Genomic DNA, 110,457 nt, shown 5'->3' with positions numbered 1-110,457 from the left:
TTAAGATAACACATTGCACATGTGTAATACACATAAAAGAAGGGTGGGGCTTTGATTACAGTCATGGCCACCATTTTTCCTTTTTTTTGACCCCCATCTCTCCCTCCAGAAAACCCCTGCTCAGAGTTATGTGCCTTTGACCTTGATTGGTAGTGGGTGACCTTTATGTTGGTTACGGTATTGGTTTACAGTACATGCAATTTTTCATTTTGTCTCATCTCACTTTGTTGATCTAGGATTCCCTACTTGCATTCTTTATTCCTTTCATAGCTTGCAGTTTTCCCTGGACCTAAGCCTTACTAAACTGAATGGGCTTTGCTTTGGAGTAGGAATGCATAGAATTTCATTCTTAACATCCACACAGTGGAGATATTATGCAAAGCTTTTTGATGAACAATGGAAGATTTGCGCCACTTCCTGGCAGATGTTCAAAACTGCAACAATAAAGAAAGGGTTTTTTTTCACAGTGCACAGTAAATGCATTACATGTATTTCTGTTAGAGAAGAGGTTAAAAAAATCTAGACCCCTTTCATTACAATATAAATCTCTATTTCCCTTCCCTGTGCAACAGCCGCTCCTGTCTTTTGCAGTTTGCAAAAGTTTTATAATTCTGACATTCAAGGATAAAGAGCTTAAGGGGTTTAATGCAATGCTATATCATTTTTAAAAATAGCGGATCCCGTTTCTATCAAAATCCTACTTTTGGGAAAGTTTGCAACCTTATGTCTGCAATGATTTTTGCATCTATATGGGGCAGTTGAGACATTTCCTGCAAAATATGGTTTACGGACTAGGGGTAACAATAATCCTGAGAAATAAAAATAGATCCTTTTGACTCTCATCAGACAGGCAAAAGGGAAAGCAAAACAGTGGCTTTGTCTGAACTCCCATCTCTTTTTCCCCAAATCTCCTGTGAAATTATGCCAATAAATCCACCTTGGTCCAGAAAATCCTTATGATTCTGGCTGGTGGGAAAGGAAGGCCCCGCTAGCCTTAAGATCCTATACCTCTCTGAAACTTCTTTCCTTTCTCTTCAATGTAATGGCTTGGGCCAATAAATGAAGATAAAAAATGGGAAAACCGTAAATACAATCCAGAGTAAAAATGCAGCAAGCTGTAAAACCATAGGATAATGCTCCCCTCCCATGTCAGCTGAAAATTCAAAAGTACCTATAAGGATTTTAAAACAGAGGTTTAAGAAAGAAAATGCCTGGGAAAATATGGATTTTCACTGGTTCTAAAACTTTTGTGGCTTGAGTGCCAGTGGAGTCTTTCTGAAAAGTGAGCTCCCCAGCATGGATGCTTCCACTAAAGTTTTTTTTTCTGATGCAGCAATATAGGGGGAGATCCTGCAAAACAACTCAGAAAGGAATTCGAGTTGCAGATGTGTACAGGTGAGAGGGTGCGCTCTAAGGTGCCTTTAGTTGGCTCTGTCTTCACGTCACTTGCAAAGAAACATAGAGGTCTGGCACAGAAGCAGCAGCAAATTCTCATGCTCTGTGAAAACCAAGCTTATAAATGACATAGGTAGAGATCTGGTCCTTTGTTTCCCTTGCCCCAAATTCCTTGGATGCACTTCATTTACCATATTCTTGAAGCACTTTGCATATTGAGGATGCTAAAACAAAACCATGACATCTACCAAACACAGCTACACAAAGCTTGTGGTTTGTTCTCTGCAACTGAAGTTCAGTTGTATTTCCACTGACCTGAACATTCAGACAAGCTTCGGTCTTCTTGGTAAAACTGATCAGATCTGGCAGATGGACATTTATTTTTTATTAGTTGCTAGTCTCTAGAACCGACCCATGAAATGAACAGTTAGCTTATCAAGCATTTTCCACATTTCACCATGTTAGACTACACCACTTCCAATGTGTGCTCTTGAGATGTGTTGTCTATTGGCAGTGTTGACGCAGGAATTATGGGGACAAAAATCCAATGTATCTGGAAGTGTGATGAAATGAAATTATGAAGGCCAAGCTCAGGGAGATAAACATTTTCTTAGCTCGCCAGAACCGCATGGGAGGAACAAGAGGATGAGACTGGCACCTCCCTGAGGAATTCACACTCTTGTGGCTGGAGGACTTTGGGAACTGGGGTTTGAGTCTGGGAAGATTCTTGCTAGAGGTTGTAGCTAATAAACATAGCTGAACTGATTTTGCATTGTTTCTTGGAGTTCCTTGGGCTAGGCCTGACAGGAAGGCATGTATTGCACTCCCAAAGTATTATTTAATATTAATATTCATTTTAATTTGAATCAATGTATTAATATTAAATATTGATGCTATTCAGATGGTATATTAATATTACATGATAGCATCATCCCTTAATCTATTACATTCTACAAAGCTTAATTTCAATTAAGTCAATTTAAAAGAAGAAACAGCTAGAAAAACATAGACTAAGGTGCACAGGTGGGCTTTCCTCTTATTTAGGAGGAAAAACTGTAATCCAACTTTTGGGGATTTAATGTTTCCAAGTTCCCAGAAAGGTGGCCAAGCTACTCTGTTGCAGCAAAAACAACCAAGACTCTTTTGGCATCTTAAAGACTAATGCATTTATTATGGCACGAAGTTTTGTGGACTATAGTCCATTTCATCAGATGCATAAAGTATTATCCCAAGAAAAGTCTTTTTAGATACCCACAGTTTGTAAGGCTGGGTTGTAGGGGAGAGAGGAATAGTAAACAGGTCAGAGAGCATGAAAGGTAAATAGCGTGCTTAAAAATAATGACCAGCAGAGGGTGGCCATTCATGGAAGAGTTTCCTGGTGGGACAAAGTCATGAGTGCAATGATGAGCAGATTTATCACAGTCAATGCATTAAAAAACCAGCCTGCTGAAAGGCTACCTTTAGCTTTGAATTAAAAATGGAAACCATCCTGCAAAGGGATATTCTGATTTAAATTGCAAGTGTAAAGTTAGAATCCTGTAAAGAGGAGGGCATCCAGTCTCTGTTTTCCTCTCCAACTTCCTCAGTCTCTCGTATAAGCCTCATCATCCCTTCACTTACTTACCAAAGCAAATGTCCACCAGTTGTCAGGAGCTCTGACAGATGAATGGCTTGTTCTCTCAGTTCCCGAGGGCTAGACATGGAATCATGGAAGGCCGATTCTGACTGAATTTCAGAAAAAGCTTCATAATAGTAAAGAGCAGTAGAAACCATTACCCAGAGATTTCCTCATCATTGGAAACGTCCAAGGTGAGGCTGGACGGCCATCTATCAGGGATGTTTTCATCTTGTTTCCTGCAACAAGCAAAGTTTGGCCTACGAGGTCTTCAAGGACTCATTAAAGTCTATGGTTCTATCCCTGCTCTTGAGCATCACCTAGACTTGGTCTCCTCCTTTGGCTCGGAATAAAGTCATTTATCACCAACAGCTTCTTCCCAGTAGAGTTTTTAAAATGTGCACGGCGAGTTTGTTGGTGGGGGCTTCTGCTAGCCACAGTTCTAGTTCAGCTTCCCATGCACAGGAAAGCAAAATGTTGCATTAGTAATTGAACTCCCCCACCCCATATCTCCACCTCTTCAGTCCTGCCTTGTAGCTCTAAGTCAAAGAACATCAGTACCCCAGAGAGGTGGAGTAGCTCTCCCATGCCTTGTGAGTTAAAGCAAGGTGTGACGCTAGACCGTTCCTCTGCAAATCTTCCTTTGGATCAGTGTCATCCTTAATTTTTGGCTCCCTTGAAGTAGCTTCTGCATTTTTATGCAGAGGGATTCAGTACCTGACAGCAAACCAAAGTTGGCTTCTGTGCTTTCTGCCACGTAGCTGAACGCCAGACGTGTCACTTCAGCTTGCTTCTCCCAGCCAAGGAGCGCAAGGGGATCGAGCCTTCGATCCATTCATTGGGCATTGACATCATTTCCTGCCAGAAGGCTACTTCCTCTTGTGTGGAATCCATCCAGTCGACAGCAATTCCATAACTGAAGCCTGGCCCAAACCAAGAAGCGATAAAACACTATAGAAATGAGGCTGTTGAACGTGTGTCCAACTCTCAAGTTGGGACCAAACTGGGCGAGACCCCATTTGTGTTCTTAGACATGGGTGGATTTTGTGAAAAAAGCAAACTGCCACGTAGCTGGCCTATTGCCCAAATATTTCCACATGCAAAAGGGGCAAATGATGGCTGCTTTGAACCTTTTACTTGTTCTATTTAACTACTCCAAATTAGGCTGCCTCAGTTTCCTATTTGCATTGGAAAAGCCTCCAGCATTCTAGGTATGTCAAGTCACTGCTCAACTAACGTACCAAATGAGTGGTGCATAACCTGTTCATCTTCCCCCACCCCCAAAAGAGACTTGCCTCTCCAATCTCCAGCCCTGCCTTAATTGCAAACCTGAGTGATTTCAAAATTTGCCACCAAACTGTAATTTTTAATTTGACAGAAGGGGAAAACTCAACTATTATTGAACTCATAGGAACAAATTGAGTTGAGTTGAGTTGAGTTGTTGAGTTTTCCATTAATGCTGCCTCCAGCTTTTATCTCAGCTGAGTGTTGGGAACTGCATCCTCCAGCATGACACTGAGTGTAAGTTTAGTGTAATGGTTAATGGTTCTGGAGAAAAAATGGACTATAAATCCAACAAATCAATAATAAGATAGAACTAACACTTAAAGCTTCAGCCCTCCATCTGAAAGGAATTCTGTGCTCTTCTGATAAGTGTTTGTGCTTATTAGTACCTTCTGCCACAACTGCCTGTGTATCCCCACATCCCTATATAACTTCTCACTGCAGTAACTTTAGCCTGCTGCAGTTGCAAAATTATGTATTTAGATTTCTGGACAGATGATCTACCATGGGAGAATTAAAATGAAGCAAAAAGACACAGACGCCATTGACTTACCGGTCCCAAGTCCTAGTCGGATCCCACCGAGAAAATGATTGGTTAGTTTTTCATGATCCCAGACAGTCAGTTCCACACAAGCGTCTTTCAGATCTTCTGTGTGAAAGCCATCGTATACAATGGTGTGGTTGAAGATAGGGTTGGAGTCTCTCTTGACAATTCGGGTTTTTTGATAACTTTTCTTGCTGGTGTCTGGAAGAACATAGCTTAAAAAGAAGAGATCAGCATTTTATCTTAGGTGGAACATCAATAGATTTCTCTTCAGGTACTTCCTAATACTTAACATTTGCTTTGTGGTTTTCAAAGTGTTATAGGTGTCTGTTGCCATAACAACACATCAAAATAAATCAATATTATTAATCCCCTATGTGGCAGATAGGATGACCACTCTAATGGAGAGTCACTTGACTAAGGCCTCCTGTTAGGTTCATAGCAACAGCAAAAATCAATATGGAGATTTCCTGGTTTGGTAGGTATGGCAGTTCTTCAACCAAACCCTTAGATTATTTTTGCAGTATTTCTTATGTCAAAATTGGGCATATTTCTCTACCCTGATGCCCTCTTGGCCTACAACCTCTATGATCTCTGACCACCTTGCATTAAGGATTTGCATTGTCTCATCCAGCAAACCTTGGGATTTTCAAATAAGGTTGCTCAAAACATGAATTTAAATCAGGAATCAATCAATCAAAGGAAAGATCAGAACCCCACAAATGGCACGCCTACCATTTCACAAAGGAATCCACTCCAGAAGGGCGTAACTGTGGGAGATCTTTGGTATCCTTCACCCAGATATGAACCTCTCCAGATGGAGGAATTTTTCGGCCTGCCATGATGTATCATGGATATGGTAAGTGAATAAGTCATGCAACGGCATTCAATGTTAAGAACATTACTGTAGAGATAATGGAATCTAGCTCATTGTTTCTCAGTCTAGTTCCCTCCAGATACATTGAGGGATTTCAACCCCCCGAATTTCCAATCCACATGGCCTCCGTATGATTCTCTATAAGTTTTGACACTGAACCTATCTGGAAGTATCTATTCCAGCTACTTGCACTGAGACAGAATCCAACCTATTTGAACCTTCTTGTGTTGGGTTCATATAGTAGAATTATAAGTGCTTGTTGTAGACTCTCTCCCAACGTCACTACAACAGGATGAGGGGCTCAACTCTTCACCAAAAGTCTATAGAGCACCCATTTACTAGAAGACAAAGTGGTAAAGATACTTTCCTGCTACCTCCTGTCCATCACAAGATGCTTTCTAGCACCCCAGATAACCTTCACCTTTCCCCCTGAGCAGTTGAGGACACTTCCAAATGGAACATACCCTTTTAATTTTTAAAGAATGTCTATAGGGTGCAGAAGCATTTTTGGAGATAAAAATGGGGTTTCCTACGCAGCATACCAGCTCTCCATTTATTCATTTGCTTCTTTGAATAAAATAGTAGCAGGATGTCAGTGAGTTCAAGCACCATGGGCTTTACATTGTCTACTTCTGCTTTGCTAATATCAATGCATTTTCTGAAAACAGCTGAGTTGTTTTTTTACCTAGACTTCCTGGTGGCACATATTTGATGGAAAGGTTCATCGCCCCTCGATGGTCAGCGCTATTGATGGCTGAGAGGCTCTGAAAAAGAAAAGGTATTGATAGGCATAACCCCAGGATGACTGCCGATCGCTCAGTCATGAGAGCTGACAACTGAGAAGCTAACGTCTGAATGGCATCAAACATCTGTTGGGGCCAAAACCTGGCCCACCTAAAGCAACCAGATCCCTTTGAAGATACAACACAATTTTATGGCATGCATACAATAAAATTTCCCAGCAGAAAGCAGAACCAGAACTTATATACCCTTGGCCTACCACATTGCAAAGATAAGACAAAGACACAGGCAGACGCCGTGGAAATCACAGGATGACGTTGGAATGATAAATCCATCTGGGTGACCTTCTCATTACTTCTCCCTTCCTTCTAGGTCAGCATGGCAGCTATGCTATCTCTGAGATACGGCCGGTGAATATAAAGAATTTGATTTACTGGGCCCGGGTCCTTGTCGGATTCCTCCCCCTGTCGTCCCTCAGGGTCAATTCAGCTTGCTGGGCATGTTTTCTGACAAGGACACTTTAAGCGGTTCATGCGCATGGGGGAAGGGGGGCATCTCATAGGCTTGGTAGTGAATGCAGCTTGCATGTGTGGGGGGGACCATTGACCACTACAATCCCACAAAGTTCCATTTTAAAGAGAAAAGAAAAGTAGTTAAAAGAGAGAGAAAAAAAGAAAAGCAGTTAAGGATTTTTTAATTATTCCAATTGTGTGCGTGTGCAATGGCACGCTGCTCAAAGCAATTTTTTTTCTTGCAACTGCCCCCCTCCCTGCAGGGTCCCTGTTTGGCACACCATTTGCATGGCTGGTTACAGGGCCCTGCCTGAACCCCTCCATCAATTGGCTCTCTGTATATCAATATGCTTATGACGATGACGATGAGAACCACACATCTGTTAAAAACAGCTGCCCCCAGCTTCCAGGGGTCCCCCTATTAGAGTGATTTCTTTTGCCCTCTTAAAGACTCAGCACAGCTTTTTGCTGGAACAATAGCTCTCCTCCTGTGGAATAATTCAGTCTGGAAATGCTCTCCCCAAAACAGGTATGGTTTGAAATAAGAACATCATTCTAGGTAATACCTTCATTTCCACCACCGAAATTCTTCCAAACAATGATAATGGAAACTTTTACCATCTGATTAAGTCCTTTTTAGTTTCATTCCATACTTTGACATAATTGTTTTGAAATAACAAACAATTCATATGAGTCATAACCCCATCCAAGTATTTTACTTTTTTCTCAGTCTGAAAACCAGTTTCTTCCATCAATTCTTTCTGATCTTCCAAAAAGTGTACTGCTTTTACAATTGTGGCTTTTTGCTGGGTTTAGGTTTCGCTCAGACAAGTTCTGTTGTTGGAAACTGTCAAGCTGGAACGGTGACTAAATGAAACGATTGAAAGCTGGGATAAAAATAAATGAATAAATACAAGCCAAGTCTCCTTATCTCAAAATCAGAAACCCTGAAACGTGGAGGAAAGTTTTCTAGCACTAGAAAAAAAGAGGATAAACATTTGACGATTAAACAGGGAAAAAACCAAACAAAATAATTAAGCATTTTTCTCCTGGGGGGGAAAAATAACTTTTTAGCAGGGTATCAGCTGAGCTGTGCTTACCCGTGGTTTGAGCATGTACCAATTTAATTTGTTGTTCCTCCAGTCCCAGCTGGCCAAGTCAATTTCCATCTCGCCTAAGAAACTGTTCCGCCCCAAAGGATCGTTGTGCCACACGGAGAGGTTCAACTTTTGAATCAGCAAAACCATTTTCTGTATTTTATACTGGGGAGAAGGCCAAAGGAAAATGGATACTGTTAGGCACCCGTTTAAAGTCATGAGTAGCTTCATTCTGGGAAAGACTTTAGGATTAATTAAACCACCTAACACTCATGTATGGTTTGCCAAGAGTTCTAATCTCCTGAAGGCAACCCTGCTCTTCCTTACCCGCAACACCTCGTTGTAAACGGGGCTGACGGTTCTCTTCTTCACTGATGTCTTCCTCTTGCCCATCCGTGCCTTATCTGGAAGCAGGTAGGTTTTCACGTATCTGAAAAGAGATTGCCACTAAGTTGAGAATTTAGCTGAACGGTCTCTTGCATATCAGCTGGACCTGATCTGGCTTCTGCATTCTGATGACTTGATGGAATTGGAAGCAGCCTTGGATGAAAGCTACGCGTGCCCATTTTTCTAACCTGAACATTTCTGCTAGGGCATTAGAAGAGGTGCTTCGTAGGGTATGTTGGTGAAAACCAAGTGCCCGTCCTTGAGTTGTTGAGGCTACTGTGTCCTCTGGAAGATGTTTCATTGCCAGACCGTCTTAGCATGATTTTGCTCACCAAACCCATTCACTTCACCAGCAGTCCCAGCAGAACTGTGGCCCAGATGAAGAAATCGACGAGATTTCCAGATGAAAAGGCTTGCATAAATTAAAAAAAAAAACACCTCTCTCCAGTGATAACCTAGCAGATCTAAAAGGGGCAATGTTTTTAAATGCAAGAACTCTATTAAAAAAAGATTATAAAAAGAGATGGAGTGCCCCTTTTAAAATAAAGTTGGCATGTTTAAACTGAACAGAGAAAGCAGAAAATGCAAGCAGATGCTGATTTAAGGAATGAATCAGCTAGGTCGACCAACCAACCAAGAGCTGGACTGGGCGATCACATTTCTGCACTCTAGGAAACAAGCACAGATAGGATCCAGTGCATGCTTGCTTCTCCATGCTCTGCTGGTAGGGTTGCTTGCCCCAATATCTCCTGATGTCCATGTTGGGCCCTAACTTTCAAGTGACACATATGTGTGTGAAATACAAAATAGAATGGGTAATTGTGCATGCAGTCTATCCAAGTAACATAGAGTCTTCCTTGTGCAAGTCCAATGTGAACTTTGGGCTGGTGCATGGATCTCCGGGATGCTAGAGGAAGACAGGTACAGAAAGTGGAGAAGACACACCCGTGTCCTTTCCTTTTCATGCATGCGTGATTGGGAATAGGACGGCCATGATTAGCAGAGTCGTGATTTCTCAGCTGGGGTAGAAGTAATAGCCTTAGTGGATTCTCCAGTATCAGGATTTTTCAGATTGAATTCTAGACAGCCCAGCAATGCTTAACAAAAAAAATCAGGACAGTAGATATTACTAATACTTTAAAAAAAAATCTTCACTCACGGGTCTGTCCTCCCTTTCTTTTCATCCACAATGGCCAAGTCTTTGCACTGGGACACGAAAATTTGGAACTCTTGGTTCTTCTCATCATAATCCAAGGCAAATTGGACTAGCCCCTGAGCATCGACGCTCCCAAAATCACCACTGTACACACTGAGGACACTGCCACTCACCTAGACAGGGGAGAACAGGGAGACCACGATAAGGAGGTCTGTGAGTACAAGGCAGAAGGTTCACCAGGCGTTTAGCAAGCCTCCATCTTCTACTCATACCGCCTTGCTTCAGGCAGAAGAGAAATGCTCTTTCAAAGACTTAAATCTTGAATACATCTTGGACAGAATCAGATAAAATCTCCTGGGCATTCTCAAAGTCAGATTGTCAACTTTACCAGGTAGACCAGACAGGAAACATGACCAGATGAGCTAATTCTACTTTATGGTAAAGCTACATTAACAGAATCTTGCAAGTCTGAAAGGACGATTCTCCCGCTGTCTCCTTTACAGCCTGAGGAACTAGGGAGGGTCCCTTCTGAGCCTCTTGCCCCGCCCACTATCCAGCTGCGGGCACTGCTGTCCCTTATGTGACCATTCCCTAGGCAGCATCTCTTCGCCCCATCTGTCTCCCAAGGTCTTTCCCACCTACCATTTCAGAAATGCAACCTCTAAAAACGTTGAGTCACTGCCATTTTTCAAGAGAAGAGGGAAATAATTATGTACACAGAAAGCAATCGGATTCTTTGGATTGAATTAGCATCAATTACATTCGCAATAATTTGCCAGAGCAGGGCACACATGGGTCACACATCTGAATGAACTTCCTTCATCTTACTTAGCCAGAATTTAAGGTGTACTGCACTTGGATTGGATCTGCCCCGTGATGCTGATCAATTGGACTGAGAGCTCATGCACTATTGCAGAGATTCTGTTCCAGAGATCTACAAGTAGAACCATGGAATGTAAGGGTTAAAAGGGATCTTGCAGATCATTGGGGCCAGCGCATTACCAATCAGAAGATGTTGCACCTCTTGTAGCTAAGACTTTAGGCACGACAGAGGAATGTTACATACAATTCTAATTTGGAAATCGGTCACCAGAAGAACAAGTGCCAAAGCATTTTTAATTCCTAATGCAACCGTCTGTCCGTGAATTCTGAACATCTGCTACTGTCCTCTTCCGAGCCTCTTGTGCAGATTGATGATTGTAACAAATAAATTGCTTACTAAATCACTGTGATGGTTTGCCTTGGCACTGTCCGTTTCATGGTCCCTGATGCAGCCCTCGATGTCCTTGACTCCCCCAAAATGCTTATACCCAGGAATACACCTGAATATGCTTTTTGGGTGAGCACTGTAACAGCGCAGGATCTGAGAACGTGATTGGCAAGCGGGGATGGTGCTCTATTTTCATCCTATCTTTCCTCATGGTGGAGATGTCCTTAGACAGGTTCTTGGCCCAGCTCTTTGGAAGTGGCTAAATCAAGGGGCTGCCCATAATTTTTTTATTTCCCCTTAATGTCTCCCATGTGGTACTGCCGCAGACCATTGTGGGAAATGGAAACGATAACTTTAAGCCACTGGTGTGCATTGCAGGGCTGGCTGCTGTTGAAAACCCCTGTGGTGGCCACAGGAAGATGTTTCCAAGGGTCTCCCCACATGTGGAGCCACCTGTGCTCAGTTCTTTCCCATCTTTTATTTGACACTATATCTATCCCCGCCATAAACTTTCCCTCCGGGATTATCCTATTCAGCTAGGGTCAGATCTCCCTTAGATTGGACTAGATTCTTGGTGATCTCATGGGCAAGCCCATGTATTTTTCTTGGCAACAGGACAGAAACAGTTTGTCATCGTCTTCTTCTGTTGTTGTTTTTTCACTTCCCAGTCTAGCCTACTGCCCTGAGATTCTCTGTGGCTTTCTTTCCAAGGAGGTCAGCTCAGGTCCAATCCTACTTAGTTTTTTTTGAGGTCATCTGAGGACAGCTAAGGGCTGCCCCTGTTACAAGCAATAATTGGGGCAATAAGAATATGGTATTTAACCAATATCTCAGTGAGGGTCTGAGGAAGCTTTCAAATAATTAGGGTGGTGAGAAGGGGGCGGGGTGGGTGGGCAAAAGATAATTAGGATAGCTTTGGAGGAGCTAAGAGGGGTTTTCCAAGAGTGTCTTGCTGAAGCAATATCTCAAGAACCTACCGAAGAAACAGAAGCCATGTCAGAAGAATGGCTGCCCACACTTGATGTCTTCTTGTGCCTATTGAACTGGAAGCTGATTTCTGAAGCTGTGTCTGATTCTGTCTGCAAAGCACACCAAAAGAAATTTTTAATCTGGCACCAGTTATAAAACATTCTGATGACTGGATCTCAACAAAGCCGCAAAGTGACATTGCTCTTGCTCAGCGCTTCAAAAATTGGAGTGTCCCATTAGCAGACCCTTCTAGTGAATGAATCAACCACTGTTTCCCCTCACAAGGATTGCATTATCACATCACCCCATGTTCTGGATCATGCCCTTGCTTCTGATGGGTGGACTACATAGCCTACTTTTAAGAACCACCCAAAGGTCTCAACCCAATCCAGAAAATCAACATGGAGCACTGTTTGGAAATCTGACTGGGAAAAGGAAGACTGAGGTTTAAATCCACCTTCAGCCTTAAAAGATCACTGTGTGACTTTGGTCTAATTCCTCAATTCAGCCTACCTCACAGAGTTGTCACTGTGGGGATTAAATTAGAGATCCAGGAGGAAAGGTAAGATGGTGGTGGTGGTGATGAGGATGATAATGGTGGTGATGATAACTACCACTAGAGCAACAATAAGAGTAATAAAGAATAAAAACAATAAATGATCAGCCTACCTCAGAGAGGAGGAAAGAAGATCTGCTGAGATCTTTGGCTCTTTCAGGCTCAAGATACTGATGACTTAACACCTGAGGCTTCGTATAGGCTAGGGACAAAAATAGAGATGCTTTTATGCTCTGTCTTACCAAGCTGCAAGGTTCCTGGACATTGCTTTCCTTAAGCAGCCTTCCAGAAATGGTGGAAAATATAATAATTCCCAAAATGCCAAACTTGCTGGGGGGAGGGAGGGGGAGGAAAGCATCTTGGCTGGGAATTCTGGGAGTTGTAGTTCCCCCTCCCTCTGGAGGGCACTTCTCAGTTTGTGAAGGTTCTATTCAGGCCCAACACAAAGGAACTGCAAAAACGGTGCAGCCTTTTGAACAGACAGCTGATTTTCAACTCTGTGCATTATCTTTTTCCTCAAAATGCAGGAGACTTGAGGGCAGCGTTATAAGAGTACAAGGGGAAAAAAAGGAAGGAAGGAAGGAATGGCTATTTTTTGCATGTTTCTCTTTAGATTTGTCTCCCTCCAGTGGTCAAGAACCAACTTTTTTTTTAAAGCTAGACCAAGAGGTTGAGGCACCGCTACTTACTTTCAGTGGTTGTGTAAAGGTTCACCATGCTTTTTGCAAGGCTGCAGCCATTGGCGCGTCTTATCTTCTTGAAAACAGGAACGTGCGGGACCTCTCCTTCTGGAACACATGGAAATCCATTGGTTCACGTTCAACAATGGGAGACGTTGGGCTCTGCGGCTTCCAAAGCTTGACCAGTGGGCTTTAAGGGCATCCTCAGAGGGGTCAAAGAATCAAGGGGGCAGCCGTGTCCATGCAATCAAAACTTCACCCCTTTTTACATGCATCACAGACATGAAAAAAGGGGGGGGGCTTTGACTGCATGGACATGACTGTCATCTTGATGTTTCTGACCCCCTCTGCAGAAGTCCCTTCCAGTGGAATTTTCTATCCTCCCTTTCTTCTCATTGTTCATTTAATGCAAAGATTTTGGTTGATGGACCCAGAATCCACCCAGCTGGATGTACTAGTTTGGATATTTTTTTCATGTCAGCCATTCACCCTCCTTCCCACTACATTTTGGAAGTGGGGAGGGGCTTCTGAGGCTCGGCGTTCTGCTTGGTGGCGGTGGAGGCCTGTTCCGATGAAGAGGAACTAGACCCACCAAAGCAAGCAACAGCCGCCTTGTACTGAACTCGCAAAACATCATGCCTCTACTTCTGAAGTTTGGGCTTGGAGTGCTGTTGCAAACAGCATCAGGGCAACACCATTCGCACACACATGGGCGTGAATTGTAAAATATAGAGAGTGAGAAGGAGTAAGTTTCTTGGTCATCTCAGTCCAGATCAGTCTACCATGTCCTTACTCTCATGTTAAAAAAAAAAAAAAAGCAATCCCCTAAAGTTTTCTTTAACAGAAGGAGGAGAAGGAGAAGGATAATGAGAATAAGGGAGGAGAAGGAGGAGAGGAGGAAGAGAAAGGAGAAGGAGGAGGAGGAGGAAGGGGAAGGGGAAGAAGAGGAGGAGGAGGAAGAAGAAGGGGAAGAGGAAGCAGCAGCAGAAGAAAGGAACACTTTATTTTTATTTGTAATAGTTTGTTTTCATTTGTGTGTTTTATAAACCATCCTGAACTCTTACGAGTTTGCAGTTTTTTTCCAGGGAAAAGATTATGCTTGAATTTTGATCAGTGTGCCAGGCTGACATTCCCAAAAGGAACTGGGGTGGGGTGGGGGAGAGAAACCAGAATGAAAAATAAATTTGATTTGATTTATATTTCACTGATATTCAATATAGCTGGCATGGTCCCTTTCCAGTCATTTAGTTAACCATTTTTTCCCCCTGCCAGGTTAGAAACTCTGCAACTTGGTAACAATTTTTGGAAATTTTAGGGGGCCAGCCCCAAATTGTGAGGGGGTGTATGAAGTTCTGTATATCCAACTGTTTAAAGAAGTGAAAAACATGTTATTGATTAGGTGCATAATTGCATAATATAACTGTATGTATGTATGTGTGTGTGTGTGTGTGTGTGTATATGTGTATATATATATATGTATGTTTTGTGTACTTTTATGTGTTTGTGGGTATGCATAAATCTACTAGCCTATGCAATTATTTTATTTAACCAGGAGGCATCAGTACCTGAAGGCACTTGTTTTTCCAGCTCTTGAGTACCTTGATTTTCATCATCAGCTTCATCTTCTGGAAGGTCCTCCATAAAACTACAGAGTTCAGTTTCATCCAGGATCTCACTGGTTTCCAGATCATCCAAGTCAGAGCATCTTTCTACATCAGCATCTGGATCCATCTCCTCTGAAGGTACGGACTCGATCAGGATCTGAACCCTCCCTGCCAAGGAATCGGTCTTATGTTTGTTTTCTTCGGTCATGACAAACTCATCAGTGGGAGTTTCGGGCTCAAAAAGGATCCCTGTCGGTTCTTTGATTGGGATCTCTATTTTGACCGAAGGTACCCGAACAGGTAATTTAGACCTCTTGCTGGAACGCTGCACTTTCCTTTCTTCTTCCATGGAAGACTGTTTCCCATTCCCATCACTTAGATTATTTCGACTTCCCATTGATCCTTTGCTTCTACCATACGTGGATCTGGGGATATATGAGCCCGACCCTTTCCTTGGTGGGGTGGCATAAACAGGCTCATCTTCACTGGAAGACAAGGTCACTGATTTGTTGTAGAGGATTCTGGTTTTAGGGTGCACGTTGGAACTAAGCTTGTCATCACTCGTCTGGCCTTGATGGGACTGGACTGAGAGGGGCTGGTTCAATCTGGATGGCCTCCCATTGACCTCTGTGGGGTTGGCCTTCTCCACTAATTTTTCTACTGTATCGGTAGCCAAGAGAGACTCGCCTCCTTTCTCCCAAAAGTTTTTCAAGTTCTTGAAGTGTGCACGGTCTACACCAATTTCCTCCTCTTTGTTATTCATTGATGAGATGATAATGTAATTGGCATCTGGTTTCCGTGGAGGACCGTTTTCCTCTCCTAGAGGTGGGAATTTGAAAATCTTCAAGGGTTCTGTCTTTTCTAAACCAGACCCAGATGTCTTAGCTCCATCCTTGATGCTGATATTGGGAGAGAATAATGGTTTGCTCAATCTTCTGTTAACTGGTATTCTGCTAGGTGTGTTGAATTCTTTCTGCAGGGCTGGCTGAAATCCTCTGCTTTCTGTAACAGTATCAGGCACATCCTCTGCAACTTTAGAAACAGAATCCCCCACTGAGTAAGAGAACTCATCAAAAAGCTTGGTGGAGCTCACTGGTGACATTTCATAGCCTATCGGGAAAAGACAGAGAGAGAAAATGAACCAGAGCCTTACTGAAGGACCTGAGTTTACACACCAGTTATCTCCAGTCTGGGTCCTCCACATGCATTGGATTTTCCACCACTTCCCAGAATCACTGGGAATTCTAGAAGCTGAAGGCCAACATATCTGGACAACATCATTTTGGAGAAAGCTACTATATGTTTTGCGGTGGTAAGTGTTCAGCAAACATGGTACCCAACCATCTAAAACAGACCGCCACTTATATCATCAAATGATGGATAGTATCAAGGCTGGACCACCATTTGGTACCCTCAGGGGGTTATCAGGATACTGGTTCTGGCAAGAATAACCCACATTGGGTTATTCTTAAATTTCCAACAGTGCCTCCACATAACAATGGTTCAGGCTATTAATGTAAAGGACAGAACTAGCTGCCCAGTCTTGCTCTTATCCGCCACCACATCCAGGTAAGTCCACAAGGTTGTAACAACAGAGGAGACATCTCAGATTTAATATCTGACTGTAAACCACAGCACTCAGGTTGGATTCCTATTGTAGTTTGCAGTCAGATAGCAAATCACAGTTTCCCAGTTCAAGTGGGACAGGAAATCATGGTTTAACAAAGCCAAGGAGAGTGTTCTATTAAAACAGAGAGAAGAGGAACCATGCAAGTACAAGATTTATTAGTGAGCTAATCTCTGAACTAGGTGTTGGTTTCTCTTATCGGCTAAATACTTGTTCAGTTTGAAATGTGCTGAAAATGTGCAGATCCAATAAATCTGAAATAGAATAGAAATAAGACAGAAGGAAACAATATATGGTAGGTCTCAATTTCAAATCACCATCATTGTTCTTAAAATATTTAGCTGATCGGAAACACAAAGTTTATCTTGTTCATTCTGCAGGAGCAACAGTGGGCAACAAATCCATGGACCACATATTGTCCCTTAGACCCAATTTTTGGTGTCAGCCCCCCCCCCCACTCCCATCTCCAGCTAAGATCAATGCTGCTGAAATTTGGGGGCAAATTGCTAAAAATTGGCAGTGCAATTTCATTTTCAGTTGAAAAACAGAAGAAATAAGGGGATGTAGCGTTTTAGGACATGCCTAAAGTAACAAGAAAACCCTGAACACAGACTTGCAAGAAACAAAAACATTGTCCTTGTTTACTTGGGCAATAATACTTGTACCCTGTTCTTCTGAGGTCTCCAACCATTGAAAAGAATACTTTAAAAAAGGGGGCTTGCCCTGAAAAAAAGTTACCCACAACTTCTCTCCCTGTGGGAACATGCTACGAAGTACTCTGTGAAAGACCCTGTTCCTTGAGATGAAGCTTTCAGAACATGACTGTGTAAGCAATGTTTATTTTCCTTACCAACTTCTGAGTTTTCTCTTGTAGCCAAGAATGGACTGACCACAACACCACTGTCTGCTGGAGATACATCTTCTACACTGGATTTCTGAAGGAAACAAAAAAAGATTGGAATCCTGTGACCAAAACAAAAGGACTACTGGTTTGTTAAGGTTCTATGGGGTCACCAAGGACTACACTATTAAACTTCTGTGGGTACGGATGGCAAAATGGAGAGCTTTCTTTAGATGTTCCCTCTACATGGGAATTGAATGCGTGAAGGGAATACGTGCCCACCATCTCATCCCAGCCTCCATATAGCAGATTTAGCAGAAGGATGCAACCTTCCCCCGAAACATAGGTAGGCCCAAACTGCCAAAAATCCCAGTCATTGCAGGTTTCTTGATTGCAAAAAAAAAATCTGCATGTATCAAGTTGGTTATGTCTGTACCTTTGTCTCAGGCTTCCACTGAGTGAGGTGGGGTTCCCCCTTACCCAGTTCCCCCTCTATGAGATTCAGGTGGAGGAAATGTCTGAAAAGGCCTCAGTCTGTTGAGATCAAGTTCCATGCTCTCAGTTCTTTGGCTCTACTACCTTTTCTAAAGAGGAGGGCAGGGCAGACAATTTCACTCTTGGCTTTGACCTGAAGACGTGCCCTTCTGCTGAATCCGAACCAGGTTCATACAACCTGCAGAGACAGAACAATGTTTGATCAGAAGACCCAGAACCTGAGAGGTGAGAGAAAGGACGCTGCTTCAGGGCACAGGCTGGCTCATGCGGCTACTTCTTCTGGTTTGCTCTCACTTCCTTGCAGAGAAGAAATCTCCTAAAGTTCTGTGGAAGCTCCAGAGTCATATGGAACGTGGTAAGATTTAAATTGTTATAAATAAGCTGCCAAGAAATATAGATAGTTCTATCTCTGTCTCTCTTTCTCTTTAAATGTACTGTATGTATTTGTCGGATTAAACCAGGGTTTCTCAACCTTGGCAGCTTGAAGATGTGTGGGCTTCAACGTCCAGAATATGAATGTATTTGTCGGATTAAACCAGGGTTTCTCAACCTTGGCAGCTTGAAGACGTGTGGGCTTCAACGTCCAGAATATGAATGTATTTGTCGGATTAAACCAGGGTTTCTCAACCTTGGCAGCTTGAAGACGTGTGGCAAATGAACTGCTTTGAAACAGAAAGTTGTTCCGCTCCTAAATAAATAATCTAGCAAGCTCAATCATCAAAGTGTTCCAGCATTTCAGCTGGAAAGGTTCATGATTAACCTTTGTCCTGGCTTCTGGCTTTGCAAGCTTTCCTTTGCAGTCAACAAAACCACCACCAGCATTGACAGCTGTGGTTTTTTCCATCAGTTTAAAGAACAAATGGTGGCTATTTTTTGCAATGAGACTTTAATTGGATAGGTTTTGTTTCCTGCCCAATCTCTAGAGTTCAAACTTTGTTGACCAACAGACTCCAACAATCTCACTGGGAAAAGTCCGGAAGAGTGGCAAGATTAAAAATAAAATACAAAAGCAGCCCATTTGCACTGGTGCTCAAATGCAAAATGCATTCTTTCTTTGATATCCCAATGCCAGAACAGACTCTTTTTTCCCCTTGGAAAGCAGCAAATAAAACAAAAGCCTTTTGCTGAATCACATTTGGAAAAAAAAAAAATAGCTTGATATGTTGCCAAACTCTTAACAGGATAAAGGTATCTTGGCAATTCCTGCAAAAGGTTTTAAAATAACTCTCCTTTCATATAAATAGACAAATGCCTGCATTCCTGTAACACACTGAGCTGGGATGATGAAAGACTAGATTTTCTGGATTTGCACAATACAGGGAGCCCTAAGTGAACCAAACCAAGGTTAAAATTAATCACCGTGCAATGCAGCCTCCACGTTGGCAACTGAAACGGTTAAAGCCACTGAATCACATAAGAACATCGCTCCTTCCACCTTAACTCCTTAGGTTGAGTCTCCATTCATCATTACAAAAGCTTTGTCCGCACTACTGAAAGCTCTCCGTGACCTTGCCTTCATTTCCTATTCTTCCCTTGCACTCAAACTACCTTCCCAGCTTGGTCCAAGGGTCTCCTGCTGTCTAACAGTTCCTCCCAGGCTGCCCCATGTTCTCAGAATCCTCCCAAGATTCAAGGATGGATGGTTTGATTGACAAAGGACATCGGTATAGCCACCCATCTTAACCAGGTAACTCTGGGTGGCCAACAGAAAAAAATAAAGACACAGTAAAAGCCACAACAGATTAAAAACCCAGTCAAGGCAACATTAAACATTTCCCAACAGCTTGAACCCAAGAAGTCTTCCACAGCATAAACCAGTGTTTCTCAACCTTGGCAACTAGAAGATGTGTGGGCTTCAACTCCCAGAATTCCCCAGCCAGCCATGCTTGAAGTCCACACATCTTCAAGTTGCCAAGGTTGAGAAACACTGCCATAAACCAAGCACACACACGTGCCAGTCTCCCTTAACATCTCAGACCCAATGTCTGGGAGAAGAGCAAGGCCTTCCAGAACACCAGCAGAGTTGGGGCTGTCCAAGTCTCAGGGGGGAGCTTGCTCCATAAGCCGTCTGTCCATAAGTCGAATTTGTATGTAAGCCAGAACAGTATGATTGTATAATACTGTATAAGTAGTATTGTGTAATGAACTTGAACCATTGTGTATTTAACTTGAATCACTATGTATTTAACTCGAATTTTGCTACAATAGGATCCATTCTTAACTACAGATCGTTGTTAAACCAGGCGTTTTTAACCTGGGGACTCCCTGTACTAATAATAAGAGGAAGTACACAGACAAGTAATAAACATACTGTTGGATTGCTGCTTTCTACTTGCATTTAAGAATTACCTTCCTTCTTCTGATGGAGGGGAAGACGAAACAGCTGCATCTGTTGCGAATGCTGCCTGTCCACCTTCCACAATTCTTGGCATGGGTTCATTCTCTGCATCTGTCAAGAAAAACCAATCGTGTTTCATCCATTTTCTAAAAATGCCACTTTTGGAGGTCCCCCTCCCCCGCCATAAGAAAAACGTGCAATTAAGAATGAGGATTGATCCGTCATACCAAAGTAAATTCAGCAATGTTTAAAGTTCCTGGAATTGACGGTGGTTTGAATACTCCTTTTCCCTCCCAATGAGTCTGGTCATGTCAGGGAGCAGCATGGAGCTGAACTCGTGGGTGAGAGATGGGTGTGCAAATGACAACACGCGCGTGTCATCAGGATGCAGGTACATCATGCTGGCATCCCATTTGCACGGTTTATTTTTGTTTTTTATTCTGCCTTTTCGTTCAAAAGCTCCAGATGATGTACACTGCACTCCCTTTTTGCTCTACAAGGTCAGTCCTGTGAGATGGGCTGGTGGCAACGGGGAGGGAAGGACTAGCTTCAAGTCACCCAGTGAGTTTTCCTGGCCAAGGAGGGACTAGAACCTGGGTCTCCCCACTGCTAATCCAGCAGCTTCCCCACTACACCATCCTGACTCTGGGACTGAGAGAGAGAGACTGACCCAAAGTCGCCCAAGGAATTCCCGTGGTTGGAGGTTGGAGACCCTGAGTCTCCCCACTCCCAGTCCGGCCCCTTCTCCATACACCACGCTGGCTCTTGAGCTGAGAGGGAGGGAATGGCCCAAAGCTCCCCAGGGAGCTTCTGTGGCTGAGGAGGGACTGGGTCTCTCCAGTGCTAGTTCAGCAGCTTCCCCACTGGCCATCCTGGCTCTGGGACTGACAGAGATGGACTGACCCAAAGCCACCCAAGAAACTTCCATGGCTGGAGGTAGACTAGACCCTGGGTCTTCCCACTGCTAGTCCGGCCCCCTCCCCACCACACCATGCTGGCTCTTGAGCTGAGAGGGAGGGACTGGCCCACGTCATCTTGGGAGTCTCTATGGCTGAGGAGGGCCTAGACCCCGGGTCTCCCATCATCATACTTGTATCGCTCTTTTGGCTTCGACATCATTTGCTGCTGCTGCTGCTGCTGCTGCTGACAGATTTCCCTTTAAAGTTATTTCAGCAAGCCATCAGGCCTCGACCCAAGGGCCCTATTACACTCCAGTGAAATTGCATCAAAATTAATTGTAATCTTCCAAAACTGAACTGACAGTGTTGCAGGTCATTTGGTACATATCAACAATTTGGGAGACAATGCCCCACTGAAAGCGTTCAAAGAATTGAGAAAAGGACTCTTTCAAAATGAATCCTGCTGTTGGTTTATTGTCCATATTGCCTAATGACAAATGCAAATTATATTGGCATCCATCCATCTATCTGTGCATAAGTGATGCAAGAAAGAATTTGGAGCCGTGCTAGTTGTTAGTAGCGAAGTCTGGTAATGCAAAACACTGCAAAAGTAAAACACTCTTACTATGGCAAAACTGTTCTGGCTGAAAAGCTGACCTGACAAAAGAAAAGCATGGAAAACTTCAACAAGGAAAGCTAAATTTTCTCAAATCATCACTTATCACCATCATACTAGCTATAGTTTGAATGCTTTTCCTAAAGGGTAACAATTCTACAAAAGCAAGCCTTGACAAAAAGATGGAATGAACATGGATGCTTAAAATACTTATTTTTGTAAGATTACCTGTGCTTATAACATATATGTATGTACAATCCCCAATTTTCTCTTCCTTCACATTTTTGCAAATGGATTGTTTTTCTGTCCAATTCTGGTGTTTTTTTTTTAATTAAAAAAAACCAAAATTCATGTTGCAGAAACTTAACACATAGAGGAAACGTGGGGGTTAAAATCTATAACTCTGTGCTTGGTTGCCTTGCAGTGAGAGAGTGAAACTGTAAATATGAGTCTCTTCCTGCACTTGGAAGTTCTCCCAGGCCTCTACAAATGCTGGGTATGTTTTGATCTCTCAAGCTAGCCAGAGTGAAGACTCGACAGGGCTAGCAACATGTGAGAACTTTAGCACATGTGGTGCAAGAGAGAATGGACATTGGATAAGATGCCCACTGCAGACGAACTCTATCAAAACACACCTCCCATATTTAAGCCCTACCTGGAGATCCTGTTTGGGCTTTTTTTTCAGAGGGTCAACTAACAAAGCCAGGTCAAAGCTAAACAAGGCAGAACCGAGTCTGTCAACAGGGTTAATCCACTGCAGGATCTGAAGCCAGCAACTTCCTGTTTGGAATCCTAGTCATTTGATCTCGGCAAACAGAGGAGGCAACTGAGTAAGGGCTCGTAAAAGGAGGTGGCCTGTGATTGTTTGCCCTGGCACGGAAGAACACAATCATTGCTTCTGCTCTGCCAGTCGAAAGAAAAATAATGCAGCCCAGGTGAATTGTGCAGAGAGCGTGCAAGGAGTGAAACTGCCTGGTTAGGGATAAACGAAACCTTACAGTCTCAGACTCATCCGTTAGGCTTGAACGGCCATCGGAGGGGGCATTTCAATCATCCATGGACAGGTGAGGGGGTAGGTGCAATACCTTTCCTCCAATACATTTCCCCTCTCTCCTGCAAATATGTGTTCCTGGTCCCCCGCCCCCAAAAAACCTGAATAGTGAGATAATAATAATAATAATAATAATAATAATAATAATAATAATAATAATAATAATATAATAATATAATAATACCACCACCACCACCACCACCACCTGACACCTACTGACAGAAAGGACCCACCCCTGTAGTTTTCTTGGCAACAATAATGGATGTGTTCAGCTACTGTGTTTTTCCAAGAGACTTTGGGGAATTCTCAGTCTAACCCACTGCCCTACCATTTCTTGATGGATCCCACCTAAATAACAGGGAGGTGCAAAATGTTCCACTCCAATCCTGCTTATCTTTCAAGATTGGCCAAGGGTCACTGAAGGTTGCTATCAGAATCAAAATCACTGTTCCTGAACCTTCACAACTTGAAGATGTGTGGACTTCAACTCCCAGAATTCCCCAGCCAGCCATGCTGGCTGGGGAATTCTGGGAGTTGAAGTCCACACATCTTCAAGCTGCCAAGGTTGAGAAACCCTGATCTAAATCATCACCAACCAAAACACAAACACAGGTTTTGAGAAGGAATCCATATCAGTGGAACTAACATTTAAAATTACACTTAGATTCCCTTTTTTTGTCTAAAGTTGCATAAATACATGAAAGCATGTGTAATAAATACATTCATTTACATACATACATACATACATACATACATACATTTAAAGCCCCATCAATAAAATGATTAAACCTAAGACCTTAGGGAGAATAATCCGTGTTTTTTAGACCTTATGGTGAAAACTCACTGGTCTGATAGGCAGGACACAGATTTTCTTTTTAGCTTTTGCATCCCGTAAGAGGGTAATTGTAATGGCAGTGCAGGTTTTGCTCTTCTGACTTCTAAAATCAGAGCTCAATTGTTATGCTTTCAACAGATTAACCAGCAAGCCAAACACCATTTTCTCTCTTATAATCACAACATCTGGAGAAATTTTTTCTTCCTCTTTCTGGTGTAACCCAGAGTCAGTAAAGTTGTACCTGTGAATACGTTTTTGAATGGAGCTGATCCCATTGCTTTAAAAGACAGAGAGACGTTTATCAGAACGGGGGCTATATTTTTGAAATACAGTCTACTTCAGCCTGAATATTGCCTTGGCCTCCAACAGAGCTATTCAGAGAAATCTATTAAAAGCAAATGCTTGTTGGCTGTCCAGGCTAAAATGGGGTTGGATTCCCAAGGTGGAGCTGGTTACGTGAAAATTGCTCTAGAATCCAGTTGTCCAAAGAGTTGGATAGATATGCAATGCACGTGTGCATCTGTATCAACAAATGCATAAATCAAGTAAGCTGGTTAACTGCAATTGGTTGGTGTTAGATTGGGTTAAAATGGGGTTGAATACTTTGTGACCCAGCTATATTTTAGTATTTTGGACGAACCAAATAATAATTTTAAATATATTAGAGTGTAATTGTTAGGGCACCCCATGTTCTGTGAACAGAGCTTTGGTGCCCAGGCTTAATGTTTTAACCTGCTGTGTGGACTTGGCCATTTAGAAAAAAGTTGAACTTCTGTTTTAAGTGGGTGGTGATTGGGCCTCTACAGAAAAAGCCTCCTCTCATCTTGAGCAACCTAGTTACTCTCAAAGGAGAATAAAGGAGAAAAGCATTCATTTCTCTCATTTCAACAGAGAGAAAGAAATGTGATCATAGCAAGAAGAATATATGAGGTCTAGCTTGGGTTGAAAGAAGGTCTGTACAGTAGACCACTAGCTACTTTTGATGGAGCACCAAATCAGGCGTTGGCAATCTTGGGCTGGCCAAAGGTCACAGTTAATCAATAGTGGTGGAAAATGAGTTTGAGAGTCAAAGTAAAGGGAGTGACATCACATGTGGATAGGTCTGGATTGTGGGAACCAAGTTTACAGAACTTTTTCTTTTGAAACTATTTTCGGGTGTACATCACAATGTTTCCCAAGCTGGGCTAGTTCCTGATGTGTGGACTTCAACTGATTGCTTTATTACTTTACCTGTGGTTTAATTATGATTTACTGTTATATAAAATTACTTATATTGTGGATGTTTTATTCTTGAGATTGTAACCCACCGACAGCCTCTCAATTGTGGCGGGCAACAAAATGGATAAGTAAAATAAGCTTGATTTCTCACCAATGGCTATGTTGGCTGGGGAGTTCTGGGAATAGACAACCTGGAACTAGCCCAGCTTGGGAAACGCCGTATTACAGTATTCATAGCTTTATTTGCTCAAATTGGCAGAAAACAGCCTTCGGTCTTCAATAAACAAAGTCAATATGTAACGAGAAGGAAAGAAACTTGAGGGTTGCGTGAGAGGAATTGTCTATCCCTGATCAAGAGCCTCCCAATTCTTGCCCGATATGGCAGCTTGGGAAGCAACACTCAAGATCACCTGAGATCTTAACTAGAAAAGGAACCATGAAGGCATTCTTCCTTGGTAAATTTAAGACAAAGGGACAAGAATAAGAGGAACTTGTCTAGACTTGTTCATGCTGTTCAATTATACATTTCATAATATTCAGCCTTTACTGTAACTTTTCTCCTAAGGAATATTTCAAAACAAAAATTCCTCCATCTCATCTGACCGTCTTCATATTCAAGCGGTTCAGCCTGGGTTTTGTAGGGTTTCTCTTTATTGAAAGTTATCTATCTGAATTGTATGAAAAGCTCTTCTTGAGCCTGAACAAAATTGAAAAGGTGGTTTTCAATAAAAGCCTAAGAAAACAATGGCTTGGAAGGAGAATGTTTGGGGTTGAAAAGGAAATAACATTCTAAACTCACAGTTGTCCAACCTGTTTGACTCGCTGGGTTCTTTGTTTGGTTAAAGGTCCACCTTTTTAAATTTTATAATCTCTTCACCAATTTGCCGTCTGGTTGAAAACAGAGGCCGGATGAACACAAGAACTTCAGAGTTATACAAACTCAGACAAATTCAGGTTGAGGTGGCTTTTCTTCTCTCCTTTTCTTTCTCCTTTTCTTTTTGAATGTCATACTAAAGGGTGCCAGTGTGAGATCTAGGGCATCGATCTCAAATAGATCAACAAAGAGTCTGACTTGATGGAAAGCTGTTTCCTATATTCCTAAATATTTATCTGTCTTTGGGAAGACAATGTACCAAGAATGTAAGAAGACTCCTGCCAATGACCCACCTAGTTCACTGATCTGCATCATGAGGGGGCCAACTGGATGCATTTGGGAAGCTCACAACCCTGACCTGGTGGGTGGTGACCTGCTTCCCTTGTCTCTTTCCACCAACCAGTATTCAAGGCAGTTGCTGATGATTCAGGAGGCAGAAAACAGCCATCAGGATTAGGAACCAATGAAACCCTGATCCTTCATGACGTTTCCAAACCATCACAACTACTGGCAGCTAATTCCACATTCTGATCCTCCATGCATTTAGTTTCAACAGAGGACAACAGCAGGAAAACAAACCTAAACAGGGAGATAGTTTGAAGCTGTCAATGGATAGCAAAATGATGAGAGTGTCAGGTTCTCCTTGGGAACCTGAAGAAGGCTTATCAGATTTATTTCTGGCTGGAGGAGAATCTGTTTCCTGCCTTTGTGATCTGTTGTATCTTAAGATCAATATTTGAAAGGCTCCACAAACTACGCTCCAATTTCTATAGGAAACAAATTCTCTTAAGTGCTGCTCTGATTCTTCTGATCTCTGGGGAAAAATAGAAAGCATGGTACAATATGTACTTACTAAGGAGTGTAATAATCTGTCTACTTTCTCCCCCTCCAGCTCACCTTATATATCTTTGTCACATTTTCCCTTCTTTTCTGTTTTTCCCAGTTAAGAGCCCTCCAAATATTGCTCTCATTCTCTTGTTCATTTTGGCTAGCCTTTTCTGCATCTTCTTCAATTCTGCAGGGTGCTGTTGTGGAAGTCCCATGAAAACCTATGCGTAACAATTCAGCGGTGCTCCCATCACGGACTTGGATACTGGCAATTGAGTATCTACATCTTGGGTAGATTTGGTGGTATAGAAATAGAAAGGCCGAATTCTTTGTTCACTCTTTTCCTAATGATCTGCCATTTGGAGTTTGCAGTATGGAAGTAAAAGGCAAAAGATTTATACGATCTGAAGAGAAACCAGAGTATGGAAGTTGCCTTTTTCCCAACAGCCTCGGACTGGCTTAGTATTTTCACTGAGCTATGTGTCACTATCCCAAGATCTTGTCACAGTTAGGGGTCAAGAAAATGAAATAACTAAGGGGTACTTCTAACTAAGGGTTCTTCTGTTGTACATTTACCCCCACATTTTCAACAATCCTGTTGGGGATTTATTTCTTTAGAACATTTATATGACCACCCACCTTAAACAGATAACTCTGGGCAGCTAACACATCACTCCCCAGGGGAAAAAATAATAATAAAACCTATGTCAACAAAAGAAAAATAGAGTTGAAAAATTAAATACAAAAAGCAAGGCACTGCATAACAAACTCATAATGCAAACACATATCTGTAGAGGGCGGAGGGAAGAGCCTTGAGGGACAGGAGGAAGAGCCGCAACCAAGAAATGGTCAGATAAAAGAAACCCGAGTCTGGGTCAGAACTGTAACCTAAGAAAACATTTCAGACAAGACCCTCCCTAGTTCTCCTGGACATAAAGGCAGGGGGGGGACATATTCAGACTTGCAAGATCCTGTTACTACAGCTTTACGAAAAGTAGTACTGGTCTACCTGACATAGGATTCCTAGTCTGATCTACCTTGAAGGGCTGACAGGCTCCCCTAACATCCTGGCCCTAAGATCTTCACGGCCTTCTGGAGGTTCTCAGTAACAAAGCATTATGAGAACTCTCAAAGCTTTAAAAAAAAGACTTTGAAAGCTTATCTTTCAAGGAACTCTCTTAGCTATTGCTGGCTGAGGCAGGGCCAGGGTTTACAGGAAAGTTGCCTGTAGCTCTCTTTGTCAGCAAAGTGACCTTTCGATGATTAAGAATGACATAATCAAAAAACTCTGCCTGATAGGTCAGTATGGATTGCTGTGGCTTTTAAACTGATTCCTGCAAAGCCTCCATTCCTACCGGTCCACTGTTTACAATTTAGACAGGTTTCGAGTGACCTCACTGAAGAACCATTTCCAGAGCATGAACTGTCTTAATGTGGCACAGAAAAAAAAGGGGTCAGAGGGGCATCGTGGTACCTTATCACTTAAGGGTGTCCTACACACCAGTCGATGTTGTCCTGCTGACCTCCATTTTAGGCAACAATAAATGTCTTTAGGATGTACTAACACTCATTATGTTTCTGTTCTATATGGCCATTGAAAGAATGCGCATAAATGTGTAGAGCTTCCACCAATTCCAATATAATAGGATTATAACGCCCAGAATCCTTAGCCAGCATGTTAGTGGGAATCTTGGGAGTTCAAGTCCTAACATATGGAAGGCAGCCGGTTACAGAAACCTGAGTTAGAGTATGGGGGTAGGAACAGGGAAAACTGAGTTTACATCCTTGTTTATTCCAACATGGGGCTCGTTGGAGGCTCTTGTTTCCAAATGTTTCCAATTTTGTTTTATGATTTTATATGGTTTTATATTGTTGTTATCACTTTTATTTATTGTATTGGTTTGCTGTATTTTAATAATGTTTTTTTAACTGTTTGTGAGCCCAGAGTCTTGTATGGAGTCTTACATGGAGATGGGCGGCTATATAAATGCGATAAATAAATAACCAAACCAGCAAATGTCTGGATTCTCATATCTCATTAAGCTGTAAGGTGGTTGGTTTGCTTTTAGCTGAACTTAATGTGGAAGTTGCAACTTGACACGCAAGTCCCAGGCTCCGAAACTTCCAGATCATAGCTTATGGCTTAAGTGCTGTGTGAATTTAGCCAGCTGTGGTTTATTCAAGGCACCTTTGTGGTAAACCCAATTTGTGTCTTTCAGTCCTTTGCCAGGGTTGTTGGGAAGATATTCTGGATTAAAGGAGAAAAATTATGAGTGTCTTGGGGGAGTAAGGTCAAAGAAACTAAAAAACAGAAAGCACAAAAAGAAATTTCTTCTCATTACAGTCTTCAGATCCCTTCAGTGAAGTGAGCTGATGGTTCACTTTCCACTTTCAAAGCATGTTGGTCTTCCATTCCTAAAAACAGACTGCTCAACATAATATTTGGGGCAAGACGGAATTGGCTTCTCACCCTGATCTTGTGAGGCAACTCCCCTAGTAACCAAGAGCCAAACTCTTGCTGGCAAGAGAATGAATCCCCACCCCGGCTTAGCCAAGGACCTTGTAAAACTGCCCAGCTGGATTTGTTCCACCATGCATTTTCAGGCAAAGGGTGTAAATGTTTTTGTTGGAAGGAGGGCAATCTTCAGTGGCATTGTTCCCAGTTATAAGGCTTGTACTCTATAGAGTTTCAGCAGAAAGTGTATACGTTAGGAGGGGGAAAGAAACAAAAAATGAACCTTGCCTAAATCATTTTCCTTTGGTACAGCTCCATGGAGTGATGAGAATTCAAATACTGTGGACGGTGTTTTCATCACTGCTTCTCAAAACAATATGGTAGACCCCATCCATTCACCTTGCACCATGCATAATTGAATATTCTTCCTTTGTAGGTGCCCCCTTGGTTTCTGCTCCCCCCCCCCAAACTAAAGTGCCCCAAACATTGCCAGAGTTCATCTATCAGGCAGCTTAACATCTTAATGGCTGGTTAGGTTCATAATGGGAGAGGCAGCAAGCTACTTAGATCTTAAAAGTGTTAATAAAAGGAACCATCCGTTTCAAGATGAGCTCAGAATTTGGTGACTTCATGGAGAGGCCCAAAAGTTCTGTAGGTTGGAATCCAACAGTGGTTTGCCATTTTTGACTTCTCAGTCTAGCCTACAGTCCTGGTAAGGCGCTTGACTCTGCAGTCTGCAGCAATTGCAACTTCTGGACAATTGTCAAGGGTAGCCCTTTGCAATACTCAAGATGGGTTATAACCAAAACGTGGGTAAACAGAACCAAAGGATCATCCAGTCAAATGTCAATGGACACTTCAGAAAGACTTTTAAAAAGGATTCCTTTCACCCATAAGGTGTTCAATTGCAAAATTATTTTCTAATGCTAGAACTGCCCTTAAACAACCTATCTGAGATATAGATTTACAAACAAATTTAAGTAAGGTGCTTAAGACCCAGAAATATCCTCCAAGTTGCCCGGTTTTGTGCTACCATCTGTACAATACACTCCACCATTATTTAGAGTTACAATTCCACAACACAGTATCTTACTTTGATATATTTTAGCACTGTTATTTTAATTACTAGATTAAATAATATTAATTGTTTTGTTTTATAGATATATATAAATGTAAGATGGTTGCTATTGTATACTTTGATTGTATCTGGCCTTAGGGCTGTAATAAACATGTGTGTGTGTGTGTGTGTGCGTGTGTAAAATTATTTTCAACACCAGCAATTTGGATAGCTTTAAAGGAGATCCCCCAACAATGATATAATTATGTATCAAGGCGAACATTCAGGCCAAATGTACCATCTTCAAATACGGTTGATATATACACGAGAATGAATGTATACCTTTAAGGAGGATCTTTTGAGGTAGAAAGAGCAGGAGAGGACAGATGTCAGAGAAGGAATATGTATTTTTTAAATACAGTGGAACCTCGGTTTACGAACTTAATTCGTTCCATGACTCTGGTCGCACCCCGAATTGGTCGCAACCCGAAGCAAATTTCCCCATAAGGTTCAATGTAATTACTGTTAATCCGTTCTGGCGTGGAGGACAGGGAGGCGGCTATTGCTTGGAGGGAGAGTCCCCCTCCCTACGACCACGTGTCAGGGGCGGAAAATGGCCGCAGACCACGTGTCAGGGGCGGAAAAATGGCCGTGGACCACGTGTCAGGGGCGGAAAATGGCCGCGGACCATGTGTCAGGGGCGGAAAATGGCCACGGACCATGTTACGGGAGGGAAAATGGCCGTGGACCACGTGTCAGGGGCGGAAAAATGGCCGCGGACCGTGTCACGGGAGGGAAAATGGCCGCGTATCTTGTTCGTACCCCGAGGCGGAGTTCGCAAACCGAGGTAAATTTTTGCGGCCGGAGCTGGTCGTAACCCGAAAAGTTTGTTAACAGAGGCGTTCGTAACCCGAGGTACCAATGTACTTGACCAAAACTTTCTCAATATGATTCCATCCAAACGTGCTGGGGTTGAGCATTGAGAATTCTTAGCCACTAGCCATGTAAGCTGAAAATTCTGTAAGTTGTACACCCTGCATCAGTGTTTCTCAACCTTGGCCCCTTGAAGACATGTGACTTTAACTCCCAGAATTCCCCAGCCAGCCATGCTGGCTGGGGAATTCTGAGAGTTAAAGTCCACATGTCTTCAAGCGGCCAAGGTTGAGAAACACTGCCCATCATTTATGGAGGACACCAGATTGTGAAAAGCTACAGAACAGCAAGTGAACCATATTCTATTCTGATATGATGGGATATCACAGCTAGCATTTCCCCCTTGACCTGAATCAGACATATTTTGACCTAGGTTTTCTGAGCAAGAGCGGATGTGAACCTCAGACTGAGTCAGATTCAAATGTTTGTCTAACCAGCGCAAGTGGGAATGCTTATGGACTCACAGTCAGAACTGCTTCTTTTCTTTTTAATCGAAGCTCGCAGTAGATCGGAGCCTTCTAAATCCTCTTGGAAACGCTGTGCCTTCGCTTCGTGAAACCATTCACCGGTCACAAACTTCTTTTTCGTCTCATCCTTCAGCGAGTCTTGCAAGCGTCTAAGCAGAAAATAATAATAATAATAATAATAATAATAATAATAATAATAATAATGATGATGATGATGATGACGACGACGACGACGACGACAACGCTATACCTTGACACTGGAGGTACACGTTCATTTAATGGATTTCTTAAATGCCTTTCATGGAAAAGAAGCCGAATCATGAAACTCCATATGGAAGCCCACCTGGACCTGTCTAGTCTACTCAAGAGAGTTTTTCTGAGCAGCCAAGCTCCCTTTTTCAAACCTGTGAGATATTTATATCATATAACCATCTCCAAATTCCACAGAGTGCTAACTTTAGCACACTTCAGCATTCTCCCCACTGTGGTTTTGGAGGCTGATATAAAAAAGTCCCCTATGCACTAAGACAGTGCCCTGTGGACAAGGGCCTGTTGAAACTACAGCCTCTGACCTAACCCTCTGACTTCTTTCCAAGGTAAGAGGTCAGAAAGGCGAACAGATTCTATATGCTTTGAGGCTGTTCTTGGGTGCTGGGGAAAATGCTGTTTTCACACCAGGACAGCCAAGGAAGACTTCAACCTGCCTCACTTGTGGGCTGGTGATGAGATGAAGGCAATATCATGAGGACATGGCAGAAGGAAGATGCTACCAAGGCATGTTTGAGCCATGGTGAGGTTACAAGCTGGGAAAGGTATTGTGGTTAGTCCATCTTAATGTGCCTGGAGCAGAATGTCTTCTCATTATACAATAGCCCAAAGCTAATCTTAAAACTCTGAGTGTAGAGCTTTAAAATAAATTTGAGTTTCTAGCACCATTAAGTCAACCACTCAGTCAATCCAAACGTCCTTTGACTGGCAAAGCAAACTATAGGAACAACAAACTTTTTTTCTTCTTCTCTGATAAATGTCCCACTACTAAAGTTGGCATTGGATTTGGGCACAAATTGCCTTTCAAAATCCTCTACACAATTTGGGGGTGGGGGGGGGGAATTGGGTGCTGGTTTCTCCATATCTGTCTAGGGTAGTGTTTCTCAACCTTGGGAACTTTAAGACGTGTGGACTTCAGCTTCCAGAATTCTGGCGGAAACACTGGTCTGGGGAAGAAGAAATTCTCCAATGGTTTCTCAAAAGCAGGATTTCGTGCTCTGCTACCATCTAGGAACTGTAGTATCTCTGCATGCCTTAATATTTTGCTACACTTCCAACAAGTTCCTCCTACCTGATCCGATCACTATCCTTTTTCTTGAGCTCTGCATCTCTCTGCAGCACTCTCATCAGCTTGCCATACTCTTCCTCGGTCAGAAAACTGAGGTCCAGCATCTTCTCCTTGGTGTCCCACAAGCCACTCAAAAGGCTGGCACTTCAGAAGTACAGCTGCAGCAGTGAGCTGGTCATTGACCCTGAGGCTGTCTGGAGGCCAAAGGCACAAGTACCAGCAGCTCAGGCCAGTCTGCCTTGCAGGAGGACCTTTCGGAGGGTCCAGTTGGTGCTCCAAAGCCCAAGTCAGTCCTGCCCCAATTTGACACTCATAGAGCAGATTGGTAGAAAGAGGAAATTGTTTCTCCCAGAAAGTCTTCCCGCTCTCCTTGGTCTGTGTGCAAGTGGGAGGTCTGAAAGTGCGACCAGTTCCCTTGAGTGGTCCAAAATGGGAAATACAGTCAATGGTTAAAGGATGCAGTAGAACATCAGAGAACAAAGTCACTGGCCATTCCAGTATCAGTCGTCTTCAGTCAAAGAAATCTGCTGGACCAGTTCTGTCATGCCTGCAAAGAGAGAGAGGAAGGAAGGAAGGAAGGAAGGAAGGAAGGAAGGAAGGAAGGAAGGAAGGAAGGAAGGGAGGGAGGGAGGGAGGGAGGGAGGGAGGGAGGAAGGAAGGAAGGAAGGAAGGAAGGAAGGAAGGAAGGAAGGAAGGAAGGAAGGAAGGAAGGAAGGGAGGGAAGGAGGGAGGGAGGGAGAGAAGGAAGGAAGGAAGGAAGGAAGGAAGGAAGGAAGGAAGGAAGGAAGGAAGGAAGGAAGGAAGGAAGGAAGGAAGGAGGGAAAATGGAGGGAGGGAAGGAAGGAAGGGGCACATACTTGAGATTATTTTTATATAAAGACAACATGTTGCAATCACCTGTGTAAACTAGGAATATTTACTTGTGCCTGAGCACATGAATTCAAGCAAGCAATATTCTGAGTATGCATTAATGATAAATGAAAGAGCTCTTTGTGGAAGAACAGAGATATCATCCAATGAGGCCAATGAGGAGTGACACCTGTCGTTCAATTTCCCAGACGTGGACTTCCTGCAAAGAAAGAGGCTTCTGCACAGTAGAAAATAGGATATTGACCTACTGTACTCCTGCTAGTCTCCTCACAAGAATCCTGCCTGACACTCAGGAGAATCTCACTGAAATTGTCTTTCCTGGGTTAGAGAAGAAAAGGGTGCTGTTGCTGTTCTTTTCCCCACCACACTGAATGAGAAGGGAAAAAAAAAGTGCAGAAGAAGCTTTTAACACAGTGTTTACATTGTCTTAATATAAGTAAGCTGTGTTATAAAAATGAGGGGACGTGTTTATTAATTTTTATTTTTATTTTAGAAAAAGGGGCCCGGAACAAGCAGGATCCATGGACTTTATTAGGTCCCAATCCCCAGGCAATGCCCTAACTAAAGCAGGAAGCTCTGAACAGAAACCTGAAGCACGTCTACCTGAATCGACCCTTGCTCTCTCTTCGTTTACTTTTAGTACAGAAATCCACTTTGTCAAGAAGATGCAGTTCCCAGGAGCATACTCTGACATGCCTCCAATGAACAAATATTAGTAAAAGATTGAGCCTCACCAATGGACAACTTATCACAAAGAGTCAATTGCAATGCCAACAATATGGTCAGGTTTACACGACACACCTCTCAGCCAAAACAAGGATGGGCCGTCCAGTGGCTCAGCATCTTGTGGAAACTCAGTTATGGACTTAGCCTGCTGGGTCAAACAGACCATCCTAACACAGCACATCGTGGCTTCTTTCCTCGGGCACTGCATGTTGTAAGAATACAATACCTGGGTTCTGTAACCTAGGCTTAGGGTGATCCACAAAGGAATTCCTTTTCGTCAGGGTTTTCTGAATCCTGACCCACAAGACGGCTAGAAGTTGGTTATTTTACTCAGATCCCACCTTTCTTCAGGGACCTAAATAGGTGGTATATATGGTCCTTCCACCCTGATTTTATCCTGGGGAGATAGATTACATGGCGAGATCATGATTGTAGAATTCACATTAATGGTTCAATTCCATACTAACCTACTTAGGCATCAAATCCCACTGAGACAGTCTCAGATGAGAGCGTTCAAGGTTGCAGAACAAGCTTGTAACCAGGAGCTACCTCCTTAACTGCCAGCCCCACTGAACATAAGGCAGGTTAAATGATTTTCTGTTAGGAATTCAGGGTAGGTAAATCACTAAAACCACTTTCTGAGAGTGGAGCGCTACTCAGCCTTGGCGTGAACCTGCCACAGATCCAGCTCTCTGTAACTGGGAGATGTTTATCCTGTCTTGCCGCCTTGTTAACACTGATTTGCCACAACGGATTATAAATACAGCAGTTTACTGAGCAAGCCCAACTCTTCAGATCTTACTCTTTCACATTCCATTGAATTCTACAGCAATCCTGGCTCTAATAAAGTTTCGAATTTCCAGAGTGGGGTATTTGTGTATGTGTGTGTGTGTGTGCATTTGTACATATAGATATAGATATATATAGGTACACACAGAGAGATAAAGCTATAGATAAGGACACACACACACACACAGTGGTAAGGAAATAGATATGTGTCTATACCTACAAAGATCTGGATAGTGCAAGCAATATTATTCCCTATGACACTCTATGAAAGCAAAGTTGGACTTTGAAGAAGCAGGATAGAAGGAGTATTGATGCTTTTGAAATGTGGTGTTGGAGAAGACTCCTGAGAATATGTGGACAGCCAAGAAAACAAGCAAATGGATCATCGGACACATCAACCCAGAGTTCTCACTCGAGGCCCAAATGACCAGGCTCAAATTATCATATTTTGGAGGACACATAATGCGAAGACCCAGCTCTGTGGAAAAGGATCTAATGCTGGGAAAGGTGGAAGGAAAAAGAAGAGGAGGACCAGCAGCAAGGTGGAGGGACTCAGTTACAGTTGTGATGAGTGCGCCTTTGGAAGACTTGAAAGAACCAGTTAGGGATAGATCGTCATGGAGAAAATCTATCTATATGGTTGCTAGGAGTTGAAAATGACTTGATGGTACATAATCAATCAATCAATCAATCAATCAATCAATCATTCAAGGAAATAGATATAGATATAGATATCAGACCCAGTTTGGTCTAGTGGTTAAAATCACTGGGCTAGAAACTGGGAGACCATGAGTTCTAGTCCTGCCTGAGTCACAAGGCTAGCTGGCTGACTTTGGACCAGTTCCAGGAGGAAGGCAGTGGTAAACCATTTCTGAAAATCTTGCTAAAAAATCTGCATGGACTTGTCTAGGCAGTCATCAAGATTTGGAGCCCATCCCCCAGTAACGTGGCCACTAACCATAATATTTGGTAGGGGGTTCCATCAAACCGAAAAGTTTAGGCTTGTAGGAATATGCTCCCTAAGAAATATGCGCAGCTGTTCCCAGCCCTGCTTGGCTTAGCCCTGATGCAGAAGAACAAAGACACAGCTTTACAGCTATTTGTGTATCCTGCACGCACATCACACACAGTGTTGCCCTTTTGTGCAATCTGGGGGCGGGTGCTTCGACTCCGTTTGTAACAGGCTATATTCTCAGCAGGAAAATGTCCCAATAAGATTTTTTTTTCCCTGACTGGATCCAGGCTGCCTGACAAACCTGCCACGGTTTGCCAGGAAGAAGAAAGCAACAGACGACGTCCGGGCTCCCATGTCTTTGGAAATATAAAATTCAGCTGCTCAGGTCAAAATGGTTCCCATCCTTTTTCAACAGCCATCAGCGCCAACCCCTGCCTTTGTTGCACTCGACATGAAGGGGAAGCTGTTGCACCAGCTTTGTTCTGAAGCTCATTCTGGCCGAGTTAATAAATAACCACCAGTCAAAGAGAAGACATTTTAAATCTTGCATGCCACACTTGTATACATTTTGATCCTGGACGCCGTTAAGGAATTCTTTATTTCCACCCCGTGTATCTGGGAGAATGGACAGCCTGACTTCCTGCAGATGGACACAGTGCTAAGTGGGAAAAAAATGAAATTCCTTGCAAAGATTGAACAATCTCTTTTCTGAACTTGTGGCTTCCCAAAATCTTTCAAGTGCTTTCCTAGAGCGCAGGAGGGTCAAAAAAGGCAATATGGTGGTCACAACCATGCGAACGAAGCCCCACTCCTTTTCTACATTCATTGGTAAAGCTTATTTTCCTTTGGGGAGAAAGAAAAAAACATTGAAAACTGTTTCTTCTCTGGCCAGACTCTTTAAGAATAGGTAAAAACCCTGCAGAAGAAGTTTTTAACCCATTAATACAGGATGGCTTTTCCTTTCTGCAGGGTGCACCAGTTATGGTTCCAGGCCTGTTATCAGCACGTGCCCAGCAGCTGTATCAAAGGTAGCCTGTTTGGCAATCCTGTGTATGCAAGAATGCCAGGAGGAGGAGAACTGGTGCTAGGACCTACCAAAAGTATAAATAAAATCAAATAAAATCTCCTTAACAAAAGAAATCAAGGTCTCCTCTTTGTTCTGTTTTCACCCTCTCTATTGATTGCACAAACCCACTGCATGAGAAACTCTCAGGTGGCTGCATGTTTTATATCAACCTTTGGGAAAAGAAAAGAAAGGGATATTTAAAAGCTGTTATTCTCTTGAAAGCAACCATGAAGGGTTCAAAGAAAATATTTACTTGCCAGGCAGTGGCAGGCAGGCAGGCAGGCAGGCAGGCAGGAAGGAAGGAAGGAAGAGAGAGAGAGAGAGAGAAAGAACGAAAGAAAGAAAGAAAGAGCGAGAAAGAAAGAAAGAAAGAAAGAAAGAAAGAAAGAAAGAAAGAAAGAAAGAAAGAAAGAAAGAAAGAGAGAATGGGAGTGAGTGAGTGAGTGAGTGAGTTCTCTAATGGAGGCTCTTAGGAAACAAGTGGAAAGAAATTAAGTTTTGATTGCAATACCTTTTTCAAAATTGTTGCAGGAAAAATGGTTGCTAGAATGTACTTCCTTGATTCTTTACTTGCCTTCTCTGCCCCTCCAGTTCAAAAGGACCCTGAGCAGTTTATATTCCCCACTTCCAGTAAGAATGTCAAAAAAGTGGACAACAACATGGCCATTAACGACAGCAACCAAAATTACAGAAAGTTTCAGCCATCAAGGAACACTCAAACGCCAAGCACAGCCCACAGCGGGCAGCTGAAATGAGTTCCAGGAATATTTTTTAAAATCCAGGTTTGAAGAGTTTTCCTAAAGTTGACCAAGGGGGTAAGAACATGCAGCCCTGGGAAACCACTGTCATCTTAAACATATTTAAACCTTCTGTCTGAATCTTCAAGGTAAGCGATGCAAGGAATTGCTTCTTAGGATTTGTTTAAATTTGTTTAAATATCTCCAAGTTTTTACATTTGTTTAAATATCTAATTTAAGTTTAAATTAAATTTAAATATTAAAATCTAATGTTTAAATATCTCCAACTCTGAAGTCATCGCTTCTGCAGAAGAAGCATGTAAGAAGCTGCCCCCCCCATCTCTTTGTGGTGGGGAGGGACCCAAAACCTGAAGTCAGGGCAGATTTATCCCCCCTTTCCTTTGGTTTTTAAAAATATTCAATACTCTGATTTCTTAGTCTACACGGAAAGCAAAATTATTCTGAATTCTAGCATACTGGACCACAGACTCAATAGCAACTACAGATACAGAAGTGTTTTACAAAATATTTCTCTATTTATATAAAATGGTATAGATTAAAAAAAGTTCCAAGAAGCCTTTGTTGTGATATTGTCACCTGTCTTAACCGCAGCTGTCTTATCTGTGCCGCGTTTTCTTTTAAAGCGAGTCGCAGCCATTACTGGCATCGTGGTAAACCATTATGATGAAGTGAATTCTGTACAGAAGCACGGGGAAAAGTCAGGAGGAGTCTGGTAGCCCGTTTTATACTAACACATCTTACTTCATCCCCTTTTTCACCTGGCGCTTTCTCGGGTCCAAAGCAAACCCCCAGATCTGAGAGTCACGGCGTTTCAGAATCACCGTTTTCACGAACAACACGAAGTCGTTATTAATGAGAGATCAAACACTGGGTGCCACCCAGCGCCAACCGCAGGTTGAAAAAAACCCAAAAACGTGCAGCTCCAGAATAGGTGAACCAGGTGAACCTGTGGCTCTCAGCAGGGTGGCTCTGCAAGGAGGAACTGCTGAGTTGGCATAAATTAACAAAGAGGTCTGTGTGGTTATTGCAACAAGCAGCTTTTCCTTTCCATCCCACCTGCCATTTTCCACCCACTCCCCCACCCTCACCGGGCCCAAGCTTGGCCAATATCCAGAAATAATCTCACTCTTCCGAATGATTTGATTGTTCAAGTTCACAGGTCTCAAACGGAGAAGCTTCCAGGAAACCTCCCTTGCTATGTGACCTACAAGCCTTCATGATTTATTAGATGATCATAACAATAATAATAATAATATCAGTCAACTGCAGAAAAGCTGCCTTTTGCAATTGACTGATATTGACAAAATCACCATCAGTCAGTTGCAAAAGGCAGCTTAGCTTGGAACAGCTTCCATCCTGCGATGAGACCTTTAATACCATCAAACAACATCTGCTTATCCCAGGTCTTTGGGAAGGACTCGATAGGTGGATAAAAATGCCAAATCCAGTCTAAACATCTGGCTGACTATGCGACCAACCATCATCATCATCATCATCATCATCATCATCATTCAGCATCCCAGAGTTCCATGATCACCTTTTCAATCAGCCTAGAACAGGAATTTTGCACTCCAGCTCAACTGTCTGGCTGGGTTTGCACATGGCGATAAGTCCTGTTTTAACCATGGTTATGGAATAAACCACAATTGGTTGAGCTCATAGAAGATGCTGAGCCAAAACCATAGAAGACAGGTGCTGAGTTAACTGATGAGTAAACTCAATGGCTGGTGCAGTAACATCCACAGGGGGAGTGAAAACAGGGAGGATGGTGGACGCAGTGTCACAGGGCCACCCTTTGGGAGGTAATGCTTTGTGTTAACGTCTAAATGTAGAGGAAGAAAAATAAACACTCCCTCAAAGTGAGCTTGATTTTTGATGCCCATGGAGTTTTCGTGTAGCAATACAGATGTGCTTTGCCACTGCTGCCACCTCCTCCGCCTCCTCCCCAGTCTCGTTTACAACCCGAGGATCTCCTTGTGGTCTCCCATCCAAGCGCTGACCAAATCTGACTCTGCTTAGCTACTTTGGGGAGGAGGTAAGATTGGCTGGGTGCTACCACTTAAGATACCAGGAATGACAATGCTGTTCCTTCTCCAAACGCTGCAAATCTAATTCATTTAGGGAAAGGGACTGCTTATTTGACTTTATGTAATAAACGTGGGATTCTATGACAGGGCTGCAACTTAGAGCTGCAGTTTAAATATTTGGACACTGTGTGAATTCTGTAGGTGGAGTCTGTTTGACTAGTCCAGACCACAGGATGGAGCCTCATATAATTTCTGTATTATTTGATCACGAACAAAGCAGTTTGGACCAATGGGGGACGACACAGAAGTCCAGCCTGTTATCCTGGCACATGCTTGGCAAAAGATATAAAATTTCTTGCCCTCAAATGAGCATTTAAAACCTGCACTGGCTGGAAAAGATAAATGGTCACTTTCAGTGACCTCCTCTACGTAGCTGTTATCCTCAGACCAGCATTTCTCAACCTTGGCCACTTGAAGATGTGTGGACTTCAACTCCCAGAATTCCCCAGCCTGCAGAGCTACTGCTGAGAATTGCAATCTCTCCAACCCAAGGGTGCCCAGGTTGGAAAAGGTGGGCTTTGGGCAGGGTGTGAATTCAACCAACCATGGTTTATTCAATAAACCATGTTCCAGCAAGTAAGCGACGTCTGAACCAGGTCACAGGGTCAGAGCATCTCCCCGTTCGATGAGCCTCAGAGGCTGCTGCAGAAGAAAGCAGGAAAAATGGGAGAAAAAAACCCTCTAGATTTCCCTTCTGAGCTGGACCTGGAGAAGCTGAAGGTTGAATCTGGACACTTTGCACCAAAGACGTTGTAGTTTTCTCCTGAGCCGCAGCCTCACTGCCAAACAGGCTGAAAGAAGGCAAACTTTTGCCTTAGACCAGTGTTGCTCAACCTTGGTGACTTTAAGATGTGTGGACTTCAACTCCCAGAATTCCCCAGCCAGCCATGCTGGCTGGGGAATTCTGGGAGCTGAAGTCCACATATCTTAAAGTCGCCAAGGTTGAGCAACACTGCCTTAGAGGAAGAAAACAAAAAATCTCTGGCTGTTAACTCCAGCATCCACTTCATCCATGCCTCCCAAAATCCCCCAAGTAGATTTCTACTTCAGTTGCTCACCGGTAAATGCCCTGCCATGAAGCTCATTCAGCACCATCGAGTGGGGAATCAGTCAGCCTACAAGGAACCCCACTTTCGGTCCATTACCTGATCTCCACTTGCTTTTGGAAAGACCGATTGCTCTACTTGGCATCACTTCCAAATCCTTTCTAGCTTTTCCAGTCCAAGAAGACCAACATTCACACCCAAGATAGGATGACAGCTTGTGGCCAAATGCCTTTCATTCCTGCGGGAAGCTGGCTTGATTGGAAGTTTATGCTAGGTAATTGGCTACGGATTGTGGATAACCCAGCTGATTTTGGAGGCAATCAAAGCTGGAGCTGAGGGCCGTACAAGGACTACATTGTCCTCACTAGGTTTATATGGAAGGGGGGACATTTCTCGTGGAGAAATATCTTGAGGCAAGAAGGAACTTCATGACCTCATGCTCTAATGCAGAGGAACATTTAAGGTTTACTTCACCACAGCTCAACTTATTCCAAAGAACGAAGCTCAGCCCTGGACATACTTTCACAGATTACCCAAGGTTGGGGGGACCTTTGCAAAGTCGTCTTTGCACCTTTCTAACCAGCCTGTGGCACAAGAGGAAGAGAAGAAGAGAGGTCCAGAACAAGGAAACACACGAGGCGAGAAAGAGAGAAGATGTGGAAGCCCAATGATTTTTGCTCTGGTTTCCCCTCGTCCCCCAAATGGCATATAATATAGCTCCCCATAGATTGCTCCTGCAAAAAAGGCGGCTAGTGGGGGTCGGGTCGGGGATAAGTTGCCCAGTTCTGCATTCTAAGAGCTGAACTGGCTTGAGGAAAGCCAAGGGAGTGGTCAGCTTCTCCACAATGAGGTGACCAAGCCGGAAAAAAGGGAAAGGATTCTCAAATGCCCACTCCTGCTATGGAAAGCGTAAAAGCTCTTAGCTTAGGAGCCACTAGCCCATCCTGCCCCAAGAGCAAAGCAGTTTTCTGAGCTTTCTACATCTTTCAGATCTGCTATTTGGGCCGTGAGTCCAAAATACTTACACTCAGCAGTGCAGCAAAGGGGGGATGCTCTGGGATATCTCCTCCCTCCCAAACCAAGAGGAATGATGTGGTCTACCCAAAACCATGGTATACATCAGTGTTTCTCCACCTTGGCCACTTTAAGACTGGTGGACTTCAACTCCCAGAATTCCGTTCTTAAAGTGGCCAAGGTGGAGAAACACTGATCTGCATGGTTTGTCTTCTAGAAATTCTGGGAGTTGAAGTCCACTGGCCTTAAGGTGGCCAAGGTGGAAAGACACTGATCTACATGCTTTGCCTTCTAGAAATCCTAGGAGTTGAAGTCCACTGATCTTAAAGTGGCCAAGGTGGAGAAACACCGATCTACATGGTTTGCTTTCTAGACAGTTAAAGAGGTGATTAAAAGTACGCATTGAAAACCTTCTTGGGATAGGCAGCAGGATACTGTAAGTAAGTAAATAAATAAATAGTGTAAAAAAAGGACTCTCCTTCCTTTCTTTGATAAGGTTCCAACTTCCCATATGGCTGGGCTTCTTTGCCAGATGAAACGCATTTCTAGAGGTTGTCCTTATACCATGTTTACCTGCTTTTCATGGCTAAAGCCAAACTTCAAAGCCCGTATTTCAGCCAGCCAAGAATTCTCCATGAAAGCTCAGTGTATTTTATATGCCTAGCAGTTGCAGAAAGCAGGGACTGCCGGGTTCAAAAGAGTTCCCTTCCAAGCAGCAAAACGATGGGTTGGATTCAGCCACATCCCATCAATTTAATGATGAGATTTATTAAAAAAAAAAAACAACCTCCTGTTTGCATACCATTTTTTTCTGGGGGGGGGGGAATCAGATGGATATACCTTCATTATGATTCCTAGTCGTGTAACCTTGAGTCCTTTGTGGAAGAAAAGAGGAAAGAGAAACATAATGAAGACACCGGGAAAGTATTCCTCAACTTCCTGTGCCCTCAATTAATTTGAATTATATCTCTCCTTCATTCCAGGAGTTTAAGGTGGCATTATAATACCCCTGCTTTCAGTTTTTTTCCACGAGAGTAAGTTGCTGAGAGAGGGTGCCTGGCTCAAAGCCATGAGGAAACTTCTATGAACCTGGATCTTCCTGGTCATAACCATGTACCTTAACTCAGTGTTTCTCAATCTTGGCGGCTTGAAGATGAGTGGACTTCAACTCCCAGAATTCCCCAGCCAGCTATGCTGGCTGGGGAATTCTGGGAGTTGAAGTCCACCCATCTTCAAGCCGCCAAGGTTGAGAAACACTGGGTTAAAGTGTGAAAATTCAGCAGACAACTTTGGACCAGCGATTCTCTCTCACCCAACCCATCTCACAGCCTTGACGTTGCCCAGATAAAAACAAAGGGAAATCTTCATATCAGCTGCCCTGGGCTCTTGGGGAAAAGACAGGAAATAACGAACAAATAAATATCCCTTCATCCTTTATCTTTTAATCCCAAAGCACATTGATTTCATTTTTGTCTTCCAGCAGAAACTGATGGGGCTGTGTTTCTCCGTGTCTCCCATACACCTTTCATTCAGGAATGCCTTTGGTGAACGTGGGAAAATGCCACGTCTGGGGCTGGGTGGCTGCTTTTTGTCACCCAGATCGATCAAAGCACACATGAATCTCGATTAACCCTTCTACATTCCATATTTGGCAAAAACGTGCTCCAAAACCCTGGGAAGGGCATCAAAGGAACTCAGGTCACAGTCCCAGGCAAGTTACCGCAAACGATTGTGTTTCCCTGATGGTTTAATTACAGGGAATTGTGGCCGTAGGTCAGGTCAGGTTCCTGTGTGATGCTAAGCCACAGCGTGATATGTTTGGTGGCTTTGGCTTAGCAGGGTATGTGACCCCAAGCAATGACGGCTTATTCAACAAACCATACTTTAAAAAAAAAAAAAGAAAGAAAGGGAAAAAATCCTCACTTTACAGAAATGTAACTGCTTTTGTACTAATCAAAAGCAGCCCTGTCTGTGTATATGAGATATTGAAATATTAAATTGTAAACTTTTCTGTTGCTTTCCTTGTAGGACCGCCCACTCACCAAAAAAAAAAAAAATCAGGAAAGGAAACACACACTGACATATGCCCACAGTCGACGTTTCTAAATATTCCTCAAGTCAGGATTCTGGATCATAAAATGCTTAAATATAGTAAAAGCATAAAACTTTGTTCCATGGTGCATCGGATGGAGAAAGGGTGTCCTTCCAAGCCTGCAAAATTCACTTTTTTGCAATCGAAAAGCAAATAATGAGATTGATTTTCCCACTATTCTGCTGTATCTTCCCAAGTAATTGGGATAGAATTCAAAACAATGGCCCCAGAGATTTGGGTAATGGGCGGTTTAGAAATCGAACAATTAAATACATAAATACATTCAGCAAGCCACGGTTTTCTGTCGCGCGCGACCGAGTCAATATCGGTTGCGTTCACAGAACATAGTGAACCACAACCTGGTAGCCAGCTCGTATCTGGCTCGGTGCACACGGGCAAAGCCAGAGCAGCGGGAGGGTCAACAACCGGACACCCTCCGGAGTCCCGAAGGGCAGGCAGGATACTCCGCCCGCATTGCCCGGTCGCTCCCAGCTCAGAAGCCGGAGTTCCGAGCCCCGGGCTCCGTTCGCACAACCCTTTGCCCCGCAGATCACGGGATCGGGAAGCGTGCCATGCCCCGCATCCTCGGGCGCGGCACGGCTCGCGGGGCCCTAAACTTAGGACTCGGGCTGAGTTCGCTGAACCCGCCGGCCGGCCGGCCGGCCAGGGGAGAGGGCGTCGTGAGAACGCGGCCACAGGGAAGCCAAGGCGGGGCAAGATCCGAAGCCAGCAGAAAGGGAAAGAAAGGAAGCCCAGGCTGGCGGACGGGGCAGCTGCCTCCAAAGTTGCGGCTCGAGTTCCAGCAGGCGCGGCGCGCCCCGTCCGTCTCCTCCTGTAGGAAAGGCTGCGCCCACGCCCGTCCCTTACTTACCTGGTGGGCTGCTGCTCGGAGGGCCGGCGGGCGCGGGGTATCCGCGGCAGGAGGGTCTCGGAAGAAGAAGGGCGGTCGCCCAGCTGCTGCCACCAGCGGTCCGCAGCCGACGCGCCCTGCCCGCCTGGGCGCTCGCCCGCAGCCGACCCGGCGCGCCCTGGCAGAGGTGCGAAAACCCGGCCTGGATCCCCCGCGCGAGGCGCTGCTCCGCGGCCCAGCACCGCCCCGAGGAGAGGAAAACCCGGCCTGGACGAGCAGAAAGGGCACGGCCACTCGGGGGCGCCGGCGCTCCCCCCCCATCGCCGACAGCTGCTCGGAGGTCGGAGCGTGCGGGGAGCCAGGAGCGAATCGCACCCAAACCTTTCCGTCGGTCGCGGGCCAGCGGGGCGCTCCGCAAGCGAACCCGCAACTCGATGAGACTCACGAGTCAAAGCGGAGTTCAGCCGGATAACCGGGTGAGACAAAATGTTTCTTTCCCCTAATACTGTAACTCTGAAGACTGAGAGAACTATCGTCGGTAATACTGGTTTTACAACTCTGTAATTGTCGTTAAATCGACATTTCTGGCTATACACTGGTGGTTAGACCTAAGATACATAGACCAAGAGTAAGTAAATTGCCTTCAGGTCTAGCTGGATTCTTGGTGCCCCTGTGTGTGTGTGTGTGTGTGTGTGTGTGTGTGTGAAAATATAGATGTGCCACTGCCTTCTTCTAAGATGTTTTCCATTTCCAGTCCTAAGATTTCCTGGTGGTCTCCCATCCAGACCAAACCTTGCATAGCTTTTTTTGAGCCTAAGCATTTGGCCTAGTGCTGCCACCTAGGTCTCAGTGGTGCTGATTTTATTTCCGGTTCAGTCACCTCCAACAGCTCAGGACTCCAACCCCCATCCTCCTCAGCCCGATGGACCCAGGCGTTTCAGAGAAAAATCCCTATGGAATAAAAGTAGCTGTAGCACTGTCCCTGTCCAGAAGGGCAGGGTAGACACCCTCTGGTCAAGCTCAGCTCCTGGGGAGGTCATTGGCCAGGAAGAAAACAAGAAGTGCTTTTTTTAAAAGACCGGAAACCTTTTATGGACTTTTTGCTAAAAGAAGAAAGAAAGTGAAATGATGCATTTTTTAATGCATTTAAGGACTGAAAAAGATGAGAATTTAATAGGGGGTTGAAGGGATTTCTGGCAGAAAAAGGAGGGAGGGTTTGTCAGTATCAACTGAAGAGAAGGTTGGCTGTCATTATTTTTTATAACTTTAATTTTCTTTCTTTTTTCTCCCCCCCCCCTTTTCTTGAACCCTTTTCCTTTCTTTTCTTTTTCTTTAGATTTGTCTTTTACTTTATGTAAAATTCTCAATAAATATAAAAGAAGAACAAAAATGCCGCCCCCCGGGAGGTCACGCGCACAACAATGCTGTTGCTGGACTTCAACTCTCAGAATTTGCCTTCTAGCCCTGCCACACCCAACTAAGCTTTCAGCCTAGGCCAGCCTAGCTATCTGATGCTGAGATCTGGATGCTCCATTTTTCCTAATTCCCAAATTTTCTTTCCTTTTGTCTGATCGCCTTTGGAAGCACTTGTTCCTCTGGTCTTCCAATTGTTAACCCCCCTTTAGTTACTGTAAGGCAGTGTTTCCGAACCTCGGGAACTTTAAGATGTGTGGACTTCAACTCCCAGAATTCCCCAGCCAGCATAGCTGGCTGGGGAATTCTGGGAGTTGAAGTCCACACATCTTAAAGTTCCCGAGGTACGGAAACATGGCTGTAAGGAAAGACATCTTTGCTGTAGTTCCTACAAGTCCAAATTTCTGGGTTCTCCATTCCTGGCAGGCACATCTCTCCGTGTGTATCTCTGAGTGTGCGCCAAGATGAAACCCACAACTGCAAATGGGGGCTGCCATTTTGGCTTTTTCTCCTCCCCTTGAGGAGACCCCTCATTCCCGGTTCTTTTCACCAAATTGATGCTCCTGCTGGCAGTACAGGTGAATGTTATCCTTCGTTTTTCTATATATTCTTCTATGGATGGATTGATGGATGGATGGTTGGTTTATATGGCACATTTATATAGCCGCCCATCTCGCACGAAGTGATTTTATTCTTCCGTCTCAGCCACTTTGGAGAGTTGATGGAAATGCAGGTTATCACTCACTTTGGAGATGATTCCCACCCCCCACCCCCTTTGCAATTTTATCTTCATAACAAACTTGTGAAGTAGGTTATGTTAAGAAAGAGTGCTGGGCCAAGTTTACGCAGTGAGCTTCGTTGAGGGAGGACTTGGCACTCAGGTCTCTACAGCCCCCCTCTGACATAAACATAATGTCATACAATTTTACATTCTGTTTTTTTTACAAATAAGTAACACATTTATTCTGCAATGTGTGCTTCCTATGCACGATGTGTGCTCCCCCCAGAGATTCCAGCAAATTAACAGCAAACTGATTTATTATTGCATACGTTTCGGGGGATCGTTAAATCTGAAGTATGGAATCTGATATGGCAAAACTAACTTCCAGGGCTAGCCAAATGCTTGGCACAAGAAGAAGTTTTCTCTGTTGGAAAGCAGAACGGTTCTGTTCCAGTCTAATGGCAGGCTGTTGCTGCTGCTGTTATAAAGATTAATCTAAGTGTGTTTCCACATCGGCAACCTAGAGAGATGCAGCAAAGCTGGTCTCCACCTCTTCCTAAATGCTCTGCACTTCCCGGAAGGCGTTATTTCAACCTTGCTTTTTAAAGAAATTGATGAATGTGTCAGTTGCATCCAAAGCGCCCTTGTTATGACCAACAGCCCACCTCCAGAGCCAAGGATGAAAGTGACAAAGCTGAAGATGTTACCTCGCCGGGTAATGAAACGTTTGCAAGAAAAGAACCAAGCTCAGAGAACCCCAAGGACTCCACAGTGACAAAGCTTGTTCATTTCACCAAGTTTCTCCAAACTCTCAATTGGAGAAAAAAAGAGAGAGTGGAAATTGTTACTGGCTGCCTAGTTCACCCATCATGGCTAAATCACTGTTTGGTTTAGTTTTGAATCAGCCACAATTGTCTGGGTTCACTCAACACAGCAAGCCACAATGTGGTTTCTTTACTTTTTTGTGAGAATCTGGGCACTGCGTTTTATAAATCCTGCTTTGTGGTTTAGTGGAATTTTTAAGCCCAAAGATTTTTTTTAAAATGTGTCAATAATGGAAGGTTGTTTGGTAAACTGGCAAGTCCTCATCACGCTGTCAGTTGTGGTGAAACAACAGTGCCTATGCACAGGGGTGTCCGGTGGTGTTGGTGGGTCAAAAAAGTCAATATGCCATCTGCAACCATGTGATTGAAGCCCCACCCACCTTTTATATGCATCACATGTGTGGCACATAAAAAGGGGTGGGGTTTTTATCACACTGTTGTGGTTGCCCCCATGACATTTTTGACTCATGCCTGTGGACATTCCTGCATATATACAGTTGGGTTGGAAACTTGTTTAAAAAATTGAGTGGTTTGGTTTTATATCACAATAAATCAGTAGAGCTGCAAAGGAAAAACCGTGTTGTTGGTGAGTTTTAAATTCTGCACAACTCTACTTTGTCTTAGTCTTTGAATTTGGCTCGGAGGGGAGTTGAATTCAGGCAGAAATTTAACGGCAACAGGCAATACTGATTAACTTCTGCCTAACAGATCTGTGCAAGGAAAAACAGTCTCCCGTTATTACAAGCGGGATGAGTTGCTGCCTCCGCGTATCTCAGTAAGGCCTTTTTGGCTTAACCATATTTACTCAGTAAAGCCATAACAAGCTGGGTTCCCACAACCACCCAAGTTATAACCATAGTTTGTAAATCACAAGAGCTGGTGTGCTAAACCACAAACAAGCAAACGGCATTATGTACCCCTTAGCAGGCTGGGAGAAGCCAGACAAGCTCTTGCTGGGGAAAGACATACAGGAATGAATAGCCCCAATGTTCAAGGGAAAGGTCAGTATGTATGTATGTATGTATGTATGTATAGTTCTTCATTACAGATGCATCTACGCCAATTCAGTCATGCTCCTCTAAGTGGCTTAGAGCAAAAAATACAAGACATGAGAATAATTCAAAAATATCAATCCTACGACATAACAATAGGTAATATTAAATATAAATTCAAGAAAACCATAAAAAACAGAGTTTTATAACACTGGAGCAGCTAGATTCATCCAGCTTGGTACATTTCCCATTGCCTTTGTCCCCCAAACCCTTGGAAAAACCGTATTTTTAGAAGCTTTTTAAGTATTAAACGTGAGGGTGCTGGAGGGAGGGCCCTACCCAGAAGGGGAGCTCCTGCCCAAAATGATGGACTCCGTGTCTCCTTTCAGGGCACCTGAGGGGAGGGGGGACTCTCAGCAAGCCGATGCAAATTTCCATGGCTGGCTCTCAGCCTCGTAGGAACGCAGTTAAGGGGTCCAGCATCTCTCAGACTGCAAAAACACGAGCATGGCTCATTGCAACTGGGGTCCTAAAATGAAAATTTGTTCTATGGTGCTGTCCAGAATGCCGGCTTGCTCCTGAACATTATGCAGCCCACCCACACAGAAATACACATCAAAGGGCTTGGGGCTCTTCTAAAGGTTTGTAAAAACCGCAGAATAGGGAAATCCAAAAAGAATCCATTGAGAATTTGAGTCATTCGGGAGCCAGAGAGTGCTGGCGGAGGATTGGGGATGGAGGGAGCCGGAGGAACTGGCGGAGGGCGAAGGGAATGGTGTCTCCTTTAGAGGACGGGCGGGAGGGATACCCTTCCCACCCTACAGAATTCGGTTATAAACCCACTTGTCTAGACTGAATTCAGCCTGAAATGCCAGACGTGCCCCGCTGTATCCAGCCACGCTTGTGTGACCTGGAGAACAAATGCATTTCAGAAGGGGATAGTTCAGTGTTTCTCAACCTTGGCAATTTTAAGATGTCTGGACTCCAACTCCCAGAATTCCCCAGCCAGCATGGCTGGCTGGGGAATTCTGGGAGCTGGAGTCCAGACATCTTAAAATTGCCGAGGTTGAGAAACACTGGGCTAGTTCATAACGTGTTTTGAGTAAGGCGTTTGGCAGGAAAGAAATATAAATCAACAGCACGGCACAGTCCAAACCTGAGAAGGGTCCAGACTCCGAACTCAGCAAGTTTAGTCGGCGGTTTTATTCCTATCCTATTGTCCTTTTCAGCAGAAACCAACTTTTGCCAAATGCACTGAGTGCTGAGACGCTGGCAGGGTTGTATTAAGCTGCGCTTGGTTTTAATCTGCACTGGCTGATCAAGGCTCGGTGGACTAGTTCACACTTCACTTAATCCAGGGTTTACAAGCCATTGTAGCTGGTTCACACATTGCTCTAGGCCTTAACGTGGTTTCTTTCATTTTGGTTTAGTGCAGTGTTCCTCAAACTTGGCAACTTTAAGACATTGGACTTCAACTCCCAGAATCCCCCAGCCAGCTAGCTGGGGGATTCTGGGAGTCAAAGTCCACCCAGCTTAAAATGGCTGGTGTTGAGAAACGCTGCTTTACAGGAAAGGGATAATTGGTGCACCTTGGATTCCCTTTACTCTCACTCTCTCTTCCCCAGTTTTGGAATAAAAACGGGGCACCCCAGCTCGCCTGCTTCCCTGGCTTTCCGAGTGGTCTCCTCTCCCACCTTGCTTAGCTTTAGCGGCCCCGGGGCCGGCTAGCTCAGACTTAGTTTAGGAGGGACCCTTCTCCAGGGAATCCTTCTTAGGGTGACCCATTTTCATGAGAAAACCCTTTAACTGGAAACCACCCGGCGCCAAACGAGCGCCCAGCGGCTCCCGCGCCTCCTCCGCGCTTCCGCAGGAGCCCCGCCCCGGAGGCGTGGCCAGGCTCCCCGCCCCGCCCCCGCCCCTCCGTCCTCGAAGCGCGCCTGCGTGCGGAGCGGAGCTCTCGCGGGTTCTCGCGATGTTTGGGGCGAGCGGGAGTCCCGCTCCCCTCGGCGCCGCGCTTCCAGCTCCCGGCCCAAAATGGACGCCGGGGACGCCGCAGAGCCCGCTCCGACGCCGGCCTCGGCCAGCCCGGGCCTGTCGGGCGGCGAAGAGGAGCCCTCAACCTCGGCCGCCTTCTCGCAGGAGCCCGTCGAGGACGAGGTGGGACTCGGGTGGGGGGGAGCGGCGGGGGGAGGCCCTCGCCTCGTCGCCCCGGCAACCATCTTCGCCTTGTCGCCCCGGCAACCGGGCTCGTCCCCCTCGGCGCTGGACTCCCGGCGTCCCAGCCTTCGCATGGGCGCCCTCCCCTCCTTGGGGCTCTTTGGGTCGGCTGTCCGACGAGGCCCGCCTGGCTGGCATAGGCTGTCCTCAGGGTGGAAGGTTCGGGCGTGGATGGGAGGCCACCAGGAAATCCCGCGTCTGGAGGCTGGGCTGGGGGGTGGAAAAGACATTCGGGAAGATCTGACTGATTGATTGATTAGGTGCCACCAAGTCGTTTTCGACTGCTAGCGACCACATAGATAGATTTTCTCCATGACAGTCTATCCCTAACCTGGTCTTTTAGGTCTTCCAAAGGTGCACCCATTGCCACCATAACCGAATCCATCCACCCTGATGCTGGTCGTCCTCTTCTTCTCTTTCTTTCCCCCTTTTCCAGCATTAGAGCCTTTGAGAGCCGGGTCTTTGCAAAATGTGTCTGAAATCTGGGGAGAAGGCAGGGGCAAATTCTGTCTGCATTGCTATTTAAAAGACAACCCCCCTGCCCCACGAACTCTCTATGGAGGCACCCCAGAAAACCAGCATTCAGGCTTGACCTCAGAGAGACACTCATTCCCTGCAGGAGATGACATCTGGCTGAACTAGGTGGATCTTATGAAGCTAAACTAGGTTGATCTGATACTTGATATATTGCTATGTTGATACTTGAATGGGAAGGCAGAAATGATGCCTGACCACTTCCACATTATCAGCAAGGAAGCGAGATCTTGTCTGGGTGGTCATCAGGAGTAAAGTTCAACTCAAGGGAGCCTTTGTTTTTACTCTTCCTCTACTGGTGTAGAGCAAAGGGGTTAGGGTAAGAGCAAGGCAAGGGTCAGTTTTGGTCCTTGGTTTCCAAGGCAGCAATGTTCAGTCTTTGAGGCATCACTCCTCTGAAAAGTGATTTTTTTTTAGGAGCGTGGGTGGTGAAGGAAGGGAAGGGTGGAAGATCAGTGCTGCATGAACAGGGCTGCAGGCAGTATGTCTTTTACAGAGAACCGTTAGCTTCCTCTGCGCCACCAGTTGCTGGGAAAACAAGGAGTGGGAACAGTTGCAGAGGTAGCATTCTGGCTGTATCTCTTTGGCCACTGTTGGAAATGGGATGCTTCAGGCATGTTCTGCAAGATTGCCTATGTTTTTATGATGAAGGGTGGTTATTTATTTATGAGCCATTTGAGGAGCGGAAGGTGATATATGGCATTCTCTGTCCCCTAAATGCTTTATTTGAAAGAAACCTAAGAACTTTGCAGTAGCATCTGGGACTCAGTTCATCCAGTGAGTTACATGTCTGATGAAGGATTAAATCTGAATTTATTCTCTGTTAGTGTGAAGTGCTTACCTCTCTACTAGACTGGTTCCCTGTGCTCACACTGACAGATTTATTGGCAGCTGTAGGGTGTAGTCCTCACCTGATTGGCTGTTGTAGGGAAGAAGTGTTGAAGAGACAAACTTCTGATGTGATCCAGCATGGCTTTCCTGATGCTCCAAGAAAATCTACTTGATTATCTGATGTGGCCAAAAAAAAAAAAAAAAAAGGATCCTCTGCTAGTCAGTTTCACCCATAAGCTTTTGACACAAGCTTGGAAACAAGTTGCTAGGCTACATGGATTTTTAGACTAGTTTTGCAATAAATGCCTGGCTGTTGGTGATTCAAATCCAGCCTGTGTGTTTATGGTTCAGTGTACCAAGTGAACTAATTCAGTAAAGCCTATTTCAGTTAAGCATGGGTTAAGATATTGTTTGAACACAGCCAGAGTGTAATCTGGCAGGAGACTTAATTTCATCTGTAGGAATTTCCAGCCTTTGTTTTTTTTATACTGAACTTGAATAGGCTGACCAAAAATATGTGTGGTTATCTATTTTTCCCTGTATCTGCTTGGCCTTAATCTACCTGTTTTGTGTATATGTTTCTTAATCTGTTCATATATTTACTAATGTTATAAATGAACCAATATGTTTATGCCTGTGTATTCTAGGGAAGTGGCTATGTTAGTCTTTTGTAACAATATCAGTGATTTGTGAACCAAGGGTCAAAAACTTTACAGTCCACCTAATGCCTGTTTATTCAGAAATAAGTCCCTCTGTGTTTAGTGGCACTGGGTGAAGTAGAATTATAGCTTTATTGTAGTATCTTTGTATACTCTAAGCATGAAGTATTGTTCTCAGGTGACAGATTATTTCTCAGAGTTGTTTAAAAAATGAGGTTTAAAATCCTTGAAATGTCAAAACAACCCAAATATATTGCATACGATAAGTCTATCGGCAGGTTCTTTATATTTTACTAGTAACCAAAGTAAATGCTGGCCATTTATGATGGTTTTGATTAATACACAATAATGTTAAAATTGGTAAATACTTTTTGTGGGAGACACACAAGACAAAATCAGTTTAATTTTCCTATGTACTTTAGTTGTTTGCTCTAGCTGAATTGATAGTAAAAAATTCCTGTTCTATTTCTGTTATTATTTTTCTTTGAAACTGTGCGTATAATACTTAATGCAACTGATGAAATGAATTATGTATTAAAATGTGTAGTGTTTAATGTTTCTCAAGAGTCTTTATGGTTTTTGCTGTGGCAGACTTAAGACAGCTACTGATGTGGAACCTGCCTGAATCTCAGTTACTCTTCCTAAGGGTTTGTGAAAGAACTGTGGTTGATGTTTGTATATGTACAGTTTTAAATCATAATTACTCTAATAAGAATGTAAGAAGAGCCATGCTGGATCAGATCAAAGGCCAGATCAACCAGTATTCTGTTCCCATGTTGGCCAAACAGCTGCCTCTGAGAAGCTCACAGACAGAAGCTCACATGACAGCTCCCTCTTGCTGATGTGCCTACGCATTTTGTACAGTATTGATATATCATCTAATACTGAAGGCAGGATTCTTGTTGATCTAGTCATTATGTCTAGTAGTCATTAATCACTTTTTCCCCCATAAATTTGTCTCTTTGAAGGCATGTCACTCAGGTGCATATTCTGGAGGCTTTGTATATATGTACAAGCTTTAGTAATTGTAGGCTGCTATCACAAGTACTCTGAATTTACATTTCCGAGAAACCATCAAGATAATTTGGTGGGGTTAGAAAAATGGTTTAGTATTGCTAATGGAGATAAAACACATTATTTAAGATTATGGAAAGTACCCTGAAGTATAGAGGACATGCCAGTGTTAATTATAACTTCCCTATTACATTTTAATATGTTTTAATTTGTATTATGTTGGGAAAAGAACATGTTTTTTTCTTTAATCTATTAAGTAGATCATGACTGGAGAATTTTCATTTTATTTACAGAAAAATGATCCTCCATTTCAACTCAAACCTCCTCCAAAGGCAACTAAGTCTGAAAAAGAAATCGATCCAGAATATGAAGAGAAGATGGTAAATTTGCTACTTGGCCTTTCTGTCTGTGGTGTCTTTTGTTAAATTTAATTGTGCTGATAAGTCCATATATTATACATACAGTTTTTAAATGATCTAATCAATTGTTCCATTCAGTAATGACTGAGCTGAAAAAAACGGTCACGCCTCTTGTGATATCATCCCCTTATCAGGCGACTTCCTCCTTCTCTCCCTCCAGAAGGTTGGGAGACTGAGTTGCAGCCTGGGCTCCTCAGAGGTTGCCCACCCCTACTTTGGATGTTCCTGATTGCTCTGTATACCCAAGACTAACCATGCTTATTGGGGTGGTCCCACTGTGGTCATTTAGACCAGCTGAGGAGGAATGAGGGCATTAAGCCTTATTGGTGGAACTCAAGTTGTTGTCTTTGATAGGTTAGGAGTCTTTTTTTTTTTTTTTTTTAAAGCTATGTGCTTCTTGGTCTGCAAAGGTTAACTGTCAGCTGATTTACAACCTGACTTCCCCCCTGGTCCCCAACAGCCAGTTACTGTTAGTCTTGCAACAGATAATTACACATTTGATTTTAAGCTTTCTGTGTCAAAGGCTAATGTTTTAGAATCCAGGCAGCATTTCCTGATCCAGTTTATTTCATTTGGTTTTGGAATTATTTTTCTCTACAGCTTAAGAATAAAATCTTTTTCTGTATGAGTGGCTTGGGAAAAAAAAGTGTTAGCGTTTTGTGTCTCAAAGTAGTAGTAAGTATTATGTGCCTTTTTAATAAGTGCAGTACAAGCAGAGAATAAAAGCAACAACAATAATATTATAGTGCAGTCAGCTGTAATATCTCAGTATAAAATATGGAGCCTCTAGGCTAAAAGGTGCATAAGATATAATAATAGTATCACTTTAATAATTTTTTTTAAAAAGCCAGCTTCACAGTTCCCCCCTCCATATAGATATATTAGTACTTAAGAAATACTTTTAATGATTCTCCAGTTGTAAGTGCATCAAGCTGCAATATTCTCTAGGATTATATGGCAGAGGAAATATTGGAAAGCACAAATTGAATGAGTCTGTATGAAGCATGGCAGTATTATATATTTATAAATAGAATTATCATGACATAGTTAGAAAAGCTGCACCTCTGAGATGTTCCCTTCCAACTACCTATTAGAAATATGGAGTATCTTCCATTGCTTTCCTATTATCTTCATTTCCACATGGCACTAAGCTGAAGTTTGCAGGAACCATATTTTTTGAATAAGTTATAAGAGTGTGATTCACACAATATTTAAAGTAATAGCTTGGGTGCTTACTACGATGTGTGAATCCAGCCAGTTCCTGGGTTGTTTTCTCTGTTCTCGCTGCCAGAGTGGGAGCTAGATGGAAGAGAAGAGAAGAGCACAAAAGTAACCAGACCTCAGAATTCTGCATTCAGGCTTAAGGTCATAGTCTGAAGGCGTATTCATTTGATTGTATTGCTGTGTTGTGTTATTCTTATTTATTATTGCTGTATTATTTTATTATTGGTATCTGTATATTGCCTAGGGTGTTTGGGCTGAAATAGTAGAAAAATCCCATAAATAAATAGTTTGTACATAATGCGCAGCCATAATGTGGTTTGTTTTTGTCCTACCCTGATGATAAATCCACCCTTTATTTATGTAGGAAACTTATGTGGCTGCCCATCTTGTATATACCATAATTCTGGCTCACAGTAACAACAATAAAAATACATGAGAAACAATACCCCCCCCCCCAAGATTCCAAAGAACAAACAGTGCCTGGGGCCCTAAAGTAACACAATAGTCACTGTGCTCCAGCCTCATCTGCTTCCAATGCTTTTTAGACTCAGCTTTTTAAGGCCTTCCAGAAAGCCAGAAGGGTGGAGACCTGCTGGATCCCAGGGGAGTGTGTTCTCCAGGGCAGGGGCCACTACTGAGAAGGCACATAGCCTCATTGGAGGGGTGGTCCCATAGGCAACCAGGCCCGTGCCATGGAGGACTTTAAAAGTTATAGTCAGCACCTTGAATGGAAGCCAGAAAAACACTGGAAGCCAATGCAGCTTGCGCAGCTGGGGTGTAATATGAGGAATGCCGCTGCATTCTGGACCAGTGTAATTTCCAGATGGTATTCAAGGGCAGCCCCACACAGAGCATGTTGCAGTAATCCTACCTGGAAGTGACCAAGGCATACACAACTGTGGGCAAGGCCTCCCGGTCCAGGAATGGGTGCAGTTGGTGCATAAGATGAATCTGTATAGTGCCAAATTGTGCAGCTGCCAATACTTTACTATTATGCGTGAACCAGATACTATGGCTTGGTGCAAAAAACATAAATACCCCCCCCCCCCAGCTTGTGTTGTGTGAATCGGCAATAACACATCTGGATTTATAAACTAAAAACAAATCATGAGTTCAGAGTGCAGGTTGTTGACAAAGAATAAACCATAGCTTTGTCTCAAGAGTCTGCACAACCTAAACAGTCAGAACATGTTAAGGCTTTGTATTATGTACAGCCAAGCCAGTATGTCACACAGAGACCTCAGCTGCTACATTTTGTTTTTATTAGGCCGCACCAGGGCAAAATTCTTAAAATTGTGTCAGAAATGCATGGTGTGGATAAAATAGCTTAACCTGCTAGTCTAGTTACATTATGTTCAACAGCTTCAAGGTACGTTTTTGGGTGTTGTTTCTTGAACCTCAGTGGTTTTATATTTCAAACCTACTTGAGATTAATGGCTGTCCTAACTGTCTGCTGGAATGTTACTTGGTAAAGAAAAGAAGAAAATCAAAAAGATTTTCAAATAAAAATAGAAGACCTTAAAAAGGAGATATTGCAACTGCCATGGAGCCTGTTCATTTAGAATGAATTACAAATTGGAACAATAACATTTTCATTGAATAGATTGGTTGCAGTGAGAAACCTATTTTGATACGAAACCTGCTAAATAGCAATTAAAGCTGAAGGCTATGGATATTATGGAAAATAGCTATTATGGAAAAAATGACTTTAGATTTCCAGGGAAGAAATGGCAAACAACCTGGCTCTGCCAGAAGCAGAGTCGACCACAGTGGAATGAAGAGCCAGTGAGTAGACTGGCTCTTCGTAATTTCTCTCCGGACAAGGAGAGGACTTGAGATCGCCCACTAGTGCTCCAGACAGTTGCTCCTTTGGAGGATATTGCAAGACAGCAGTCTCTAGTGGGATTAGAGCATTGGGAGATGAGGGAACAGCCATCTTGCTCAAACTGCGGTTGGCACCTTTGAAAAGACACTGGGTTCCCAGTCTTCCTTTTCTTATCACTTTGAGAAATTGCTTGTTAATTGCTTTTCAGCTATTAGGGACCTTTGGATTGGCAAATCTGAAAACACCGGGTGAGTCTCCTTCAATCTTTGGCGAAAGAGGTTTTAAATACAAGTATAAGGACTTTAAAAATGGAGGGCTTTTTTGGACTAAACAGCAAAAGGGTAATTAGAACTTAGATTTTGAAAAGTTACAAATGGACTAAGGGTCCAGACAGATTTGTAATAAGATTTTGGAATTAATTATAGGAATCCTCCCTGTGGGAAAATGCTTTTGTTTTGAATTCTTTTTTTTTTTTTTTTAAAGAATGAGACTTTGAAGGTTGGGCACCAGAGGGAACCAGAAGGAACTAAATATTACAATTAAAGGAGAAGAACACTTAAATTTGACTTATTAATACAAAATGCAGCAACATGTTTTAACTCTGGACATATTGGAGGATATTTTTGAACAATGGACCTAGAAATTAATTTTAAGAGCGTCTGCCTCTGTAGTAGTAGTAGTACTAGTAGTAGTAGTAATAGTAGTAAACTTTATTGTCATTGTACCTCGTACAACGAAATTAAATGCCATCCCCAGTGCACCTTATAAATATAAAAGCCATAGAATAAAAAACCCACATCCTTCACATTCTGTTCACCATTGCACAACCCCTGATGTTGCATTAATATTGCACCATACAGTAGAGTTCAGTAGAGTTGCAGCTCTGAGATAGAAGCTATTCTTCAGCCTGTTTGTCCTTGTTTTTATTATCCTGTACCGTCTGCCAGATGGTAATAGTTCAAAGAAAGAATGTCCCGGGTGGGATGGGTCCTTAAGCATGTTTTGAGCCTTCTTAAGGCAGCGGGAGCTGTGAAGTTCTTCCAGAGAGGGGAGAGGGCAACCAACGATCCTCTGGGATTTGGGATAGACTGTGTTTAAAAGATGTTATGGAAGAGGAACAGGTTTTACCTGACAAGATTGAGACTGATCTGAAAGTGGATTTAAAAATGACAGGCTACAAGAATGATATGGAAGAAGAAGCTACACTGGACATACAAAAGAAACCGGCTGATGTCTTAATAATTAAAAGGGATATACAAATAGCAAACCAAGAGAGTGACCTGGATAATTTTCCTATATTGGATTTACAAAAGAGGCTTGTTAAAGCTTTGAAGAATTTTGTGAGAAGGGACAAAGAAAAAATGAAATCAAGTTCTAGGACATTATCTGAGAGGACTAAAGATCAAGATTATTAAAAGTAAAAGGAAGGTTGGTTTATTTGATCACGGTTAAAATAGATATGTTGTCATCTCTGGCAACTGCCCAGAGTTGCTTTGTGTGAGATGAGTAGCTATATAAATGTGATATATAAATAAATAAAATAAATAAACCCTTAATGGACTTTTGCTGATCAGGACTGAACGGTGAGGCCGTAAAGATTTGTTTATAGATAAGAGATGCCATATGGGAAGAAGAAATCATTTGTTGTATTTTAGGAGAAGGTGATAAGTTACTAAAATTGTTTATACTTATTGTGATGAAGGGGGAAGTCATTTTTTATATATTTATTTTCTTTTTATTATTTTCTTTTTTCTTTTCTATTTTTACTTTCTATTCTTTTCTGCACCTTCTATTTTTTCTTTTTCTTTTTAGTTTATATTAATTATTATCTTTGCAATTGTAATTTTTAATAAAATTACTATTAAAAAAAAGAAAAAGAAAAATGACTTTAGCTAGTCATTCATCTTCTTTCCACAAAAACCTCACTAAGAGCCAGATTTTAAGTGGGGCATAAGCACAATAAGCCTGCATTTTTTCCCTAAAACGTAACCAAATCAATTTTTTAAAACAATTTTTGCAAAACCTCTTAAGAACAAGGAGCCAATATATAGACCATTCTTCATCATCAAGAATTAGGTGGGATTTATTTGGAATTTCTGGTTCCCTGAGAAGCCCATATGTAGTTTTTGAGGAGTAAACCCCACTGAATTCAATGTGTTTTATGGATACAAATGACTAAGACTGTGTTATGTCTCCTTCATCTTAGACCTTATTTTATACTTGGAAGTTATTGCAATTAGCTTTGAACATCTTCCTGAAATGCTTGATTCTGGCATAGTTTTTGAATTGTTTTTTAGGAGAAAAGTGTAACAAGTAAAAAGTGAATAACCAGATATTTTTCAACATTCAAGCTTAACAGTCTAAATATGATCTTTAGAAGAATAAACAAATTACGTATATGTAAAATGGTGTTTCTCCCTCTGTTGGCTTCAACAAAAGTTATGAATTATGTTGCCCTCGTGTGGTAAAACTGTATATTGCCTGTTTATTTCATAGTTTTATACTATCTAACCATATGCCTTTTAAGCAGTGTTTCTGAAATATTGGTTCAGATCCAGACTAATGTTTGAAATTAAAATAATAAATTATCATGATTAGCTTAAATTCTGTTGATTAGAATTTGGATCAAGTGTAACTTATATTGCAATCCTATACATATTACTGAAAATGAATGCTGAGTTGTTGAATTTTTCCCAGGTAAGTGTGTGTGTGTGTATGTATGATTATTGCTTTAGGCTGGATAGAGGCTAAATATCTTGCTGTAAACATCAGAGCTGTGTTTTAAAACTGGAAACCTCATATTCATTAGAATCTGGATAATACAGGATAGAGTGTGGTTTATATTGAACAACCTAGATGTCTTTATTCTCTGCTGCTTTAAGTTCCTTCCCAAAGTTCTGGTTCTGATTTATTGTTCTGGAACTTCACCATGCTGCAGGTGGTTTTGTCAGGTAATACACCAGAATTCTTGCATAAAATGTCCTAGTGAGGAATGGAGGAGAGTTCAGTGATCGGCATGTTTGTCCTTAAATCAGAATATCCTTGTGATCTGACCCTGCACAGATCAGGATATTTCCAGAGCTCCAGATCCGCCCTTTTTCCACAGCCCTTGGAAATACTGAATAAATTTCTTGTTTAGATTTTCAGGAATCCATACTATGTCATTTCATTCACTATGATGCTCAAATTGCTTTAAATCATAGAATGTCATTCAGACAAAATTTCATCCATGCCTGTTTTAGCAATCTTTGTCGTGAAAGAAAGTTGCATTAGAGCCTTACTCAACTTGGCACCTTCTGGGGATCCTGGACTACAACTCCCATCTCCCTCATCAAGTATAACTATTACCCATTCTTCCTTTGTAGTGATCGAAGTTAAATGTTGACTAATGTATCCAGGTTGCTTCCAGGTTGGAAAGGGCATTATAAATAAAAATGCTTACAGCCCATTTGTAAGTTGGGTGGAGATTACAAACTGGATATCTTTTTGAGATCATAGTCAATATTTTAGGGTCTTCCTTCCTGAGAAACAACAGTTGGGCTAGAAGGAGCAATTAATACACCTACTGTCTGATTGCATTTTTTCCCCTAATCTCTATATTGAACTGGATAGTTAGGTCTAAGGTTCTTACAGAACTCATTCATAGGTTTGCAGTGGAGAAGTTTGGAAGAGATTGTAAGTTTAATTAGGAAGAGTAACATCCCTACCACCACCAATGTATGTGCTCAGAGATACTTTCTTAAATCATACCTTATCTCATTTTGCTTTTCTTGTATGGACTATAGAAAACAGATCGAGCCAAACGTTTTGAATTCCTGCTAAAGCAGACAGAACTTTTTGCACACTTTATTCAACCTGCAGCCCAGAAATCACCAACCTCTCCCCTCAAAGTGAAACTGGGACGACCACGGATAAAGAAGGATGAAAAGCAGAGCTTGCTTTCAGCAGGAGAGTATGTATTGTTTCTAAATTATTTTTCAAGTTATGTTGAAATTGTATTTGCATCTTAAAACTTACTGCACGTATTTAATATACCTTATGGAAGTGGAAAATATTCAACTCAGGTATTACGTGGTTGTCCATAATGACTAAAAACTCTTATTGAAATGCACAAAACTCTTAAACAAACATAGGGTAATGCAGATTTGGAGTCCCGCTGATGCAGTAGATCAGTTCCGTTGACATGAATGCATAAGGGTGTATAATTAGGGGCAGGATTGCAACCTAATTATTTAGATTAGTTTTTTTTTTCTTACAGTTCCAAAAGCTTTCTCTATACAGCTTAATTTTTTAAAAATACTTTTATTTATTGATGATTGCATATGACTTTTCTGTGGTGAGGACTTTTTGTTGCTAAACATCCATTCCTAACCCATTTTTAAAGAAACGTGCTTTACACTGTATAAAGATAAGTACATGGAATTAAGACTGGACTGAGATTGGATACTTGCAAATTTATAGTCAACTTATTAAGTTAAAGAAAAGGCTCTCATTCTACACTACCTTAGTGAAATTTTGGCTGTTTCCTTTCAACAAATTCCCACACATGGAAAAAGTATAATGGAAAAGGGTGCTCCCTTACATTGTCTTTTATGTATAGAGATTTTATGGTATGAATCCCTCTTGGCATTGGGAGGGCAATCACAGAGTCATACAAACCTATTGATCAGTGCAGTAAGAATTAAGTCTCAACTATACCAACCAATGTGCATGTCAGTTTCATTATAGTAGGACACTCAGACAAGTACAATTACAGCAATAAAAGAATTAAAACACTAGGAAAATGAACTATAAAACAAGAAACATGACCATTTGAGGTCTTGATGAATAAACATAGCTGTACAAGTAAAACAGAATAATTAGAACTCTTAATTGGAACGTAACGTAGATAAAGTATGAATGAGAGGAACTGACTTCAGTCCAAAGAGATGTTTGCATGTGAGTAGAAATTGTGAGCCCCTTCAATTGTATTGCATCCAGCTCAGCGCTTGTATTTCCGGTGAAGACAGTGACAGACAGTTGGAAGGGTAATAACAACTTGGGGTGACCGTGGAGCCCCACCTGACATGACAAAGATGCACCTGTGTTGGGCTTCCTTTCTTAGCTATCGTCACAGGAGGACAGAACAAGAAGAAGACGAGGAACTGCTTTCTGAGAGTCGGAAAACTTCAAACGTGTGCATTCGATTTGAGGAATCTCCTTCTTGTGAGTGTACTAATCGGTCGTTCTCTGTTCGCTAAGATATGTTCGACTAAATCGCGGTGTAACAAAGTGGTGCTTTATGTTTTTTGCAGATGTTAAAGGAGGAACATTGCGGGATTATCAAGTTAGGGGTTTGAACTGGATGATCTCCTTGTATGAAAATGGTGTCAATGGCATCTTGGCCGATGAAATGGTAAAAAACTCACCTTTGTGGATGTAGTTTTAGGATAAGATAAGGGGGAAAAAAAATCAGGAGCCGTAAGATTACTGTTAGCTTCCTTGTCAAGTCTCTGAGCTACTTCAGAAGATTTGAGAAACAGTGATTTAGGCTATAGACCGCCTTCTTCATACTCCAGTGTGGGAGGAGACACGTTAGTTTATGGTGGCAAAAAATCAGGAGGAGTCTAGTACCACCTTTTCTGACTATAAGGTGGTACTGTAAGCTTTTGTGAGCACAGCTCCCTTCATCAGATGCACAGAGTGAATAGACGCTTAAATTTAAATCCTCCATCAATCTAGCCAATCTACGCATGTTATGAGGTGAGCTGTAGTTCATGAAAGCTTGTGCCTTTTAATAAAATGTGTAGTCAGAAAATGTACTACCAGACTTTTGATTTCACACTCCATTGTAATAAATCCGTGGAATTTATCAGCCCGTGAGTTGTTGATGATCTGAGTCCAGGTTTTCATATTATCTTTCTGATTCCCAACAAATCATGAGGCAATCAGTGAAACAGGCAAGATAGAAATGTAAAACTTTCGTGGTTCTAGCAGGAGGATGGTCTTTTCATATGTCTTTTATATGCCTTTATATCATATTTTGTAGGTCCCACTCCCCCTCTCAAAAGAAAGCTAGATAGTGGGAGTTTTTGGTGACTGTGGCAGTATTATTATTTTTTAATGCAGTGTATCCTTTTTTGCATGCAAAAATTTAACCAAGCAGCAGATATCCCAAGGAGTCATGAATATAAAGCAAAGGAAGAAATACATAATGCATAACAATAATACAAACTGCAACTAAAATATTCAGTTGCAGCGTGGCTCAGAGTGAATTGTAATTAAACATTTCATTCTGTATAATATTTCTTATGAATTACAGAGGAATGTTTTCAAGAAGTTATTTTATTGTCTTGAAACAAATGCTAATCAGAATAGTAATTTGTATACTGCAATATATTGAAATGATGGTGGATTTCTATTCCATAGATCATTACCATGATCATAGACTTCCTTTATGCATTATTATCGATGGAGATGATTTCAGAACTGTTAAAATAGATGCATACATTTAAATGCTCTTTTTAAAACTGTTGCAGGGTCTAGGAAAGACACTACAGACAATTGCGTTGCTGGGCTATCTGAAGCATTATCGAAACATTCCAGGCCCACACATGGTTCTAGTCCCCAAATCCACTTTGCATAACTGGATGAATGAATTTAAACGTTGGGTTCCATCATTACGGGCTGTTTGCCTCATTGGAGACAAGGATGCCAGAGTAAGTGTGTCTCAGTCAGTCAACCGGCGATTTGCTTTATAGGTCAGAATGTAATGTCCCCAGAACTCACCCACCCACTCACTCACTCACTCACTCATTTATTTTATCAAATTTGTCACTGCCCCTCTAGTTGAAACAACTCTGGACGGTTTACAGCAGAGATAAAATTCATTAAAATGCAAGATAAAAACAGTCCTAAAAATAAATAAGTTCCAAGAAAGATGGAGAGTTGGCCAGTAATTCCAGGGAGCGTCGTCAGGGGGCTAATCACCCCCAGGGACGTGTAGAGCCCATATCGCCCCATGCACACTGACACAGTTTCTTGCAACTTCTGCACTTTTCAGAGTATAAAATGACTAATTGGTTATCGTAAAATGGCTGTAGATTAAACCTTTTTAAAAGACTTTTATGAATAGCTTTAAAGCAGAGATGCACAAAGTGAAGTCCCAATGTTGTGTCTCTCTGAAATCTTTGGTGCAATCCATGAGCGTTGCAAAAATTAATACCAGCATGTAATTTGTAATGCATTAGAGGGATGAATCTATGACTTGACAGTAACAGTAGCTATATTCAGCTCTGTTTAAATATAAATTAAATAAAATGTTTTTGTACTGGATTCATCCACTGTTTGGAGTACAGCTTAGGCATGCTTAGGAGTACGGCTTAGGCAAGGTCAAGTCTGCTGTTTGCTAGGAAGATATTGCTTATCCAGTTTTAAGGGAAACAATGCTTTGTTTTAAGATCTCTGCTAGTATCCTCTGAAGAATGGATATTCCTTTTCTCTCATATCGGCAGGAATGCCCTTTTCATGTTATGTAATATCTCTTTCCTAGTGTAAATGATCTAAATGTGTTAATTATTCTGAAGGTTCATATTTTTGTTTCTTTTTTTCTCTGAAATTGCAATAGTAGATGGCTGTTGTGGCAACTTCCTTAACGTGCTTCTATTGGAGAGTTTGTTTTGTGTGTGTTTTTCATACAGGCTGCTTTCATCCGTGATGTTATGATGCCCGGAGAGTGGGATGTGTGTGTGACCTCCTATGAAATGGTCATTAAAGAAAAATCTGTTTTCAAAAAATTTAACTGGAGGTATCTGGTGATTGATGAAGCCCATCGAATAAAAAATGAAAAATCTAAGGTAAGTTTTAGTTTTATTTTGGTAGGCACGGAAGAAAAATACCTGGAAAGAAGGTCACTCTTTTAGAGGAAAAGAAAACCTTTTGGTATATAAAACTTTCAGCTTACTTGGATTGGTGAAGTAATCCAAGAAAACTGACTCTGAAGTGGTAACTAATGAGGAATAGAAGCAGATGAACACCTTTACAATTTCAGGACCCTGGAGAGTTCATAGTAGAAGCCTCACGTGTTGGGTTATGTCTTTGTAAAGAATTGTTGCCGCAGCACCAGTCGGTACTCAGCTGAGACCTTCAGACGTTTTGAAGAGCTAGGTGGCCCGTTTGATCTATCTCTGCTTTTTGTTGACTGTGAACTTAAGGATCCCATGACCCTTCCTGAGACTACAGCTGTGTGCCTTTCTCTTGCAAAAGCTCTGGAAGGGTCATCCTTGGAAATGGAAAGCTACATATTCAGCTTGGGCAGGCTGAAAAAGTCTTCTTCTGAATTAGAATGATCTGGAGTTCATTGTAGTTGGAGTCTTTTTAAAGTCTTTCTGGCCTTTCGATCTTGAGGATGTGACATTGTATTGTAAAATTCTTTCTGAAACCCAGGAGAATGAATCTGTTTCAGAGTAAGATTTCACCCAATGTTTTCAATTTGTCTGTAAGAACATATTAGGAAATTATAATAGGCCAGAGCTTGGTTTTCCAAATCTCAGAATTAGTATTTGTAAAAATGTATCTTTGAAATATATTGGCAATAAAAGCTCTTCATTTTTTTTTTTTTTTTAGCTATCAGAGATTGTTCGTGAATTCAAGACAACTAATCGGTTGCTCTTAACAGGAACCCCCTTACAGAATAATCTTCATGAGCTGTGGGCATTGCTCAATTTCCTTTTACCAGATGTCTTCAATTCTGCAGAGGTAAGTTTGTGTTTGACATTGAAGTTACATGTTTTACAGCAAACTAGTTTTTAACTCCAAATCACTCCAATTGGTTTTACATTTTATTACAATGGCTTATAACATAGGAGGAATGAGAAATCCGTAAGGAAGGTGGTGGGAGAGGTAAATAATCAAGTTCATGGAAGCAGCTCATTAGTAGTATTCCATAATGAGGTTACATAAGGACCAGGAGGAATAATTGTTGTAGGTAGCAATGCCTAGGCCAGGAATCACCCCGTGATTACTCTTGGCTAAGCTGCAGTGTGTCCTTGCTATGCTTTTTTCTTCAGATGTAACCATGTCTAATTACGTATACTATGGGATTGTTTGATATTGACCTTATTTTCCAACAGATGCAAATTTAATAAGAGGAAAAAATGGGTGGATTGTATTTGCTCTTGAGAAATAGAACCATATTTGGTCTCATTTTCAGGTGGAACAACATATGCTATAAAATCAAAGGTTGCCACTGTGAAAGTGATGTTCCTGTGTTGAGTTTTCCCTTCCTTCTCCATACCATATAGCAAAATATACTTGTGCCCTAACCTTACATTTTTTTATTCCTCCCTTCTTCCAGTTGCAGCTTGCAATGTACATTTGTGGCACAAAGCATGATTTCAGGGCAAAGAGTATGTTCCACATGTTATGGAAGGGCAGAACTCAACATGGATGTATTGATTTCCAAGCCATGTGGATGTTTCTTTCAATGTGGCGTTGTGTCCTGTAATTTCTACTTGAGCTAACCTAAGCAGTGAGAATTTATGAAATGACAAACATAATAGTAAAATTGCATTTTTACATCTGCAGGACTTTGACTCGTGGTTTGATACTAAAAATTGTCTTGGTGATCAAAAACTTGTAGAAAGACTTCATGCCGTAAGTATGATGATATGGCTTGATAGAAGTTTATTGACCCAGCTTCCGTTGCATCACAGACTATGCAGCGCATGGTTGAGGCAGTACATGACTTTCAGTGCAACCATGAGGGTGTTCACAGGCTTTAAAACTCCTTTTCCAGGGCCCTTCTTGCTTCCTTTTTGGTGAAGATCTTTTTAAGAAGGACTTGAATTGATAAACTTATATACATTTTTAATTTATTGCTCTTTTGATTGATGCACGATGTGCCCCTCTGCTGCTGTTTTGTATACGTTTTGAAGGATTTTTTAATTGGTGAACATTTATTACAAAAGTGCATATGCCATCTGACTTGCTTATAGTTTTTCAGAAATGCACGTGTTTTAAAACAAACAGCATCCTAATCCGCGTATGTAAGAAACGTAAACTATGAATTATCTAGAGTAATGTAGCATTGTCAGGATCTGTAGAATTTGTTGGCTTGGGTCTTACCAGCGTGGCTTTTGGAGGAATATATTTGAAGCATCCAATTTCCTCTATTAAAAATAAGAGGAGAAACACAAGTCCTATAATATCAATAAAGTTGGGGATTATGGGCACTGTAGTCTGATATTTAAGGAAGATGGCAGGCTTGGGAAGGCAGCCTTTCTAAAGAGAAAAAAGTCTGCTGATGGACTCAGTTCCTCCTCCGCTTTATTTTTTTGTTCTGGAAGTAGCCGCAGCAAGTGATTACAGGGAGAAATGGCTAAAGAATCCAGGATATCACCATAACGTTCCTCGTGTTTGTGTTGTCAATCTGTTGGTTTTCAGGTTTTGAAGCCATTTTTGTTACGGCGCATAAAAGCTGAAGTGGAAAAAAGCTTGCCTCCTAAAAAAGAAGTAAAAATATATCTGGGACTCAGCAAAATGCAGAGGGAATGGTAATTTTTAAAAATCTTATACCTGGAGAGTGATATACTGGTTATGTCATGAAAATAGGCTAGTCCTTATTAAAACAACTGGCAACTGAATATACTCATGTTCTTGGGCTCTTTTAAGCCTTCTTTAGTATTTCTTTTATATAGGCATGTGCATAATTGGACTGGATCTATTTTAAGTAAGCTATTATAGCTTAAGCTATCGTTCCTTTCTCCCCTTCCCACTCTAGTCTGCAGTACAAGACAATAATACAGTATTAATCTACATTACAGGATTTCTTTCCTACACCAAACGTTTGAAATATGCTAAATAAATGCTGAAATTCAAGTTACCGTTATCACTAGATTAGTGATCCCCAACATGATGGGTTGGCTCTTTTTCCCCTGGAATGCTGAAAGCTATAATGCCAATAGGTTGGGGATGGAGGAGAATAGATAGATTTTTTTAAAAAAGTTTTATTTGTTGTTTCTCAGAGAAACAGAAGGCAAGAATTTGGTTCGAGAAGCAAAGTTTTAATCTTATACACCTGATGGTTACTGTCTGATTTCTGTCCTGCCTTTAATATGTATATTTCTTCAAGGTAGAGGACAAATCTGTATGATGTAACACAAGTTCAGAACCAAGAAATTGCCATTTCCTTCTATTCATGAGCAGCAGACCGGGAGGCTCAGGTCAGGTGGAGAGCAGCCAGCTTTGATGTTCTCTCCACTGCTGCAAAACTGCCTTGGAGGACTTTCTCCTGCTTTTATGGGGGGGAAATCTGTGTGGCCACGTTGGGGCTGATAGCACTGTGGAACTGTGAAAGCCTTGCCCACCCCCTTCAATTCCCACGTTCTCGGTAGCCAGCGGTACCTAGAGCAGCTTCGTTGCTTTGTGGGACCTCATGTCTGTGCTGACAGCAGGAAGGGAGGGCGAATCTTCCATGAACTCTCTTGCTTGTAAAGTCAGCTCAGCCTCAGTCAGTCCTGAGGCTATTTGGAGCGGTAACTTGCTTTCTTTATCCCCACCGGTTGCTGAGTTATACTGTTTGTGTGACACACTAATTTGCCCCTCACCAATATGTCTTTCTTTTCTACTGTCCAAAGCTCTTGCCCTGCAGCGAAGATCACATTTCATGAGCTTGCAGAAATAGTGTAGAGTTCTCAGGTTTCAGAGTGTGTAAAGAAAAAGGAAAGACGCTTAATGCTGTTCAGCAGGTCACATTTAAAGAGTCAAACCGGGATGTAGATGACCAAGACCCTTTCATCGCTTATACATTCAGACCTGAGTGATGTTCTTTTATTATTAAATTATCTAATTAACCTTGTAGGTATACCAAGATCCTGATGAAAGATATTGATATCTTAAATTCAGCGGGCAAAATGGACAAGATGCGGTTGTTGAACATCCTGATGCAGCTGAGGAAGTGTTGTAATCACCCGTACCTGTTTGATGGGGCTGAACCTGGCCCTCCTTACACCACTGACACTCATCTCGTGACCAATAGTGGCAAAATGGTTGCTCTGGACAAATTACTATCGAAACTCAAAGAACAGGGTAAGTAAGACAGGCCTGCTGTACGCAGCTATAAATCTAAAGGTTTGCTGCTTGCCTTCTGCCTTGGCACAGCGGAATGCCAGGTTCCAGCAGCAGATGGTCCATGGAAAGGTGGGCTTTGGATCTCTGCATCAGCTGCACAGTCACATATTTTATCCTCCCGTTGCTCCCTTACAATAGCCAAATCGATGCGTAGAGCATAGATTTCAGTGGATAATGAACAGCAGGAGAGGAAATGAACAGTGGCCAGAACACTCAGGGTTTGGTGGTGAGAAAGCTATTAAGAACTGTAATACGTACAGCAAAGGCAGAGTTGGGCATGGAGAAAGCAAGCTTCTGGGTGAGCAAAGGTAGAGATGGAAAGAATTTGATTTGTTTCATCTTTTTTAACAAACTGATCTGTGAATTTTGAACTAGCTCTTCAGAATTGCATAGAAATTGTACATATTGGCATAAACTGCAAATGAATGTAAACAAAACTTTTTTTTTTCCTAAAAAGAAAAAAAAATAAGCAGGTTGATTTGGACAAATTTATGATTGAGTATATACAAACCTGAAACAGGTTGGACATACGTTTAAGTGTGCCTTCTTGGTCGTAGCATCTGCCCTCTTGAATGATGTGTCCGCCCCCACCCTCCCAAGATTTGTATGGTCCCCGTCTTGACCCTATTTGAATAAGCCCTTAAAACCTGGCGCAAGTGATCGGTGGACCCCTTGTGGGATTTTGTTGGTTGGCGTTTTTTCTGGAGTTTTGTTCTGTGTGATATTTGTATTATTTTATTTTTAGTTATGTTATATCTTGCCAAGCTGGGATGGAGTTGGGTGGCCTGTAAATGGAAAGGAAGGAAGGAAGGAAGGAAGGAAGGAAGGAAGGAAGGAAGGAAGGAAGGAAGGAAGGAAGGAAGGAAGGAAGGAAGGAAGGAAGGAAGGAATTCCAGATTCATTGCGCAGTTGAGAAGATCCACCAAAATCAGCCATTACACATTGGTCCCATTGGTATCAGTGGACATTCATCCATCCCTGGACATATCTATTTAATGTATACACTACATAAATGATAGTGTAGTAAACAGTGCTTCTACAATTCATTTGTCCCTCAGGTTCCAGAGTTCTTGTTTTTAGCCAAATGACTCGCTTATTGGATATTTTGGAAGACTACTGCATGTGGCGAGGTTATGAATATTGTCGCCTGGATGGGCAGACGCCACACGAGGAGAGAGAGGTGGGAATAATTTGTCTAGTCCCTTGAATGTTTGTTCTGTTCTATCCTGACCGCAGGTTGTGTAACAACTAACATTTCTTCACTAGTATTTCCCCGAGTGCCAACTTGCTGTGCAGGGTCTTACCTTGTGTCGGGTCTTATAAACAAAGATTAATCCATCATTATTGCATGCTGTCTTGAAGTTCTTTCATGTCATTCAACTTTGTGATTTGAGTTTCAGCTATCACTTTAAGGGAAAATAAGTGAAAGGTGCATTTACAAAGAATGCCAGTGAGAATCCCCTCTGTTCTTGAAGATACCTGTAATTCATAGAGTGGGGATCAGGTTGCTTGGAGATGTTGAAGGAAAGAATGATTCACTGTGCTTTTATCATAGCCACATTTAGCCCTGTAACTATTTTAGAAACAAGACAAAAAAGTTCTTAATCACCTGCAGAAAATAGTATTTAATGCAGTCTCTGGTTTTTTTTTTTTATTATTATTCTTTGTTCAGGAAGCAATAGACACCTTTAATGCTCCAAACAGTAGGAAGTTTATTTTTATGTTGAGTACCAGAGCTGGAGGCCTGGGGATTAATTTAGCCACAGCTGATGTTGTGATCCTCTACGATTCGGACTGGAACCCCCAAGTCGATCTACAGGCGATGGTAAGCAGGTTCATTTCTGGTGCAGTTGCACTCCTTCAGGTAAGCTAATGGAAAAGAACAGGCTATGTAAACACCACCTTTGAAGGTTTGATTAAAATAGACTAAACAATGTTAACATTTGTTTTTACTTTGGCATTTGCCATTTTTTCCCCCTTACATCAGAATTTTCATCATGGCTCTGCCTAGATCAGTGTTTTTCAACCTTGGCAGATTGAAGATGGGTGGACTCCAAGTCCCAGAATTCCCCATGCTGGCTGGGGAATTCTGAGAGTTGAAGTCCACCCATCTTCAAGCTGCCAAGGTTGAGAAACACTGGCCTAGATACTCCGTTAATTTTTACTGTTCCTCTGATTAGGATCGCGCTCATCGGATCGGCCAGAAAAAGCCTGTACGGGTTTTCCGACTTATCACGGACAACACTGTTGAAGAGAGAATAGTAGAAAGAGCTGAGATAAAACTGAGGCTGGATTCAATTGTTATACAACAAGGTACTGTTTAATATTTGTATAGTATCTCTGGGTAAAACAGAAGAATCAAGGGAAGGCTGAATCTGACCCGTAGTTCTGTAGTGGAGCTAGAAAAACCTGACTTCTGTTTTTTTCCCGCTGTCCTTCTCTGAGCAGTTTCACTCCTTGCATCTTAAAGGTGGACAATAAATGGAGGATGCAAGTTATTTAAGTTAAACCAGAGCTTTTTTTGTGGTAGAGATACTTGTTTAGCTAAGAGTTGAGAAACTCTTTATTCATCTCCTAGCCCAAAGCCAAATCTTTCCTAAAGGCTTTCCTTTTTTGGTTTTGAGGTGTGTTTGTGTTCGGGAAAAAGATGGCAAAGTGCTATTTGCCATTTAACTGAGCATTTGGAAGATTAATTGTGTAAAGTAAATTGCAGTGGGGGAAGCTCTTACCTGGTTAAAGCATTACTGAAGGAGTTGGGCCTTCGTAATACTTTATGCAGACCAGCAAATCCAGATTATTATGAATTCGTTTTTTAAAAACTAGATGACATAAAGCTCACATATTATGTGCTTCACTCACGTGCCTTGTAGGAATATTTTGGTATGCTCCTGGCACTTAAGGAAGATGTTAAAACGTTATGGTAAAATAATTGGGATGGAAATTAGAATGCTGATTAAAAAAGACCCAGTATGTATAAATGTTTTTCATGTCTGAACAAAAACACTGCATAGTTCTTTGGCGCACCAGTCAAAGGAATTTCTACCTTATTTATTTAAAGTTGTACCTAAACAAAATGAATACAGTTCTAATATGTGAGTGGTTCAGTATCTGACTTTGTTTTCTATTTTTGATGTGACTCCAGGACCAAATAAGTGCTTTGTTTGATCATGCTTAGCAAGCTTGTTGTGCTGCTGATCATTTAAAATTTAATGGTCCTGTAAAACTTGGATAATATCATACGGTGCTCACCTTCAGTTGTACATGGCAAAATCAATATTTTGCATAAATCATTGGTTCAAATTTGGGGTTATGATTAAGCATTTAAATCTGCTGTTACACTTTCCCTTTTTAATTATAATTGTATTAAATGGCCTGTTTAGATAAGGATATCTCTTTATAACTCTAGTATAGAACACACTGGATTGGGAATTAAAATTCTCTCTCTGTTTTATGTATCAGGAAGGCTTATCGATCAGCAGTCTAACAAACTAGCAAAAGATGAAATGTTGCAAATGATCCGTCATGGAGCAACACATGTGTTTGCTTCCAAAGACAGTGAACTGACTGATGAAGACATTACTACTATTTTAGAAAGAGGTGAAAAAAAGGTGAGATAATGTGGAACATGATATAAATCATGTACATTGTGCTTTGTTCATTTTTTCTGCCATCTGTACTAAATATCAACTCTGAACTAACCAGAAAAAAATCAGTTTGCTTAGCTAACTTCTCATACAGACTGATTAAAGTCAGCTGCAGTATTTGTATATGTGAAAAATAAATTCCTAAAAATATGTATTCTTTTTTTTTTTTTTTTTTGGTACACGTGACTTTCTTTAGACAGCTGAAATGAACGAACGTTTGCAAAAAATGGGTGAAAGCTCTCTTCGGAACTTCACAATGGACACTGAAATGAGTTTGTACAATTTTGAAGGGGAAGATTATAGAGGGAAACAGAAGGTATATTTTTAGCATAAATGTTGCATTGCAGCTGCATGGATTGCATTACAGTGAATGAAGTTTGACTTGAATGGCACCATAAACATCTACATCTTAAAATAAGCACTAAATATTGCTGTGGTGAAATTCTAGGTTCCTCCCATTGTTGGCTTTTTTTTTTTACATATTGTTCAGTCTTTGCTAGGTTAGGGTGTACGTCTGTTATCCTCTGGATATTGTCTGAGATCAGCCAGCATTGCCAATGGACAGAAGCAGAGGAAGATTTAGTCCAGTAAGATCTACAGCACTGTTTCTCAACCATGGTAACTTTAAGATGTGTGGACTTCAACTCTCAGAATCCCCCAGCCAGCATTAACTCAAACCATTATTATTTTTTAATTGCGGAATGTCTGTCCCCCGTTTATTTTGCCTTTATGCCTGTAATAAGCATAGTCCAATCAGTGTAGAATATAGGATGCATGAAAGTGGTCCCAAAAGTAATTATACTTAGGTGATGGTGATGGAAGCTGGTGAAAATGTATCCTAGTCAAGTTCATAATAGAATTCTCAAAAGAGTCCCATGAACGCCATTAATTTTTGTTTCTCTGAAGGTAACCGTCATCCGGATTCCAGACTTGTGAAATCATGTGTGTGTTCCTTTATTTCTTATTTTTTTTCAAATTCAATACTGGTATAGTTTAACATATGGCAAGGAAGTTCATTACTCATGTTTACTATTCACATTTCAATATTTAAAAAAGGCATCCTTCTGTTCAGAAGAAGAACATGAAAAAATACATAAAGAATACCCATCCCATAACACTTTTAATAGTTTAATTGAGGGTTGTATCATTGTATTCCGCCTGCATTCTAGGTTTTTCTTTTTTAAAGTAAGCGCCTGTGTAAGCGAGAATCTGACAATCCATTCCCTGCCCCCCTGCCATTTTAATGAGTTTATTTCTTTTTCTAGCTGAGCATGATGGAATGGATTGAGCCTCCAAAACGAGAACGCAAAGCCAACTATGCTGTGGATGCCTATTTTAGAGAAGCTCTCCGTGTCAGTGAGCCTAAAATCCCCAAGGTGGAATAGTATATGTTCTATGTTACATGAAAAGCTAATACATTCATATGCACGAATATAAAAAGAAAAATCAGAGCATAGCATTAATGCTATATGTGTTTTATTTCAAAGGCTCCACGGCCGCCAAAGCAGCCCAATATTCAAGATTTCCAGTTCTTTCCACCCCGGTTATTTGAACTTCTTGAAAAAGAAATCCTCTATTATCGGAAGACTATTGGCTATAAAGTAAGAAACTATAACCTTTTTTCCCCCCTTAGGAAAGATTTATTTTCATATATTCACATTTTTAAAGTAATAGAATTCATGAGGATCTTCAGTTTATAGAAGCAATAGGTTTTTTTGGTATATTTGTGGAGGAATGGAATGGGGTTAACAACAATAGAAATGATTTTGAGGAAGAAAAAAAATAAGACATTTATGTTTTGGCTCTTTTTGTATGAGCAAATGGTAGCACAAATGGAAATCTCCCCTCATTTTATCCTCACAGTAACAACTCTATGATGTAGGTTGGAACCATCATCTGTTCTTCAGCCCAGGGTCACCTAGTGAATTTCATGGCCAAATGAGAACTTGAACCAACAGCTCAATGCTATAAACTACTACACCGCTTGGCCCGCTGGCTGGCCCGCCATCCATCCATCCATCCATCCATCCATCCATCCATCCATCCATCCATCCATCCATCCATCCATCTCAATTGCAGTTCCTTCCTTGACCACCTTTGGGGCTATATTAATGAGAACTGGGAGGAAGGCACTGGCGTGATAGAAAACTACATGAAATTTGACTTTAATTCATCAAGCAAAAGCAGTAGCAAAGACTATGGTGGTGTGGACAGGCCTTCCAAGAGTGTCATCATGAGTGCACAGCCTTTTCTGAAATGTTTAGAGAGCCACAGAGAAGGTTTTGGAGAAACTGTGCAGCAGCAGTTAACTCCCTGATGTATAAGGAGGGAAGGAAAAATACATTCACGCTTTCAAGATTCTGTTACTATAGACTATATTAAATAAAGTATAGCTCCAGTCAAACTTGTGGCATTGGTTTCCTGGCCTAGCCTACCTCAAAGGGTTGACAGCTGTTTAGTTACTTCTGAAGCCAATTTTTGATAGGTTTCTAAATTTGGCTTTTGTAACTATTGTGTGGAAGTGGTATTAACCAGTAGCTGACTTCTGAATAGCTGGCTAACTTGAATAGTTTATTTTGTTTCTTACCTATCAATAATATGTACATGCTGAAATTGATGATGTGTCAATTAGCTTTGAAGATAAAATACAGCCTTCCTAAATCCAGCATTCTTCAGAAGTGCTGGATGATAGGTCTGTCATTCCAAGATAATCTCTCATGGAGACCTCAGGTTAGGGAAAGCTGCTGCAGTTCCTTCTCCCAAAATAATAGCTATGAAGTTAGCTCTCATTTTTCTTAAAAATAATTACCAGGAAATCTGTTTAACTTCAGTACAAGCCTAGTGAAGTTAAGTATTATTCATGTAAATTGGTGTATATGGTTTTTGTCTTCACAAAATAGTAGTAGAAAATAGAGGCTAGGTAAGACAGCTATTACTCTTCCTGCTAGCAGGTGGTAGCCTCTGGCCAATCTTCTCCAGCTTCAGAAGCTAAGCAGGCTCAAGCCTGGTTAGTATTTGGGTGGGAGGCCTCCAGGGAATACTAGGGCTGTAGGCTAGATTGTGAAGTTGAAAACTCATCCCAGCAGAAGGTAACAGCAAAGCACTTCTGCATTGGTCAGGAAGTCACTAGGACCTGAGAAAAGGAAATGTTACCTTTTTTTATTACTCTTTATATGCATTTCATGTTTGACTGCGGTATGCTGCTGGACTGCTTTTACTAGTCCTGACCAAATCAGTATCTGTAAACCAGGGCAAATCCTGGACATGATGGGGATAGATTCATTAGATCAGGCTATACTGGGAATGGTAGTGTAATGCACATATGAAGACATTATATTGAAGGAGACAGCATTAGATAAAATCAGATCTGTTCCAGTTTTGTAAAAAGCACACTCATTGATGAATTGGTTTCCTGTTTGCATCAGGGCAGAATTCAAACTGCGGATTATCGGTTGCATCCAAGCCACCTTGTTTTTATAGATCATCTGAAGAGCTGCCCCTGTGTGCATTGCATTCAGCATTTAAGGGATTCTATCTTGTTTTGCTTCCTTTTGTAATGCTTTTAGTACATCTCCTAAAAGGTGCAGCTGGCCATTTCTCTCTTGAGTTTTAAAACAGCTTGCAAAAAGAACCCTGTGAGGCTGTGTTTTGATCTGCATTGCAGGTTGACTCCATTATTTATTGCCTTTCTTTTAGTATTGTTTTAATGATTTCACTGTGGCAGTTTTCCTGTTTTAATTTGGAACCTGCTTTGGGCTTCTTTTTAGGAATAGAAGGGGGAATAGAAATAATTCTAAACTAAAACAATATAAGGAGCAGGGTGGTAGAGCACAGAAAAGAGCAGAGAGCTATTCTTTTTTGCCACAACTTACTTGTCATACCTGATCTTCCTAGCAACTTTCTTTCAAATGACCCTGGAGGATTGGGTGCAGGGAAGGAAGCCATGGAAATAAACATTGCTTCTGTTCTCATCTGTGAACCCAGTTTGCCAATTTCAATAAGATTGAACCCTGACCCTTGTCTCTAAGCGACTGCAGCAGCTCCAATTTTAGACACATTGCATGTCTAAATACATGCATCCTGATATGTATTGCTCTAGTTCAGTGTTTCTCTACCTCAGCGACTTTAAGATGTATGGATTTTCAACTCCCAGAATTCCCCAGCCAGCATGGCTGGCTGGGGAATTCTGGGAGTTGAAATCCATCCATCTTAAAGTTCCCAAGGTTGAGAAACACTTCCGTAGTTGTTTAAATCTACAGAACTCAACTGCATATGATTATGGGATGTTTCAAGTGTGTATTTTGACACATTTAATTAAAAAAATTAAAAATTGACTATAGAATAGAAATATAAAGTAGCCCCCATACAACAATTTGATATCCGTATGTGTGTTGTTTCTCTACAGTTTGCACTCGTGGGGCTTCTCCATTTCCTGGAGCTTTGGGTTGAGAAAACTAGTGTTTATTCTATTTTTTTTCTTCCTTCCTTGGTGCGTAAGATGAAATGCTTTTGATGGTCTTGGGGAGTCAGCTCTTCTGATAGTGCTGCTTCCCCCAATTTCCATTGCAATAGCTGTTGTGGCTGAGGTCAGGTCTGGCTGGGAGTGACTCCCTTAGTTTTAGAACCTTTTCCACTGATGGTTTACAGAGGTCTGAATGCTTGATAGTGGCATATGTTTGATTTAAGGAAGATGATAGATATAGCACACTCCCAATGCTTCTAATATTAATTACCCTCCCCCCCCAATTTACAAGCACATCACTTTTAAAATTTACTTTTTGTAGCACTGGCCCATTCCAAACAGGATAGAGGTTATTATAAAAATAGCTTCTCCAGCACCTAATTGCTGGTCTGCGTGTATTTCTGCTGTGTGTTCTCCAACACATGCACACATGTGCTCTTTCTCATATATTCATGATGCCCAGAAGCATATTGGAGGCTTTAAAAAGAACTCTGGACATGTATTCACTACTTATGTGTTGCCGTTACTGTTACACTTCTGTGGAACAAGTGCCTGCGAGCCATAGAGGAGGAAAGGGAGATGGATGAGTTATGATGTGTTACGTTCATCTTGCCTGAAGAACTTTCTGAGGCCTGTAAACACAAGTAAAAGAAATGTTTCTCTACTGTTGTCCCAATGCCAGAGAAATATTTCCTCCCCTAACAAATACTCAGTAGATGAAAAATGCATCAATCTTGCCTCTTGGCATTTCAGAAAAAGGCCATAAAGGGAGCTAGATAGGCCTCTATACAGAACCCTTAATAGTATCGCTCTCTTACTATTCATTCATTCCATTGCTGATTTTAGGTCCCCAGGAATCCGGACCTCCCAAATGCCGCTCAGGTGCAGAAGGAGGAACAGCGGAAGATTGATGAGTCGGCTCCTCTTTCTTCCGAAGAGGCGGAAGAGAAAGAAAAGCTGCTCACCCAGGTATATAGTTTCTGTGTTTCATGCTGTTTATTTTTAATAATAATAATAAAAAAAGCTGTGATTATCAATCCGTCTGCTTGCTGTGCAAGACATTACTGTAATTATCCCCTGGAAAACTGCAAATGCTGTTTAATCATATGGATTATTTTGTAATTGCATTGACTTGAAGCTAGAGTTGGCTGGGCTACATGCAGTCCCCCTCCCCCAACTTGTGCCATCAGCATAAATGGGGAAAGGGGAGTAAAGGAGATACCTAATGCATGTATTTTGCATTAAAAGCACTCACACATCTCCCCCTAAATAAGATGATATTGTTGACCATGTCTCTTCTAATGTGGCAGCCATTTCCCCTATAGTTGTTGGAGACAGGAAAAAATAAACAACGAAGTAAGCTCCAGTTGGAAAAAGGTGTCCGTCTTTAGTGGTTATACTCTGAATTTCTTGTTGCAAATATTGAAAGAGAAGGGGTTATAGTCCTCTGTTTTCAAAATGTAATTGCCAAGCTCTCCCAGCTTCTCAGTCTTCTTTTAAAGATAGGTAGGTGGGAGTTCAGCAAAGAGAGCAGTTGAAACTGACCCAGTTCAAATTGAATCCAAAGGTTGGCTTTTTCCAAAATGAATGACTCTCCTCTCTTGCATGTGATCACTATTGACAGCTTTTGGATTTGCACACTTGTGCATGATGTAATGGATGGTTCCAGGCAATTCATGTTCAACATTTCATCAGTAACTCTCTAGCGCAGCTCTCCAAGTTTAGATTTGTTTAATGCTTTTAATGAGTTTTGTTGAATCAATGTAATTATTTTTGTGCCTAAATAGCTGGACTACTCAAACATAATTTTTAGCACTCTTTGTTATGAGGTAGGGAGCATAAAGTTATGTTACATCCTTCTCAGTATGTTTCTATATTAAGGATTCATATACTTGAATCATCTTCCTGAAAGGTTGATTTAGCAATTATCTTTTGATAATTTAAATTCCCTGTGTTAAATGAAGTGAATCTTATAATGAAAATACAATATCAACCAGATGGTTCTTAACCTCTCTACAGAGAGAGTGAACATTTCTCATGACACTGTTTAACCTCTGGAAGTAGGTATATAAAACATCTGAAAGTTTCTGCATTTGTCTGTTAACATTTCTTTTTATATTTCTCTACCCACATATCTTTGATCAAATCAAACCAATATGACTGTCCTTGCTCTTTGTTTGAAAATCTTTTTTAATCTGCTTGAACCAAAAAATGGTAAAATAGCAGTAAAAGCTAAGAAATATAGTTTGATGTAAAAGTAGGCTTTTTACCTTTTATAATGAAAATGTGTAGATGTCTCAGTAGATGGCAGCAGCTGGTTGATATTGTCTGGGATCAGAAGTTAAATAGAATTGAGTCTGATTAGTACACGGTTGGGATTCTTACAGGGAATTCCAGGACTGTAGGCTGGACTGGGAAATTTTGAAGAAAAGTGTACTAGAAGAAGGCAGTGGAAAACCACTTCCATATTGCTGCAAAGTAGGGTGGAGCTCGAAACATTGCAGAATTCTTGGAACAGTCTGTTTCTCACTCAAAGTGGCTATTTTGCTCAGAAGAACATTTCCAACTTGAGTTGATTGTTATATAAAAGGCTTTGGACACCCCTAAATGGGACTTTTATAGGCAAGTCTACTGTGAGATAAAACCAGTGAGTTTTAGTAGAGCTTACTCCCAGATTTATTGTATAACATTGAATCTGCCTCCATTCAAAAATGGAGTGATATTAGCAAAACCAAATAGTTAATGGGTTTCATGCTGATGTTAATTTGTGCTTCAATACCACATCATTTCTTGTTGCTGATTCATTGTTATATACAGGGGGTTGAAAGGGTATTTCTTCTGCCTAAAGAGATTTTTTAAAGAGCAGAAGTTCTTCTATCGTAGAATGGTTCTTTCTGGGTGAAAGAAATGTTGTATAGAATAGCTGTTTTTCAGTAGATTTGATGTCAGAAATAAGTGTCACAGTTTGCATTTTACTAAGTGCATTTGGTTAAACACTGATTAACAATGGCACAGCGTATAAAGTATATTGTCTCTTCAATAACGAACTTTAGAGTTTCTGTATTTGATGGTTTAAAAGGTTTCGGAATATTTAAGGTACTGTTTTTCAGTACCACCTTTTTGTTTATATTCTTTCCACAGTCAGTAGAAGATTTTTTTTCATTTTTTTCATATTGTATCAAAAATATGCATGGGAACTGGGGATTTTCTTCCCTTCCAGGTGTTAATTTCATTCGCCATTTACTTTGTAAGTATTTGAAACAGAATGTTCCTGCATTTAGTTCCAGAAGATTGCCTGTGACATCTGGACAAGCGCCCTCAGATTTTTGCAATTTTTTTTTTGTTACTTACTTGTAATTGTTCAAGTGTGATATAAGTGAAAGCCCACTAAGATTTGGACTGAACTTTGTTTCTTTGGAGACTTGCCATTTACAAGCATGAATAGAACGCTTCTCTCCCTTATGTGTGAGGAGATGTGTTCAAAAATAACTCACTCAGGTTTTTATGACTGAGTAATAAGCCCTGGATAATAGATGTTTATGGAAATACTGCAAGATCATTAACCCCTGTAATTATTATGTGACATTGTACCAAAGCATTAATGAGCAAATCTAACTGTATCCTCCTAAGATGCAAGATCTAGCAAAACATCTCTGCCTTTGCCTAATGGCAACTTCTTGCTTTAACAGGGTTTTACAAACTGGAACAAAAGAGACTTCAATCAGTTTATTAAAGCTAATGAAAAATATGGCCGTGACGACATAGATGATATTGCCCGTGAGGTGGAAGGAAAGTCACCTGAGGAAGTTATTGAGTATTCAGGTTGGTTAATTGTTCTTTGATTAATTAAGAACGATTGCAAAAAGTTAATCTTTCTGTCAGGTTACCTTTGTAATTCTACCAAGGGTAGGTAAGCCTGAGGAATGTGTAGTGTGGAAAGAAGGGAATGTCCTGCATGGAGAGATTTAAGACCTGCAGAGGGATTATGCTGAGGTTGCTGCGCCATAACCCTGTAGCTATTACTGTTCCTACACTGGTTGAGTTTTAGGTTATGACATGCTTCATTTGGTAGTGCTGTGGCTGGCAAGGCAGAGGGAGAGGGGCTGGATTTATTATTCCGTTCTCCTGACAGCATTATAAAGCTGATCACCGTTGGGTTGAGTGATAGGTTCAGGAGAACCCCAGATGCATTTCTGATGTAAACACAATTCTGCTTTGCAAACTTGGCCATACCTTTCAAGGGCAGGCACGTTCTGTAAAACGTTTCCCACCCTTAAGAGTAGAGGGCTCTCACTTAACAGCTCTTCTCCCTTCCACACTATACATCCCATGCTATCAATTTAGGGTCACCCTGTGCCCTCTGTTTTCACACACAGAGGGCCTTCATATGTAGAGTTGGGTATTAATGCTACAGATTGTTTCCAGAGGAGCGTCGGGCACAGCACGTGCATGCATTTCAGAAAATAAAGAATAGTTGTTTCATAAATGGGGAGCAGTTGGCTCAAATGCCTCTTCAGTTCTGAAGCTACAAATTCTAGTTTCAAGACTTACATGCATATATACCCAGGTAGAAATCAGGGGGGAAAAGAGGCAGTTTCATTGCTATTGCCTGTGGCACCTGGACTGGTGCATTGTCTCAATAATTATAATTTTATGGAAGTAGAGAAGGATGGAGATTGAAAGAAGGAAATGGAAGAAGTTGCTATGCACTGCCAGCATTTGACGGTTTCTTTGGGCAAAATAAAATGTATGAACTGTAATAATACTTCCCATATTGATCATGGATAGTTACCTCTAGTCTTGTAGTTTTCAGTTGTGTGTGTTTTTTTAAAATCAAGCCTGTTTTATGCACACTTGGATACTCTTACAGAGAAAGAAAGAGCCCCTGGCTGTTACATCATGTGCAGTGTTAACATAATAGGTTCTTGTGATGACAATGGGAAGACTGAACAAAAGTTTAGTTGTTACTATGGACCCTGAATCTATAAGAGTTTAATATAAAAATGGCTAAAACTTTGTCTTTGGTGCAAGTTGCTTTAATGGCAGCTTTCTGAAATGCTCTGATTTCCAGCTGGGACATTGCAGTTTAGCATCAACACTAAAAACTCAGAAGTTACAGCTCTCTGTGAGGCATCTAGAGGGACTAGCAGGTTCACCTAATAAAAGTGAATCCTGGAAGAATCAGGAGAGACAAAAGGAAATACTTTTTTTTACCCAATGCATTGGAATTCATTACCATGAGTTATGGTGCTGGCTATCAGCTTGGGTGGCTTAAAAAATGGGTTGGACTGATTCATGGAAGTCATGGGGATCAATGGCTATTCGCCTTGATGGCAGTGGGACTGCCTCTGAAGGCCATCTGCTGGGAGACTAGTGGGCTTCCTTGGGCAGTTGGTTGGCCATTGTGGGAACAGACAGACCAGAAGGGCACTGTTTATGTTTTTATGTTGTGGAATCAGCTTGATAACGTGATAAACTGCATTTTGTAGCAGAGAAGCTAAGATGGAAAGGTTCGTTGCTCTAGCCTTTTATCTCTTTTTTCTGTTCCTCTTCCATCCTCACTTGAATAACGCCTAATTTGGCTTTAAGTTTAACTAGTTATTTTAAAATTACACTTTCCCTCCAGCTTATAATGCCCTCTTTGAAATAAATGTCTGAAAAATATCTTTTTGTAAGAAATTTGGACTGCTTCACATATTTCCACAAATTTAATCAGATACGTATTTTCCTTCTGTTTTGAATTTCCGAAAGATCTGAGAGCATTGGCATAAAAAGGTTAATGGCATAAAATATAACTTGGTACATTTTCAGAATATTTAAAATGTTATTCTCACTATAGAGATACTGTAATTTGTGTTTAGCTCATCTTATGAAGCTCAGTGCTTTAATTGCTTTAAAGTAATGTTCCCTTTATTATGGAGCATATAATGATTTTTTTTTTTTAATTTCAGCTGTATTTTGGGAACGTTGCAATGAACTCCAGGACATTGAAAGGATCATGGCTCAGATTGAAAGAGGAGAAGCCAGAATACAGAGGAGGATTAGCATCAAAAAAGCACTGGATGTCAAAGTAAACCTGCCCATTAATATTCTCCTAATTAATTTTGTCCTTCAAATACCAGCAGGTGGTGATTTTCCCCACTGACAAAAGTATTTTCTGTCCTTTCCTAATTTTTCATTTCAAAACTTCCATCACTAATTCAGAAATGGGCAAACTTACTCTTTATATCGATAAGTGTTTATAAAGCCATAAGGATTTAATGCCCCATTATATTGATTATGTGCCATCAAGTTGGCATTGACTCTTAGCAACCACATAGATAGATTTTCTCCATGACGATCTGCCCCAACCTGGTATTTTAAGTCTTCCAACAGTGCACCTGTTGCAACTGCAACTGACTCCATCTACATTATGATTGGTCACACAATCAACCAGATGTTTAGACTGCATTTGGCATTTTTATCCACCTATCGAGTCCTTCCCAAAGACCTGGGATAGGCAGATGTTGTTTGATGGTATTAAAGGTATCATTGCAGGATATAAGCTGTTCCAAGTAAAGCTGCCTTTTGCAATTGACTGATGGTGATTTTGTCAATGCCGAAGGTATTCAAGGGGTGCTCCAGATGTTTGGGGATTGCACCTAAGGCGCCTGTTACTGTTGGTACTATCTTTGTTTTCTTTTGCCATAGTTGTTCTACTTCTATTTGCAGGTCTTTATATTTTGTGATTTTCTCCAGTTCTTTCTCTTCTATTTTGCTGTCTCCAGGTATTGCAGTGTCCACTATCCAGACTTTTTTGTCTTTCTTATCAACAGTTGTTAAGTCTGGGGTGCTGTGTGGCAGGTGCTTGTCTGTTTGAATTCTGAAGTCCCAGAGCACTTTAGCTTTAACTGAGTCTATTCACATATTATTATTATTATTATTATTATTATTATTATTATTATTATTATTATTATTATTTAAATTGTACACTGCCCAATTCCCAGGGACTCTTTCCTTTCTTTGCTGCTGGTCATTCTTTTTACTTCCACCTTTCCCAGCATTAGAGCTTTCTCCAGACAGCTAGGTCTTCCCATAATGTCTCTGAAGTAGGATAACTGCCCAGTATAAGCACAATGTGAATGTTACACTGCCAGTATTAATACCGTAATACTACTAAATACATTTTGAGTGGGAATGATTTATTTGCTGTTGACCTTGGTGTAATTCTAGTGACTTTCCTGCCCTTGAAGTAGAGTGCCTAATTATTGAATGATATGCCCACAGAAATGCCCAGCAAAAAAAGTCTGATGTATACATATATGTATATATTTTTTAAATTTTAGATTGCACGGTATAAAGCCCCTTTCCATCAGCTGCGCATTCAGTATGGAACCAACAAAGGCAAAAATTACACAGAAGAAGAAGATCGATTTTTGATATGCATGTTGCACAAAATGGGGTTTGATAAAGAAAACGTGTATGAAGAACTAAGACAGTGTGTGCGCAACGCACCCCAGTTCAGATTTGATTGGTTTATCAAGTCCAGAACAGCAATGGTAAGCAAAGGAGTCTGTTGATGCGGACTTGGTTTATGTGTGTGCATCGTTCATTCATTTTCAAAAATTTTTTAGGTTTTATAGATCTAATTGTGTCATGTTTTTATTTTGAACCACTTTACTACTGTTCATTTTTTTGAACGATCAGGAGAAAAAGTATTAAAAATCTGCTTCTCGTGAACTGGTTTGCTGTCATGCCAGATCTGCATGGCTGCCAACACTCCATCTGAAAATATGTGATGTCCAGTATCTGTGCAGAAATTATATCAGGAACCGACGTAGCAGAGTGGCATGTACAGAACTAGAATTGGGGTCTGTTTGATCACACTGAAATTTAAAGAAAATTTGCCTGCCATAATACCAAGGTACCTGTTATTTGTTACGTGGATAATCAGAGGCATCTCTCACCCTTTGGGGTTATTGCTATACTCTTTGGACAGCTTCCACACTGGAGTATTTGTACACAGATTCCTTTGGAGATATCAGAATCTGTGTAAACAATCTACCAATGCTTCATGTTGATTGTCTGCTTAAATTCTGCCTGAAGCGAAGAAGAATTTTCCATGCAAAAACAAATGTACAATTGTTTGACTTTGGACGGATAAAATGAAATGACGTATTAGATTTTAACTGCAGAGGGTATCGTTGCTGCAGTGTATCACTTCTAAACCTCTTCATGAGCTTCTGCAACTATTTTGTTTAGAATAAGAGAACATGAAAGGATGAACCAGATAGAACAAATGTTAGTTCCTTTAGGGAATATTCATATTTAATGGCAAATCCCAACATTTCCATAAGGGACCAATATTGAGCAAGTATATGCTATTGTCTAGCTTATATAAAAGAATATCTCATTTTCCATAATTGGCTGCTTCAGCCTTCCATAACTTGGTGTCTTCTGCAGTTTACAGCTACAGTTCCCAAAATGTTTTGCCTGTTGGAATCCAAACTCATATCAAAGATACATATTGGGGAAGGTTGATCTTGAAGAACAAAATCGCAAACTGGAAAAAATGTTACTAAGATGCCCAGGAAGTTGGAACAACATAGTAAAAAGTTTATAAAATTAGCCTGGATAAATTGTAGAGAGAGGATTTGGAGAAAGTAGATAGAGTAATTTCTCTCCATTTTCTTAGCATTAGAACCTGGACTCATCTAGTAAAGTGGAGTGGTGGGGAATTCAGGACAGACAGAGCAAACTCTTAGCATACCGTGAGGTCATGGAATTTGTTGATACAAGATAAAATAATAGACATTCGTTTAGCTAAGCCTTCTCCATGTGGTCCCCTCCAGATGAGTGGGTGCTGCAATTCCTTGACTTCCCAACCATGATGGACCCATGATATCTGGAGGATGCCAAATTGTAGAAGATTGCATCAGTCATATCATTGAGGAGCAGTGATGATTAGTAATGCTACTTCCAGGCTCAGTATGTCTCTGACATATAGTAGAGTGGAAAATACTCTACTTATAGGCTTCCCAGGAGAAACTGAACATCTGAAACAGATGAACCCTTAATCTGACCCAGTGAGCCTCTTTTTATATTCAGTCATAGATTCTATTCATTTATAGATGATGTTTTGAGAAAATTCACTCGGTTCTTGAATCTTCTCAAAACATTCTCCATTTCTGCTTCTATCAGGTATGTACCTTGAAAATCCAATGTTTTGGACAAAATAAAAACTTTTTTTGGTAAAATTCTTAGTTACATAATGTCATCTGTTATTTCAAAAAGATAAGAGTAAGCATTTTGGATCTACATCTATGCTTAAACAGGCAAAAGGGGGAAAAATTGATGTGGTTCTGCATTTTGCTTAAAAGATCTTCATTATGTTCTCATGGCCACAAGATGTCTCTCTGGTTCTAGATAAATTAGCTGATTTACCTCCATGTTGCTCATCAGCTCTGCTTTCCTTTGAAAAATTCTTTTCAGAAAACCCATGTAATTCTACTGCAAGTCTTATTTTCCTGCAAGCATATAGCTCACACAGTATGAGTCTGTAAGTGGCACGATCATTTCTATAAAACTCCTGTTTCTTCTTCCCCAATCTTTACACTTAGATGCTCTGCCTTTCTTCTTAGTGACAGTGATAGAGGTGGGATTGGTAAGCACTACTGAATCGCAAATCTGTTCTTTTCAAGGCATGACATATGCCTGCTCCCGATGTACATTTTTTCCATTGATGCAGGTTCATCGGTGTGTATCTTTTGTACCTAGCTAGTCAGTACACTGTATCATTTTTCCTTCATCACTGACTGATATGCCTCATAGTCTGTAGCAGTGGAAAGCAGTCTTTCTTCCTTTCAGAACATAGGCAAGTTATGCTGCCTTCATAGTGGATATTCCATATATTGACAGTTTCTTTATCATCAAAAAGAAGTGACGGACTTCACTCTAGAGGCCTTAGTAATTGATGGAGGTGCTGATAGCATGTGGAACACCAGCACCTTGTTACTGTACTTCCGTCTATTCCAAATGATGACTCCTCAAAGGTGCATGCATCTGCTTAGAAAACTGTTGCAGTAACAATACTTGATTAGGAAAGGACCTGGAAATCTTCTTGAAAACTTCCAACTCTAAAGTTACTGCTCACAGAAATTGAATATTGGCAACAAAAGATCTAAGACATGTAGTAAGACTACACGATTTGGATGTCAAAATGTATGGATAACATTTTACAGGAAATCTCATGGAATGGTTAACAACTCATAGCAGTATACTATAAGCTATACATCCTTACTGAGTATGCAGGTATAATGTTCATAATTTTGGTGCAGCATGGAATACGAATAAGGAAACAAAAAACACTTGATTTGCCCTCTACATCTGAAGAAGTATGATATTCACGAGTCACATCTAATTCAGATAGGTTTTGGAAAAGTAGTCTGCAGTTGATACTACAGCAAAACACTGCTAATGTTTCTCCACTAATTTGCAGAGTTGGTATTGTGCTCAGTGTCTCTCATAAATACATTTTCCAAGGCAGAGGATGCAGCTTTGCAGGAGCACCAGCAAATATTTATTGATCTCATACTCGTATTACAGTGATGGTCTAGATGGTGCTGATAACTTCCAATAAATCATAATTTCTCCATTGGCCTAATGTATCCATGGCCAAATATTGGTATGGAAATATGAGAAGGAAGGAGCTCCTGAAAATCTTCATATTATGAAAGCGAAGTTCAGAGTAAAGATATTTTGCACGTATCTCTGTAATACAGGCTTGGACTACTTCCAAGATGCTCAAGGTATTTCATTTTCACCAGAAATCTTATGTAATTCAGTTTTGACGTCTGTTTTAACATAAGGAAGTCAGAATCTCACCAGTCTTCTGCTATTGCCATATTTCAACAAGGAAACAATTCTCAATGTAGCGTGTTAAATGAGTGGGAAGGTAAACCACCTGTAATATTCTGGTGGTGTGCATTTTTCTATAACTAGGGAACATTTTTAAATAGTCTAAAATATACTGAATTATTTTGGGGTTGCACATAAAACCTGGAAGAAACTCACATTCCAGAAATTCTTTGGAAATCTGGTGGCTGAAAGCCTATTTTCATTCCAACCATGGTTTCAAAGGGATCAAATTATTTTTCTTTCCCATCTCTTCTTTTGCCAAAATGACACCCCCGTGAGAGGAGTAATAACATGTATTTGAACATGTTGTTCTGGTTTCACTTCTGATTTAATTTCAGGCAATAAATCCTGTTGGCCATTTCTATATTTGCATTTCTTCATCTTGTGTGGTGAATACAAGCCCCAAATTTGACAGCTCTTAGTAGAGGTCTTTTCACAGAGAGCTTAAATGCTAGACAATGTAGTTTTTGGCAGAGAAGGTAGAGATTCCAGATCTCTTCCCTACCCCCCCAAATTATATATTCTGTGGGTTTTACTGAGGGGCAGTTATTTCATTTTTTGAATGGTTTCGTTGCTCTCAAATGAGAGCATCACTTCAGTGAAACAATATTTGTTACCATAATTAAGCATATTGAGACCATATTCTAAGCCAAAAAAGATTTGTATTGAGATTGATGTGTGTGGCGTTTAAATCACAAGCGGTGTTTATAGTGCTCACATATCCAAATTTTAGATGTATTTTAAATAACACAATCTGTTTCTCTATATGAAATGGTTGACTTAGCAGAGAGTACAGGAAATTTCATTGTATGGGAGTAAGGCTTAGTAGGGATGTTTCAGCAGAGAAAATGCTGCTGCCGTTAATTGGACCAATTTGTCTTCTCTCTTCCTAGTTGTGAAGTGTATGAAATGGTCAACTAAAAGTGTTTTCAGATTAGAGACATTTTATCATGTTTGGTGGACATGTAAAACTAGAAAATTCTGGATTCAATCACATATGCTGATTTAGAGGATTTTAAAGATTAATATATAATTGAGACCAGAGGTTTTTATTTTGGGATTGATGGACAAACAGTTGGAGAAGAGTCATGAAACTTTGTTTTTATACATGATAACTGCAGTGAGGTTATTATATACACAAAGATGGAAGGATTCAGCATCACCCACAATGGAGGAATGGTTGGTGAAGATGATGGAACTTGCTGAGATGGCCAAACTGAGTTCCTTGATCAGAGAAAAGACAATATCTACGTTTATTGCTGACTAGAAACCCCTTTTTGCGTGAAATTTACGATTTATGGTTTTGATGATTAGATAGGATAGATTATAAAAAGAACAGTTATATTGTAACCATAGAGTAAGAGGTAAACTTATAATCGTACTTATAACTGCTATAAAGATCGGAAGCTACTTCTTTGTATCTTTTTTCTTTTCTGTTCTTCTTTTACTTTTTTTTCTTCTCTTGCACTTTTAGCTTTCTTTTTTCTTTTTCTTTTCATTTTCTTACTTTATATTAGTTTGTATTAGTTTTTATCTTCCTATTAAAAATCTTTAATAAAACTATATATAAAAAAATAAAAATGTTTTCAGGTTAGAAAGCTGGATTGCTTTTAAGGCAGTGTGCAGTGCATGGTATTTCAAAAAGTTTGCTAATATTGTAAAGCAATCGCTAGCCATAATCTCACCTTACAAGAAAAGACTAGGGAACCAGCCAATTCTCTAGCAAGTCCATCCACAATACCATTTCTGGTTTGATCACCTCAGTAGCTCTTCAACTCAAACAAGCCACAAATAATATTACAGCTGCCCAGTCCTCTGATAAAATAAAGGTATTTAAAAAATCGTGTAGACATCAAGTTGAAAATGAAGTTGAAACTCCAGTTTCCAAAATTCAGCAAGTTAGCTGGGTTTTTTTCCTTCCCACCTGATAAAATCATGTTCTCTTATCAAAATTGAAGAAGACGACAGCTGGAATATTTTTTAGGTTTCTCTGAAGGCTGGCTATAGCTCAGGAGGATTCCCAGAAAAACCCCAGATCACCCTTTTGCATCTCCTTCTCAAAGGAGGTATGGAGAGATCCTCCTGTGCCTGAGATGCAGTGTGCTCATGACTGCAGTGGTTAGATCTGTGGTTCCCAAACCATGCACTGCGGTGCCCTGGGGTGCCAGAGAAAACTCACAAGGGACTGCAGGGTGTTTTAAATTTTTGAAGGAAACACAGTGGTACTTGACATTTGTTGGGCATTGCATGAACTACTAGCTTCTGGTAGTTCACAGTTTTGGCCTAGGTGCACCATGGGACACTAAGGGTGCCATGAACTGGGAAAGTTTGGGAACCTCTGGTTTAGATCGATAACTGACAACAGGAAAGGAACTAACTTTAAATCAGATTGATAGGTTTAGAAACAATCAGTGACCCATTTGAGAATTGGCATGTTTGCATCTGGAAGTTAGTAGGTTAAGGAAGTGTTTGGCTGAGAGTTAATGGCTTTATGCAAGATCACCTGTGGAACTTTATGACTGAAAAAGGATAAGAATGCAGTTCTTAATGCTCCCACTCTCACTCTTAGTACATCTGGTGGTGCTCCTTCTTGCCTGGTTGCAATAGTTTTGAGTTGTTACTCTTAGGAGTAGACCATATTCACTCTGGGGTACTAAACTACACAAATGCTACCATTGGATTGAATGGTGCTCTCAAGAGCTACAGATGTTTCCAGAATACCCATCCTCATGTTAGTGTCTCTGTTAGCACCTACCTGGAGAGCACCAGCTTGACCTGGAAGCTTTAATGCAGACTCTAGATAGCGCTTGCTGTCATAGAAGAATTCCCACGTAGGAGTAGCTTTTCACAGGGGAACCAAACTGGACTGACTGAATGCATAAAGGTTGTCAGTGCTGGTCAACATTTATTTCAGTTCCTGGTATTAGGCAACCAGCAGAGAAGATAATATTTCATACTTGAAAAAGCACAGAATGATGATGATGATGATGACGACGACAATTTATTAAACTTGTATGCTGCCCAACTCAACAAGACTGGGCGGCTCACAACAATCAAAGAAATTACAATAAAATCAAAACAAAAAGATAAAAGATGGCAAGAGTGTGATGGAATGGTGTTATGAAGGCCACGCTCAGGGAGATAAGCGTTTCCTTAGCCCCCAAGAGGAGCATGGGAAGTTTAAGAAGACGAGACTGGCACCACCCTAAGGAATTCACGGTGTTGTGGCTAGCTGGCTTGGGAACTTAGGTTCAGTCTGGAGAGATTTCTGTCTTGAGGTGGAAGCTAATAAATGCAACAGAATTGTATTTGCACTGTCTCATGGAGTTCTTTGGGCTGAACCTGACAAAGAGTGATGAAGTGAGGGGCCTCACCCTCCCTCGCTGAAGGCCTGGGTGAAGGAGTTTGTATGTCTAGTGCTTAGTTTTAAGAATTACACATGTGCTACCCAATTTAGAGTGCTCTTTCAGAAGGCTCTTGATTTTTTGCTATTTATGTTTTTAAGGAATATACAGTTTTATGGAGAATCAAGTTGAAAAGCAAAACAGGGCGATGTAAGGAATGCAAAGAAATTTTCTGGGCAGGGACTCTCTTCTGCACCCTTGTATATGATAAAGCACATCTCACCAAATGTACCTTGAATTAAGTTGTTCTCTGAACTAGCTTGATAGAGCCACAGTAGCAAGCAGCAGAACTGTGTATATCTAGAGTGGCCAGCTGTTTTCAGCGAATCAGTCTGGCAATGTCTGCCCTAAAGCTTATTTTGTAGGATTGTGCAGGGCTTGGGATTCTGTCTGTAGCTGTGTCTTTTCCTGGGATCTTCATGGCTGCCTTCTGGAGCTGTTGCATGATCCCAGGCAATGGTGTGGCTGTTATACAGAGGTGCAGGTAGGTGTTATATTCACACTGCCATGTACTCCAAAGCACCTTTCTGGAACTGGATTCAGAATGCAGTTCAGCCCTATATTTAAAGTAGTCTTTTCTGTAGGAGTTTCTGTACAATCTCATAGGATATAATGAGGGGTCTAGCCTCCCCCCCTTCAATCCCTTGGATTATAACTACTTTAGAATGCAACCTACTGCTAGAGTCAACAAACATAAAAGCTACAGTGCCAGCATGAAACATATTTTAATAAGATTTCTTGGCTTCATTTCAGCCTTTCCACATGCATGAATTATCTGCGCCTTCTAGCCTGGACATCTTGCCTTTTAATGTTTCTGCTCAGCTTCTTTGGTTAAACTGCTGCAGAACTTGATATTTCCTTTTGATCTTATATAGGAGCTCCAGAGACGATGTAATACGCTCATATCACTCATTGAAAAAGAAAATATGGAAATCGAGGAGAAAGAGAAAGCTGAAAAGAAGAAACGGGGAACCAAGACACCAGTGGTAATTAATGACTACCTACTTGCTGCGTTAATTTTTCTAAATTTAAAACACGTCACATCTCCTTCAGTGAATACTGAAAAAGCTTTGAAACAGAAAGAAAAATAAATGTAGGCATTCCAAATCAGTCGAAAAACATAAATAACTCAAACGCCATATTGGCCGATAGGGGAAAATCTCACAGTTGGATGAAAAATATGTTCGCCCTTCTACAATAAAAGAAGGGGAAAAAAACAACCATTCCCAAGGTCATGTTTTTTTGCAGAAGGAGAGTACTGTTGGCTTTCCCAGTATTAGATTGTAACCTACGTCACCCCTGACTTGTTTGTTCCAGTGATGGTTATTGAGGGACTCCTGCACGCCCATTGCATCTTTACTAGTGGCAGAAATTCACATTATAGATACTGATATCTGAAACTCAATTTATTTTGCTAGGGAAAAATTGAGCAAGGATTCGTATAAGAGGAATCTCTAAGGGATGGAGGTCCCAGGCTCTGAGGAGTTTTATAACTTAAGCCTCTTGGATAGTTCATGTAGAATGTAGTAGTTGAAAATGTGATGAACTGTAGCGGTGAATGAATTTGAAATCTGTAAATTCGCAGTTGGAACAGAATTCACAGATTGGGGCCCTTGAAAAGTTAAGACTGTCTCCAAGAACTCTGCAATGGTCAGAGAAAATTTGTGAACCCTTTAGAATGATCCATAATCTTGCAGTAATGTGATTAGAGCTTCATTGAGTAGATAAAATGATTCTGGTTAAACAAACCACAACCCAAAACACATCATTTACTGTTTTTGTTGGAAAAAGCATGTGTAGCTTTAGATTTAGTAATGGTGATGCCTTCTATAGCAGCAGTGTCTTCTACCAAAAGTTTCCTGTATCTGTTGACTCACTCTGCACATTGACTTGAAGATATTTTGCCTATTCTTCTTTGCAGAATTGCTTCAACTCACTGATTTGGGGGGCTTCTTGCACAGAGTGGTTACTTCAGGATATGCCACAGCATTTTCAGTTAGTTTATGGTGAGGGCTTTGATTTGGCCATTCCAAAATAAACCAGTTCTTCTGCTTCAGCTATTCTGTTACATATTTACAAGTGGGTTTAGGGTGGTAGTTATGCTGCATGATCCACAGTTAACTTCAGCTCACAGATATCCCTGATATCTGAGATCCACAGAGATCATTTTTGATAGGGCATATGTAGAAAGTAAGGAAGATGATATTGATGGAAATATGGCAGGAACGGTTACCTGGGCAGAAGGGGCTGAAACGTTACATCCAGAGCAAAGAGATAACAGTCAGAAGTGGCTCAGACAGACCCCTCCGTAATTTACTGGAGTATAAGAAGGGGGAGGAAGTACAGAACAGTCAGACTTGCAAGATGCTGTTATTAGAGCCAATCTCAATAAAAGTAGTTTTAGCTTTCCGGTGGGGTTGATTTCCTGGTTGGTGTACCTAGTGGGCCTGATAGCATGATTCACCTCCACACACTTCTGTTGTGAAGGACAGCCTCCGGCGGTGTTTTATAGCCCTTCAAAGTAAGACAGAATTATTATTTAATTGATTGGAACACCTGACTCAACTTCCCCCTTTAAAGGAGCTGATTTTCGAAGGATGTTCACAATTTTTTCAACCAAGTCACGGAATGTTGGATTAATGAGTTTAATAAGGACATGGCATAGTAGTCTGTTTCAGGTAGTGTCTGTTTAACCAGGATCTCGGTGTTTCACTAGAATTTAGTTGAAGTTCTGATCACGTTGGAGGTTACAGACAGTTTTATAGGATTCCATATAGTTTTAAAGGGTTTGCAGATTTTCTCTCACTGCTGTGTGCCTTTTCAAAGGCTCTGTTTGTTCATCTTTTGGGTAGAGTGTGTGTATATGGATGGATGAAAGGTAGTGAAGTCAAGGGTTCTTTGTTATCTTCAACTGGCAACATAATGGCCTATTAGAGTTCATTACCTATCTAAAATACTGTATGAGTGATGAAAATGACATTTTCTCTTTTTCCCTTTAGTCTCAGAAAAGGAAAGCTGAATCTGCTACAGAGAACTCTGGAAAAAAAGATGCCAAAAAAGTGAAGACGTAAAACTGAAAAATAGTGTCCAATTGAAAACTGTCCTATTTTCCTCTCTAACCAATGTTTTTGATGCTGTCTGTGTATTCATAGTACCCTCCCCCTCAATTCCCTGTGGTTTTAATTTTTGCAAATCTGTATTTTTTACAATGCCTTCCTTTACCTATTGTGTAGCTTAATATTTTATGCATTCCAATATTTTTGTGCACTTGTATTTTGTGATATTTCTCATGTCTTCAGCAAAATTTACTCAGTCCTTGTTCTTCTGAAGATTGTGCTGAGTTTTTAGCTTTCATGTTTTATATGCTGCTGCTTTCACACACACACACACACACAAACCCTTGATTCTGTAGTTGTATTATTGTTTGCTACTTTATATAATTGTGGAAAACTAAATGGAATTAAAATAGCCTGAGGTGAAAGACACATCTCATGTTTTCTGCTCTTTTTCAATTCATTTTCAACTACAACTTTTGTTGATATTTTAAAGGAGCACTGATAGATTTGTCTGCAAGTGTGTTATTGCATCATATTTCAGTTCTGGGAAGGGAAGGAGGTTTAATTGCAGGGTATCTGCTACCTCTTTAATTGTAAATCTTTCCTGTGCGTACAGCAGCAGGACAAATTGATTGATTGATTGATGTGCTATCAAGTCATTGTTGAATCTTAGTGACCTTATAGATAGATTTTCTCCATGATGATGTGTCCCTAACTTGGTCCTTCAGCTCTTCCAATGGTGCACTTGTTGCCACTGTAAGTGAGTCCATCCACCTTGCTCCTGGTGGTCCTCTTCTCTTTCCTTCCACCTTTCCTAGCATTAGAGCCTTTTCCAGAGAGCTGGGTGCATAATGTGTCCAAAGTAGGATAATTTGAGCCTGGTCATTTGTACCTTGAGTGAGAACTCTGGATTGATTTGTTTGATGATCCATCAGTTTGTTTTCTTGGCTGTTTACAGTATTCTCAGGAGTCTTCTCCAACACCAAAGTTCAAAAGTGTAACAAGACAAATGGTAGTTGTGTAATACAAACTGAAGGTAGCAGGTTTTTTTAAAAAATGTCTTCCAAGTTCATCTCATTGTCAGTAGGTAACTGAGAGGGGTTAGATCCTGTCTGATGTGCAGACCTTTTTAACTTAATTTTTTTTAACACAGTGAATAATTCAAAATATGAATCCCTATTGCCTGCAGTTAGAAGTTTACAGTCCAATACAGTCATCTCATTCTCTTGTAATTATAGACCAAGTATAGGCTCTAGATCTTAAAATTTTATTTATTTATTCATTTATTTATTGCATTTATTTTTAACCCCAGCACAATCCAGTGGAGTCTCAGCAGCTTACAGGCACAGGTAGTCCTTGTTTAGCAACTGCCTCATTTAGTGACTGTTCAGTTATGATGGTGATAAAAGAGTAACTTTGGGACCAGTCCTTGCATTTATGACCTTCACACATCTGTAAAGCAAAGGAAAGTTGAAGTCAGATCATAAGCACAGTCATGGTTTCACTTAGTGATTGCTTCACCTACCAAACAAGTTTCCAATCCCAATTGTGGTCACTAAATGAGGACTACCTATAATGAAGCAAAAATACAAAGAAATTATAACAAAAACTAAAAAGCCATAAACATACAATACCAAATAAAGAGGTGTCATGACCCTAAGACCTCCATCTTCCAGAAGATGTCCAAGGTAGGAGCAACTCTTAATCTCAAGTGGGAGGCTATTTCAAAGGGCTGGCACCATCACTTTAAAAAAAATGCTTTTGAGCAGTGGCCCCCCAACTTTCTGAAAATGGGGAACAATCAGCTACGTCTCCTGGCATGATTGTGATGGTCAGGCGAACTTGACCATAGGGAAATGTGGTCTTGTAACTTTTAGGAATGAATGCCTAGTCTTTTAAGCATGGAAACAGTTACAGCTTAACCATTAAGTATAATTGTATACATAAACATCTTAAATATAATTAAGCTATATTTATATATCTCTAATGCTTCACCATTTCCGTGTGAAGCATAGCTGTGGGGGTGGGGGGAGATGGTGTATCCACAGGTACAACAGGTCACGTGCAGCATACAGGAATCTCTGTCTTCTTGGTATTTATTCAATTGAAATGGGGTTTGATATTAATATTATTATTCAAATATGACTAATATTCAATCGGGGTTTAGTTACTAAAATGCATAACTCACTTTGCTCCCCAGACTCAGTGGTTTCCTTAACAAAATAAAACATTCCCATCAGTGGAACACAAGTAACAGAACCTCATAAACATTTTTAAGGGGAAATCAACCTGGGATCAGTTGCATACCCCAAATGTCGTACTAAAAAGCCAAGTCTTCATGGCCTTACAAAGTGACAGAAATGTGGGGCCCTACAAATATTGGAAGCAGCATATCCCAATGGGATGGGCCCAACCACAGAAAAGGTTTGTGCCTCTGACCTTGATCTCACAATGGTGGGGAACCTGTATATTAATTTCACCTTGAGATAAAAATTATTATTTCCAGATGTCCATATTCTGCATGCTCTTTTTACTACTAAGAGACTAGTCCATCAACATTGGAAGGACAAATATATGGCCCCAGTTTCTCACTGGATTGAAGACATTAGTTGTGACTGATGAATGAGTAGACAATTACAGTAAAATATAATAATCCTTTAATGAAGCTGCTACGTAAAACTGCTTATTTATAGATATGTGAGAAGCCCATTCTCATACATGCACACAAAAATTGTTTTATATATGTATTTGTTTATTTAATAGAACAGAACAAGGAGAAAAAGAATAAACCCCTAAAAAGTTGCATTGCTTTCTTTTTTCCCCTTTTGTGTTATCCTTTTCCTCTTCTGTTTTATTAAATAAAAAGCAATTTTAGAAAATGGTCCCTAAGCCATGCTCCCCAAGGTTTCCGTTGTGGCTCCTATTATGGTTGTTCAAAAAGAGGACTGGTGTTCAAAAGTTCTATCTATCATCTATATCCATCTCTAATAAAAGAATATATGAAGCTCAGGGTTGAACTGAGGTGTCCTTGATGGTCTCTGAGCTTGGTTGTTTGATTGCAGGCGTTTCATTACCCAACTAGGTAACATCATCAGTGCTAGTGAGTGTGAGGTGTGCTCCCTGTTTATATACAGTAGCTTGCCCTGCCAGTGTTGGTGGGGTGTGGTTTTCTCCTTGGTAGTTCCTTGATTATTGTTCTCTGCTTGATTGTTTGTCTGGTGTTGATCCCTGCTTATCTGGGTGTAGGTTGCTGGAGAGGATGTGTTCTGGTCTTTTGTTTCCTTCTTAGCTTTCTTATTGTCTCTTTTGAATGGTGTGCAAATGTGGTTTATCTCTGTGTTTATGGATGGCTGATGTGTCTGAATGCCAAGCTTCCAGGAATTCCCTAGTGTTTTTGAATTTAGTTTGGTTTAGGATGCTGACAGTTTCCCAGTTGAAACTACAGTTGAGTCTGTCTATGTGTTGTGAGATTAAGGAGTTTTCATGTTGTCTCCTGGCTGCTAGTTGGTGTTCATGGATGTGCTCTGCTAGTCTTCTGCCTGTCTGTCCTACATAGTGTTTGTTGCAGTCCTTACACTGTGTGTTGTAGATGACGCCTGTTTTTTCTTCTTGGGCCAGTGGGGCTTTTGGTTTACTTAAGATGTTTAGGAGGGCTTTAGTTGGTTTGTGTGCCTCAGTGATGCCAGGTGATTGTAATAGTCTGTTGGTTTCTGAGATGTTTCTGATGTATGGCAGTGTTATCCTTTTTCATAGCTTGTGTTGGTTGTGCTATAATGGACTGAGTGGTCAGGCACTTTTTGATAAAGTTGCATGGGTATTCCAGGTTGTTGGAAGATATAAGGCTGTCTGTTTCCTTTTTCTGGTGTTCTGGGTTGCTGCATGGTTTGTTCCAGTTGCAGGTTCCAGGTTATCTATGGCTTGCTGGTATTTGTTTAGTCTGAGATGAGCATTCATGATCATTAGCCATATCACTTTTCAGCCACTTTGTTGAGCTAAGAGGAGCTGTGTAAGAACATCATTCAGAACGAGCACAATTCTTAATGAAAGCAAATTTTAACTACAAGCTTAAGAACTTAAAAATTTTGAAATTAACAGCAAAAAACTAATTAAGACTTTGATTTTAGAAAGTTAGAAATTGATTAAGGGTCCAGATAAATTTGAAATAAGAGTTTGGAATTAATCATGAGCAATCCTTCCCATGGGAAAGTCAATTTATTTTGACTTTTTTCTAAGACATAAAAAACAATTTTAAAAATTGGACACTAGGGGGAACGAAAGATTTTAATTAAAGGAGAAGAATACATAAACCTGGTTAACAGTTACAGAATGATGCAAAATATAGCATTGGAAATACTGAAGGATAATTTTGAAAAATAGAACCAGAAGCTCATATCAACAATGTCAACAGCGATGTTTGCTTCTGTGGATAGATTATGTCCAAAAGATGTTTTGGAAGAAATGGCAGAAGAGGAACACATTTTATCTGACAAGAAAGACGATTAACCCTGAAAGTGGATCTACAAATGACAGGCTACAAGAATGACATGGAAAAAGATGTTTCATTGGACATACAAAAGAAATTGGCTGATGCTTTAAAAATAAAAAGAGAATTACAGATAATAAAACGAGAGTGACCTGGATAATTCTTTTATATTCGATTTACAAAAGAGGTTTGTTAAAGCTTGGATGAATCTTGTGAGAAGGGGACAGAAGAAATGAAAAGAAATCAAGTTCTATTACATTGAATGGACTAAAGATTAAAATCATTAGAAGTAAAGGAATATAAAATTGGTTTACCTGATCAAGGTTAAAATAGATACGTTGTTATTTCTGGCAACCCTTAATGTCAATCAATCATCTTTATTTGGCCAATGACAAGCAAGATTTAAAAGGACAAAAGCAAAGTAAAACGAAGCAAATATATACCATAATGTAGTAACAACTAGTAAAATAAATCACATAATAATGTAGCCTTCCCTCCTCTATTACTATGTTGATACATTTACTATCTGGGTAATATAAATCTAGAACATAATAGATATAAAATGAAAATATCTATCCCCTAACATGTTATTAAGAATATCAGACCAATGATATGATTAATGTTTAGATTAAACATTAATAGATACGAGATAAAAATATGTATCCCCTAACATTTTATTAATTAAGATATATCAAACCAAAAGTAATGTTTAAAATAAAGGTGATCACGTCTTTAACCAATTTTATCTTTCTTTCATTGCAGCAACACAGAGCTAGCTACTCCGCTTGTGATGTAAGGTTTTAGTTCCTGAAGAAGATGGCTCAGATAAAAATGATCTGGTCTCCCAGGAAATTTGTCTATTAAGGGCAAAATATAGGTTGGCCTCATGTCCCTATAAAATTTACAACATAATAATACATGGGAGATGGTTTCAACTTCCTCATTGCCACATGGACAGATATGCTTCACTATAGGAATTTTACTGTACCTGCCTTGAAGAAGTGCAGAGCGGAGAGTGTTGAGTCTAGCTCAGTGATGGCAAACCTTTTGGGCTCGGCGTGTCAAAAATTCAGAAAATGCCTAATTTGATTCTACTGGTGTGTCTCCCCTGCCCCCCCAAACAAAAGAGGAACAATTCTTTACGTATTCATTTATTTTAAAAAAATACAGTCCAGTCATGTGTGGTGCTAGGTATTATATAAAGAAACATCAAATAATTACCAAAATGAAAGACGAGTAAAACTCAGTTTCTTTGGTAACTCAGACAGGGAGAATAGTTGTTCTTGGGTGTTGGTGAACGCTGGCGTGTCACCCAAAACATCATGGTGAGTCACCTTTGACATGCATGTCATAGGTTTGCCATCACTGGTCTAGCTTTAAAGAATGTGATTGTCAACTTAGGGAAGTTTGGTTTTGCAGGTAAGTTGCTGGTTCCCATATGCCCCTGTTTATCCAGATTCTACATGTAGCGGCAGTCCATTGACTTCGGTCTGGAACTCCATGCCCCTTATTCGTTGAATAATTAATTGTTTGGCTTGATCGTATCCTAGTGATATTAAGAATAGTGGAGAGAGCCCATATGAAGCCAACCTATGCTCTACCACTTGCTTCCAAGGTGAAGAGAAGTCATCTACTAGAACTAGAGAGGTCAAACCAACTGGGAAGAATTGGATTTTGAGCCAATAAGTTATCATCTTCCAGCTCCTAATCTGAATTGATGGCATTCCTGTCTTGAGTCTTAACTGGGCATTAGATATTCCTTTGGGTGCCACTAAAATCACTTGCAGGAATTCTGTTTGCATTGTTTCCTGTGGCTCCTCCACATATATTTCTATTTGTATTTCTTTTTCTTTACTATATATTTCCCCTTTCCTTTCCTTTCCTTTCCTTTCCTTTCCTTTCCTTTCCTTTCCTTTCCTTTCCTTTCCTTTCCTTTCCTTTCCTTTCCTTTCCTTTCCTTTCCTTTCCTTTCCTTTCCTTTCCTTTCCTTTCCTTTCCTTTCCTTTCCTTTCCTTTCCTTTCCTCTCCTCTCCTCTCCTCTCCTCTCCTCTCCTCTCCTCTCCTCTCCTCTCCTCTCCTCTCCTCTCCTCTCCTCTCCCTCCCCTCCCTCCCTCCCCTCCCTCCCTCCCTCCCCTCTCTCACTCTTTCTTTCTTTCTTTCTTTCTTTCTTTCTTTCTTTCTTTCTTTCTTTCTTTCTTTCTTGCCTTTGCCTTTGCCTTTGCCTTTGCCTTTGCCTTTGCCTTTGCCTTTGCCTTTGCCTTTGCCTTTGCCTTTGCCTTTGCCTTTGCCTTTGCCTTTGCCTTTGCCTTTGCACTTTTTACTCTTTCTACTCTTTTTTAGTTTGTATTCATTTTTACTATTATAATCTTTAATAAAATCATTTAAAAAAATGAAGTGTGCATCTGAGATCATCAGTCCTGCCATTTCTTGCTACACTGTTCTGTTATTTACCATCCTGCTGTGCATTTTCTTGGAAGTTAGTGTCTTATGATGATAGGCAAGGTATGCTCTGTTAGGTATTCATGGAAGAAAATATCCGTCACTGCCCACACTCAAACTTCTCCCACTTGCATGCTCTTTGAAGTGTTGGGTGCCTGTATATGGGAGCAATAGTGGAAAATATGTGCAGCTCGGGTTGAAAAGTTGGAATCTTGGTGTTTGCTGTGGGCATGGGGTTCCTCAGTGTAAAGGCCTTCAAGCTGTACATGCCAATCATGGGAATATTTACATTTGTATATGTGGTATGAATATATAAAGCAACATAGTTACGTAGAGCATTCTAATTTGGTTACAAAACTGATAAATCAGGGCATGAAGAAAGTTCTGGTTATACACCATTCCACATGATGCTTAGATGTTTCTGTGTAGACTTCATGCCAGGTTATGCTATTCCTTACACGATACATTTGCCTTCAAAATGAAGGAAAATATTGTTTGTTTATTCAGGTAGCTCCTACCCCCTCCCCAAACAAATACCCCAAAACAACAGTTCCCATTTGCTCTGAAGTTTGCTCTCTCCAGTCAAAATCCTCTGCACATTTCTTTGGGGGTAGGCATCGTTGAATTCAATGGGATATGATTTCCTAGAAATGCATGATTCAGATTTGTGTGCATGGGAGTGTGTAAGTTTTACTAGAGACAGGTTCCAGAAAACAGTGTCTTTAACCTCTACAAAGCTGAAACATTTGTGGGCTGATGGAAGAAAATGGAACCATTAGCAGAGATCAAAGTTTAAAGTATTTAAGTGAAGACAGAAGAACCATTCAGAAGCATCTCACTTGCAAGCACAACCTTTTGGTTTAGCATTCTGATAATCACAACACAAAGACCAGGCCAACTTTTGTTGTATTTAAACATCACAAGCTACTGTGTTGCGGTGCAAGACAAAATGAGATGAAAACACCCAAGACAACCCTTTGTGTCACTTTGAAGCCATGGACTCCTTCATCTTTCTGATCTTTGGTGAAATATGGAGCCCCATCTGAAGGGGGGTTCCCTGACTATGGGTTGCCATTATTCTTTGCTTTGGTGTAAATGCCACATACCAGCTTGCAAGAAAGGCCCTCATTTTTTGTTCCTCTGAAAGAAGAACTCAACAGTACAAACAAATTAATGAGGAGCTGTCCAGCTGGAGGGAAATAACACCAGCTATCAAGCTGCCACAATATTTTACTTCCTGTGAGATTTTATTTTAGTGCTCTCTAACAGATCAAGGCTCTTACTATGGGTGGTAGCGCTTTGTCCAAGTGCAAAGAAAGGATCAAACAATCAGTAAACGATGCTGGTGTTTGGGAAGCCAAGAGACCTTTTTAGAGTTTTAATACTTAATGGGTAACAAGGACATGATAGAAGTTGGACCTATCCAAGTCACAGTATAACATCAACCAAGTATTGAATTTAGTTTTGGTCTCTGTGAGGTGCACTGGGGTTTGATTGTGCTGTCAAAGTTCTACATCAAATCGAAACATGCACGAAAACGTCGTATTGCCACTATTTAACTATGGAAACCTGGAAATGGTCAGTCCTGGGCTTCAGGGACTCAAGAGTTTGGTTCAAAGTAAAGGGGTTTTTCTATTTCATAGAAATTATAACTTTCTTTTATGGGGGGTGGAGAAATATTTACATGGGGCAAAGAAAGGGAAATTAACTACAGTTGTACCCAAATCCTATTTATTCCAAAAATCCTTGCATGAATAACACTATTTTCACTTTCAATAGACATTGAAAATGTTAATTGTTGTGGAAGCTATTGTAATAAAGCATTTACATAAAATAATGACAAGGTAAATGTGCTTTTGAAATGTGGCACTTGAACTGTACTTTTTAAAAAAATCTGGAGCAGGAATATTGTTTAATGCCAAGGTTTTCAAATTTTTATGGCAAATTTTGAAGACACTTGAGTTTTGCATGCAAAATATATTTGCTCTTGGATTTTTAATATTCCAGGCAATTTCCAGGACTTAAATAAATGATCAGTCCTTACGTTTTAGATAGTCGTAACATTTGGCCTTTGGGTTTGCTGAACAATGACTTGAATGAAATTGAGAGTCCTTCAAAAGTTTTAATCTAGTAAAATTTTAATTAGGTGTCAATCAAATGAAAGGACTAGCCCCTTATAGTAAAGTCAGCAACTTAGTAAATTACTATATTGGTAAGTCATAAGCTTTTTTTTTTTTTTTGGTACATTTTTATTATCTTTGTGTCAATAGACTTTTTCTTCATTTGCACATTTTCAGAAATTTGACACTGATTTTTTGGTTGCACGGCATCTGTCATTTAAGATTGCTTTCATCATCTGCCACCTTATTTGAATAACTCTTTATATGAAGAAAGTGAAGAAAACTAGCTGTTGGTAGTTCAGCTTGTGAATTATTTATTCACAAATAGGGACAACGACAAAATGTTGAAGTCTTGCTTTTGTCCAAGGAACAAGAATGGACAAGGTGGAAAATGGACTTTTGATTCCCTAAATGCTGATTGGGAGGGACTGACCCCTATAAACTAAGGGTGGGATATGTTTGGGAGCTGGAAGCCTCCTATAAAATTTTTGAGTGTGTGTGTGAAAGAGATACCAGGTGTCTCTTTCACACACAAATGATAAATAGGCAAGAGTGGTCACAGATATTCTTTGGCATTCGGGGGGCTATGTCAGGGCTTTTAACTGCAGTCACTATGTTCCCCAGTTTAATATGATGGGAAATATCACGTTGTTTTTTGGTAGTTCATGGTTGGAAGAAGCTTTCACGGTTGCAAAAATGGGAATTCTGGGATTGAATTTGTTCTAGGGGCTTTAGATTGCCACATATGCTATAAAGCATGGATGGGGAACACAGCTCTCTTGGGGCCACACAGCATCTCTCATAGACCTAGAAGTTCCTGCATGATTGTACTACCCAAAACTTGTGGCTTGATTTACTCTCAAATTTTGGAGGCAAGTCACCATTTTAAGGATTTGATTAATGCAGATTTTCATGTTCTTACCTGTTTACCTTTTGCCCAACACTACCTGTTATATTACTATCTCAGTATCTATGAGGAAAAGAGTCCATCTCTTGCCAGTGTAGATGCAGAATTTAAGCACTTTTAGGACTGAGTAAAGACATTCCCTTCCTCTGTTCCATGGTTCATCTGTGAAATTTCTCCAGGCTGAATAACCATAGATTTTTCTTCCTGGGACTGCTTGAGTCTTGACGTTGTTGTGATAGTTACTGATAATTAGCAGCGTTTGTACCTTACAATGTATGGATGCTTTGTTTCTCCCATAGGTTTGATTTTCTCTTGAAAACAAAAGGGAAATCAATTTGGGCAAATTCTGCTGCTGCCTCTTTATTAGGTTAAGATACTCAATGTAAATTAATGTTTTGAATTTATGCCCACAATCAATAGGTGCAGTTATTGATTCCAGAGATGTGGAGTGAAAAACAGAATGGGTAAAATTTTTCTGGCATGGTGAATTTTTTGTTTTCTTCTCATTTGAAAAATGACTATAGTTGTTATGCTTATTATAAGCACCATATCAAAGAAAGGAGGAAAGTATCAGATTATTTTGTAGAATGGATTCGTGTTGTTCACAGAGCATCTAGTAAATTGGTCTTCTGCCCTTGAGGATCTTCTGATGTATTGGTTTCAACTCCCAACCTGGTTAGCCACTGGATGGGGTGATAGCAACTGTAGTTCAACACTGATGGAGATGACCACATTGGGAAAGTTGATTGTTTGAAGTAGTACTGGGTGGGGAAATCAAGGGGATGGATCTCAGTTTGGTCATTTGTGACAGCAGTTGGAATTTTCCCAGGCCAATTATTACATATTTTGCTTTTGATTGTTTTGGATATTATGACGTTAACCCAAAGTAAAGGCACCACATGGTTAGCAAGGCGAGATTTTTATTTCATTGACGCCTCACAGTGTATTGGTGGCAGAAGATCTCCTTTGCATTGAGAAGACCCATAGATTCATCCCCTAGCATTTCTGGTAATAAGTAAAAATGGGTAGAATATGAAGAAGTTGTGAGCCTCCAAATGTTGGCTCTTCTATGCCTAGCTGCTATGACTAAAAGTCAGAAAGTGTAGGAGTTGTAGTTCAGCAACATTTGAAGGGCCAGAATTTTACCAGTCCTGATAGGTAGCAGATGATACTAAAAAAGAGCCCTGCTATTTGAAGTAGGTAAGACTAGACTAAATGAACAAGGATGGAGGGAAACTACCATCTATCAGCACAGGTAATGGAGGACATCTTTCTAAAGCCAGTGATAGTGAGATTACCCATTGGTTCAACTAGACAAAAATGGTTTTAACGGTGTTTTTCAATCTCCATGACTTTAAGCATGGTGGCTGGGGAATTCTGGGAGTTGAAGTCCACAGGACTTAAAGTAGCTGAGATTGAGAAACCGTGGGTTATATAGCAGTTTTCCTCCAACCTGATGCTCTCCAGATGCTCCCACCATCTTTAGCCAGCATGCTAAGATTGCAACTTGGCCTGTCCAGCAAATCCTTTCACCCCATTTGTTCTTAAACCTTTGGCTACCATATTTGCAGAAAATTAAGTGTTCCTGAAAATAAGAAGGGGAGCCAAGAAAGTTATTTGTGGTTCTGCTTTACTACACTCATAGATCCCTCCTTCAAATTCAAAACAGCCCTTTGCAGAGCAAAGATTCAGTGGTCTTTTGTTTAAGTCAGTGAAAAAGACTCTTTTTTATAAAAAAAATAATGCAGCTGAGTCCAATGGGACAGGATAAATCATTAGCGTTCAGACAGGCAGGTGGCTGAGCATATGTGGTAATGTGGCTTCCCTGACTTTCACAGTATGTCGTGCATGTGCTAGTTCATGTTTTATTTTCCCACTGAGGCACAGAAAAGTGGGGTGGGGGGCGGGGGGCATTATCTTACCTGAAATCCTCATGGTTTTGAAGTTTGGACAATGGCCAGAGGAAAGTTTAGCCATTTTGATGTTTTTTCTCTGATATTTAATTCTGATATTAATAACTTACATGTCCTAGCCGTAAAGGAAAGGTCTTCTAGAAATTAATATAAATAAGGATGGTCTGATTTAGTATGATTTTCCCCCCTGGCATGAGGAAAGGAGGAGGAGAAGGAGGAAGAGAGAAGGAGAGGAGAAGGAGGAGTAAAAAAGGAGGAGAAGGAGAAGAAGGAGAAGGAGAAGGAGAAGGAGAAGGAGAAGGAGAAGGAGAAGGAGAAGGAGAAGGAGAAGGAGAAGGAGAAGGCGGCATTGTGTTGGTATTCATCGCCATATTTAGTGGCAATAAATTCCTTAGATCACTGTATTATTAGTATTATTATTATTTAAAAACTTGCCTACATTTTCTCTATATAATACTGTGCAATTGTAAGAAGGTCTATTTAGAGTCCTGCAAGGTCCAGTGGGGTTTTCCCCCAGGTAATCAGCTATAGTTATATTCACTTTTGTCTTTCCTAAGTCTCTCCTTGCAAGTTTCATTGGATGTCTTTAGTGAAACTCCTTTCAGTTCACGTTCTCATCATTCATCAGCTTAGAACCTTTTCCAGGACCTTCCTTTGCTCCTCAGATCACAATTCTATATCCCTTTATGATAAATACATTTATCTTTGGCTGACAGGAGTTGAACTGGCAAAATGATTAGTTTCTCACAAATTTTCACCCTTGCTTTGGTGTGGTTTCCTCTGGAAAAAGATCCCTGGTGATTTATTGGCTTTATTGTGATAGCTGAATTTATTTCCAGATATATAGGCTGAGGAACATATAGATTGAGCAGAGTGGAGGTTGCTTGGGCAAGGGCAAGAATCTGGATGACCATGTCCGAGTTGGGAAGTTAAGCAGGGTCAGGCCTGAGTAATACTTGGATGGGAGAGTACTACAGAATTTCACATCATGGTTGAAGACAATGACAAACCACTTCCATAATGCTGCCAAGAATACCACATGGAGATTTCCATGTGGTCACCAGGAATCCAACTCAATTTGAAGGAGACTTTAACTTAAGCATTCCAATGAAGCATCATCTCCTTCTTAATCTTAGGATTCTCTGTAAGCAAAATGTGGGTAGCTGATGGCATCGTTTTCCAATTTGGACAACTTTCATATGTGTAGATTTCAGCAATCACAGATGCTGCTGAGAAGTCTGAGGGTCTAAACAATTAGAAGCTACCCAAGTTGGGAAATACTGAACCTCCAAATCTTCAGCTGTCTGATGCTGGCTTGGCTTCCATTTTATAGTCAGTCTGCAGTTCCATGATTCCTTTAAAGACATCTACAGTAGTTTGCAACATTCCCAGACAGGGTCAGACGACAGTGGTTGACCTCCTTTTTAGAAATCTGTTAACTGTTTAGAAGAGCTGCTAATCAGCCAATAACTTTAAAGAAAAAATTAGAAGATATTAATTTTTCCAGCAATATTCTTTTACCTATTAACTTCTACTACAGTACCTTCACTCCCTACCGTAGAATTATACTTTATCCATCTCTTTATAACTTTAACAAGATAGAGAGCTCTCCCATAAGCTGATCTATTTAATAGTTAACACATGATTGACTAAAACCATCATATACTTATGGGGTGAGTTGAGCACATAAACAAGGTTGCAATTGATAGACCACAAACTAGTTAAGATCTCTCCTCATTTTCTAGGTGAAAGGAAGATAGTTTGCTAATGTATTGGGGAAATCTGCTCTATAAACAAATCCTCAATATATGTGAAGTCTCCTTAAAGATGCTGTGTTTTAAGCATGGATGACTGTCACTTGTCAATGAATCACCATTGCAAACAATGGGGGAGCCATACCTGTAGTTGATATCCTGCTTCCTCCAAATCAAAAGGTCTTATAAATATAGTATCTAAAAACGTCTCTGGTAGAGTTAACAGAACTGTACAAGCAATAAGCCTGACCTTTCTGTGTAATTTATCTGAGCTTTGTTCAATCCTTTTTTATTAAAACTAGCACATCTGAAGCAGAATTAAATCCTATTATACCAGCTCTGTGATCAGATCAATTTTTCTCTGGCACTGGCACGTATTATTAAAAGTTATTCTTTCCACCCAATCAGAAAAGCATGTCAGGGGTCTTGCAACTCCCTTCATAAAGAGAACATACTGACAGGCATACCTTGATCAGAAACCATCAAGGGGGTCATAGAATATGTATCAGATCTTACCCTACCTTATAGATGTCATCAATGTATAGGACATACCGCAAAGAAGATGAACTTCAGTTGAAGTTTCTTCTCTCTAAAAAAATGAAAAGAAAAAACTCAACTGCCTCCTCTACTATATTCTCAGTGCCTCTGAGATGATTCCCCTATTTTAAACATAAATTATGGGGAGGAAAAATGGCTTCCTTTCAGATAAAGCCAGTATATATTTGGGGAAAATGCCTTGTCCCTGCGTTCTTGGCTTCTCAATAAATAGAGGTATATAGTTGCTATATGTTTCTGGTGCTGGTGCTGGCCCTACAGTTAGGCATTTTTTAGTGTCCACTATTGAATATCAAGAAAAGAGCCCTTGAAACTTGGCTCTTCCCCCAGGCCTTGGCCTAAAGTGTTGGAGGACCCCTTGTGAGATGTTGCGTTGGTGTTCTTTTTCTGGATATTTGTTTTGTAGGATCCTTGTATCACTCTGTTTACAACTGCCTTATATTGTATGGTGCCCAGCGTCAAGATGGAGGTGGGCAGCCAATCTATTTAATAAATAAATAAAATTATATCCAATTGTTATTTTCATATACTTTGCTGTTATTTTATTTTTATAGCCAGAAATGGAAAAATATGGTAGTGGACGAAAAGAATACTATGCACTTTGACTTGGGTAGGTTAAGTGTCCGTTTTCCATTACACCTTACAAACCAAAATATCATGGTTTGAAGCTGCCTAGTGTGAATCATCAGGGTGCAATTCCACCTCCAAGAGTCTATTTTGTAAAAAGTGAATGTTAAAAAAAACAAAGGTTCCTGCTCTGTTGTTCCCCTGATTGGGGACTTAAAGAAATTAGTTATTGTTTACTGTTAATTATTTGCTAAGTGACCATTTAATTGTGTGGACCTTTGTAATCCCTCATGGATGAAAAAGTCATTGCAACTTAAGGAACTAAACATTTTATTTTTTTTTCTCCATTCACAATATGGGTGTATATAGTGGTAAGTCAGTCATTTAAGGGGGAGGCAATCTGTAGGGGTTGTCTCCATCCATCCATGCCTATTCGTCCTCCCCACCCAGCCGAGTTACATTCTAACCCCGTCTAGCAGTTTGAAGGACTATATTTAGTATTCTCTTCTCCAATTTTTATCCATGCAAGGGCAACTCTGTGAAGCAGGCTAGGCTGAGAGAGAGTGACCTACACAAAATCACCCCATGAGTTTCTGTGGATGAAGAGAGACTTGAACCTGGATCCAACTGTGATACTTCATGGTCCTGTTCCCACAACACATTTGACCTAGCTAGCTCCTAATCCTTAAAGGCGATTCTAGAAGTATATAGTGACACAATAGAGTC

The 110,457-nt window shown here is 40.9% G+C and overlaps 2 protein-coding genes across 5 annotated transcripts; one reads left to right on the top strand and one right to left on the bottom strand.

Moving 5' to 3' along the window:
- Nucleotides 1-2,518: 2,518 nt before the first annotated feature.
- On the bottom strand, nt 2,519-44,910 carry LOC103048766 (synaptotagmin-like protein 2). Of its 4 annotated transcripts, none has more exons than XM_088129184.1 (17): nt 44,772-44,910; nt 32,501-33,044; nt 31,159-31,310; nt 19,940-20,039; nt 17,675-17,768; nt 17,105-17,189; nt 14,589-15,737; nt 13,033-13,131; nt 12,457-12,545; nt 11,796-11,897; nt 9,612-9,781; nt 8,393-8,495; nt 8,069-8,230; nt 6,401-6,479; nt 5,574-5,673; nt 4,848-5,053; nt 2,519-3,933 (listed from the first exon to the last, which is right to left on the bottom strand). In XM_088129184.1, the coding sequence occupies exons 2-17, from the start codon at nt 32,599-32,601 to the stop codon at nt 3,788-3,790; spliced, it is 2,937 nt and encodes a 978-aa protein (XP_087985310.1). In that variant the 5' UTR covers nt 32,602-33,044; nt 44,772-44,910; the 3' UTR covers nt 2,519-3,787. The 4 variants fall into 4 exon arrangements, with proteins under 4 accessions (XP_087985310.1, XP_087985311.1, XP_087985312.1 ...); XM_088129185.1 differs by having other exon boundaries at nt 13,033-13,128; XM_088129186.1 differs by having other exon boundaries at nt 14,622-15,737.
- Nucleotides 44,911-50,659: 5,749 nt separating this feature from the next.
- Nucleotides 50,660-95,449, top strand: SMARCA1 (SNF2 related chromatin remodeling ATPase 1). The gene is made up of 24 exons (XM_088129166.1): nt 50,660-50,857; nt 54,249-54,335; nt 61,209-61,375; nt 62,528-62,628; nt 62,718-62,818; nt 63,942-64,121; nt 65,103-65,258; nt 66,028-66,159; nt 66,988-67,056; nt 67,846-67,955; nt 69,263-69,489; nt 70,590-70,711; nt 71,204-71,356; nt 71,712-71,844; nt 72,991-73,139; nt 73,372-73,491; nt 74,441-74,551; nt 74,663-74,776; nt 78,484-78,606; nt 81,327-81,459; nt 83,589-83,707; nt 84,963-85,175; nt 92,813-92,923; nt 94,937-95,449. Exons 1-24 carry the CDS (start codon nt 50,735-50,737, stop codon nt 95,006-95,008), a joined length of 3,126 nt encoding a protein of 1,041 aa, XP_087985292.1. The 5' UTR covers nt 50,660-50,734; the 3' UTR covers nt 95,009-95,449.
- The last annotated feature ends 15,008 nt before the right edge of the window (nt 95,450-110,457 follow it).

The sequence above is a fragment of the Python bivittatus genome, unplaced genomic scaffold (genome assembly GCF_059951505.1).
Source record: "Python bivittatus isolate LINGU-HERP-01145 unplaced genomic scaffold, Pbiv_v1 ctg000790_np1212, whole genome shotgun sequence".
Lineage (NCBI taxonomy): Eukaryota > Metazoa > Chordata > Lepidosauria > Squamata > Pythonidae > Python > Python bivittatus.
The sequence above is the reverse complement of the archived record's forward strand: the minus strand, read 5'-3'. Positions and strand labels throughout refer to the sequence as shown.

What these genes read in the sequence shown, in the direction of transcription:
- SMARCA1 (XM_088129166.1), top strand. Translation starts at nt 50,735, where the DNA reads ATGGACGCCGGGGACGCCGCAGAGCCCGCTCCGACGCCGGCCTCGGCC. An exon ending in ATGTCTTCAATTCTGCAGAG is followed by an intron (nt 66,160 to 66,987) that starts GTAAGTTTGTGT and finishes TTACATCTGCAG; the next exon opens with GACTTTGACTCGTGGTTTGA. An exon ending in TCAAGTCCAGAACAGCAATG is followed by an intron (nt 85,176 to 92,812) that starts GTAAGCAAAGGA and finishes GATCTTATATAG; the next exon opens with GAGCTCCAGAGACGATGTAA.
- LOC103048766 (XM_088129184.1), bottom strand. Translation starts at nt 32,601, where the DNA reads ATGCTGGACCTCAGTTTTCTGACCGAGGAAGAGTATGGCAAGCTGATG. An exon ending in AAGGATAGTGATCGGATCAG is followed by an intron (nt 31,311 to 32,500) that starts GTAGGAGGAACT and finishes TTTTCTGCTTAG; the next exon opens with ACGCTTGCAAGACTCGCTGA. An exon ending in AAGAAAGGGAGGACAGACCC is followed by an intron (nt 8,496 to 9,611) that starts GTGAGTGAAGAT and finishes ATCTCTTTTCAG; the next exon opens with ATACGTGAAAACCTACCTGC.